Here is a 144,179-nt window from a genome sequence, read left to right as displayed (position 1 = left end):
GCGCATTGTTGGTGCACTCCAATACATTACCATAACACGGTCTGACCTTTCCCATAAAGTTAAGACAGTGTACCAATTTATGCATGCCCCTACAATTGCACATTTGCAAGCAGTGAATTAGATTCTTCGTTATCTCAGTAGTACATAGTCATGCGGAGAGTTATATGTTTTCTCTGATGCACATACTCGCCGTTCAAACCACTGGTTTCTATACCTATCTTGGTTCTAAATGCATATCTTGAAGTGCTAAAAAATAATCGACTATTGCTCTTTCCAGTGCTAAAGCAGAATACCGATCTATGGCATCCACTGCTGCAGAATTGACATGGCTTTCTTTTATTCTTTGGGATGTTGAGGTGCCTCTTCCTCAACCACAAATAATTTTTTGTGATAATATCAGTGCTCTCTACATGATAGTTATGTTTGGGCTGGTGGCCACACACTTGCCTTTCACCCACTAGTTTCTATACATATCTTGTTTCTAACTACATATCTTGGAGTGTTAAGAAACAATCAATTGTGGCTCGTTCAAGTGTTGAAACAGAAGATCGATCTATGGCATCCACTGTTGTAGAATTGACATCGTTTTCTTTTATTCTTCGAGATATGGGGTGTCTCTTTCTCAACTACCAACACTTTTTTGTGATACATCAGTACTCCCTACGTGACAGTTAATCTTGTTTTTCATGCTCGGACAAAGCATATTGAGTTGAACTATCATTTTGTGCATGAAAAGGTTGCTCTTGATTTACTTATCATACGATTTGTTTCCTCACGCTAGCTGATATCTTTATTAAGCTTTTGCCATGAGATGTTTTCCGGGATCTTTGCTTCAAACTAAGGCTTTAACTGCCTCCTCTACCGAGTTTGAAGCGGAGTAATAGAAACAAAATTCAAATAAGATAGGAAAACACATTACTCTTTGTTGGTGGTATAAGAACAATGGGCTAGAAATGTAATCTTTTTAAAAATTTCCATTGTATAAAAACTCAAGGGTTTAAATCTTTGAGTATCTCAATACAAAACCATAATACATATATTCCAGCCTACAAACATAGTTTATACACATTTGAATAATAAAATTCAACCCTAATAGGTCCCTTACATTCCCTACTAAAAAATACAATTAGCTCAATACAATATTCAAATATTTATAATGTACATCTCTACAACATATTGCATGACTTGTACTCGCAATTCCTCATTTTATCAAAATTATATAATAATTTCATCTTCATTCTTCATTCTCATCATATATCATAATGCCTCATACACTAGATCATAATAATTCGATATGGTTTCAATTCTTATAAACAATAATGTATAGCATTAAAGTTCATACCGCAAGATTAAAGAACAATCTCAATATACACACCACATACTCAATTTAACCAATTATGAATACATTTAATAACTGTAAATACATCAAATTAATATGCAAACATACATGGGGAAACTATGGTTCTAACCCCTTGTGCCCAGGCCACAAAAGGGCCTTTTGACGACTTAATTTTGTCACATTGTTTAAGGCACGGGTGATAATAATAATTCAAGGAGATCAATCCAATCAGAAGAAAATGGTCACTTTTATTTCACTTAATAATGATCAAATCATGAGATAGACATGTGTCAAAATAACCCTTTAAAATTTGAGAAAGATACTACACAAAATAAGAAATAACGGTGAAACTACACCATGTGGTCCATAAGGGACTACACGAACTTTTCAACATTCAAAAAATAACTCAATGGACTATTTCATATGCTCAAATATGATGAAATAAACCTCGAATCAGTTGTATATTCCCAGTAAAAATTTCAGAAAAATAAGATCAAAAAAATTTAGTTGAAACTACTCAAGATCATGGAGTAAGCAAGCTAGTCTACACATACCATGTGTATGGACTACACCATTGCTTTGGGATTCTTCAAATATCAAGTTTTTATGACCAAAAATGAAAAAAACTCCTGTAAATTAAGAATTCCAGCAAGATTTGATAAAGAAAATGAGGTAGGAATTAAAAATATACAAAGAAAAATCAATACCTTAATGAAGCAATGGTATGAGCTTGATCACATAAGTGAGGGACTACTCCATGGAAGGGTTTCAAATGAAAGCTCAAAGAAGAAGATAGTCTCATGGGTGACCATATTTTTGTCAAAGGGGCTCTCTCTCTCTCTCTTTGAAGTGAATACTCAAGTTAGGGTTATAATTGATCTCATAAGTTACTTTTATACTTAGATCATAACGATGGATTTGATCTTGATTCTTGATGCCTTAGATCAATGGCATATGAGAGGCTTTTATCTAAACCACACATCCATATCTTATCACCAAGATCAGTGAATGAGCTTTTGACACCCCTCACTCCTTAAAACCTAAGCTTATAGTCACTTTACCTTGAAGCCCTTAGCTCCATATTTTATTTCTCTTTAAGTCCAAATTCATGTTTACACTTATGCCTATGGTTTTTGAATAATTTGCGAGAGTCAATAAAATACAAGGACATGGACATAAAGGTAATATGGGACATCCACACATGTGAATAAAATATTTTATGGCACCACCAATAGGATTTTAACAACACTAAAGTTTCACTTTGGTCAAGCCCATAAGGTGGTGCCAATAAGATATACCCTTATACTACAAATAGATAATAATATGAATTAAATTAATTCTCAAAATCTCATGACTTCACACATGCCAAAAATAACACATATGAGCAAAAACAACATGTGACTTAAGTCATAACAATATATAACACTTTAAATAACAAGATAACATGTTATAACATAATACCAATAAAAGAATTAATGACAAATAGGTTCCCACATGGATATGATGTCAGTATGATGTCATCCACGAGTAGGGAGGTGGGGGTACGACGTGGCATCCCTATGGCCATTTGGGATCTATATGGCATCCCCATAGAATGTCTTTATTTGGTATTTATGTCAAACAAATTTCAAAATCATGTTTTTATTGTTTAAAAAATTTTGAAAAATTCTCCAAAAATCCCAAAAATTCTCTACAAGATTTCTCAACATTATTACACAATTTTTCATTAACATAAAATATTTTCTCATCAATTTTAGATTAATATGGGCCAAAAGTAAATGAGATATCTAGACTTAAAACACTAGCCGAAGTCTTCCATTGGGCTAACCCGAATGACATTCCACCGGTGTTTCAAGCCGACCCAATGGACCTATGCTCCACATTCTATGGCAGGGACACATTATTGGTCATATCAAAGTCATTGATTCAGAGCTTTTCGTCATTGGGGGTTCAATGGATTACTGGTGCACCCCTGTGAGACATGTTCCTACTCAAATACAGGAGTCATCTCAAAGCACATGTGTACTAGCTCTTCTAAGTCAGATAATATTATAGAAGAAAGGCTTCCTCATATGACTGTAGTTGCATATGCTATAGAATGGTCTCGTGTCAGGATACAAGATCATGTCCCATGAACCGACCATTCCATACAGGACGAATATTCTTTCAAATACTCTGTTTCTATTATTCTCGATTGGATTCTCTAAGCCTTGGCTTATCACAACAACTATGAGGCATTTTAATCAATATAGTCTTTAACTGTGAGGTGACCATCACGCCTCCTTGAGAGTTCACACTCTCAAAACGTATACTCTCAATGACTCAAATACTCAAGGTATATGAATCTGGGCCTCAGTACGCCAAGCACCCAGATTCAATCTCTCTCTAACTCCCACTGAGCGCAAGATTATTGGCTTTAAGGCTTTGAAATGCCATATAACCAACACTCTTTCCTCTTGAGAGGAGAATATAACAAGATAGAAAAGTGTACATTGCATGTAACAAAATAAGAAAGTGTATATTGCAACATTATATATACAATAAAAGAACTACCACAAGTCATTATGTGTGGGGCACAATTATTTTTCAAAGAGTTCCTCTCTCTAAAATTTCTATTATAGCGAGGGCGGTGATGGCCATGACCTCGATGAATCAACGGTTTCTATGCATAGAGATGGAGGTACTACTTCATTAGCTTCAAAGAGAAAACAACCAGAAACAAAGAAAAGTTGTGTGGGTAAGGCAATTGCCACATCTCTGTCTGAGATCGCAGTTGCTTTGGTATTGCAATGGATGAGATAACTAAGAAGAGGAGGAAAGTTGTAAATAATCAAAAGCTAATTACAAAACTGAAGATGGTCGAGGGACTGCATCCTATGATTATTTTGAAAGCAATTAAATATCTTATTAAACACTTTAATATTGCAGCAATGTTCATAGACATGGAGTTGGAGTCATGCAAGGACGAGTTGTTCTTTTTACTTTATGCTAATGATTGATTTATATTCTACTAAAAATACTAAATAATATGTCAAATAGATTTATGAAAGTCATATTGGTTGTGCTTGATACCTTTTTTTCGTTTTGGTAATAAGATATGAATAGTCATACCTTGATGGTCATGACCTTTTTTGGATCGTGATTGATGGTTATGGCCTGTTAAGGGGATAAATTTTGTAAATGTTATAGAATACTATTAAATATGATGGTTATGGATTGTATGGATGTTATGAAATGTGATTAATTTTTATGCATTGAAATGGTCATGAATGTTATGAATGGTAGGAAATATGATGGTCATGAATGTTATGAATGATTGCGAATATGATGGTCATGGATATTATGAAATATTTGATGGGTTTGTAAAGCAGACAATGGTGGTGAATATTGTAAAATAATTATGTCTTGTTGAGTAATTATGCTTGAAATAATTGTTTTAATGAATATTCTTGTTTTGTTAAATTTTTATTATTATAAAAAAATAATGTAATATTCAATCAATGTTGTTTTATTTAAAAACTTATTGTTTTATTAAATCATCTCATCTTTTAAATATTCATATTTTAAAAAATGATCAAGTAAATAAACTTGGTTTATTAATATTCGTGCTTTTCATAAATGTCATGTATTATTAAATAATTGGATAGTATGCCAATGTAATAATTTTTGTCTCAAACGTAGGGGCCGCCCTCTTTTCTTTGGAGCAATTCATTTGGGACCCCACAAATCCATTCTTTTTCCCATTCAAATATCAGCTCCTTGTCTCAATGTTTGCATGTTGAGAATTATTTGCTGATGAAGAGATGTCAAAGGGACTTATTACTTCCCAAACATATTCTCCTACATCTATATGTGAATGCTAATTATATACTTAACAATCATGTTTCATGAAATTACTAAATTCCGTTCACCATTTAAAAATAAATAGAAATTACAACTTGAAAAATCCATGAAAATCTATTTGATTCCAAAACAATGCGCATGGAAATGACTGTAAGAAATTCATTAATTTTGTATAGTTTATCCAAACAAGAGGTTTGAGGAATCTATGACAAGAATCTTTCATACTAAAAACCCATAGATTTTCTTGATTTTCAAATATCCAAGATTCTTAATTTCCTCCTATCCAAACTGGTCCTAAGAGCTATTATATATTTCAAAAAATAGATATTTTGAACAATATGTAATACAAAAACTTGTGATGAAGAAGTTGTTGAGCGGACTCCAAAAAGGAGTAAGAAGAGGAAGAAAGAGGATGAAGAAGTTACTGAGCGGACTCCGAAGAGGAGGGACGAAGAAGTTGCTGAGTGGACTCCGAAGAGGAGAAAGAGGAAGAAAGAGGACGAAGAAGTTGTTGAGCAGACTCCGAAAAGGAGGGACAAAGAAGTTGTTGAGCTGACTCCGAAGAGGAGGGACGAAAAAATTGCCGAGCGAACTCCGAAGAAGAGGGACGAATAAGTTGTTGAGCGAACTCCGAAGAGAACGGACAAAGAAGTTGCTGAGTGGGCTTCGAAGAGGAGGGACGAAGAAGTTGTTGACCCGACTCCGAAGAGGAAGAAAGAGGATGAAGAAGTTGCTGAGCGGATTCCGAAGAAGAGGGACAAAGAAGTTGTTGAGCGGACTCCGAAGAAGCGGAAGAAGAGGTAGAAAGAGGATGAAGAAGTTGTTGAGCGGACTCCGAAGAGGAGGGACGAAGAAGTTGCTGAGCAGACTCCGAAGAGGAGGAAGAAGAAGAGAAAGAAAGAAGAGGAAGAAAAAAAAAGAATAAGTTGCTGAGACATAAGACTTCAGCCTGAACCACGTAAATCTTGTGTTATCTCTCTTCTTCTCTCTCCATAATCTTGTGTTATCTCTCTTCTTCTCTCTCTGTAATCTTGTGTTATCTCTCTTCTTCTATCTCTATAATCTTGTGTTATCTCTCTTCTTCTCTCTCCATAATCTTGTGTTATCTCTCTTCTTCTCTTTACATTCAATGTTTGTGCTCATGCTCTCTCGAACTTTAACATGGTATCAGAGCAAAAGAAATCCTTCGGCCCCAAGTGTCGTGTTGCGCAAAAGAAAACCTCCGGCCCCAAGTGCCGTGCGGCGCAACAGAAAACCTCTGGCCCCAAGTGTCGTGTGGCTCAAAAGAAAACCTCCAGTCCCACGTGTCGTGTCGTGCCGTGCTGCGCAAATGAAAACCTCCGGCCCCAAGTGTCGTGTTGCGCAAACGAAAACCTCCGGCCCCAAGTGTCGTGCAGCGCAAAAGAAAACCTTTGACCCCAGTGCCGCACAAAAGAAAACCTCCAGGCAAGAAAACCTTCGGCCCCAGTGCCGCACAAAAGAAAACCTCCAGGCAAGAAAACCTTCGGCCCCAGTGCCGTACAAAAGAAAACATTCGCTCGAAAGCACCGAGCAAAAAAAACCTTCCAGTTCCAATTTTAGTTTGGCAAGTTGGGCACCTCACTTCAAGCTGTGCACCAACTTGAAGGGGAGTATTGAAGATAGACCACGTCAAATTGCTTGGTCAAGTTGGTTATTGGTGCTAAGCCTTATATTATTTTCCTTTATCTCTAAGATTTATTGTGATTGTCCTCTATATATAAAGGCACGTATTTGTATAAGCTTTTATCTAAAAATAGTGAAGATGTAGCCAGTTAGGATTTTGATCCATGGACGTAAGGTTTCAGCCTGAACCACGTAAATCTTGTATTATCTCTTTTCTCTTCTTTTTCTTCTCTTCACATTCAATGTCTGTGTGCATGCTCTCTTGAACTGTAACACAGCCCACCTAAGTCTATATTCCCTCATTTTATCTCCTATTGGAGTCACCCATAAGTTCCCTCATTTCATTTTGAATTCTATCATTTCTTGTCTTATCACTCATCTATCTCAACATCCGCATCTCAGCTACACTCATCCTATCGATATGTTGTTTATTGACCACCCAACATTCATCCTATCGATATGTTGTTTATTGACCACCCAACATTCAATCCCATAAAGCATGGCTGGTCTTACACTTGTCCTACAAAATATTCTTTTAGTTTCATTGATATCAGACAATTATATAAAACTTTAGATGCACACCTCTAGTTTACCCAACCAACTCTAATTCTATGTGTGACATCTTCCTCAATCTCGTCATTCGTTTAGATTACAGGCCAAAGATATCAAAAAATCTCTTTTAGTTTTTTACTTGCCATCAATTTTAACTACTTCCTCATTTCTACCCATATTATTACTAATCTTGCATTCCAAATATTTTTGAAGATTCTACATCATCTTTCAAAAGTTCTAACTTTGCCTTGACACTACCTCTAATCTTATTAATAAAAAATATGGCATCTGTGAACAACATACATTGTGCTACTATAGGGTAATTGTTAGAAAAGAGTAAATTGTTAATAGATCATCTCCCATAGATATTTGGACACGGTTTCTATGAGTCCATGTAGAAATGAATCACCTCTTACTCTATTTTTGAGATGGAGTTTTTGACCTAATTTTTAAGGACAAGCAATCTCTAACATGGAGATCATGAATATGAAAAAAATAATAAATAAATAAATAAATAAATTGAATACTAAAAATAATAATTCTATTAAGTTGGATCGTTAGTTTCAATTGTTTTTAGATGGACCACCTTAACTCTCGGGGATTGCAAGTGTCAGCAATGTGATCCCCACCGCATGAAACAATTTTCTTAGATATTTTGATCAATTTCGTAAAGGGAAAAGTTTATATAGAACCGAGGCTCTAAACAATCAAATTTGAGCCTACCTAAAAAATTTTCCTAGAAGAGGTTGTTTTGATGCTCAAATATCTTTAAATTGATCATCTCAACATCAAGATGCATGGACATGACAAATAAAGGGATTTCAAGTTTTGAAAATAGTATATTTTGTAATGTATTTTTGGATTGACAATTTTCTAGATTTTTAAGTTTTTTTAAATCTGTCAATCTACACTATTTTTGAAGCTTTAAAATTTATAAATTAATATAAAAATATATTTTAAGGCTATCATAAAAGTTTCCAATATTAAAACCATTTTTCTCGATATTATTTGAAGATAGACTCTAATTTGATTGTTTAGAGCCTAGGCACTATACAAACCGCACACTTTCCAAAAAATATTATTAAATACATTGCTTACTACCCACTCCTCCATCACCGTCAAACGCATGATCTGACGGTCATCCCAATGACAAGGTCGTTACCGGTTCCCATGATCTTACCAAGCAACCGACGTCCCTAACTACACCACATGAACCGGTCGTATTCGCACATGGCAACCCCAAGGATTGGTAAATGATAAATATAATATGCCCCAAGGGTATTGTGGGAATAAAAATGTTAACGGCCCGACAGGGATCCAGGGATGGCGTCACGTATTGGCGAGCTGTCTCATCCAGTGACGTCATCGCTGGCGTACTTTTAACCCGTCAACGAACCAGTCAGCGACGACAGCGGCCCCCCATCACCATGTGCAAACAATGCCACGTGTTGACCCGAATCCTTAGAAACGGGGAAGATGCTGACGTGTGCACGAAACTAACCTTTGTCTTTTCTCATGGTCACTATTTAACCCTCTCTCTCTTCACTTGGTTTCTTTTTCTCTCTCTAACTTTTTCAAATTTTCTCGTAGACTCAAATTTTATTAAAGTCATTTGCCGACCGCACTGACCTATCTTTTTCTTTTAATTGATGGTGTTTGGGGACTGTTTAAGGAATCATCCCCCTCATTGCTTGGTATTTAGGAAAGTGCCAGTCCCCAATTTCTAGAGTATGCAAGGTTTTGCATGGTATATTATCTTGTGATTTAAAAAATGGATCAATGATTTGAATCGGGTATTGCAAAAATCAATTTTGATAGGTGATTTGGCGATCCAGATCGTATTTTTACTGTATGGCAAAAAAATTTGATCCGGCGAAAAAAACGAATGCAAAAATAGTGAACCAGCCAAAAACTAGTTCAAATCAATGTATCGGTAATTTTACTATAGCAAAACATTGTTTTTACTATAGCGAAACGTTGTTTTCCTGTAGCAAATCGCCAGTTCTATTATAGACTTGGATGATTTCCGGTATATTAATAGAATCGACATGGGGTGACCGATTCTCAGGTCAGACCGTGCGATTCTGTTCCAACTTGACGTTTTCTAAATCACTAGTATAATCCAATGATCTACAAATCAAAATCCAAAATCTCAAAAGTGCCAAGCGATTGATTCCCGATTCACCCGATCCGAATTGGCAATTCTCAAATCCAATAGAACTAGGGGGATCAAGTGATTCCTTGGTTCCCTGGATCACGCTTCACCTGGCCCTAGTCGAACCAAGCAAATCCAGCCCAAGAATCCGATTTTAGAAACTCTGGTTTAATCCCTTGAGAAAATTAGTGTAAAATTAATCAACAAATGGGCTGCCCAACTCTCTCTATATGTCTATTTTCACTAAAGAACGATAGAGAATTAACCAAATTCATATTGGATGGAATTAGCTAGATCACTTTCATAATGGAACAAATCAAAACAAAATAGTCAAATACGGATTGGATGCAATTAGCTATGTCACTCGGTTTCATATGTCATATCATGAGTTTTTGTTTAACATATGAAGGAACTATTATGAACTGCAGATGTGAGCTTAACAAGAATATTAACAAGAATATATCTTTGTGTCGCAATTAAATATATCGTTCTTCATCAAATTCCAAGGTATCTTCCAATTGTTATGAAAACAAATGTAGGAAGAATGATATATTTAATTGTGGTGTTAAAAAAAAAAAAAAAGGGAAAAAGTCTATATAAGGTTGGCACTTTAAAATATAAAATGAAGGTACAGCTCTAAATTCTTTGGAAAAAGGTTGTTTTGACTTCGAAAAAGGTTGTTTAGATGTTGGAAAATATATATCTAATAATTTTGACATCAAGATGTACAAATATGGAAGAAAAAAGATATTTTCAAGTCCTAATAATAGTAATTTTATGATACTTGGACTATCCATTTTCATGATTTTCATACTTTTGTAGATCTGTATGATTTTTTGGAGTTTAAAATTTTATAATTAAAGAAAAAATGGATTTTAGGACCATCCTAAAAATTTTCTATGCCATAATTGCATCTCGTGACAAAGTTTTGAGATGCACCTTATTTTGATTGTTTAAGGTGGCAACTAGTGTTTGCAAACTTAACCGGTTCAACTTAGAACCGCCTTGTCAAACCAGAATTGGGCATTTGCGGATCCGGTATTGGTTGGTTTTGGTGGATCGACCGGATATATATATATATATATAATCCCCAAAAAAAGAGATTTGTTTGTAATGTATTTTTATTATTTGGGCAAAGATTGGAAAGTGTTTGGCTATGAATACCTATTCTAACATTTTCCCATCTTTTTTTAAAAACTTCAAAAATACCCTTGGCACAAATAGATTTTTTAAAATCGGTTTTTTTTTTTTTTTCATATTTTTCAACTTCATTTAGATGTGCTTTGATAAATCGAACTATAAATATACTTTTCATAATTTTTATAATTTTATTTTTAAAATACATTTTAGACCGGTCAAGAGCCGCTCGGTTGGCTACTTGAACCCCAGCGCATAACCAATTTTCAAGGCCAGTTCGATTTTTCGAATACTGATTGCAACCTTATGCAAACCACACCCAAAAAAAAAAAACATTGTGAGAAAATCTCTTCCCTTACTGAAGAGAAGGCCTAAGACTCCCTATCCTCTATTCCGATTTTGGAGAGCGGCCCCTTCATGTGGATTTTGGGGAGCCTAAATTTGAACCAAAGTGGATCAGGTAAAAGCATCTCGAGAGAGAGAAGGAAAGTTGAGATGGGCAAATTGATTTGAGTCAGCGAAAACTTAATCACGTATCCTCATTGAATCTAGAGATGCCATATTTTTTACTCCTTTGAAAATAGGTAAACATCCACTTTAAAGTCAAAGTATGGGTTGGCTGAGAGCAGTGTTTTTAGCCTTGGAATTCGGCACTGCCCTGGCGAGTCAGCTCGACCGATTCCGTGTGCATTTGTAGAGTCGATAATTAGAAATTTGTACTTTTCGAACGATGTGTGGGATCTTTTAAAGGAAAAAGTTTATACGGGGGTGCAACTTTATGCCATAGAAGTAACCACTTCATACTTTATACTACACCAAAAATATAGGAAAAGAGTATTTTAAAGTTAAAAAATCTTTCAATTTATTATCTCAACCTCAAGATGCATGGATATGAAGAAAAAAAAGAATTTCAAATCTTTAAAAACAATACATCTTGTAATAAGTTACATGTACCGTCTTATAGTCATAACTTCGATTGATCTGCATTGTTTTTTAAATTTTAAATTTTACAATTAGGGTAAGACTTGGATTTTCAAGCCATCATAAAGTTTCGAAAATCGAAACTGTTACACTATAACTTTTATCGTATAAGATGGCACCATATACAAACCTCACCTTTTTTTTAAAAAGCTCGGTCATAGTTGGTAGACATCCTCAAGTATATTCAAATAAGTTTTGGAATCGATTAGGATCATCCTCGGATGAATGTTCCAAAATCAACTGAGAACGGCTTATAAAAAGTTGATGTCAACTCGTCATCAAATGGAAAGCACCTACACCTAATGGCTTAAGCCATTATTCCCATTTCCTTATTGACCCATCATGTGAAAGGTACGTTGTTAGCGTGAGTGTGCCCGCCGTTTCGCTATAAGCTCCACTCCTTTGACCGACTGTTCTCAACGGATCTCAGGTTTTCTATTGTACTCCTTGTGCTACAAGATCTCGTGCATTGGAACCTACAGTTATGGACCCAAATCCATTAATGTGGAACATCTTCTTTTTCGAGTGCAAGAATGAAAAAGTGCTTCCGTTATTGCGAAATAAGAAACCTTTGATAACCGAAGCAGAAAGACAAGGATGTAGTCGAGATTAGTTAGATTGAGGGGGGGTGATATAGATTGGAGGCAGGGCCTTTGGAAGTCTTCAAGACTGGCACTGTGCCTTTGCCTTTTGAATGTTTAATTTTAACTGGGGTTCGATTTGTTTGTTATGGGCTTTTTCCCTCTTCATGGGGGACAGCCTTTACCCTAAAGTAACCCACCCCAGCTTTAACAATACTAAATTATTATTTGATGGCTCACCGATACTTCTATGCTAAGGAACTATGTCCTCCTGCCACGTGTCAACTGATGCCATGTCATCAGCTCTCCCAATCATTCTTGCGACGCTCATGAGACCTTGGGCGGGCGCAGGACCTTGTCCTAATGCGGCAATTACAATTGTTTTTAATTGTCTTCTAAATAAATATAAAAGAAAAGTACCAAAGTCTGCCCTTACGTTTCACTGTTTGGGACATTGTAGGACGCAGGTTGGGACACATGAGAAGTCCCCTGGTGGTTCATTGTTTCGGAAATGTAGGACACGAGGGAAACCCTGCAGCCTAGTCCGAGCCACCCTCAATTCATAAGTAGAATCATTATCATTATAATTTGAGCCTTATCCTAACTATTTGGTTTGTTAATAGGTTAAGTATTTATGAAAAGATATAACAGTTTTACGCTAGCTGTCCTACCTAACACAACTCTTCTCTTAGTAGGTAAAGGATTCTAAAATTCAATATCAAAAGATTCCTCCTTGGAAGGTCTTTCTTGAGAGAGAAAGAGTATATTTTTGTCCTAAGGGAACAAAACATGCATGCTAAATTAAAAATTGAAAATCACATGAGGGTAATGATAGGGGAGGAGAGGTGAAGAAGGGAGAAATGAGATAAGTGAATATATAAAAAAATGGGATTGTATATTGGCTATTTATATTTGTTACAAGGAGGTCACAATTATTTTTAATCATTAAATGTCAAATTAGATGGTTTGCGATGTTTCATGAAGTTTGAAAAAAAAATTTGAACTTTTAGTCTAGTCAATGGCACTCCTACAAACATCCGATTTAAAAAATATGTATCTTGAGATTTATCCAACCAAATTCCTTAAAACCTGCTCCAAATTGAAGTTTGGTCCAAACCGACTAAAGGCCAAATCAACATAAGAAACTATATTTTTCGAAGATTTCATCTCGAGTATGCAACACAAAAAATTCTATATATTGTGCTTCATTGAACTTGATTGTATCTTGGTTATATTCTCATCATGACCTGGGAGCATCTTGTACTCTCCAAGATAATGTCATTTAATCCTGGAAGAAAGCTAAACCATCTCGCGCATTCGTGTCCAATACTCAAAATAAAAGGGATGAGTGCGTCTCAATGAAGTCTGGTTTTCCTTATTTTAAACTTGGTTATACCTTGGACAGTAGTGGTGGGCTAAGTTCCATTTGAAACTTAGATTTCGCTATGGTTGTTTCAAGGGTGGGAAAGGGTCGGGTCCGGGTGACTTGGTTCCGGATGCGTTTTGAGCCAACTAGGTTTCACTTGGACCCAAACCTAACCTAGACCTCGGTTGGGTCACTTGGACCCAGACACAACCTAGACGGTGGTCTAGAAACTTAAAATGAATACGTAATTATCTTATACATTTTACCGAGCCTAACGCAACCCCACGTGTCAAATTGAAACACCTTGAATGAATTTTAGTTCACATTTTTCATGCATCAAGTGAAAGAGGAATATCAATGAATAATGAATTTTTTCAAAGGAAGGAAAACCTCAATCTATTTTATCATCTAATAATTAAGATTGATCAGCCAACTCACTTGACGCGTAACTTTAAGTTAAAAAATTTAATTTTGAAACAATAAGTATGTTTTTTGTTGAACAGATTCACAAGATTTTGAGAAATAAAAAGGGAAAGTTTTTTATTTTTGTCCATGTATTACTATTTTATGGTACAAATCTAGCCAATAGGGGCTCTTGTATTGCCTTCCATATTTTCCATGGGAGTAGCAAAATCAAGAATGCAAATAACATTCAATTTAAAATGGTGATATTTCTGGTCAGGATTTGCCTTTGTATTGCCACCCAAAATTATATTGCAAATAGCAATGTTCTATGCTCCCTTGAGGTAGCATTTCCTTCATTTACTCCCTTAGGTAAAACCAGTCTAGGAGTATTTTTACAGCCCCTGATGTAGCCTCCTCAAACTAGCTGCTAAACTTTAAAAATAAAATGAAATAAATGAAGTCGAATAAAATAAATCATGTATGTCGTTGAAAATAATAGCATCCTAAGATTGAGCATATCAATTTTTTTGGATCACGATATCTAAGCATTTAGAACTCAAAATCCAAAATTATTTACTTTTTTAACAATAATCAAGTTTTCGATTCTTACATTTATTTCAAAAAAAATTAGTAGACAAAATCCTTTTAAACACTTATTTTGCTCAAAGAGTTAGTATACAATATGCTCCTCATACGCTTCAATAAAATTCCATCTCAAAGCTACTCATGCATTCTCAACTAGTTCTCTAATAGAACTGATCGATTCTATTTTAGAACATGCCAAAACTGATTCAAACCCATAAGTTTCGGTCATTAAAAATTAAAAATTTAAAAATTTTAAAAAGTGGGGCTGGTTCTATAAAGTTCTCTGACAGAACCAGTCGAAACCAATCAAAACCAGCCGATTCATGGGGAAACCTACCATTATCATCATAACATTTTCCCAATTATTTAAGGTCGACTATACGAGTACTGGTCCATCATTATGCTCTATCAAGGACCATACCTCAGTGAGGTCATAAGTCCCTCAGTAAGCATTTTCCCAACTATTTGGGGAAACCTACTTATTCTTAATATTTTACAGCATCCAGATTGGCATGAGCAATTCCTATCCAGATTGATCGGTTCTGATCCACATTTTAAAACACTGGTTAAGATTCAAGACAGGCATGCACATGCCATATAGAAATTTTTCACAGACAGTATTGAAACCATGGTAGGGGCATTTTAAGTAAAGGAAAATTGTTTCATGTGGGTTGGGCCGGATTTTTACATATGCTGTTCAAAAAGAGTAAAGCATCCATCTTAAAGATGGTTGCAAGTAGGCATTCCATCTAAAAACAATAAAAAATAATGGTCTAAATGTTTTCTTACTAGAATTGTTATTTGTAGTTTTTGAAATTTATTTATTTTTTCATATTCATGATCTCCATGTTAGAGATTTCATGTCCTTAAAAATTGAGTCCTCAAATCCATCTCAAAAATAGATTTATTAATAGGCTCATATTTCTACATATGTGGGAACCGAGTCCTTATGTAAATATAAAGGGAAAATTTCATATAGAACCCTAATTCTTTATATTATTTCACAGTAGACCCTCCTTCCGTTTTTAAAGCGGCATAAGGAAACTCCTGAAGATTTCATGGCACCCCTCATCTCTTATCTCTCTCTTTAATTGACTTTTGACTATAAAATTAGCCCTAATAAATCTTTTTATACCATTTCAATCAAAAAAAACTTTTTGAACTTTTTTTTCCTTTCCACCCATTAAAAAAGTTTTTAGGGTTAATTTTTATGATCAAAAGTCATTAAAAGAGGAAGATAAGAGATGATGGGGTATAATGAAATCTTTAAGAATTTAGTTATGCCATTTGAAAAAAAAACAGAAAGAGGGTCCACAAATAATATGAAGCATTATAGTTTTATATGAAAGTTTTTTAAAAAATAGAAACCTCGAGACATCCAAGCTCGATAGTCCACCCTTCACGTACTCCGCATCCGACGTGGCAGGGGCACCTTCTGTAGACGGAGGTGTAGATTCGGGGGACGACGTGGCGTGTATTCCAATGACGTCATTGGCCACGACAATGGCATCAGCGGCGTAAGGCAACAGTAACGGGTCGTGGGATGACGCAAGAGAAGAGGGGAGGCGGTGGGCCCGTTGATCCGCCACGTCAGCGAAGACACAGTGACGTCACTACGACGTCACGCGCCTCTCCTAGCCCATGTGGGTCACGCTCACGTCCAAAACCGCGCACTTCGTTTTTAGCAAGGGCATGCTCGTAAAATGATTTTTTATATGTTCGAAATATCGGTTTTGTCCTTTAGAGACTGTAAGAGTTTTTTTTTTTTTTAAATATTTGATAGTGACTACACAAATTTTATCCTTCATCCTGTTTTAGTAATAGTCATACTTTTATTGAGCCCATGTGTCCTTATATTTTAAACATTACAATAAGATAAGAAAGTGAAAAGACTTGTTACTTCCATGGGATTGTAATGTGCATTTGCTCTCTGCAGTAAAATTTCCCAAGAATACATAAGAAAACCTAATAGCCAGCCTCAAAGAAAATAATTAAATAAAAATCATGCGTGTTTAAAAAAAAAAAGAAGAAAAAAGTACCGTCACCCGATTGAACAAAAAAAAATAGAAAATGATTATATTGTAGAATTAAAATGCACTTTAAATATTTGCAGGATCGGTGATCTTGAATGAGAATAAAATTTAAAAAATTAAAAATATCTTTTCAAAATTTTGGCACCTTCTATTTGGGTGCCCTTCTCATGACTTTATTTTGAAAAGAGTATTTTAACTTTATTGATCAATCAAGACTTATGACCATCGAGAAAGGAAAAACATAAGAAATAATAACATTATGTAAAATATTGTTTGGATCCCTATACACACGATTAAAGCAGATTTGAAAAGCTTCACACATATCCATAATATTTGGCCAATTTTTTTTCAAATTTTATGGTACCCATTACATCAATTTATCACATTCATTGAATCCCCTTCACTAATGCAAGGCACTCTGATATTTCTTTGACCCAATATCTGTACTCCTCCATTTTCAAGTATTCTCCAATTCAAAAAATCTTACGCATCTTTTAATTTTTCAATTATTTTAGGGTAAAAATAGTTTTTGAGGTTAACGCTGCAATTTAGAGAGGGAAAGTAGGAATGAGATGGGGCTTTACTTTTTGGGAATAAACCTATTTGTGATATTTTCGTGGAATACAGGGTCCTACTCGTGTGTTTGCCTTATAAAACCACAAAGTCGTCCTCAAAAACCAAGAGTCCCTCTCTCTCTCACTTAAGTCTCTCTCTCTCTCTTTCGCTCTGTACGGCACGTCTACCCGCAGCGGCGACGTTACCGGAATTCCATCCCCCTCGACCTACCCCAATTTTCTCTCTCTAAAATTCAAAGCAAATCCTTTTTCTCTCTCCTCATTCTCTTAACCAGTCAATTCACTCTCTGTCTTCCCTTGAATCATTTTGGAGGACCTCTTTCCCTCCCTCTCTCTCTCTCTCTTTCTCTCAAATTATTCTCAGAGAGATGCAGCGCGGTCGGGGCGGGGCGACATGCCTAGCGCTCTCGACGTCGGCCCTCTCGACAACGGCTGCTTCCGAGACGGAGACTGCCTGCGAAAGGGCGAAGCGTTTGATCGAAGAGAACCCCGTCATCATCTTCAGCAATCCATCGTGCTGCATGTGCCACGTGATGAAGCGTCTCCTTCTCACCCTCGGCGTCCACCCCACCGTTATCGAATCCGACGACGATGCCCTCCGTGCCCTCTCCTCTTCGCTCTCTGCACCTGCTGTCTTCATTGGGGGGGAGCTCGTCGGTGGGCTTGAAAGCTTGATGGGCCTTCACCTTAGTGGGGACCTTCTCACCAGGCTCAAGGACTCTGGCGCTCTCTGGCTCTAACTATTATTTCACCTTTCTATTATTTCAGTAGTTGGAGTGGTTTCTCTTTCTGGTTTTCTTAGTACTCCAAAGTTCTACATTTGTTATGCTTTCTTCTCTTTTGCTTAAACTTAAAATGAATGATGATGATACTTGTTCTCTCTCTCTCTTCCTTGTTCTGGTTTGTATGGATGCCTTTTCGTCTCCATCGCTCAAAGCTTTGTACATACACCTTGAACGAGTTCAAGCTCTTAAAAATGGAGGCTTCTGAGAAAAGGATATCTATCCTTATTATTGTTATTGTATCATAAGTTCGTAACTGTTAATATGAATCTCTTTCTCTCTCTCTCTCTCTCTCTCTCTCTCTCTCTCTCTCTCTCGTTGCCTGTTTTTGAATGGGACAGTGGAGCACATTGTGTTTATGGTATCCCCTATGGCTGAGGAGGAGGGCGATCCACTGGTGATTTGCAAGATGAACGGTGGAGATTGACCATTGTTTGGTACTCGGGTACCTATGCTGCTCATCTCCTCCGTTCGATAAGAATGGCAGGTGATTGCTATATACTGTTGAAAAACTTTCCCTTCTGGATTTCGAAGGCTATATATTATATTATAGAGTAGGATTACATCGTAGTCCACATAGAGTGGGCCATCTAGATGGGTGAAGATCGACCCTTTTTCAAGGTCGACTTTCGAAAAGAAAACAAAAATTGATTTCCACTAGCCGGATCATTGTTCGCTTTATGTGCAAATTATTGCTCAACCCTGTATGATTTTGTCCAAAGGTATAGAAAAATGGTGATTCAGATTGGAATCGTCCGTTCTGGATTTCTAATATATAGGGAGCTGGTTGGTGCCCACTATGAACAACTTGGTTCTGGTTGGTTCTTTGACAGGAAAACCTGGCCTTAGATTTTATTTTTTAATATTTTTTATTCTCATTTTCTTTTATGTAGAAAATAATACAAAAAAACTATTTATTGTTTTATAAGAAAGTCACAATTACTCTTGTTTTTTAGATTTCAAATTGGGTGGTTGTAAGAGTATCATTGAAAAGACCCAAAGTTGAAAAACATTTCTTGGACTTCATGACTAGCCCAAGCCAATCAATTTGACATCTAATAAGCAAGAGTGATTGTAACATCCTTATAATAAAGATAAATGGTCTCATTGTATATAATCTCTTTTTTCATTGACTGCTTCTTTTGTTTTTTATTGGCCGCTTCACTCAGTTAGATTATTGATCCTAAGTTTCTTTTAATTAAACAATCTAAGTAGGGCGTACTTTCAAATATTGCTAAAATATTTTGTTTCAGTATCATAAATCTTTATGATGGTCTAAAAATTTATTTTCATATCTAATTATAAAATTTAAAGCTAAAAAATAGTGTAGATCGAACATATACACTTCAAAATCTTGAAAATTGATAGTCTAAATAACGTATTACAAGATGCACTATTTCCAAAACTTGAAATCTATTTTTTCTCATATCTATACATTTTGAAGTCAAAATGATCAAATTGAGGATTTTGAACATCGAAACAACCTTTTCTAATGAATTTGTGAGGTGCTTCTTAATTTAATTTAGGTCCTCATCCTTGTATAAACCTTTTCCTTTAATTAATATCTTAACTTTAATTTTTGTAGGACATACAGTTTTGCTACAGTATGCTAGTATTGTCATTCACCATTAATGAAAGGATGTGGATGTAATCCACACAACTTTTAAGGTTCAGTATTATATAATTTTTTTTTGGGATTGTATACAATGAAACCATTTACCTTTGACATATGAGAGGTCACATTTACTTACAACCATCCGACGTAAGATATGATAGCTTGAGTGTATCGTAAAGTTGGAAAAATATTTTTTTGATGTTTGAACTTAGTCAATAAAATAAATAAAACTATCAAATTTTACATCCAATGGTCAAGATTAATTGTGACCACTTTGTACCAAAAATAAATAACCTCATTAAATAGTTTTTCCTTTTTTTCAAAAAAAAAAAAAAGGGTTATTGCCACCACTATAATGAGTGATACAACAAAACATGCAAAAGCGTAGGTTGTGGAAGGGCTGTGATGCTAGATAACATCCGTGTCGGGTTTCATAGGACCCCAGCTCAAATATAGCAGGCCCTCAATCTCGCCAGTGTAATGAGATTTGACGTCAAAAACTATGTGAGGCCCATGTCTCCAAACTCTCCACCACAGTGATCAATGGATTTGAAAAAAATATAGATTTGAAGGCTTGAAAGGGTTCATCTTGCAACAATTTTTAGGGGGTGTATGGTTTTTGAAACCCTATCTTATAAGGAAGTTCTCAACAATTTAAGTCTATCTAGATCTACCAGATTTGCGCTATTTTCAAAGTTCCAAATACCACGGTAGGTAAAAAATTGGATTGTAGGCCATCACAATATTTTCTAATTATATTTTGAGGTCTGGTTATACAAATAACTAGTTTTAATAGCTTATTAAACAATGTAAAAGTCGTTCATGAGTCAGCTGGTGTCGCACCCATTGACTCAACAATGTTCATCTTGTAAAAATCTCACAGGGCTAATACAGTGTAGAGTTGTTATTTTTTTTATTAAATACTGGTTGTTTACATCGGATGGTTGAGGGACCTATTTATAACTTGCATAATATATACATTTACTTAATTGGAAGTAGTTAGGCATGCAAATTTTTTCATCCTTGTTGCCATCTTCATAAAATCTGATGAGCAAGGTGCCTCACTTCACTGGAATAGTTGGTATCATTCCAATGGCTTCAATTAATATATTTCAAAGAGTGATTTTACAGATCCTAAATTTTTTTCTAAAATACGAAATGCTCATTTATTGATAGAAATTACAAAGAAGGTCGGTCAACTTTTTCTTTTCATTAGTAAGGCACTACCCTAAAGCTTGGGGCATGACCCTACTAACGAAAAAACTAAAAAACCAAAAACTAAAATTGGGACCGAGGATTCTATCCTCAAACCAAGAGGTAATTTTGAAAAAAATAAAAAAAAAAAGAGTTGACCTACCTTCTTTATAATTTCTGTCTATAAATAGAGCATTTTGTATTTAAAAAAAAAAAAATTAGGATTCGTATGTAAATCGCTCTGTTTCAAAATATTAATGTCCCTATCATGAGAATATAATGATGGTACAATTTCTCATAAATCCTATAAAACTCAAATCTTACAATTATTGCCATAATATACACTCAAATCATACAACCTTCAATTAATATGTATATATAATTTCTCATAAATCTTAGCTCATATCCACCCATGCCCACGGCATCTAAAGACCAAAATGTTAGGCCGAACATTCTTCGCCTCACAGTTGATAGTGTTATCTTTCTTGATTCATGCCTCACAAGATACCTCCAAGCACAAGGTTAGAAGCTTCTTTTATGATAGGGTGCATTTAATTGGAAACATAGATATTTCAGGTTTTTTTATTAGTTTACATGCATAACCCTAAATTCAAGTTTATTGCAAACTGAGAATATGAAAATTACGCTTTTCAAATAGTTTAAACAAAAAACCCCAACTCAAAATTTAGGTTTTTTTTTATTATTGTAAATTGAAGTTTCCTATGATTCCCATATTTCAGGGATAGGGGATCTGATATATAACAAACCAATGAAAATGATCTATTGAATTGACTAAGAATAGGAAGGAAGCCAAGCTTTTATAGCTCACTGGTTCATTTGTATTTAAATAGTATTTGTATTTTAAATTGTGATTAATTAAATATCATAAGTATTTATTTGCACTTTAGGAGTGTTTGACAATTCTTATTTCAATTTTAGTTTGCTTCAAAGGAATTTTTTTTCTTAAAGTATGATATATTAAATTTGATGAATTATCATTTGCAGTCTAGGGTGTGTTTGAATGTTCTGATTTGGACTAAAATTTCCTATTATGTTGAGTAATGTTGGTGGTGGTGCTCATGGCGATATAATGGTGTTGATGAGGGCACAATATGGTAGGGTATTGGGGGTGGTTGTGCTTTGGTGGCTTTGGGTGTGATAATGGTATTGGTAGAGAGAGAGAGAGAGAGAGAGAGAGAGAGAGAGAGAAAAGTCCCTCCAAGTGGTTTTGTGAGAGGCCAATTGAAATTGGGAATTAGAGTGCGACATAAAATTGCAATAATATCAATGTTACCTTGACACTTTAATTTATTAACTCTTTGAATAGAAATACTTTTTATAATAGCTCGTATTTTAATGTCATAAAAAGTTTCAAACTCTATATATCTTTTCCCTATCGTGCCTACCATATATTTGAGGGTGAAATAGGAGCAATGAATGAATCAAGACTATCGGTGAGATCTGCCTGCAATTATTCGAGGGGGGGAAGGACCCATTTTGTACTCGAAGTAGAAGACAACAGGATCCCAGTGCCGAAAAACCGGTTGACTTCTTCAATTCATTGTTTGTTCAATGAAAATTTGGAGCTTTAGAATTTCATAAGGTACCAATAACTTTTGGTTTAGATTGTATACAAAATGGGTCCCTCCCACCCTCAAATAAGAAGTTCCCACAGGAGCATAGTATACATTCTACATTTATTCCCTTGGGTGAAAGAGCTACTTAAACCCAAGTCATCATTTAAATATGGAATAGATTTTAAGGTCTCACGCATCATCATCATCATAGCCTTTTTCCAATCAATTAGGGTCAGATTTACTTACGCATCTATGTTCAAAATTAGGATATTGCTCTTTTCAGCCACATATTAAGTGCTTTTGAATTTTTTAATTTATGAAAATTGCCAAATTTTAGTAACTTAAAAATAACCAAAAATTTGCTAGAGGGAGTAAATGGAGAAAATGCTCCACAGGGACCATACAATATTTTTTTACTTCAAAATTAATGGTTGAAGGGACAAGGTTTGGTCATCACTACCCATCCACTTCAGTGGAGTTTAAGATGAAGGAGGAATGGAGCATTAAGCACAAAGTCTTTGCACGTTGCAATGGTGGGGCAAGAGGGAATTTTGAGACGTTACTGCATTGCTTTGTGGTGTTCCCATCTTTTCTCTCCAATAAATTGTCCAAGCTTATTTATATACTGAACCCTATGGGTATGGGTCATGGTCCACATGATCCTCATTTTTATTTAATATTTTATTTGTGGAGACAAATAAACCACTTTGTAACCCTCAAGGCAATCACCCTTTGAGAATCCCTAGATTTGGGGTCTGCACTTTTGTCATCATCATTGAGATTAATCATCCCACTTAGTTGAGCCTTTTCATGAAACTGTTCCTTTGACAGTTATATCCCACTTGTATAAAGAATAAAACTAATACTAGGATAAGTCCATTTTGTCTTTGGTGGTTTCATGGATTTAAGATGTTTTTACACATTGATTAATGAATGGATTTAACATGTTTTTACACATTTGATTAATGAAAATAGGGTGTGGCCATGGAGTCATCATGAATGGATTTAACATGTTTTTACACATTTGATTAATGAAAATAGGGTGTGGCCATGGAGTCATCTTTTTGCAGCTCCAAACATAATACAAATCTGATGATTTTTGATCAGCACGTTCCAAAAATAGTGCAGATCTGATGATCTTTGATCAGCACAAAAAAAAGGAAAAAAAAGACTATCTTTAAAATTTAAACTATGATTGATGAAATAAATGAGTGGTGCAAAAAAAATAAACAAATAAAAATATATATTTTAAAGTTAAAATTTTTTGAAATTTACGATTAAGATTATCTACTCTTGAAATTTTGCACTTAAAATCTATATCTAAAATAGATTTTAGAGGGGACGCATACAGCATGAGCTGACACACCAACACCTCTCTTATTATTTAGATCTTAGCACAAACATGACAAACTAAAGTGGCATGAACTATTGTGTGCTACATGACACTGGACATCTTTGTCGTCCATTTTCAAAATAAACGACAACAACAACCCATCATTAATGTTCAAAACAACGATATAAAGAAAAAAACAACCCATCATAGTGCGTTCTATCCTTTTTGAACGTAGAACATTGTGCATGACGTAAGCAACACTAGTGTATGATAAACAAGGCATCCAGCGTCCATTTCCAATATTAGGGGCATAGATTAATTACACCTAGATGATTGTCTATCATGGGCATCATCAGGAATTATGGTCAATCACCAACTTCCATCACTTGAAAGGAATGCACTATACAAGATAAACGATGGTGTGTGTTATGTGCATCATGATTTCACTCCATCTTAGAAGTTAGAACCATTTGAAATGGTACATTTGCATCCTTGAAAATAAAGTCAACATAATTAAATCACATTTACAAATAAATTAGATGTTAAGAAATTACAGAATTGTAAAGTGGGACTCATTTCCTCCTACTTCAACATAATTGATGTTGAGAAAGGTGCAGGTGTATTCTACATCAGAGATTCACATGGGAATCTTTGATTTGGAAATCTCTTGGACACCTTTTCGTTTGAAAATTCGGCAAGTGGTGTCTTTCCTTCTTCTTCTTTTTTTTGTTTTTTTTAATTGAGTAAATGGTAATTTTTGCGATTATTAGTTCTTGATTATGGGTATTGATTGTTTTAATATGAATTTTACAAAGGCGATGGTAATTGAGATGAGGCTTGGATGATGACAGTGGTAGTGCAAAGTCGACAGTGGTGATGATAAAGCAATGGGAGTACTTGCAGTGATGGCAACAATATGATGGTGGTGATATTAGTAGTGCAACGGTTGTGGCGGTACTAGTTGTGCGTAGTAGAGGTGGTGGTTGTGGCTATAGTGATTGTGGTAGTGGCGTTCGTAGTGACAGTTGTGGAATGAAGTTTGTAATTGGGGAAGGGGGGAGGGTAGAATGGTGGTGGTGGTAGTGGCTGGGCAATGGTTAAGGTGGTGCAGTAGTGGTGGTGCTGAGGGAGCTGGAGGTGGAGGGGATGGTGGTGGCAATGTTGATGGTGGTGGTAGCAACAAGGCAGTGGTGATAGCATTGGTTGGTGTCATCTTTGCATATGATAATGAAATGCACCGAATTTTCTCTTTAAATCTTAAATCAGAAGAATAATGATGTTTTAACAAGTAATTTCCAGTTTCACATCTGATATTCGATAATTTAGTTCATCACCTTCCTCTCCCTAAAAAAGGCTAGAAATCGAAGTCCAATTTAAGAAATGTTTAAAATCATCCCAGGGGCAACCAAAATTTATGTTTTGAATCCTCCAATCTAGTCTTCATTGCCCAAAGATGGTTAAATTTAATTTAAAGATTTGTATCAGATGTAAAAATCTTCCCCAGTGTTTTCAAATTCAAATTTCCTTTTCAGGAAAAAACAACATTTGAAGTTTCTTTTATTACTGTAGTTTTAAAAAATATTAACCCTTTTTTTTGAATGTAAATCTGCACTAGAATGTGATTTCCTGCCTTTTTTCAAATCCCTCCCTACCCTCCAAAACGTTTTCTAAAACTGATTTTCAAAAACGATGGATTTGGATCAACACTCCATACTGAGACTTGTCCCTTAATAAGAATTCACCAATCTTAAGGAAAATGCTGGATTGTAGAAGAGTAGTTCTAAAAAACTAAAGCAAATCATATAAGTTTCAAATCCAACATGCCAATTTCAAACTCACCTAATTCCCACACCTTGACCCTAAGCCACTTTTAAGTTCTTGGTTCATTTTTTTTTGTCAATATCACTAGACTTTCATTAATAAAATGCAACAGTACATCACTTTACACAATTAAAGATTTACGAGCTCTTGGTTCATTCCAAACGCTGTATCGGAGGTTATGGTAAGCTATCAGGACTGGCAGGCGAACTCTTAACAAGCATACCCTGAGTAATGAGTCAAGTTGAATTCATACGGGCCCGGATGGGGGCACCTTGTCACTACCAAAAATGGAACTTCAATCTCTATCTCTGTTAACACCTTGAAATGTAGAATCAAAGACATGGTAAATCCCTAGGCCAAGCAATATCTCTCAACAAGCGGTCCCAAGTGACGGGTCTTAGTTGATTTCCCAAGTGCCAGAGAAGCGGCTTTCGACCGCTCATGGAGCTTTCTCTGTTTCCTTTTTGGTTTTTTTCTCTGTTCTTAGTCTAGAGTACGTCTTTAACGCAAACTGTCCATAAACAGTATGAGTGCTAAAGAGGGCGATCCGATACACCTCACCATGGCTAATGGATTTGTAATGGCCTGAACTATGAATCCTAGGTCATAAAATCCTAGAACTAACTACTTAGAACATAGGCATCACCTGCGTACCAGAATTTAGAAAAACACAACCTATAACACACCCTTTAGCCTAAAACCCTTACTAAATTATGATTGAAATTCAGGCCACAACCCCTATTCCACTTTCCAAGACCATTTTGAGCCAATAGCATAGAGTTATACAACATGTAAGGTCCACAAACATGGGTAAGCTTTCTATGCTTTCCCTATAAAATAGAACTTATATACTTCCCCGTTATCCAACCTTCCACTCTGAATGGAGGGCTAAGATTGCCCCAATCACAATGTCACGTCTCTACACTATTTTTTTTTTAATTTTTTTTTATAAACTATTATGACATCAAATTTTGTATGTGAAATCCTCTATTAAACTCGCACTAGCGAAAAATATAAAAAGAAAAATATTTTCAATAAAATAAAATGACCAAAATACCCTTGAAAGATTCAATGGGTATTTTGATCATTATATTTTATTGAAAAATTATTTTTAATATTTTTTATAGGTACACCCCAAGAGAAGATGGCGTGTACCAATTTCATATTCATACAATTTATATAAAAAAATAAAAATAAAATACTTTGAGACGTCGGATCTAAGATCAAACGTTGAGTGGCTCTCTTGATCAAAATTGTATGGCTGGATGGTGGGGGAAGCAAAGATCTTCTATGTTGTAGGGGAAGTATAGAAACCTTTCCCTACACACATACCCACCTACGCAGAGGTAGCTCTCATACCTAAACTAAACTATTACCTTCTATATGATTCCTAAGCCTAGTCTAGCCTTCCAGCATAAGAATGTTTTGTAATATTTCAAAGTTAGGGAAAACTTACATGGAGTCCTAATCATATCTAATTTGGTCCAATTTATACAGGAAAGAAAGATTTCCCTAACCAATTCATGCATTTTATATCTAAAACTCATAATCAATGGCTGGTAACTCGGGTTCAAATATGGGACAGAGAAAGCTTAGGGCACAAAAAACCAACTTTGAGCAATCATTTAGGCAAAGACAAAACAAATAAGGGTTTCCTAGCCCTCCATCTTATGCAATATTAACTAAGATTGGACACGTTTAGGGATAATATTTTGTGCCTAACCCTAACCCTAACCCTAGAAGTTCAGCAAGTTTAGGATGATCATAGAACAGAAAATCTCAATCTTCTAGCATACCAATCCTAGGCATGCTAAAAACCCAAGAGATCTCAGCCAAGACTAGTCATATGGACATCTATAGGCTACCAGATCTAAAACCCTAGCCTTTCAATTAACAAACCAAAACCTTCAGTATTGTTTCATTCAAGTGAGGAGAATCAATCAACTACACTGTCTGATTTGAGGCCCAGCTCCGGGTTTTGCGCCGATGGGCCCGGCGCCCATCAGCAATATTTATTTTTACTTATTTTCATCATTTTTTTTAGTATTTTAATTTTGAAATAAGTCTATTTACTTTTCATGGATTTTCATGTTCTTTTAGACCAGGTTAAGCCAACTATGGCTAACAATTTGTAGAAGGATGGCCGCGATGTTTGCTTTCTAGATATTGTGATTTGACTTAGTCACATGAACCTTGAAATAAGTAACATACAGAGGTGGGTCCGGACTCGAGTAGGTCCAAAGGACCCTCAAATAAATAGCCCCCTTGGGGTGCACGAGTGAGTATGACTTGTGGCTAGGTCTGGATGAAGCAATCCACGTCAAGTCGAACTCTCTCTGAGAAAAAAACAAAACCTGATGGTAAGACATACTAGCCCAGTGAGTCAGATCTACACACATAACATAACCAAAAACAGATTCTAAAAATTTGACCTCTGTCACTGTAGATAGGCTGGGGTAAGGAAATGTTCCTAGACTAACAAAAAGATTTTTGAACTTTAAAAATATAACTAAGTTGATATAGGTACCCGCATAAGACCCTGATTACTATTGTAAGATGCTCTTAAAGGCGAGGACTCCAACGGGGCACTCACGTGAAGGCTGTCATGCATTCCAACTGTCTCACCTATCTTAGGCTCGAATGTCGGTTTTGGAGATTTTCGAAAACAAATTCATTTGATACTTTTAAGGCCTAAAACCTAAGCAATCAACCATGTGGATGCGTGTAACTACGTGGCAAAGAGCACTCAGTGGATGGGTGCAAATTTGTGTATCAATCAAACAATTTCATTCAAAGAAAGCAAAAAGAAAGAATTTTTTTTTTTTTTAATTTCGTGTAAATGACCAGAAACTTTAATTAAGCATGCAAATAGCAAAGCATAAAATAGAAACAAAAGGACACGTGAATAACAAATGTCCAAAACAAGGAAAATAGAGAGAACCACGACTGAGATCAGGGAGCCTATGCCTCTCGCACCACTTCTCGTGATGTGAAAAGTCACTTATACGCATTGTATAGCCCAGCGCGAGGCCCTAACAGGAACCTTACCCGGACCCATCGGGTCCCTAGTTTAGTTGGATCCATTGATTATAAGATTTATTTTTTTGGGTTTTGCCCTTTTTTTTATCATCATATATCTTATGATTATGAGCTTCTTTTTTTCGTCAATAATAAATATTGTGACACTATGAACACCTAGTACGTGCCTAAGATACATGATTGTCATCATATGCCCTATGACTACCGGTACGGATTGGGTACGGGTCGGATCCAGCTGAACTCGAACCTAGACTTGAATAGTATTCGGGTGCAAAATTTAGATCCATATCCGGAACCCAAGGTCGGGTCTGTCTGTCGGGTCTCAAGTCTGGTCAGGTCTATTGCCACCCCTACTTCTAAAGTGCCACTCTCTTTTGAGGGTAGATGGAGGGGTGCACACCTAATCTTTCAGGAATGCGCACTTACAACACCCTATTTGGGGAGCGTCACCAAACCAGGAACTTGAAGTGCGGTGTGGAACTTGGGATGTCACACCTCATTTTTTAGGAGTGCGCACTACCTGGGAGCGTAACCATACGAACTTGAAGCGCAGGTTGTGGAACTTGGGATGTCCAGCATCCCAGGTTCCAATTGATAACGCCCTCAGTTCAACAGGTATTGATTATTCTTTGACAAAGGTACTTCATTGTGAAGTGATTTATGCAATGAACGTAGCTGATGTTGATGACAAAATCATCAGTAGGACTCAAAACTGTTTGTTGGGTAAGAGCTTTTAGCAAGCTTGTGCAGTATATAAGGCTTTCTGCTTCGATTCATTGCATTTCAAGCATTTTTTGTTGTTGATTTGTAAATTCCAATCATTTTAGTGCATGGAATCATAATATTCATAGTTTTTCTTTGAACATGCTTTTCTTTCCACTATAGGCAATTAGTTACTCGAGGAATGCATTTCTAAAGAGAAATAGTCAAAACTCAAAAGACGAAAGAAAATTAACTACTACTTATTTGATAATAGCATGAGATTATACAATTGCAATTCATTTATTTTTATTTTATGTTTTTGTTCTTCTCATATCAAAGTATACGAACTAAACTAAGGATCCTTTGCTTTATTATGGTTTTTTTTTTAATTTTCTTTTGTTTATTTAATACGCATTACCGTAGAATAATATCAACATAAAGAGTTGCAAATTTGCAATCCTAGAATGTCAATTTATTGAATTGAAATTCACAAAGTTCCTGTCTTTGTAATATTATCATTTGGGATTGTATATTATGGGCCTTGGCTCTCGCACAGGCCTTGGGCTGTGGTCGGCTGGCTCTAAATGTGGCTCAGGCCTTAGTTTTTTAGGGCTGGACCGACCAAGTAGCCCCCGCCCATTATCATCTCAAATTGGAAGCTTATAAATCAAGATTCTTATCTCTCTAGTTTTACCGAGTGTTTAAAAAAACACCGAGTCGAACCAGACTCGCCCGGTTTGATTCGAGAATCGCCATGGACGGATCGAATCGGCGAAAAAAACGGGAATCGTCTTGTTCTAGAGAGAACTGGACGATTCTGTACAGTGACTCACCGATTCACTGTAAGGAATCGGCGAGTCCCGTACGGAATTTTTTTTTTTTTTTATTTTTATTTTTTTATTTTTTTTATTTTTTTTATTTTTTTTTGTAATCCATGATAGATTTTTTTGTAATACTTGATCGATTTTTTTGTAATCCATGATCGAATTTTTTTTTTGTTTTTTTGTAATCCATGATCGAATTGTTTTTTTTTTTTTTTTTTGTAATCCATGATCGAATTTTTTGTTTTTTTTTTTTTTTTTGTAACCCAAGATAGAATTCTTTGTAATCCATGATAGAATTTTTTGTAATCCATGATCGAAATATTTGCTTTTTTTTCTTGTAATCCATGATCAAATTTTTTTTTTTTTTTGTAACCCATGATAGAATTTTTTGTAATCCATGATCGAATGTTTTGTAATCCATGATCGAAATGTTTGTTTTTTTTTTGTAATCCATGATCGAAATGTTTGTTTTTTTTTTGTAATCCATGATCGAATTTTTTGCTTTTTGTTTTTTTTGTAACCCATGATAGAGTTTTTTGTAATCCATGATTGAATTTTTTGTAATCCATGATCGAATTCTTTTTTTCTTTTTTTGTAATCCACAATCGAATTTTTTGTTTTTTTTTTGTTTGTTTTTTTTTGTAATCCATGATTATGTAATCCATGATCGAATTTTATGTAATCCATGATTGAATTTTTTGTAATCCATGATAGAATTTTTTGTAATCCATGATCGAATTTTTTGTAATCCATGATAGAATTTTTTGTAATCCATGATCGAATTTTTTGTAATCCATGATCGAAATGTTTGTTTTTTTTTCTTGTAATCCATGATCGAATTTTTTGCTTTTTTTTTTTTTTTGTAACCCATGATAGAATTTTTTGTAATCCATGATTGAATTTTTTGTAATCCATGATCAAATTGTTTTTTTCCTTTTTTGTAATCCACGATGGAATTTTTTGTTTTTTTATGTTTTTTTTTTTTGTAATCCATGATCGAATTTTATGTAATCCATGATCGAATTTTATGTAATCCATGATCGAATTTTTTGTAATCCATGATCGAATTTTTTGTAATCCATGATCAAATTTTTTGAAATCCATGATTGAATTTTTTGAAAATTTGTGATTTTTTTTTAATCCATGATCGAATTTTTTTTTGTAATCCATGATAGAATTTTTTGAAAATTTGTGATTTTTTTTTTTTAATCCATGATCGATTTTTTTGAAAATTTGTTAAATTTTTTTTTTTTATTCAAAGAGAAAATGAGAGAGATGATGATTCTGAGGCCACCCTATCCCAGCCATATTATTCACATATCGAGTCCCAACAGCAACAGTGTACGAATGAGCACGACAGTGCATGTGAGCATGAAGGATGGACAAGCTTCGGAAATTTTAGATTGGGAACACAACAAAACACTAACACTCAAGGACTTGGGAATAGTCAGACGCCTGCTAATATCGATAATTCGTTTTTAGATCGAATCAATGAATTGTTAAACGAATTCAATCAATGGCACCAGCGTGACCAAGAAGAACAATAATGTCGTCTATCATTTTATTTTTAGATCATATGTTACTAATTTTATGCTTTATTTTAGTCCATGTATGTTGATATACTTATTCCATGATAATTCTATGTTTATCCTTTTGTGTGATGTAAATTAAATGCTGAATGGCGGTTCATGCAGGGAAAGAACATATCAATATTTGCATATTCATTCAAAAACATGAAAATTCTTAATGGAGTACCCTCATTTCTTATTGAATTCCTAAAAAAAAATATTTATAATGAATTTTAATATTTTTTTCGGATTTTTTTTAAGCTTTATTCTGGCCGATTCACCCGATTCCCGATCCGGATCGCCGATTCGCCGATCCGGATCGGTTTTTTGGGTGCCTGATCCGGGTCACCGATCCGTTTTTTAAACCATTGGTTTTACCTAGACTCCAAAACCAAATAATATCCAACTCTCAATCAAAACTCTTATAACCTTTTATAAACTAAAGGTAACTTAGATTTCAAGAAAACTTTAATTCCAATCTAATTAGAATTTTTGAATGCATATAGAAACTATATCTTTCATGACTACATCTATGGAAACTAAGAAGTTGACTAATGTATGTATTACTTTTTTATACATGCCTCTTCATTGTACATATCATGTACTGTAATACTAATTTCATCATGGAATATAATAGAATTCTTTATAATCGGACTCTTGATGACATCATAAGAGGAGATAATCAAACTACTCTTTTTTTTTTATGGCAGAAGGCTCAAAATTTTTATTACTCTAGAATGAAATTACATAGTCCAAAATGGATACATCAGAAAGGGAAGTACCATCTTTGACAAGAAAATCTGTCAATACATTAGCCTCGCTATAAACATGAACAAAAGAGGTCGAAAGGGAGGAGGAGAGATCCAATCTACAACGGCATAGGTTTGAACGCCCATGAAAATAATTGTTCCTTTTTGTACCTCATAATCACATTAAGGGAGTCCCCTTCTATGATGAAATCATGCCCCAACTTCCTCTTCACAATAACTCTCAGCCCAAAAAGAAGGGCAAAGAGTTCAGCGTAGTTAGCAGTCTGCACCCCAAGCGGACCCGCATACGAAAGAACCACATTTCCAGCCCAATCTCGTATCACCCCTCCAAACTAGCTGCACCCGGGTTGCGTATCGAGCTGTCATCAAAATTTTATACACCCCAGGAGGCATAGTCATCCATCTACCTTTCGGCCTACATTTAAGGAAACCCAATTGGAAAATGTTATTTAAATTTCTTCTAACATCCACTTCAGAAATATCCTTCCCCCTAGGAGTGACTGAAAGAAAAAGTCATATTGAGTGCAATATTCTATCTAACACTTTTCCAAAAGGTAATGAAACTCCTTCAAAAACTCTCCTATTTCTCTCTTTCCAGATTTCCCAAAGGATGGTTCCACTTGAAATTTGCCACGCAACAGCCCCAATCTTTGGAAGAGTAGCCAAAAGCCCCTCTATTATCCCCACCACCGAAGGAGGCATTACAATTGTAAAACCCAGCTTTTCAAAAAACCATCTCCATATCTTATTAGCAAAAGGGCAGTGAAGGAAGAGATGATCACCGGACTCCCCATCCTCCTTACACAAATCACAAATATTGGGTGAAATCTTCCCTCGCTTTATAAGACTATCAATAGTAAGCACTCTAGCTTGGGGTGCCAGTACAAAAATCTTTGTATTTTAAGAGGTAGAGGCCACTTCCACGACCTAGCAAGAACAAGCATGGACCATCTAACCTTATCATGGAAAAGCATATTATACATGGATTTTACAGAATAAATCCCATTCTTGTTAAGTTTCCATGCAACTTCATTAGCAGTATTCTGAGAAATATAAACGTCTTCCAAAAGCTTGAAAAGGTCAGATAATTGAGAGAAAGCAAATCAAGAATTCTATTATAGGGTAGGTTGATATTCCAGACAATAAGATCACCCTTGCAAGCATAGTAATCTCAGATAATTATTTCTTGATTAACCACCCTTTGAAAAACCAATGGGAAAAGTAATTTAAGTGGACAGTCCCTAACCCATTTGTGATGCCAAAAGAAAATATTGCTACCACTACCCATACACCACCTTATATCTCTATGAATGAATCCTTTACACAGCTGAATAGCCTTCCAACATGTCGACATGCTTGAAGTTCCCCTCATGGTCCCCACCCACAATTCATACCTATCAGTACCATACTTTAAAGCAACCACTTTATACCAAAGATGACTTTTAAGAGTCAAACTTCTTCACCGTCATTTGCAAAGTAGAGCATGATTTACCAATTTAATCTTTCTAATACCAAGGCCCCCTTCCTTCTTTGGTGTACATATCCTATCGCAACGCAGAAGGTGAAACTTTTTCTTATCCACCAAAGATCCCCTTAGAAAGTTCCTCATCATGGTCTCAATCTTCCTGACTACTGAAGTAGGGATCTGGAGAATAGACACTTGGTAGATGGGAAAGTTCGACAAACATGCCTTAATAAGCGTAATCCTGCCCCCAAATGACAAATATTTAAATTTCCAGATATCTAACTTAACTTGAATATGTTGTATTATTTTGTCCCAAATTGTAATAGAGAGCCTACCATCTAATAATGGCATTCCCAAGTAGGTAATAGGGAAATTATCAACCTTGCAACCAAACACCTGTGCCAAAAAAGAGGCCTCCTCATCAGGGCAATTAAGGCCCACCATACTTATTTTTCCAAAGTTAATCTTTAAGCCCAAAGCAACTTCACAACACTTAAGAAAAATAGCAATATTAGATATTTGAAGCCTTTGTGCACCACAAAACAACAGGGTATCATCCGCATATTGTAGATGGGAAACACAAGGGCCTTCATTAGGTAATTAGAGAGTATTAAACTGAAGCATTCTGCATAAATTGTAAAAGGGAAGGGGGAAAGAGGATGTCCTTGACACAGTCCATGAGTAGCCTTAAAAACCCCCATAGAACTGATACAGTACTGAGAAGTGGGCCGAGGATAGGCAACCCAAAATCCACTATCTCCATTTATCACTAAATCTCATATTTCTAATAAAACATATTACTTCACTCTATCATAGGCCTTCTCCATATCTAGTTTAATAACCACTCCAGGAGTGCCCTCAAGTATCTTAGAGTGAATGCTTTTTTGTGCTACCAAGACACTGTCAGAAATTAATCTATCCTAATAAAAGTAAATTGAGGGCCAGAAATGACTACAGGTGAGATCTCCAAAAGTCTCTCAACCAAGACCTTAGCTACAATTTTGTAAAGACTCGTAAGAAGGCTAATATGTCTAATATCTCCCAAGGTAGCAATCACAAATTTCTTTGGGATTAGATCAATAAACATAGAATTTACACCTTGAATAGCTGCCATCTCCTTAAGAATCCCCTGATCATTTTCAAAAGTTCTGAACTAATCAAACTCCAGAACTTATGAAAAAAGATTAGAGGGAATCCATTTGGCCCAGGTGCCTTATCGTCAGGTAAAGTGAAACCGCCTTCTTTAATTCCTCAACGAAACATCCCTATCCAAAATCAAAATAAGATGTGGCGGAATAACTCTAAATCCCACCCGGCTTAATCTAGGTGTGTGAGGCACTTCTGAGGAAAAAGCATGCTGAAAATGATCAATGATTGCTTGGGATATACTCTCACTATCTTCCAAGTCAACACCATCCACAGTCAATCCATAAATATTATTTTGGCGTCTTCTAGCATTGGCAATAGCATGGAAGCATTTTGTATTCATATTCCCCTCCTTAAACCACTTCACCCTCAACCTCTGTCTCCAATACACCTCTTCCACCCTCCTTAGCTCCTGCAACTCATTGAGTTCGACACTCCTCTCCCCAGCCACCTCCTTAGACCACGAACCAATTTGTTGCATAACTTGGTCAATGTCCTCAATAGAGAGCAGAAGCTCATCAACCTTTCTCGTAATAGGAAAATGCTTCTCTTTTTTCCACTCCAAAAGTTTATGTTTAATACTTAACAACTTCTTATGGAATTGGAAATCAAGTGATCCACTAGTAACAAAATTTTATCACGTACTTCTGATAATATATGAGACCTCCTTCTCCTTTAACCAAGCAATTTCAAAATAAAAAGGTCTAAGACCTCCAAAACATACCTTAGAGGTTAACAAAATCGGAGTATGGTCTGAAGAGAGTCTAGGGAGAGCTCTCACAGAGGCCAGCGAGAAAAGTTCTGACCACTCAGGGGACACCGGGAACCTATCAATCTTAGATATGGAAAGCACAGAAGAGCTCCCATTGGTCCAAGTGTATTTTACCCCCGCTATTGGTAAGTCAATGAGTGCATTTGATTCAATGAATCTATTGAATAGACGTATCGAAGACGAAATTACACCCCTAGCAAAGCTTTCTTCTAGCCATATAGTAAAATTAAAATCCACCCCCCCCCCCCCCCCCTCCCCTCAATACAAATAGGAAATTAAAATTGGGAGAAAACTTCTAACATATCATAAATAAAGCACAATTTTTTAGCCAAATTTTGTGACCCATAAACATTCATAAGACCCCATTGGAATTCAGCTTGAGGACCCACAAAACCAACAAGTAAGAAAAAATGTTTTTTAACAACTGAAAAAGAAAGCAAAACAGATGGGTCCCATAAAATCCATATACCCCCAAACTGGCCCATACTATCAATTCCCATAAATTCTACTGCTCCATGACCCCACGCCTCCCGACCTCAGACATAGTAGGGCTCAAGAGTTTGGTTTCTTGCAAGATAAGAGCAGTAAGTCGATACTTACTAACCAAAACAAGATATCTTTTTTCCTCTTTGGGTCACCAAGGCCTCTGACGTTCCAAGATAGTAAAAGCATTAAAATTAAGGGTAGGAAGAACCTGAGGCATCCTTCCTGGGCCCAAAGTAAAAGTCTTCAAGCAGCATGGCATCCTCCAAAGACTCCTCTTCAGCGTCCTTTAAAGAAGATGAAGAAGAGGCAACATCAGTGATTTCAACATCTCGAATAACCACACCATCCGTGGTAGAACGTTTCCCAACAAGGATATACGAGCAGAAAAAAAAAAAAAAAACGGGAGTCAAACTACTTTTTATAATTAAAATTATCTGATCTTTGACCAAAATAGAGTAACGACCTTGAATTAAACATAAAACTCTCAAAAACAATCCTAAAACATCTCAAAAATATGTCCCTAAAATTAGATAAAGAAAAATAAAACTATGAATCAACATGTTCATCATCGGTTTTAATCTTGGAAAAGAACTTGCTTGAATTTGTTTCCTAATGTGTTTGTGTTTTTATACTCATTTGAAGAAATTATATCATTTGGGCTTCGATCATGGTGTAGACTATGGTTTACTATGTTTCTTTTTTTTAAGTGAATGTTTCTTTGTTGTGCAGCTAAACAATTTATGTTCATTTATTGAAGAATAACCATCATTTTGGGCTCTGATCATGTTGTGAACCATATTTGATTATTGTCCACACTTTTGAAATTTGCATCTCTCTGCCCTCTAGTTAATCCCAGTGTGGATGTCTCTCCCTATTCATGCTCCACTGGGAACTTAAATTGAAGTTGGGTTTGTTAATAGTCAAAATGTGTGAGTATGCTTGGTTTCCAACGTTATTAGAATTTGTGTTTGCATTGGATACTATTAAAGAAATCTTGAGAGGGGAACTTTTTGAGAGAAAAATTGTGCCTCCCACACCTTTGTGGAAGTTCATTTCATGGTGATACAATGGTAAGGGAATATAGCTTATATACAATTTACATTGTCAATAATTTTCTATATATTGCACGTGCAATATACTTTTTTTTCTATCTTGTTATATTCTACTCCTTCGTGAATTTGATAGTGGTGGAAAAACAAGGGTGTGTAATATGAATAGTTATTGTGCATCCAAGATCACATAAATAAGCCATAGAAACAATATGGAATCAAAGCAACAATATGGAATAAATTCAGCAACGACCACATAACATAACACACAAGGATTTAATATAGTTCAGACACAAATTGTGATCCACATCCACAGGAAAATAGTGTGAGGTTTTACTTACTAATTTAAAAACATTAGAAGATGAAACTAAGGCCCAAAACATCAAACTACAACAGACTTCTCTCTCTTAAAATAGCACCCAAAACGGGTACCAAATACACCCAAACTGGGTTGTCTCTTGATTATTTCTCTCACTAAAATAGGGTTATTAGCATGGCTCCAAAGACCCAACAAAATAACTCAGAACCCTCACTTTCTTTCTCTACAAAATAGGACACAAGATAGAAGCCTGCAAAATTCCACCGTGAGCTCTCTTTTTTCTCCTTTTCTCACTATAAAAGACCTAAGCCCCATACATGTGGGACGTTACAAGGCATCATATCCCTTGGATTATATGTAATCCAATGGCCAAGAAATAAGGGAGAAAAGTCAAAAGGAAATATAGTTAAATAAAACCCAAATTTCATGTGTCATATGATTCACATATGTAACAATCTTTTACTTGAAGATAAATTACCAAATCTCTAAAATAACTACAAATGCATCATTCTCTGTCTGTTTGAGGTTGTCTCCTCTAATACAAATGCACAATTCTTCATCCCTTTGAAGTTACGTATCATCCAACCCTGAAAGCTTTCTATACATTTGATTCTTGTAAGTTGAAATGACCTTTGTCAACATATCAATTGTTTGAACAACATAGCAATTGGGGAATCATTCTTAAACAACTTAAAATGTGCAGATAATGGTGTAGAATCAACTTTACAGTTAATCTTATGATCTCAATAACTTTTGAAACATATTTAGATTGACTCAACCAAAGTTCTTCCTATCTCTGTGAATGTGCATACTCAATATCTTATTGGCTAGTTCAAAATCCTTAGTAGCAAAATATTTGGACATATCAAGCTTTAAACGTTTGATCTCTTTTAGATCACTACTAGAAATAAGCATAGCATCAACATAAAACAACAAAACAGTAAAAGAACCACATGTTGATACCTTAAAAGTACACACAATGGTCAAATTTGCATCTAATACAGCCTTTAACATGTATAAGAATGTCAAATTTTTTATACCATGGCCTATGTGTTTGCTTTAGACGATACAATCCATTTTTCAACTTGTGAACCAAGTTGGGATTGTTTCCTCAAAACCTTCAGACTGACGTATATAATTTTATTATTCAAGATCACCGTGCAATAAGGTAGTTTTAATATCAAGTTGTACTAGCTCGAAATTTAAGTTAGCTACCAAATATAAAACAACTCTAATAGAGTATGCCTAATTACATGGGTAAAAATTTCATTAAAATCAACACTTGGTTTTTGTCCATAATCTTTCACCACATGCGCACACCTTATATCACATAAGACCTTGCCTTCCACTTAATTGTATACACCACATATTCTTCAATGTTTTCTTCCTTTGTAGAAGTTCGACCAACTACCATATATTATGCTTGTACAAAATATCGATCTCATCCTCCATTGCTGTATGCCACTTTTCAGCATTAAGACAATAGATAGCCTCTTTAAAAGACTCACGTTCACCACCATCAGTATACAAAGTATAATATAAGTAAGGATAAGACCTTTATGTGGGCTTGTGACGACGTGTGAATTTTCTCAATTCTTGCATAGGTGTAATCAATAGGCTTTCTTCATTTTCAATCAATTCAATGTCTTCCTCATAACTAACATTACGTCCATCTACATCATCTTGAGATTGAAGATGAGTTTTTACATTTGCTTATGTAAAATAATTGGATTTTAGACTTGCATATCCACAACAAGCCTCTATTGCTTTAGTCCTTCTTCCTTCTTTAGGGAAACATCACATTCTCATTAAAGAGAACATTCATACTCCTTATAGTCTTCTTTGCATAGGATCCCAAAGCCCATAGCCTCTTTCATCAGCATCATACCTGAAAAAAAGCACATCTTCTTGACTTGGCATTCAGCATAATTTTATTTTCACTTAGCACTTTAATATAAGTTTCACACCGAAATGTTCTCAACTGATCATATGACACTTGTTTACCTCTCCAAAGAATTTTAGGTGTTTGACTATTTAAGGGTACATTAGGAGATCTATTGATCAAATACACAATTGTATTAGCAGCTTCGGCATAAAATTGCTTGCCAATACCCAATTGTGAAAGCATACTTCTCGCATGTTCAATGATAGTCCTTTTCATCCTCTCGATGATAGCATTTTGTTGTCGTGTTCCAGTGACAATCTTACTTTGACAATTCCATTCTCATTACAAAAAGCATCGAAATCATTTAAGCAATATTCGCTATGATTATTAATTTGCAAACACTTAATAAATCTTCTTGTTCTTTTTTCAACCTTGGCTTTGAAAAATTTGAAAACATTAAAAACTTGATTCTTAAATGCTAAAAAATACAACCAATACTATCTAGAATAATCATCTAAGAAAGTGATAAAATAATTTGCTCCACTAAGAGATTTAATATCAACAGGGCCACAAATATCAGGATATATTAATTGTAATGCTTTACTTTTTCTATAAAATTTCTTACTTTTAAGGCTAACTCTACGTTGCCTACCCATGGCACAATGACCACAAAATTCTAAAAAACAATACTTAGAAATAAGAATAAGATTTTTTTTTTATAATACCTTCATACCATGCTTACTGAAATGACCCAAGCAACTATGTCAAATCTACATATCCTGATGCTTACTAGTTGTAGGAACTATCTTCTCTGTAGCATCATTCCCTTTAGCGGTGTCATGAAGAATGTAGGGACTTTTATCTTTTTGCCTCTTTAACATTGTCATGCAAAAATTGAAATCTTCTATGACTCATTTTTAAAAGTCATTGTAAAATGAAATTAGATTTGTCTTTAAATTATGAACATGCCTAACATTTCTCAATATATGCTTCTTTCCATTTAATTGCCTAATAATAATATTTTCAATGTCCCAAATTTTGCAAGTTCGATTATCACCAAGATAAACAAAGCCACCAAATATGAATACACCTAAAGGGTAAGGAAATGAAAATAGATTACACGTCATTTTCCCAAATACTGTGAAAACTATTACACACAAGATAGTTAATAAATCAATTACGGGGTGCGATGGTTAATTGTTTATGCGCGCGGCTACTCTCGCCAAAACTTTTCTCCCTCTCTCATGCTCGCCATTTTCCCTCTCCACCTGGTAAGCCTACCACCTCCCTCTGTCTCTCATGCTCACCATTTTCCCTCTCAACCTGGTAAGCCTACCACCCCCCTCTCTCTCTTCTCCATGTCTCTCTCATATTAAGCCCCTAAGGGGTCATTTGTATCTCTCTCTCTTTCTACCATAAGATGTGTCATTTCTCTTTCTAAGCTCTCTCTCTCTCTCATATTTTTACGATTTTTTTCCAACTGGTAATCTAGAAAGATAGAGAATTAGGAGCATCTCCACTGTTTTCACAAGGTATCTTTTTGGTGTATATCAGAAGCAACAAAATCCAAAACCAGTTAGTTCTTAGCTCTCAAAATTTTGACTTTCGATTCTTTGTTATTCTCCCTCAAATCTTAACACAAGCTAACAACCCTATTATAAATTGGAACAATAAGCAATATAAAAAATCAAACTTCCAAATTTTCAAATGTTTTTTTAACTCAAGATTGAAAATGTTTATTTGTCTCAATTTCATCTATTTCATTTATGTTTATCTCAAAATGTTCCTAAGATAATGATCTGTAAAAGCCCTAATGAAGCGTTTTGAATAAGGGGTCTTAGGTTGTTGATCAACTGCTAAAGCCAAATATCAGCAAATGAATATCTCTTCATGTTATTGTGCATCACTAGCTGTTTGTGGGTCATGATTGTAATGTATCCATTGATTACTAACAGTTAAAGCATTCTATGGAAGGTGTGCTATTGCAAATTTATGTAATTTTTTACTTGTTGAATTGTTTTATTGTATGTGGGTCAGGATTGTGATGTATAAATTGATTAATAATTGCTATAGCATTCTATGGAAAGTATGTTATCACAAAAATTTTTGTGATGTTTTTGGATAATGTTAAATATTTTGATGGGTTTTAATCTCTCTCTACAACTTTGAGATGATTTTGGTCCATCTCTAAACATTGTGGTTGGAGTTTCATTGGTCTCTCTCTAAAACCTAGATAGGGTTTTACAGTTAAAGTTTGTTTTGTTATAGATAGTACCCACGTCTAATAGGGTTTTGCTATTAAATAGGTTCTAGGGATTATCAATAACCAATTTTAAGTTCTGATTGTTCTGGAAATCCAATGGGTAAATTTCTAAGACAGTTATTTCGAATTTATTTAAAAGACACACTTCTTATTGTTCTGATTCTAGGCAAACAACACTTTTAAGACAATTGTTTCGAATTTATTTAAAAGACAAACTTCTGATTGTTTTGAAAATACAATGGGTAAATTTAAAACTCTTATCAACAAGTTTCTAATTCTTCAACATAAAAAAGTTGTTTCTAATAATTGCTTGTCAATAATATGATTGTGTTGGAGCCATTGATGGCACTCATATCTTAGCAACTATTCGGACTAGTCTAAAAACAAAATCGTAATAGAAAGGGTTTTACATCACAAAATGTGATGGCCATTTGCTAATTTAACCTTTAGTTCCAATATATTCTTGCTGGATGGGAAGGCTCTACTGCTGATTCTCGTGTTTTGCAATCATCACTCTCCTGTGATGATGCTCTTGTAGTTTCCAATAGTAATTCGAATCTATCTTTGATACTATTTTTGTTCACATAACAATATATTACCAATTGATCTTAACTTCAATTAATATTCATTTTGTATGAAAATACTACCTTGTGGATGCTGGGTACCTTAATGTTTAAGGATTTCTCGCCCCTTATCGTATGACTCGTTACCATTTGAATGACTATAGTCGTGGTAGAGAAAGATCACAGAACTACAAGGAATTGTTTAATAAACTACATTCCTCACTCAAAAATGCCATTGAACTTGTTTTTAGAGTTTTGAAGGCATGTTTCCCTATCTTGAAAGTGGCTACTACCTATTCAATCAAAACACAAGTCAAGATAGTTGTTGCATGCTGTATTTTACACAATTTCATTATAAGTGAAGGCGGTGACCTTATCATGAAGATCTAATAACTTATCAAAACCAGTCACCATTAGTAGAAGTTCTAGAGTCGTAAGTATTTGGGAGGAGTCAAAGGGAGAGAGATGAGTGGTCTAAGTTCAGAGATGACCTTGCGATTCGGATGTGGACAGATTATAGGAGTCGTCTTAACTGAAGCTCATAATTTTAATTTTTCTAATTGAGATGAATTCATGAGAAAAACTTTATGGGAGGTAAACTTGATTTTGCTTTATGTTTTTCTGCTAGACATTATGACTATTTTCAATCTATGCAAATTTCTATTTTGCACATGTATAACTTAGCTTTATGATTGTATTTGACATTGCTATATATAAGACCTGTTATCTTCATTATTTCACGAGAATGGACATACATTTTCAAGCCTTGAAATTAAGTAATATCTACTCTAATAACCGCTAATTCATTGACATGAAAATCAGTTTTCTAACTTTCATTTGAATATCAAGTAGTTGTTTCATGACAAAAGCCATTACTCTCAATTCTCTACTGAAGTTCTTGAAACTAGCTTGGCATACATGTCTGAGATAGATGCTGACAAGAAAATTTATGGCTTGAATGTTATGATATGTTATCGAACTAGAGACCTCGGGGCTTTTCATGTGGTGGCTAATGGTCCTAGCTATGATCTGGAGTATTTGTTTAGAATGTGTAGTCGCATTTTTTGTAACCAAATGACTTGAGTGGAGAAAGTGTTTGATCACATAGTCTCTAAACCAGTTTGAAACAATCGGGGTTATGTTTAAGATTGTGTGCGACTCATCTGGATGTAATAGAGGGCTCTCTTCCTAGATGATACCCCATTTGAGCTGGTCCCACCCTCCCATAGTTCGACTTGAGTATGAAAAGAAAGCTTTGAAGCACACTAATTTAGTAGCCAGCCTTATTAGGTTGCTTTGGAGCATGGCTAATAGGGTAGATGTGTATGTTGTTGAAAAGGCTGATTTCTGATGTGGACAAATTAGATGTGTTTTTCTGATTTTGTGTACAAGGATTTTCATTACTGCAGCAACTTTTTTGGATTTCTATTTAAAGTATCTATGTTGGGAATTTCAAGTGTTTCTAATTTTTGGTAATTGTTCAAAGAGGTGATTCATGTTGGCCACGGGTTGAGATTTTCTAAACCATCTATGACTTTATAATATCCCATGCAAAAAGAGTTCTAGGTTACTAAGAAATAGGAAAGTTGATAATAGAATGTTGGGGATATTTATTTTTACTGCTATGCATTTGAATTCATAGGAAATAACTCTAGAAATGCATTATTAAGAATATGTTTGATACTAGGAGTAGCCTTTCGACCTAGGTGGTCAGGTTGGCCCATGACGTCAAGAGTTCCATTCCTAAGAGTGACCTTTCTAAATCTATTAAAAATTTCTATTTTTTTTATGCATAACTTTGTTTTGTAATTGTATTTTATATTGCTATATTAGATGAATACATTCCATGTAAATTTTTTTTAATAGTTGATGTGATAATGATATTTGATAATTCATGTTAGACATGACGAATGAAATTCCAATGACTCGGTCAAATCTCAAGATAGTGAGGAAACTTAAATGGATTTAAAAAATGGAGATAATTTTGTCAGAACTACTTGTTGAGCAATGCTTGCTCATTAAGAAGCCTGAATCAGGTTTTAAAATGAGCAATGAAGTGCAATTGAGCAGAAGTTCAATGCTAATCTTGGAATGAATTTGAGAATGATTGCTTTTAAAAATAAACTTAGAACGTAGTCAAAGAACTACAAGATTGTCAAAAAAATGAAGGATCAAAGTGGCTTTTGATGGAATGAAGAATCACGTATAGTTATTATCGATGAATCTTTATGAGATGACTATGTAATGGTATGCGTATATTTCTCATCTATCTAATTTTTTATTATTTTGAAACAAATATAAATTAGTTATTTAAGTTAATGCATATCATATTAATCGTGCAGTCTAATCCACTTGCAAAGAACTTCAAAGGGAAGTCCTTTGAATAGTAGAAGGAGCTGAGTATATTTGTCGGCAATGATTTTGGCGAGGATGCTGCTGCCAAGACGGCAACACAACTAGAGAGGGACATTGATAAGGATGTTGAGGATGTTCAAGAGACAATTATAGGCTTAGATGATATAGATGGCGTTGAGGACATAGGTGATGAGGACTTCCCAGAGACACCGGTCCAATCAAGGACGAATGGAATAACCACCAATTCATTTGAGAAATCAACATCGGTTATGCCATCAAAGAAGAAAAAAAAAAACACGGTTGATACTGTGGAGTCAATAGGTGTAGCCGTGAAAGAAATTGGTACTACAATTGTATAGTTGAGGAAACCAGCAGCAAACCCACATATACAATAGGTCTACTGAGCTCTTAAACAGGTTCACGACCTTGATCGACCCGTCTTCATGCGAGCATATAATGAAATGATGGTCGACATAAATATTAGTGAGGGATTCTTGTAAATGACTGAAAAAGAGCCGGTGTTTTGGATTAACTCGAAATATTTTCAAGAAGTTGGTGACATGTAAATTGGAGTGAAATCCACACTTTTTTTATTTATGTTCCTCTCTCTCTTTATTTGACCGAGATGGTTTTTGGACTTGGGAATTTTTGTTGTCGAATTGTTATACTTACTCTCTAACATACACATACATTATATCTATGTCTTTTGGCGGATGATGATGAACTTCTCTATCAGTTTCTATATATATGATAACATTAATACATCTGGTTGGAACAATGGCAATTTTATTTGACGTTCTCATTTGCTCTCTAAAATGGTGATGATTAGGAACAACATTTTGAACTCACTCTATTTTTGGAATGGTGATTATTAATACCATTATCTCTCTCTCTCTCTCTCTCTCTCTCTCTCTCTCTCTCTCTAGAATGGTGATAATATTATTATTAGAAAATCTTTTTGCAATGGTGTGATGATGACATTAATTCTGCATTTCTGTAGAATTTTGTGACAAAAAAAACAAGAAATAATAGTTTATAAGTAAGTGCTGGTAAAATATTGGCAATGTATTTCTCATATTTCTTCCAGACATAGCCAAACACTAGCAATTTATTTCTAGATTGCATCTAAATACTGCCCAAACAGTAACAATCTATTTCTAGGTCATGCATTACGTCAGTAATATATTTCACAGACAATATATTTTCAGGTATCCAAACGACCTCTAAATGAATAAACTAACGTGAGAAAACTAAGGGAAAATGATGTAAATTTCCCCAAGTAGATATATAAACCTACAAACACCCTTGGGTTCACAAGTATTCCATGGACTCCAAACACCCTTGGGTCCACAAGTATCCCATGGACTCCCTAAAATAAAGAATTGTCCGTGGACTTGTTTTCGGTACACTTATTTCCCTCGCCTTTTGAAAAATAAAAAATTGACCCTATTCATTTCATAAACACACCCTACAAGCATGAGAACATGGCCAAAACACCCATTCCCCTTTCTGATAAAAACCTCACCTAGGATTAGTTCGGGGCCTCAAATTTTGAGGATATAACATCTTTAACCTTAATAAAACAATTTCTTAATTGTACCTTCTAAGCACTTGAAACAATATTGTCTCAAGGTTGAATGAAACAGTCTACTTTTTATAGAGCACAATCTAAGTGTAAGAAAACTAAAATTTCAATTTTATTTTATGAGAATAATCATATGGGGATTCTAAGGTAGATACCAAAATTTCATAATGAATAAATCTTCCCAAGTGGGTCATCTGACCAAAGGAGTAAAAGTAAACAATGCTCCGGACCCACCAGAAATATGGAAAAAGACATCGTAGTTGTCTCATTTAATTAATTTTTAAATGGAAGAAAAACATGGCATTTGCCCCATTTAACATTAATTAATTGCTTGTGATAGACGCAAATATGATAGTAATGCCTTCCTCACTTCCGTCCAAAAACAACACTGCTTTTCATCGAAACATCCACAAGAGATTTTTCATTTTTTTTGCTTTTTTTCATGGAGGACCACAATATCTACATGTTAATTAAATGTTTTGGAAAGTGATGGGGGAAAGTAGAAATCTTTGTTCCGGGATGGTCATAACCTTGAGACGGTGTTTTAAAAATCGGATTGATTTTCTGATCATTAGAGATTCGACCAAATAGGATCGGGTGCTGATGGATCAGTGTAGAAAAACTCAAATCGGAACAGTTAACTGAACATGGGTCAGAAGCGGTTCAACCGACCAATTCAACCTACCAACCTAACAAAATAAATAAAAAAATTTAATAAAATATGAACAGTATATAAATAAAAAATCTAAAGAACTATGAACAGTATATTTAAAACATAATTAAACAAAAAATATCCAAATTTAGTTAAAAATTAACGAAAAAATATATTTTTAAAAGAATTGATTTGTGCCCAATAGTATTTTTGATATTTTAAAGTAAGATAGAAAAATGTAAAAATAAATATTAATGGCCAAAATAACTTCCAATCTTTGTCAAAATGATGAAAAATTTTAAAAATACATTACAAACAAAATCCCTTATTTTTAAAAATTTTATATAATTATTTTTAAAAAAATTAAAAATACCCGACTGGATCACTATAACCAGACTAAACCGATTAATCGGACGGTTAGAATTATAGCCGCCTGATTTTTCCTACGCTGAGATGGATAAGTAAAAATTTTAAAAATTTGAGCATCAAAGAAACCATGTGATTCTCAGCTTTTGTGAAGGCAAATTGCCCCCAATCCTGTTTGTATAGGATGATTTGAAATCGAACTCCGGGAAAGATTGCATTGGATCGAGTTCTTATCAGGAACATGTTGACCATATTAGGCGAGACCCTCGATGTTTTAACTTTTTGTTTGGACAAATATTAGGCTCTCCAACCATGGAGTCCATGTTTTATGCATTTTCGTTGAAAGGAGTCTTTGAAAAGGATGTACGCACACTCAAACAAGGTTAAGGTGGAGAGATTACCAAAATTCTTAATTGAAAATAAAATATTATAATGACATTTTCAAACATATAGGTGCATTTTAATAATTATTTTCCTTTGGATGTGGCCTCTTGCTTTATTGATAAAGCATATGGTGCACATCTTATCATTTTTTTTTTTTTTTCTTTTTTTTTTCTCTTCCATTTTCATTTATAAAAGGGTGTGGTTTGCATAAGGTTGCAACCTTCAAATGTCCGGTTAAGGCGCACCTTTAAATTTTATCATAAATATAATTTTGATATAAAAAATTCTTAGGATGTCTTGATAATATATTTCCATCTCTAATTATAAAATTTTAAACTCTAAAAAGGGTTCAAATCAATTAGATCTATAAACACATTAAAATATTGAATATGGATGTTCCAGATAATGTATTGCAAGATACACTATTTCGAGGACTGGAAATCGTTTTCCCTTTTCATATTCAGACATCTCCATGCTGAGATGATCAATTAAAGGGTTTTCCATAATCCAAACAATCATTTATAATGGATTTTTGAGGTGCATCTTTAATTCTACACTTTAAGATTGCCTTTTGTGCTTTCACACCAAATTGCAAGTTGTAAACCATGTGGAAAAATATTTTGAAACATAAATTAAATTTGTCCAATTCCCCCGTCATTTTATTCAACTGTGATTGACAAAATCATTATTAGTATTTTAAAATATGGTGATTTCCAATGTGGAACACTGATCTGGATGGGAACGACCTAAAAACCCCCAATTATATATGTATATCTTTTCAAATATATTTAATGTATTCTTAAGTCCCCTTAAATCCCCATCATATAATCTCCAATTTTAATCTTTATTTTATTTTATTTATTTTTAATATTTTTGGATCACCAATTCAAACCAATTTAGATCGTCAATCCAGCGATCCAACATGGATCTATGAGTGAAAGATTTGCCCCACTAATCTACGTTTTAAAACACTGATCCTTATTATTCATCTCAATAGGCCGAAAGTTCAAAGGCATTCAACGAGCAAAGTTCAAAATTTTAGAGGGACGTGTAAATTTTGATAAGAACAAGAGTGAGGTTTCTATTAGGCGCCGTCCTTTTAGTGTAGAAGCAAGGAGCACCTCTAAAATTGGCTGGGGGATGTAGTTCTGGTATTGGAAACGTTAGAATGGATTCAAAATCTATTTTTATCCTTAATTACAAACTTTAAAATTTCAAAAATATTGCAAATTGAGTGTTCTATAAACCCTTGATAATCTTGATAATAGATGGTCCAGATAACTTGTTACAAGATCCACTATTTAGGACTTAAAATTCTATTCTTTCTTTATATCCACATATCTCGAGGTTGAGAAGATCAATTCAAGACTTCTCTGACATAGAAACACTCTCTTCTAGAGGATTTTTGAGATGCCTCTTACTTCAATAGTATAAGGTTGTAAACTTATATAAGTATTTTCCTAAAAATAATCGATAGATACGAGTTCACGGAAAGCAATGTGACATAAGTATTTTATTACAAATATGATCATACGATCATAAACAACCATCGATCCAAATGGTCATCAAAATCTCAAGACCATGTGGTTATCATAACCAATAACCATATCACTATTCCATCTATGAATTGAGCGGTGATGACGAGGAGTGGGTTCCAGTAGACTAACAAACAGTCCACCATGAGTTCTCTACATCGCCATTCAATCAATTCATTTGACGGTTATAAACCACTTAGTCATACTTGTTAATTTGTTACTATGGTCATATTATGATGGACACGATTTATATGTGTTGCTTGCCTCATATGTAGATATGAGTCATCTCTCCATTATCTATTTTTGAGATGTATTTTGAATCTAATATTTTATTTATATATAATCTTCATTACAAAAATCATTAATATGTTTATAAAAAGGAAAAAGTTTATATAAGGATGCAACCTTATAATGTAGAACTACGGATGCCCCTCAAAAATCTATCGGAAAAGGTAGTTTTAATGTTGAAAAACTCTTTGATTGATCATCTCGACATCGAGATGTATGATTATGAAAAATAAAAAGATTTTAAGTCTTAGAAATAGTACATTTTACAACATATTATCTACACCGTCCATTTTCAAGATTTTCATATGTTTATAGATCTACTTGATTTTAACCATTTTTTAAATTTAAAATTTTATAATTAGATATAAAAATAGATTTTGAGATAATCCTAAGGATATTTTACATCAAAATTATATACCATGATAAAATTTGAAGGTGCATCTTACCTCTACACCTATGGATGCATCCGTATGCCAACTGCACCCTATATATATATATATATATATATATATATATATATATATATATATATATAGGAAAAATTTACAATTCACAACCATTCAAATTTTCAAATTACAAAGATTAATGATAGACTGAGTTGAAAAATGTGGATTTACTTGACTTTTTGTGATAATTTGTTCATCAAATAAGAGTGTTTTTATGAATATCACTTAAAGATAAAGGGTACTTTTGTTATCTCCATAAGGGGTAGAGTTGAAATTTTTACTAAAAAATAAGTGTGCTCTACAAATAAAATTCTAGAACACTAACTTCCAAAATATTATTGTACTTTTATAAAAATTTATAATTTACCCTTTCTTAGTGATCAAGTTACCTTTTAAAATAATTTTCAAACAAAAAATAATGCTTTTTTTTATTTTGATTTGAATGATCTTTAAACAAAAAGTAATGCATTTTTTTAAGGAAAATTGTTTCATGCGGGCTAAACCACATTTCTACATATGCGGTCCAAAAAGTGTAAAGCATCCTTCTTAAAGATGGATGCAAGTAGTTGTCCATCTAAAAACAATGGAAACTAATGGCCCAAATGTTTTCTTACTAAAATTATTATTTCTAGTTTTTAAAATTTATTTATTTTTTCATATTCATGATCTCCATGTTAGAGATTATATGTCCTTAACAATTAAATCTTAAAATTCATTTCAAAAATAGATTTATTAAGAGACCCGCATTTCTACGGCCTGGCCGCATAAAAACTGGGTCCTTTATTTAATGATGTTGGACTCCACAAACTTGTGATTGGCAAAAGCAACATATGGGTCTTCATGTTGACTTACCATGGCAAATATATGAGCATAATAATGGCATCATAGGTCCATTATCGGATAGAGCTCGGATAATAATGATGATAATAGCTTCATTATTGGGACCAATATAGCTTCAAGAATGAATACAAGGTTTGGACTCGCCGGTTATTCATGAGTAAATTCTGTTCTTAATTAACTAATTCCCTAATAATTCATAGCAAAGATTATATCCAGCTATTCATTAGAAAGTCCCACTTTGCTCCCCCACTTACTGAGGAAAATAAGTTTAACCCCAATTCATGAATTGACCCATTTATGAACATTGTTACAGAGCATCCAACTGTGTCGATGCTATGTTTTCGGAAAAATATGACATACCCTTGCTCGTAGGACATTATTCTTAGGGCATATTTGGCTCCTGTGAAAAAATACGAAAGAACTTCACCAAGTAATTAGGTACGGCAATTTTTTTCATACCAATTGGTCGGTCCATTTTTATTGTAAACTTTGGGAGAGTTTTTTCAGATGAAAATATTTTCACGAAAAAAATTTCATACAAACTTGCGTGATCTTAGACAAAATTTAGGTTGACTGTGCGTGGATTTATTTATGCATTGCATCCCATTTGTGGTGGCAAGAAGAAGGGTTCTTTATTCCGCAACGGAGTTTGGAATTGAAAACTCCTCCAACATTTCATCCAATGGATTTATCTCTCCTGGAACCTGAAATCGAAAAGTTCCTTCAGTTCTTCCATGAGCTAAAAATGCTGATAATCTCATTATACAGTGGAATTTTGGTGGCTCTTTTTGTTATGATCTCTATCATGTTTTCTCCATCTTATATTTTTAACCGTGCAAAAGAGCATTAGAAACTTTTTCCAAGGTTTGTATTTTTTGTAATCCAAGCAAATTTATACTGCACTCCCTTGAGATGTTTTTATGTCATCATTCATTTATCATAAAATATTGGAATAAACCTCCTTTTTATCCTAACACTATTCAACTAAATGTTTATGTCAGAAAAAGAGTAACATAATTGAGATGGTTCAAATATATGAAATATAAGTTTAGTAATAATAGGAGTAGAAACAAAGAAGTAGTTAAGATTGATAGCTAAAAAACACCTAAAAGAAATTATTTTCGATATCTTGGGTCTAATCTAGAACAATAGAGAAACTGAGGAAGATGTCAAACATAAAATTAGACATGGGTGGGCACAGTAGAGATGTGCATCTAGAGCTTTCTATAATCACCACATACCAATAAAATTGAACAGAAAGTTCTATCTGACAGCCGTAAGACCAACCATGCTTTACTATAAATAAATTTTTAACAGTCCAAAAACAACATACCCATAGAATGAATGTAGTTGAAATGAAGATGTTGAGATGGATGAGTGACAAGTCAAGAAACGATAGAATTCAAAATGAATATATTCGAGGGGACTTAGGGGTGGCTTCAATGGACAATAAAATGAGGGAAAGTCGACGTTGGTAGGCTGGCCTTATATAACGGAGGTCTAATACAATGCCGGTTAGGAGGTGCGATTTAGTTCAAGTAGAAGACTCTAAAATGGCAAGGGGAATGTGCAAAAGGATATGGACGGAAGTATTGAGAAAATATATGGTGACTTATGATTTTATTGAGGGTATGGCCCTTGATAGAACAGAATAGCTGAACAAGATTCGTAGAGCCAACCCCAAATAGTTGGGATAAGGCACGGATGATGATGATAATTTGATGCTGATTTGTTCAAACTTCAACATTCAAGCCAATATTTTGGGGGTCCCATTAGCAGCGTTTAGCAACATTTTTCTAGGTTCACAAGAGAGGCAGAAGCTTCTCCTAAGGAAAGGTTGTGCGTAGAGATATTGGAGCAAGCAGAGAGAATGGATCCTTTACCTGAGGAAGCTTCTGCTTTTCTTGCTATGGCAGGTGACGATCTGCGTAAGAACTTGATATACCTTGAAACTAGAGGTATGCCAGACCTTCAATCGATCTCTGACTTGTTATATGTCATCTCTATTGCTATTTTTCATATGTAAGTTATTTGCTTTTCATTGTTTTCATTTTCTTGGACATTAAAAAATGATAGTGTTTGCATGTCATTACTTTTCTACAGAAATAAGTTTTGTGTTAGATTTACAACTGAAATTTCTTTCTTTTCAATTTCCTTTCCTGCATGCTTGATATATTGAGTCCCTCGAATCTAAGCACTGCACAACTCAACGATTTAGGGAAATATTCTTTGTGAGAGGTATCAATGGAAGTTAAACATGCTCTTCCGACAGTTTGGATAGTGTTGGAAGGTGTCATATATGTCAATGTGTTTCTAACGCATGATGTTCCGAAAATATTTTAGGAGACGCCCATGAACTGCATAACGTTGGCATGAACAGGAGTTGTGTAATGGGCATATCAATACATGTCAGAGGATTGAATGTAGGGTGAATAATCAAAACTGTTTTTGGCATCTGATAAAGGAAGATTATCGGTATTCCCTGAAATATGTGTTTGTTAGAAGTGTTTTTGTCATGGACAATAGCCATAGAGCTGGAGTGGATATTGTTCATGTAACTCGTTCGATCTTAGATCCTATAGGCAAAGTCTTAGTTGGATAACATATATACCTTTGAATGCATTGACTGTCTTTTCCCATTCGGTGTAACCTGAATAGAACTCACTCATTCTGTTTCCTTTCTCCTTTATTCTGACAGTGGCCGCAATCATGGATGTATCCAAGGTGCTCAAAGCAGCTGGATTAGTAACAACACTTCTGACCATATGCATATGTGGTGATTTGGCTGTGAACCATGTTGTTGATAATGTCAATATAAATGTTTCCAGTCATGTCATCTTTTATCAATATATTTTCATATATAATTGCATGACTGCATTTATGTGCACTGTTCATTATTCTTTTTGCTAAGCTGCACTGTTGATTGTTCTGAACTATTTAGTTGACTCTCTATCCCCACTGTATGTTTGAAGTTGTTCTAAATGCTACCAAAAATACACAACTGAACTATTTAATTACATTGACTGCTTCATACATAGCTCAATGGAAAGTAGAAGACCCAATCTTCATCATCAACTATAGGACTCAGTCTGCCCAAGTTTCATTCTCTTTCTTTCAGTCAGATTTCTTAAATATGTTTGTAAGATTGATGCAGTTGGTCTGGGAAAGTTTTTATACCCAATGGAAGCACAAGTTGCAATGGAGATTGCACAGTTGGAGGGTACATCAGACGTTCTTTTGGCTGGTACCTTCAAGTTTGCATCAAGGGTGGTGATGACAGCGGTGGACTTGAATGACTCTCCTTTCAAGATCAAGAAGGAGTATCTATCTAAAATGAAAGCCCTCTCTAGAACAGATAACTACTAGTGGCCCTTCCATGTTATATACATTATGGTATTCTCCTACTTTTGGTCCAGGATTCCAGTATGGTTTGCTTCTAGATTTCACCAAATTTACTGGCCAAATGATTGTTTTCAAAAGAAGGAATGAATCGGTAAAAGTAGTCTACAATAGATAGTAGACCGAACCTTGCCCATCATTGGATGGGACCTGGTATTCTACTGGCTTACTCGGTTGCCAAGATGAAACTTCTTGTTCAAAAGTAAAAATGCAGATTTGGGCATGGTTTGAAGTTTGAAAAAGGAGGTCACAATCACTCTCATCCATCCTATTTCAAATCGGGTGGTTGTGAGTCTATCATTGACTAGACTCAAAGTTCAGAAAAAAAAATTTCAAAAATTCTCAAACTTTGTGACATACCTCAAGTCATCCAATTTGACATTTAATGTCTAGTAGGAATTGTGACCTTCTTGTATAAAAAATAAATGGTCTCATAGTACACAGTCCCTATAGAAATAGTCTTGATGTGTTTCTTTGCAATTAATTGAGATTCAAGTCCCTCCCCGTTGTGATCAATTCTTTTATAGTCAATATTGGGAGAAATTGTTATCATATGAAAGAAGTCAAGAACTCATGCATATCTTTTCTTTGTATTTCATTTCTTTCTCCACATGACAACCAATAACTTAAGTATATTAGAGAGAAGACAAATAGGAGATCAGATGAAATGTATTGGTGGGATTTGAAGCTCTATTTGTGGCTAGAAATGAGGCAGGTTGATGGATGTACTATGCGAGATATGGCCATTGAAAACTATGCTAAATTCTCAAATTCGTCTGATATTAGAGTACATCAGTTGTTGCTAATAAATGTGGATCCTCAACATGGCTCACCCGTTGATATATTTTGGTGTTAGCGACATAACTGCGCCATATCTTGGTCAACGTTTTGAGACTTGGCCGAGGCCACTCGGATCGGCCTTTTTTAAAAGTTCAATCATATTAATACGTCTAATTAAACTCAAATGTGTTTGAATGGCTTCACGGTTAGTGCTCACACATGTTTTAATGTGGTAGGGGTTCGAACACCACTTCTAAAGACCGCCATGTTTTTATATGATGGGAAGGGTTCGAACACCACTTTTAACGACCGTCATTTTTTTCTATATGATGGGAACAAAGACCGTCATTTTTTAAGAATGAAACTCATGATCTCTTGTGTAGAGATCCCTTGATGTGGGGGCGACCTAACCAGCATGCTACTCACTAACTGATTAATAAAGGTAGTGCTCATATTATATATAACAATGTTTTATCTTTCTCTTCTTTAAAAGAAAAATGATTTAAAAGGAAAATGAGTTGGCCTCGGCCAAGGCGCTGAGTTGATTTTCTGAACATTGATCTTGGTCAATATTCCCCAACACTTTGAACCCTCGGTTTAGCGAAAACAACAATATGGAGCACTTTAAAAAAAGAATGTGGAGCTTTCCATTGTCATAACTAGAAAACACAGAAGGTAACCTCTGGCAAATTTTTCTAGAAAAAGAGTTGATAACTTATGCAATTATTCGATTGCCCATGGTCAAAGTATAATATCTAATCATTATAAATTTCCTCTTTTGTGATTTTTGGATAATCTGTGATTTGGATCTTGGACATTTGTGGGGCTCTTAGGACTTGGACAAAGCCAAGAGGCAATCCCATGCATTGTAGCATTCTTAAGGTTTGGTTATAAATCTAAGAAGAGATGGTGACGACATTGGATTGTTTAACCAGTTGAGCTGGGGAAGCGCTACTTTCCTCATTGTTCGGCTGAGCTGAACAAGATTATGAATGATACGTATGTTTGGGAACTTGCTTTCCTTCAGAAAGGCACAAGCGAGGAGCAGACGAAGAAGAGGAAGCGATACGTAGAGGTCCAAGAGATGATCCAAAGGGCCTTCAACAAGGACCAGGAGGAAAATAGATCTGCCATGTCTTCGTGCTCATTATCTGCATGGCTGCCTCCATCGATGAAGCCATGCGCATGTGCTTCAACATTAGCAAGCTATGATTGACTTCTTTGTGATCCATTGATACCTTCCCTTCTAACTAGTGCAGGTGTTGTAGCAGAGATTGTTGTACAATAGTGTACGGTTGTGTACGTTTTGCGCATGAGTGTGTGTTTGTGCATGTGTGTGTGTGAGAGAGAGAGGGGTGGAGCTTGGATACAAGATTGGCTTTCTGGATTTTTGTGAAGGTATCATGAGAAAGCCATGCTGGGAATACTATTTTGTGTCGCTGAAGGTGTCCTGTAATTTATCAATTTGCAGTTGTATATGTTGATTTCGATTACTGTTGGGTTTTTAATTTTTACAATTTTTTTTATACATGTAATTTGTTTGATCAGCCCACACGAGAGGCTATGTACATATGTGATATATGTAATATTATTCAGGACCAGTATTGCCCATCTAATCCAAGTGCATGCTCCCATATCTATATTAGGCCTTGCTTTGTAGTTGGGGGACAAGTAGCCATATCTTCTTAATCAAATAAATAGAGGCTATAAGCTTCTAAAAAAGAAAATACATTTTCCTTACACTATGAAATTTTCTCGAAAGTGCCTTAATCTCATACTACATTAGTGTTGAATGCTTTAATCTCGAAAGTGTAATTCAATAAAAAATGAAGGAGCCAAGCCTAGGAGATTCAATTAAATTGTCCTCTAAGGAAGACCCAAAGGAAGATCCATTCCTTCGAGAATGGATGGAGGGAACCCTAGCATACTTTGACAAAAATACCCTAGTGAACCTTAGCATACTTTGACCTAGCTAAATTGTCCCAAAACCACCCAAAGCCTCTCCCAAATCATCATAGGCCCCGAGAGATTTCCAACAGTTCAAGAATCACTCAAATTGGTCCTACCATGCAAAATTAAGGCCTGGAGAAGTTTACCATGTCAAAATGACCAAAACACCCATGCACGGGCCGCGTAAGCCACAACGACACACCACGTGTCATGCGGCCCGATGGGCCTAGACTCCCTTATCTTTTTAAAAATGGGATTTTGAGGCAGTTTTGTGGTCAGGATTATTCCAAAAAAATATGAAAAGAGCCCTAAACCCAATTCAAACAGAACTAGGAGATTAGATCAAATTATTTAAACCCTAACTCTAATGAAAACCTATAAACACCCCATCTAAAATCCTAAAATATCCATCCAAAAAATAGATTGAAACTCCCTAGAAATTTTTCAAATATTTAGAAAAATCTCAAAATATTACAGATAAATAGGAAAACCTACTACAAAATTTAGGATAAATCCTAGAAAGCCTATAAAATTGGAAATTCATCCAAAAACCCTAAAAAAATAAGAGAAATCCTAAAACCCTTAGAAAAATAGAAAGTTTTCGATAAAAGCTCCTAAACCCAAATCTTCCCAAAATCTCTTCAAAATCAAGATCCAATTCTAAGAACAAGTTCTTTTAGATCTAAACATTAGAGATATACAAGAAGGCAAGAGAAGAAATCAAAAGGTGGAAATCAACCCACGGCCCTGGTACAGGCGCTCTCTGGGTTTCTCAGGTGTGTGTACTCTCTCTCTCTCTCTCTTTTTCTCTCTCTCTCTCTCTCTCTCTCTCTCTTATTTTTATTTATTTCTTCTTCTTCTTTTTCTGTTTTACTGTATTTTTTATATTTCTTTATTCTTTGATTTAGTTAAATTTTAGGAAGCTTTTAATATCTAATATACAGATTTGGAGCTGGTGTTGCCAGTGGACTCAAAAAATGACTTGATCTGTATACATGTGTAATGTTTCTGAGCCAATAATTTGAGTGACCCCACTCTCTCTACTAATCTCTAAAATTAACTCGTTCCACAAGAGATATGAGTTGATCTCGCTTTGAGATCGGTACAAATCCTAGTGTAAACATGAGTTCAGTGATTATGCTTTTTGGATCCATGCTAAAAAAGAAACAAGCTGCTTTTGGATCCCAATGATGACTTCTGAGTAGATTAAAACTATGCTTTTATACTTTTTGTATTTTTTTGGGGTTCTTGATTGTTCTTGACTTTATTATTTGTATCTTGGTTTTTTTGTATACGACTCTAGTTTCCCTATCGACTGGCTCTCCACAGAGGCGCGGGCAAAGTTGATCAACTCGGGCAGCATATGGCACCCGAGAAGAAGGGAGCTCATAGTAGGCATCGGGAGCTTAGATCCATTCGAATGAGGGGGGTGCTGACTGGTCATCACTAAGGGTGTCCTCTTGTCTCAAGCCCTGCCCCGAGGGCTAACTCTCACGTGCAAAAAAGAAGGAGTGGAGAGGATGGTGCTTGAGGGGAACTTCTTTGAGTACCATGTAGCAAGTGGCTTTGGGACAGCCGGGGGTGTGATGAATGCTCCTTTCCCTTTACTGTGGACAGCGTCATTGGACCTGCATGTGTGTGCACAATTCACAGCGGTGTTTGGAATGGTTCTAGGCCCAATCCCTTGTGGAGCAGGAGGCTGAGTATTGCAAACATACTCGGTTTAGTTTGAGAGGCCTTAAGGCCTCGAGCATGCATGTGCACTTGCTTGTGGAACTTTCAATTATTTTGAAAGTCATGTCTCGTTTGGTTACAACCCTTGGGCTGCCCCGAGTTACAGGATTAATATGCGTGACATGGGTGGCCTTATGGCCACCTGTGTTGAGTCTAGGTCTAAAGAAACCCGAAGCAGATGAGGAGACCAGGGTGGGTTGTTGCTTGCCCTATCTCATCACAGTGATAGTTAGCCTGTCAGTGATGATGCGGGTGCATGTGTACGCAGTGATTGTAAGTTTGCACGGACTGGCGTAGGACTTGCCAGAGCGTGGTGTGTGCATTGACATGCTAACACTAGCGACGCCTGCATGCAACACAGGTGGGGTTATCTTTTGGTTACCTACAGAGACAGTGGTCTTACTAGGACCCACCGAGCGAAGAGTAGTAGTGGCCCAGGGACCACGTCGACGCTTGCGATTGGCGGGGTGCCCGCCAATGACAGGGTGCTTATGCAAGGGGGCGATTGTGGTGCCACCCATGCAGTTAACATCAACGGATTTTCCTTTGATGCCGGAGGAGGAGGGACAAGGGCTTTGAACGCCCGTGCCCCGCGTTTTCCTAGGTTGGACTAAGATGGAAGGGCCAGTCAGTCCACTTGAGTAGGAAAAGGGGGACGTAGGATCAGCTGATCTGCCCACCACATATGGGGTCTCAAACATGGGGATGAAGAAATCCACAATCTGGATAAAGGAGGAATAATGGAATCCCATTGCAATTTTAGAGAGAGAAAGAAGAGAAGTTGTTACCTTAAAATAGCCCGAGCCAACTATAAGGTGGTGTGTCCCCAGTGGATTCGCTAGTTGGTCGGGGCCTAATTTTCCCTTTCGGTCCTCGCACAAATGCAGTGATGCATGCGCGGGGGAGAAAATCCTCTCTCAAACAACTGCGGAGGGTTTACGTGCATCTCACATTCGTGGTTGCGCATACGCGAGCTCTCTTGAGTACGGATAAGAACTAACAACGAGAGAGATTTTACGACGGGGGTATGTTCAGACACTTATCTCGCTGTTTGGGGTTCGGGGAACACATCCGGGTGGTTCTCCCTCTTAGAAAAATAACGAAACCCTCCGGTTGTCTGACAGCGCGGTTTGGATGAGGACTCTCTTCAGGCTTTTCAAAAGGTCTATTTTCTCTCTCGTGCTTGCAATTGCGATGTGGGTTCGATTATCCCTCTCCATGAAGATCCTCTCAAAGGGGGCTGACTGGCAAAATGATAGAGTGCGACGGAAGGGTGGTGAAGATTTTCCTCTCTTCGCGAGTGTTGGGTTTTCGAGCACTCGAGGTGACCAAAGAGTTGTGTTCAAGTTGTAGAAACATCAGCATAATTGCTTCAATGTAAAGTTGAATCTTTTCTAATTACATATTAGGGTATGCCTCTTTCAGATCCTAGGTTGCCTAAAGAGATTTGGGATTCAGTGATTAAGAGAGCTAATTCTAAACTTGATATTTGGAAATCAAAAACATCTCTCGTTAGGAGGGAGAGTAACTTTGATTAAGTATTCTTTTTCTAACCTCCCTATTTATCAAATGTCATTGCTTCTCATACCTACAGATATCATCAAGAAATTGGAAAAGTTGATGAGGGATTTTTTGTACGGATCTGATGCTGAAACGAAGAGATATCATCTTGTTAGTTGGGATAGAATTTGTACACCCAAGGCTGAGGGGGTTTTGGGATTCAAAAATTAAAGCGTGTCAATCAATTTCTAATTGCGAAATGGTGGTGGTGGTTGTTGAATAGGGAAGGCCATCTTTGGATTGATGTCTTGAAAGCCAAATATGTAGTTGATCCATGTTATAATATAGTTGCAATAGGTCATGTTGGTAGATAGTCTACCATTTGGATGACAATAGTGTCTATGCGATCTTTTTTCCTTTGCCATTTAAGATGGACGGTGGGTAAAGGTGATATGCCTTTGTTTTAGCACTCCAAATGGGCATCTGACCTCCCATTGAAAGTACTTTTCCTTGATATTTATCATAGAAGTTGCAACAGATAGCTACAGTGCATGAAGTAGGGAGTTGCAGTGGGTAGTCAACTGTATGGAATGTTAATTGCTTATACAATAGATTACCTATTGCTGTTGTTGATCAGTATTTGGAATTGCAAAGTTTCTTGGGGAATTTTTTCATCTCAAGTTTTGACGAGGATGATGCCATATGGGAGTTGGAATCTGATGGTGCCTTCTCAGTATGGTAGCATATGATATTTTGTTACATGATCGTGTAAGATGGAATCGGCCTTTTTTAAAAGATATATAGAGTTGGAAAATCCCTCATAAAGTGCAAGCTTTTATTTGGATTTTGGCACAAAGTAAATGCTTACCAGTAGACAATTTGCGAAAACGAGGTAAGACCATGGTTAATGTTTTCCTTTTATGTAAAAATGATGAGGAAACGCATGATCACATGTTTTTACATTGTCCGATTGCTTCTGTACTTTGGTATTGGGCTTTACAAAAAATTGGGTTTTCTATGAATCTTTTTTGGCATATTGTAAGTCAATTGAAAATTGTTGGAGTTCCAAGGGTTGGGGGAGTTCTTTAGAATATTTTTCGTGGTTCCTTGTTATGGGTAGTATGGCTTGAAAGAAATAGGAGGACTTTCGAAGGTATAGCAGTGGATTTGGCAACATTAAAGAATAAGATATTATTCAATACATGGAATTGGTTTAGAATTACGGAAGACGGATGGGGGATTTCAAAAATGGATGTAGATGATAATCGTGATCAATTAATCTCGTTAAGATTTCTTAAGGTGAGGCCTTGAAGCAATTGACAGCCTCCTTTGAGTGCTTGCTTTAAATTGAATGTTGATGGCTCTTTTATGGGAAATCCAGGTAGGGCTGGGGTGGGTAGAGTATGCAAGGATTCAAGTGGGAATTTTGCTTTCTATTTTGCAGGACCGTGTGGTGATGCCACTACGAACTATGTTGAAATGGTAACGGTCCTACAAGGTATCAAGCTATGGAAGGAGATGAGCTTGGGGGATTCCCTATTTGTGGAAGGGGACTCTAAGAATGCGAGGGACTAGTGTAACTGCTTATCTATTACACCTTGGCGTATGAGATATATTGGTTGCACATTAAAGAATTATCTGCTGCCAGCAACATTACCTTCAACCATGTATATAGAGAGGCTAATACTTTGGTAGATGACCTTGTTAAGAAGGAGGCATCCCTTCCCTCGTTAAGGGTTTCCCATTCTATCTTTTAATGTTGGTTTTTTTCAGTTTATCTGTTGTCATGGTTGTAATGACTCCATGATTTAAATAATATTTACCACTCTTGTCAAAAACAAAAAATGGAAAAGGTTGTTATGAGGTCCCCGCCTCTTCTATTTAAATGAGTTCTCTCTCCAAAATCCATTTTAAAGATGGTTTTGGATCTAAAATTTTAAAGAAACCTAAACCATGATGAGTATAAATATGAAAAAAAAAAAATTTAAGAAAAAAAAAAAAAAATTTAATGCAATTTTAACACCTTAGTTTTGAATTTGAGTGGGACCACCATTCATTGACATTGACATCCATCTATAGTATGGATGTTGAGGATGTCAAGGGATGTTATTGTAGAAGTGTATCCAATGATCGCACAAATTACTTTCCTCTCGTAGAGGGAAAAAGTTTATATAAGGTGTCAATCTCATAAAATCAAATTCTCTATATGAGTGGTTCCATGCAGTGTTTTAAAAATCGGAATTTGAATTTGAATCATGCTATACAAACTGATTCGACTCCAAGGTAACCTCTAATCACATGATTACTTTGATTTGTAACTTTTTAAACTGTTTAGTTATCTTTCCACATCGATCTTACATTGGGTTGGATTGGTCGAATCGATAATCAATCCTCTAATGATCATAAAACCAATCCGACTTTTAAAACACTATCTCATGGTCATGACCATTCCGGACCAAATATTTCAAAAATTAAGAGCGGCCCCCATCACAGTCCCATAAACTTTCTTGAAAAGTGATGCTTGTAGATATTGTTGCCCTGCATGAAAAAAGTACGCTAAAAGATATTTTACTCCCGGAAGAGTAGAATATCTATTAAGTCCCTCGGGTAAACCTCACCTAGAAATAATTTTAGGATCCAAATTTTGGGGATGTAACCTTTTCATCTCATGGATGAAAACAATTTCCTAATTGCATTTTCTATGCCCTTGAAAAAAAAAATGGCTTTGAGATTGAATGGGGACAATCTAATTTTTAGAGAGCGAGATCTACATGTTAGAATACTCAAATTTGAAATTAATCATCTAGTAATTTTTGGGTGTGGTTTGCATAACGTTGCAACCTCAAACAATCCAATTAAGGCACACCTCTAAATTTTATTATAAATATAATTTTGATATAAAAAATTCTTAAGATATTTTTAAGACTTATATTTCTCGACACCATTTGAAAGTGGGCTCTAATTTGATTGTTTAGAGCCTCGGCTCTATACAAACCGCACCCTCACTTAAAAGGGCAAAATCTAAGGGTCAGAAAAAGTGAAACTTGAGATTGGATCTTTTCCTATATGTCGATAAATGTCACCGCATGTGGGTCAGTTGGTTTGAAACTTGGAAGTAAACCGGACTTAGGCTTTTTCAATATTTTATTTTATTATTTTTATCACCACAACCATGGAGCCAGCCAGTCCGAGCCCTGAGTACTGGGCCGGTGGGTCCAAATTTCATCAAGTTGGGTGTGTCCCACTTGGAGATATTAAAAAAATAAAAATAAAAAATAAAAAACAATCTTAAAAATAAGAAATTCATTTTGGCAAGTTTTTGTTTGGTCAATATTTATTTTTATATTTTTCCATCTTTTTAAAATTATTTCAAAAATACCCCCTTTCATAAATTGATTTTTTAAAATCTATTCTTTTCATTAGTTTTTTAATCTCATGTTGTCTTTTGCTTAAGGACCCAGTTTCTATGCGGCCAAGCCCGCATATATAGAAATGCAGACACCTTAATAAATCTATTTTTGATATGGGTTTTAAGACTTAATTTTCAATGACAGGTAATTTCTAACATGGATATCATGAATATGAAAAAATAAATAAATTTTAAAAACTAGAAATGATAATTCTAGTAAGAAAACATTTGGACCGTTAGTTTCCATTATTTTTAGATGGAACACCTACTTGCATCCATCTTTAAAAAGGATGCTTTACACTTTCTAGATCGCATATGTCGAAATGCGGTCCAGGCCGCATGAAACAATTTTCCTTTCCTTAATCTTACTTTAAACACAAATTCCTTATTTTTTATGATTTTTTTATATTTTTAAATTTCCCGAACACTGATAAAAAGAATGGCACACTAGAAGCCAATCCTCTTGAGTTTCATGAAAAGATGGATTAAACACCATCTCCACTAATTCCATGGTTGGAGAGCCTAAGATTTTTGTCCAAACGAAAAGTTAAAAAACATTGATGGTCCCGCATGGTCCATGTGTTCCTGATAACAATAATATTATAACAATAATATTATAATGCCATTGTGAAACATATAGTACATTTAATAGGGGAAAAAGTTTAATGGGGAAAAAGTTTATATAAGAATGCTACCTGTAGAATTATGGATGCCCTTCAAAAATCCATCGGAAAAGGTCGTTTTAATGTTGAAATTTGATTGAACATCTCGACATCGAGATATATGACTATGAAAAATAAAAATATTTTAAGTCTCATAAATAGTGTATTTTACAACATATTATCTACACAATCTATTTTCAAGATTGTCATATGTTTATAAATCTACTTGATTTTAACTACTTTTTAAATTTAAAATTTTATAATTAGATATAAAAATAGATTTTTAAATAATCCTAAAAATATTTTACATCAAATTATATACCACGACAAAATTTGAATGTGCACTTTACCTCTACACCTACGGATGCATCCGTAGTATGCAGGTGCACATTACACCTACGGATGCATCCGTATGCCAACTGCACCGTTTAATAGGATGTTGGCATCTTGCTCTATTGATCGGGTCATGTGGTGAACAACGATGACGTGGGACATTTGAATTACTCATTCTCATTTTTCATTATAAAAGGAAGGGAATGAGCCACTCCATTTTGTTTTATGCTTTAAGACAAACTTAAATTTGACCAATTCGCAATTTCAGCACCAAAAATTCCTTGTCATGACAAACTTTAGAGGTATTGCTTAAGGCCGTGATTAAAAAATGACCTAATTTGGAATCTAGCGATCCGGATAAAAAATCATCATGACTGTCCCGGATCCAATAAAAATTTGGGATTTGGTCGATTCAGAATGGTAGACTCGTCAATTTTTTCACAGAATCATCAACTCCAACGATTCTCCACCTAGTCCGATCGATTCTTCACCGATTCTTTATCGAGTCAAGAAAAAAAGAACAATGTTTTCTTGAATTATTGTTTTAAAAAATTTGAAACGAAAATTACCGATTTCTCCGATCCGAAATGGATATGGGTATAATTGATTCGAGTCACTGATGCGTTTTTTAAATACCGCTTAGTTTAAGGATGCAAGTTCATTGAAACCACACCCAAAAGGGAAAAAAAAAGAGAAATTCTATAGGCGATGTAAAGCCCAAGGAAATCATTGTACATTGTAGACGCGTTCATGGGAAAATGCAAGTTAGTATTTAAAAAAAATGCCTTGTGACAATTATTTCATCCCATGAAAGGGCATCTGCAAAGTGTTATGATCTATAACTTACCACCGTCCGATCAAGATGAGTGGGTCCCACCAGACTAATGGACAGTAGACTATGCATTCTCTCCAGTCTCCATACACATTTGAACTATTTTTTGGACGGTGATCAAGTGCTTGGTCATAGTTGTTAGTTGTTTATATGACCATGTGGACTTAAATTATACGTGCCAAAAGATAGTCTACTCCCTCCGGAGTATACTGTCTATTCACTTTCTCAGGTAAAATCCCACTAGGATAAGTCTTGAGACACTAAATTTTGGGGATATAACCTCTTTAATACATATATTAATTTCAATTAAAAAATTCCTAATTGTTAACTCTCTATAAACTTGAAAAAAATAATATCTCAAAATTGAATAAAAACCATCCGCTTTTTACAGGATGAGATCTAAATGTTAGAAAACCCATATTTCAAATTTTGCTTTTTGAAAATAATCATTGGTTACCAAAATTTCATATTGAAAAAAGGAAAAAGTTTATATAGAGCCGAGGCTCTAAACAATCAAATTAGAGCCCATCTCAAAAATTTCACTAAAAGAAGTTGTTTTGATGCCCAAATATCATCATATCATCTCGACATCAAGATGCATCAACATGAGAAAAAAATGGATTTCAAGTTTTAGAAAGAGTACATCTTATAATGTACTTTTTGACCTTTAATTTTTAATTTTTTCAAGTTTTCATAGATTTGCTCGATCTGTACTATTTTTGAAGTTTTAAATTTTATAATTAAAGATAAAAATATATTTTAAAGCTATTACAAAGATTTTTAGTATTGAAACCATATTTCTCCACACCATATGAAGGTGGGGTTCCACTTTGATTGTTTAAAGCCTCAGCTCTATACAAACCGTACCCTTGAAAAATATCTCCCAAGTAAGTTATGTAACGAGGGAGTAGAAGTAAACTATGCTCCCAAGATAAAATGGTATACATGCTCTTCTACATTCTTTAGATAATCAGGGGATGATAAGCAACAGTGTAATCCCATGACGACAACATGAAAACCAAAGGGCAAAAGGAATTGGTCATTTTGAATAAAGTTCAGAGTAGTTTCAGTCATTTCCAGTGTAACAAAAAAAACCGGATTCGTGCACCGCCCCTCCTTTGACTTGGTGCTTTGCCTTGTCGCAACACCCGCCATGTATGCCGGATGATGTCTCCACTTACTCTAATGCATGAATAATTAAAGAAAATGGTTGTATAAGGTTGCAGTCCTATCAAAATAAGTAAAACCTCACTTCATAACTCATCGAAAATTTAAGCATTAGAAAAAAGAAAATGTTTATATAAGGTTGCAACTTTATATGTAGAACTAAAAGTTTATATACGGTTGCAACCTTATATGTAGAACTACGAATGAACATCAAAAATCCACTGGAAAACGTATTTTTAATGTTGAAAAACCCTTCGATTGATCATCTCAACATCAAGATGTATGACCATAAAAAATAAAAAGATTTTAAGTATAAGAAATAGTGTATTTTACAACATATTATCTACACCATCCATTTTCAAGGTTTTCATAGGTTTATAGATCTACTTGGTTTTAACCATTTTTTAAGTTTAAAATTTTATAATTAGATATAAAAAAATATTTTGAGATAATCCTAATAACATTTTACATCAAAATTATATACCATGATAAAATTATATACCTCTATACCTACGGATGCATCCATATGCTAACTGCACCCTTAGAAAAATTTTACATCGATCATTTTAGCTTCAACATTATAGTTGTGAAAAAAAAACAAGGGGGGAGGGATTTCAAGCTCTAAAAAAGTGTATATTGTAACAAATTATCTAGATCGTCTATCGCGCTCTAAAAATAAGTGTTTATAGATCTGCAAGATCTATACCATTTTTTTGAGCTTTGAAATTCATTGTGGGTGGCGAAAGTTGATTTTTGAGCCATCATGGAGATTTAAGTTTCATTTATGAGGAGGATTTGAGATGAGGCTTTATTTTGTTTTGGGTGCAGTTTGTATAGTGCCAAAGAAACCACCAGAAGGTTGACAAGTTCCCAATTATTTATCTGGGTATGCCTATTTCGGATGATCGTCTTCGTATTGTTGTTTGGGATAAAATTCTGTAACGTATTCAAGTTAAATTAGACCTTTGGAAGTTTAAGTATTTTTCTTTTAGAGGTAGAATTACATTGATAAAGGCTTGTTTGTCTAATTTACCTATTTATCAAATGTAAATCCTACAAATTCCTTCCTCGATTGCAAGGAGGATTGAAATGATGATGAGAAACTTTCTATGGGGATCCTCGGTGGAGAGAAGGAGATTCCATCTTTTTCTTTGGGATAGGGTGTGTACATCTAGAGAAGAGAGTGGTCTTGGGATTAGGAAAATTATCACAATCAACCAAGCATTGCTTTGTAAATGGTGGTAGAGGAGTTTAACTTGCAAAGATCATCTTTGGTATCAGGTAATTGTTTTTAAGTATGGTGTGGATAGGTTTGAAATGTGGGTGAATAATAAAATGGGGACTAAGGGCTTGTCTCATTAGTGAAAATCAATTCATAATTGTAAAAGCTTTTATTCAAAGAGACATTTGGTGGTCTATTGGCAATGGTAACAATATTTCTTTCTGGCACTATAAATGGGTTGGGGATGCTCCTTTGAAACTTATTTTTCCTAATTTCTTTCAAAGAGTGGCTAATTCAAATGGTATAGTTGCTGATTTTTATGAGTGTAGGGGTGATCACATTCTTTGGAATATTAAGCTTCCTTATAATAGGATCTCGAACTCCCGATTTATTGATTTGCTCAAACTGCTGGATGAGGTTTATATCCCTCAAAATGCTTCAGATGAGATTGTGTGGGAGATTGATAAGGATGGTGTTTTCTCGGTAAAGTGGATGTACCAGCTTCTATTTCATGATAGGTAGCGCTGGTCAAGACCTGAATTAGCTATCATTTGGAGGGCCATTACCCCTGAAAGTGCAAGGATTTTTATGATTGATTGTTCAAAATAAGGTGTTCACAATTGATAGCCTTATTAAGAGGGGGAAAATCCTGCCTAATATTTGTCTGATGTGTAATAATGATAGGGAATCAGGTGATCGTCTTTTTATGCATTGTTCTTTTACCTATCGCATATGGAGGAGATTCTTTACTCGGTTTGGATTTGCAAAGGTGATTCCTTCTAGTGTTAGAGGTATATTGCTGAATTTATCTTTTAATTTGCTTAGATTAAGAGCTATCATTTAGCAAATCTCTAGAGGAGTTATTTTATGGGAAATTTGGAAAGAAATAAATAGACGAGTGTTTGATGGGATATGTTTTACCTTTTGAGGTCGTTTGGGATAAGATTTTACATGGCATTTGGCAATAGCTTTCAATTACTAAATTTGGCCAAGATATTTTGGAAGTAGATGTTAGGAGAAATTTAAAACCGTTATTTCAATTGGGCTTTTTTAAATGTAGACCTAAAGGAAGGTGGATGCCCCCGTCTATGGGGGTTTTAAAACTGAACTTTGACGGCAGCTCTTTAGGTAATCCGGGTCCAACAGGATTTGGGGTTGTGCTTAGAGATTAGCAGGGGACCGTTGTTTTCTCCTATGCTTGTCTTTTAGGGGTGCATATTACTAATTATGCTGAATTATTAGCTGTTTTTTTTATTTACGTATTTTTATGGAAAGAAATTTGGGTCATTATTGTGTCCTTGAAAGAGAGTCTTTGAATGTCATCAAATGGTGTAAGGGAGAGCAGAAGTTGTCGTGGGAATTCAAATATTTATTACTTCAAATTATTGACCTTGCTCAGCCTTTCTTTTTCTCTTTTGTTCATGTTTATGGGGAAGCTAATGTTCTGGCTGATTCCCTAGTGAGAAGGGGCTCTCTCCTTTCTGATATTCTTGTATTTGACTATGTAATCTCATTTTAGTTTAATAAAGTAGTAGAAGTTCTATCAAAAAAAAATTTTATTCAATAGCCTTAAAATATACTTTTATCTTTTATTATAAAATTTAAAGCTTAAAAAATAGTGTAGATCAAGCAAATTTATAAAAACTTGAAAATTGATGATAAAAAATGCCTTACAAGATACACTATTTCCAAAACTCGAAATCCATATATTTATCATGTTCATGCATCTTGATATCAAGAGGATCAATTTGAGGATACTTGTGCGTCAAAACAACCTCAGAAGTTTTTTAGGTAAGCTCTAGTTTGATTGTTTAGAGCCTCGGCTTTATATAAACTGCTTCTTCCTTTTGTTTTTATAAAGCCTACGCCTTACAAAAACGCAATCCATTAATTAATGTCTTATCCTGTGTATGGTTCCGAACTGAAATCAACTATCAAGAATCAATCACACCTGGTCATAATGCTCATCATCATCACCATCACCATCATGAATCTTTCTGCAACTTAGGGCTCCAATCTCTCTCTACGTTTTCTCTCTCATGGCTTCTCACTCATCCCCTTCACAGGATGGAGGGGGCTCCTGTATCTCCAATGGCGAGACCACCGTCTTTTCTGATTACCTGCAGCAAACCACTCCTGACCTTGTTGCCCTAACTAAGCTCAGTGAATGCCTCGACTCTCTCTTCCACTCTTCTGATCTAGGGTTTTGTGCCGATGCCCGAATTATTGCTGGGAAACGAGAGATTCCAGTTCATCGGTGCGTACTTGCCTGTCGTAGTCCCTTTCTTCAGAAAGCTTTTGCGGAGAATTCAGGGAAGGAGAGGTTTGAGATTGGTGAGTTGGCTAAGGATTTTGAGGTTGGGCCTGATGCTTTAATGGTGGTGCTTGGTTATATTTACAGTGGAAAGGTGGGGGTGCTTCCTCAAGGAGTTTGTGTTTGTGCTGATGAGGAATGTTCTCACCATGGTTGTAGGCCTGCTGTTGATTTCGCAGTGGAAGTTTTGTATGCTTCATTCATTTTTCAGATCAATGAGTTGGTTTCACTTTTCCAGGTATTTCTGCTTCTTGTTGGTCCAACCGACTTTTTTTTTTGTTTTTTAATTTTCTTTTCGCCCCATTTTCTTGTTCTCGTACTTTTCATGGGTTTGCTAGTTTGCGTGTTTTCTATTCTATTGGTTTTTACTAGAAAAAAAAAATGTTGTTGGTTTTTTCAATCCTCTGCAAGCTGGGTAGATCACTGTAATTTTTTCTTTTCAAATTTCTGGATGAATTGATGATAGCATCTTTATGGGCTAAAAAATTGGGAATTCAATTGTTGTTGATGGACTTTCAGAAGGAATCATAGCTGCATCTAGTTTTGGAATGGGTGTGATGTGATTGTCATTGGAAAATTTATTGCCACAGCGAATTTCATGAGAACTTCACTTCAGTGTGCATAGCATATGTGATTCCTAGTCCTTCCTTTCCTCACTGTTGGTATGTTGTTTACATATTTCACTATTGGTACAGGTTCGTTGACTTTTAAAGCATGAAACTCACTTCACTGTACATAGCATATGTGATTCCTAGTCGTTCCTTCCTCACTGTTGGTATGTTGTTTATATGTTTTACTATTGGTACAGGTTATTTGACTTTTATACCAACAAACGATGAATTTAGAAACTTAGTCCCTTATGCTGAAAGTATAGAGTAGACCATGAAAATCAAGCTTGTTTAGATATGTTGGAATTGCACGATTGGTATTCTCATTGCTCACCTCTGAATATCTCCTGTTGGGGTCTTTTTGTGTTGGATTGAGATTTGGGTGCATTTTTCTATATGGTCGGATATGAAACAACGAGCATCTAGCCTCAACATGGGCTAGAAGCAGGTTCCCTAACACGAGATCATCCTATCTGGGCTGAAAATGAGATGCAGCTGCGCTCTATAGCCAGGGCATGCAACCGTCACGTCACCCATGATCCCACGAGTCATGATGGGCATTGGATGGCAAACCCATATCAAATACCAATGCTCCTCATGCTCTTGGTGAATATGGAAGGAAGACATATCTGACTATTTGATGACCTTCAAATTAGCACCAGAATACATGTGAGGTTAGACCCTACAAACTTGTGGTTGGCAAAAGCAAACTTAAAATAGCATATATAAGAGCAAAATAATGGCATTATAGGTCCATTATCGGGACCAATATAGCTCTAAGAATAAATACAAGATTTAGACTGAACAATTATTGATGAGTAAGTCTCATTCTTAATTGACTAATTTCCCCAATACTTTATAGCAAAGTTTGGCGGTATCCAGCTATTCATTAGTAAGTCCCACTTTGCTCCCCACTTATTCAGAAAAATAGGTTTAACCCCAATTCATGAATTGAACCATTTATTAACATTGTTATGGAGCATCCAATTGTGCTGATGCTATTATGTTCCGAGAAAAACCTGACATACCCTTGTTCATGGTACACTCTTAGACACTTTAGGTTCACTATATGTAGACCTGGGCCAATGGTGAGTTACAGGTGCATGCAAGCTAGTGTGTGTCATAAACAAGTCCTATAAGGACTTGCTGGGAGCAGGGAAGGGGGACAAAGTTATGCTAACCAGTCACCCATACTGCGCTGCCCCCCCACGCTAAACGAGCTGAACCTGAATAGACACTATATGTGCCTTATATCCCATGTTTGGAGGGAAGAATAAGGGTTAAATCACGATTCCAAATAGGATATGGAGTTGAAACTCTTCCAACATATCATCCAATGGATTAATCTTTCTTGGATCCTGAACGCTAAAATTTCCTACGGTTTTATCATCAGCTAAAAATGCTGATAATCTCATTATACAATGGAATTATGATGGCTCTTTTTGTTAGGATCGCCATCGTGATTTCTCCAACTGATATGTTTTAAATAGAGTCATTTTTTTGTGGGTTGCATGTTTTGCAATCGAAGCAAATATATAGTGAACTCCCTTAGAGATGTGTTAGGTCATGATCCATTGATCATATAATATTCGAGTAAAACTCCTTTTTGTCCTAATACTATTCAACTGAATGTTTACATCAAAAAATCTTGGAAAACTACATTTGAGTAACATAATTGAGATGGTTCAAAGCTATATACAAGTCCAGAGTCGCTAAAACATCCTCAAATGCAAAAACACAAAGTTACGCGCATTGGTATGGGTAATTGTGTCTAACACGCCAATTAAAGAGGGAAGTATGTTACTGTCCACAGGATCATGGTAACATTATAGTCATTGGGCTCATTGCTGTACCATCAGTGGGATATGGTGATGGAGGGAGAGTGTGTCCCACCAAAAAGGCCACTAATTCACTTCTATGTTCTTATCTCCCTTCATCCGACTGATTGGATTGTGATAATCTCGATGACAGTACTGTTACCATGGTCACATCGGTGATATTATGCTTTCCCATTTATGAATGTCTCCTTACACATTTACACATCTCAAATCTTTAAACTAGTTCATCAAGTAGAGGAGAAATAGTTTTTCCACCAACTGTTTGTGTCTGTTTATGGTAATAACTGTGGGAACAAATCCACATCGTGCCCAAATGGAGTGATATTGGGCAGCTTGACCATAGCATCAAGTACTCTATTAGAGTGAGACACATCATTAGAAACATTATCAATTGCCACAAGATTGTCTCCATGAAGTTGGTGGATGGTGAAATCATTTTTTTTGTAAACATTGTATTAATAAGAATAGTATATATGTTAGTTGCACTCAAAACTAAAGGCAAACTGGGACGTATATCACACAGATTTCTTTTTCTTTTTTTGAGAAATATATCACACAGATTTCATCAAGACGGTGAATCTGTATTTCACATAATGCAAACATGCCTTATGTTGTATTATATCTCTAGTTAGTTGTATGGGACCTGGCTCAATATTCTGCCTTTGAGTTGGACTTGGATTCTTGCAGTTTTCTTGCAAAAAAATAAGTGAATTTTTAAAGTTCATGCATTCTCTATTGGTAATCTGAACACATTTGGGCATACATATGCTGTCAAAATGAGAATATGGTAAGTGTACATGGTGTGGCCATATGTTGGGTATTTGTGAATATATCAGATAATGAAGTGAATAATAGTTAAGTAAGATGTGCTGGGTAACTAAACAAACTAATTCACTGCCCAAACTGCATAAGAAGCAATTGGCTTGGATTCATGATATAATATGCCTAGGGGCACGATTAATATGAAGACCTCTAAAAAGTAAAAAACGTGATTCATCCTTCAACTAAACTGTTTCTTTAGAATACGCATGAGTCCTTTTTTTCTTTTTGTCCTTTTTGAGATCAACCAAAATTATGCATACGGTAGAGTTTGTCAGCGCCCCATATTAGAAAAATGAATGCGGTGGGTGCAATGCTCTGTTGTTAGATAGAAATGAAAAGAGCTTAAAGGATCCTGCCATCTTCATGGAGGATGGAGCAGCATTTTGTTGGGTCATTCCATTTTAAATGGTTTGGAAGACATTTCCTGAAACCCACCCATAGACCACAATGAAAGTTCTACAGCTATTTCATACTAATGAATAAAAGGGTCCCAAAACTTATCTTTAGTTACGATGAAATAATGAGACTGTGCTCATGATTAAATTGTTGTCAACATCTTCAAATATGCCAATCTTAATCATGATTTGGCAAAATAATACTAAGGAGTTGCTTCCTTGGGAAATACGAAACGTTGGGGTTGGTTGTCGCTGCTCAAATCCCTTTAAGCTATGATCCTATGATACACATACTTCCGTACACTTAACCAGTGACTTAAAAATCGCTGATCCGACCCAAATTTGCTGGAGTCAATCGAGGATTGATACGTGGGTGATTCTGATTCGAGGAATCCCAGAGTGCCTCTATTCTCCTTTTTTTTTTTGTGGAAGCTCTTTTTTAATTGTGGCCTAGTCTGACTGAGGAATCAAGCGAGTTGGACTGGGAAAATCAGGTCGGGCCCCTGGCAATTCAGGGCCCTATTTTGTTGTTTCAATCATTGCACTTAACGAGGTCTCATACTGTGTCAACACTGACTCTAGTACTGGATACTCCTAGGGTACTTGTAAATATAAATTAAAATAACTATGAACAATATAGTAGAGATGGTATATATAGTTAGATATACATCAATAGGTTGGATGCATTTACTTATATATTATATAAGCTACAACATATACTTATCACTGTATCAGGATCATAGTTGCCAAAAATCTTGGTTCCATGAGTAAGCAGAACCCAATTCCACCACAACTTGGAATCAAATATCCTCTACTTTGGGGCCAATTTTCACTAACACATTTTTGGTTCATATACATTGGTGTGTGGACATCCAAGTTTTATGACTTACAAACATTTTGAATACCATGCTTTCCTACATATTTTACAATTCACAACTTTACACTCCTTGTGAATCGTGATGTATATCTAGTTTCAAAGTAAGGCAACAAAAGAGAGGATAAGGAGAGAGAAACAAGAAGATGGAAGGAGATACAAAAGTTAGTCGTGTTATGGTTCTATTGAGGAATGCCATTACACTTAACTTCCTTGGATCTAGTTCATTTGGTCTTGTCTACCTCCTGAAGGACTTCTATTACTTGAGTGTTGGTCAACCAAATCAAGCCACTCATAGGATTGCCCCATGGGTGATGGAATAACATGTATGCGTGGAAATATGAGGTCTCTCTCATGTATATATCTTTGAGCCCCAGGCACTATTTGATAGAAGAGAGCTATTGGAAATTATATATGGCAATGTCTTTTCTTTTTCTTGCTTTGCAAAGGAGAGCTTAACTATCACGGCATTAGTTTTTTGGAAGCCATCTATCCCAACATTCTTATATTAATCATCAATTGATGTTCGAGTGGGAGTCCCACAATCCAACTGATTGGTGCCAAAAATGAGGACGTGTGCATGGTAGGCAGACCAACGTAGGTATGGTGTGCAATTTTTGTAATAGACTCACATGATTAATTTTTTATTCTGATTCTTGCTTAAGTAACTATTTTTATCACCCTCCATTCCATTGTTAACATGAAATTGAGGACTTAGGTATTATATCATTATATTGGATTTCTATTATCACTATGTGAGATCATACTCCAATGACAAGAAAATGTTAAAGAGAATTTCAATGATATGAATTTTGTTTACATTAATACTGGGTTTGTGAATTTGGAAAAAGTTAAACATATTGTTCAATGGAATTTGCTCCCAAATTACAACACAGTTGATAAGTGACCTTCAGGAACCTCGATCCTTATCATGGAGGAAAGTGATCCTATTTGGTAAAGAATTTGCTCATGTGTAGATATAGAACGTGCTCCCTAAAAGTCAGGGATCTTGATCCCTTTACTCGACCATGTACGGACCTGATTCCCATTAACCATGGACTTCAAGCCTACCTCACTCCTGCTTCGAATCCCGGAGCTCTTGTCGCTGCCATTCCCGGTAACTATGATCAGGATACTTTGTAGCTGATTTGTATTCTGGATTTTGAGAAATGCAGTTATGTTCCTTCTCCTTGATCCATCCGTGTATCGGTGTATCCATATCCATATCAGGGCATCTTATCCCTTAAGCATGTCATCTCAAAAATCATTTAGCCGAGGAGCTTTTTTGAGTCCATAGGTTGCCTTCTTAAGTATGCATATCCATTAAAGGTTTGTTGAGTAGCCGCGTGCTGCATAAAAGATATCTTCATGTAAATCATCTTTACGAAATGCATTCTTAACATCCATGTGATGGAGCACCTATCTTTGAATTGCAGCAACTGGCAATAAAACACTTTAGTGTTATGAGCTTTCCCACTTGAGCAATGTGTTCTGGTAATCTATGTCTTAATCATAGATATAACCTTTGGCAACAAAGCATACCTCTGTTGACTGAGTGAGCTAATTGTCAAGGTCTTTACCTTATACTTCCACATGCACACAGTGGGTCCTACATCTCAAACATGAAACTCGCTTCACAAATGATAACACTTAAATGTTTCTAGCTTTCCTTGTATTGTTTTTCTCAAACAGTCATACTTGCATGGCCATCTTTACAAGTGCAAGGGGTCATGAACAAAAGTAAACAAAACCAAGAGTGTAGGTTGCTATTCAAATGAAGATCCAAAACAAAAATCAATTGTGGGGACCATAGCACAAGTTTAGAGAGAACAAAATAGAACTAGAATGCATAGAGGATGTTGCCTGATGTAGCTATCCAGACATTCAATTGTGGTAGTCGATGAGGTAAAATCCCTGGAGTAAGTAAATCCTTCAATTGGAGTTCGATGTACTGAACTGAGTTCTCTTCTATTATATGTTTCACTGGGATGTCTTCTTGCTCAATATTGTAAAACATTTGATGCTAACTTCTTCACACTTCTAACATTCAAGCACACATTTTGGGTTGTCTCATTGGCAGTGTTTAGAAAGTGAGGAGGGTGAAAAGGAGTGTTATTGTTAGAGAGGAAAAAATTCAGTAAGGTAATAATGCCCTCAGGAAATTAGCACGGTGAATTAATCTGTATCATCCAACTTTAGGAGTATAGCAACTGTATCCCTTTTACTTAGTAACATATTGCAAGAATGCACATATACGAAGATAGTCCTAAAGTTCAGAAGTGAAATGATGCAGACACAAAGGAAAATCAGTCATCAATAATCTGACGTTCTACTCGTAAGATCTTTGACTAGAGTAAGACCTAACATGAAACATTGGCTGGCAGGTTTCTATTTTCTAGGTTGGCACCACTTAGGGCAGCTTCAACCAAAACTCAAAGCCGATGATGACTGAGGGAAAGTTTTGATAGTTGATGTGAAATGTTGCTCTAGGGTCCCACTGCAGAGCACTATATGAGAATACTACCCTTGGAATGATGAATACTCATGCAAGAAAATGGGCAGTTTGGGGGTGTTGGCACCTATCTGCTACATAAGGCAAGGATAACACCTACAAGTAAGCTTCTAAGCAGTTCACATTATAGTTTAAACTATCTTTTTCAGGGTAATGGGTGCTACAACATGAGATCTAGAGTTCCAATCCTACCGGATCCCAAGTTAACATTAAAATAATAAGATTTCCTTTTTCAAGGTCACCCACATGATAGATGCACTCCTATTATGGAATTGAATTCTCTAGGAAGAAATGGAAAAATCTTAACCTAATAATAATGGTCAGTAGCACAGGCCATGGGAAAAGCAAATGCCTGGACCATTGCACTTATGTTCTTTGGTTTGAATCATATGTGTATGTGAATGTGTGTGAGTGCATGCATGGAATTTGTGTTGATTACCACGCTAATATTGACAGAGATATTGCATTTACAAATGCACGAGCATAAGTTTTTAGTAATATAACCTGTTTACTAAGTTTACTTTGCAGTGTCTCTCTTATGCAAAATGTGTTTACTCTCACTTGCAGCCACCTTTAACCTCTTCATTGCTTTTTATTTCAGCGACATCTGCTTGAGATTCTGGACAAGGTGGCAATAGATGATATATTGGTAATTCTATCTGTTGCAACCATTTGCGATAAAGCAAGTGAGAGGTTGCTGCTCAAGTGCAAAGAAATTGTGGTGAACTCTGACCTAGATATTACTTCTTTTGAGAAGGCATTGCCCATTGCTGTTGTTAAAGAAATCACAGATTTACGGAGTGCGCTGGGCCTTGTAGGGCCAGGAGGAGGTGATGGATTTCCGGATAAACATGTGAAAAGAATACATCGCGCCCTCGATTCTGATGATGTTGAATTAGTTAGGATGTTACTTAAGGAGGAGCACTCTAATCTCGATGATGCTTATGCACTCCATTATGCAGTTGCATATTGTGATTCAAAGACCACGATAGATCTTCTAGATCTTGGACTGGCTGATGTAAATCATAGGAACCAAAGAGGATACACCGTCCTTCATATTGCTGCAATGCGCAGAGAACCTAAAATCATTGTGTCTCTTCTAACAAAAGGAGCACGGCCATCAGATCTAACATCTGATGGAAGAAAAGCACTTCATATATCAAAAAGGCTCACCAAGTTCATCGATTTTTCTAGGTCTACAGAAGAAGCAGAACCTACTCCTAAGGAAAGGTTATGCATTGAGATATTGGAGCAAGCAGAGAGGAGGGATCCTTTACCTGGGGAAGCTTCTGTTTCTCTTGCTATTGCTGGTGACGATCTGCGTAGGAGCTTGATATACCTTGAAACTAGAGGTACGCCAGGCCTTCAATCGAACTCTGACATGTTTTATGTCATCTCTATTGCTATTTATCAAATAGAAGTCACTTTCTTTTCACTGTTTTCCTCTTCTTGGACATTAAAAAATAATAGGCATGGTTCTGGCTCCTCACGTCCTATTAAGGTGAACTTGAGTTCTTTTCTTTAGATAATATGCATGGTTCTGGCTCCTCAAACCCAAGCGAATTATATATACTTATCGGTTGTGTAATAGGGATTTACTTTTATTTGGCTTCTTTGTGTGATAATTTATTGTTTAATTGCTAAATTTGTGCTTCTATTGAATTTTGCGGAGGCAGTTTATTAATGTTACTTGTGAACTTAATATTGTTATTGTTGGTTTTTAGTGGGCGCTTTTGTGGATTGCTGTGCATGTTTTGTTCACTTACAAAATCAATCTTCCGAGGAAAGCTAAGTTTGGCAATAACTGGAATTGGGATTGGGATTGGGAATGGGATTGGGTGCGAGGGATCATGAAATGCTAGAAGATCCCTATGGTAGGGAATGCCATCCATACAATGCACATGTTGGCGATGGAGATCCCCAAATGTTAGGGATCGAGATTCCAACCTTTTGGGGATCTTGATCTCAACCTTTTGGGATTTTGATCCCAACTTTTTGGGGATCTTGCTACCTAAAGTGTGTAACAATCTAGGATTATATATACTCTTTGAAGTAGGGATCTCATTATTTACAATAAGCCAGCAATGCAACTATATTAAAGGTATAGTTGTGTTGCTAGTTGTCTATAAATAAAGAAAATCATCCATTTGGTTATTGTCTTGCTCTTTAAGGTGGGATTGAGATCCTTAACAGCAAGAGTCGGGATCCCTAACAGTGGGGATCGAAATCCCAAAAATTAAACATCGAGATCCCTGAGAGATCCATTTCGAGAGTGATAGAATTGAGATCCTAGAAGGGATCTCCTATCAAAGTAGGAGATCCCAGTAACTATGATCAAAACTTTGTTACAAGTTGAATTGTAGCCGTCTAGGATGATTTGGACGTAAACATTCTTTGGGCCCTAATATTTCAAGTTAGAAGTCCTCTGCATGCTGTATGTTGTTTGCGTGGTGCATGTTCTTCACAGACAACATAATTTTGATTAATGAGATCCGCAGTGGTGTCAACACAAAGTTAGAACTTGGGAGGGATGCTCTAGAATCTAAATGTTTGAAACTTAGCTGGACTAAGACAGAGTATATGGAATGCAAGTTTAGTAATAATACGAGTAGAGACAATGAAGCAATTAAGATTGACAGCCAAGAAATACTAAAAAAAGCGCACTTTCGATATCTTGGGTTGATAATCTAGGTAAATGGAGGGATTGAGGAAGATATCACATATAGATTTAAGGTTCGGTGGGTGAAGTGGAGATGTGCAACCAGAGTTTTATGTGAAGTTGAAGTGGAAGTTCTATAGGAAAGCTATGAGACCGGTTTTGCTTCATGGGGTAGAATTTTTGGCAGTCAAGAAACAACATATCCATAGGATGAGTGTAGCTAAGATGAGAATGTTGAAATCGATGAGTGGCAAGACAAGAAGGGATAGAATTCAAAATGAATACATTAGGGAAAACTTATGTGGGACTCCAATAGGTGATAAGATGAGAGAAAGTAGACTTAGAGGGTTGTCCATGTGCTATGCAGAGCCAGTATAACACTTATTAAGAGGTACAAGTTGATTTAATTGGAAGGCTCAAAAAGGGCAAGGGGTAGGCCCAAAAGGACATGGTTGTAAGTAGTGGTTTAAAAAACGGATCGGTGCCCCTGATCGGGCACCCCAAAAACCCATCCGGATCAGTGAATTAGCGATCCGGATTGGGAATTGGACGAATCGGTCTGAATAATCTTAAAAAAAATCCAAAAAAATTATTAAAATTCATTATAAATGTTGTTTTTTAGGAATCCAATAAGAAACGGGGGTACTACATTATTAACTTTCATTTTTTTCATCAATATGTGAATATTGAGATGTTCTTTTCCTGTATGAACTTATGTTAACCATTAAATTTACATCGCACAAAAGAAAAATCATAGAATTATCATGGATGAAGTATATAATCATACATGGATTACAACAAAGAATGGATTAAATCGATGAAAAAATGGCCACCAAAATCTCAAATTGGCAGAAAGCCCTAATCCGCTAAAAAAAAAAAACCAGATTATTACAACCTACTAGCTATAATCCAAAATTATTACAACCTAATTAACTATAATATTATATACTGAAATTGAAATTGTTGGTTTACATTTTATAATTATTTTATTATAAAAATAATAACAAATGCAAAATAGCGTATAATATTATTTAATTTAAAATATATTATTAACCACTGTAAGAAAAAATATTACATTGCATAATTTATAATGCAAATAAATTAATAAATAAAATAAACGATTTGGTTATCAATGTAGAAATTATTAGAATGCGTACCAATTTTCGAAATAACACTTTAGTTTTTCAAAAATCTAATTTTTTAAGTTTCAAAAATCAATTATTTTTAGGTTTCTAGAATAATCGATGCTCAAATGCGTGCTTGAAAAGCATGATACTTGTTGTATTACTTTTATTTATTTATTGACAATAAATACTTGTTGTATTACCTTTTATTTTTTTTTGACAAGAAAAATAAGAAGACGGTGTTGCCCAGGTAACTTTTATTTTTTTGTCAAGGTAACTTTTATTTTTGTGCCATAACTTTTATTTTTTTTGTCAAGGTAACTTTTATTTTATTTTTTTGACAAAAAATTATTTTTTTGTTAAGGTAACTTTTATTTTTTTTGTCATAACTTTTATTTTTTTGTCAAGGTAACTTTTATTTTTTTGCCATAACTTTTATTTTTTTGTCAAGGTAACTTTTTTTTGTCAAGGTAACTTTTATTTTTTTGTCAAGATAACTTTTATTTATTTTTTTTGACAAAAATTTATTTTTTTGTCAACGTAATTTTTTATTTTTTGTTCTAAATTTTATTTTTTTGTCAAGGTAAATTTTATTTTTTTGTCAAGGTAACTTTTATTTTTTTTGACAAAAAATTATTTTTTTGTAAAGGTAACTTTTCTTTTTTTGTCATAACTGTTATTTTTTTGTCAATGTAACGTTTATTTTTTTGCTATAACTTTTATTTTTTTTGACAAAAATTTATTTTTTTGTCAAGGTAATTTTTATTTTTTTGTCATAACTTTTATTTTTTTGTCAAGGTAACTTTTATTTATTTTTTGACAAAAGCTAAAAAGATGGTGGCTGTCCAGGTTTGAACTAGGAACTTCTTGAGAGGGAAAGGGACGTGATAACCGACTACACCACGCACCAATAGTTGTCTTACCTTTTATAATAAAAATATATATTACATTACATTTTCAAGTCTAAGTACCTTACTAAAATCCCACATACAAAAACCTAAACAAGTTTGACGTCAATAAAATAGTCCTCGGTAGCACGTTTTACCACGTGCGTGAAAAAGGCCAACAGTCTGCCACATGTGGTGACGCTTGTACAATGACCCATTTTTAAAGAAATCGCCCGACTCGCCCGTTTAGTGACGTCATAAACTGTGTCGTGACATCAAAATCGCCCCACTCGCCCAGTTCCTTTCTAAACACGGGTGGTTTCTTGTTTTAAGCTAGAATCGACACGGGTGACCGATTCTAGTGTCGAATCACCCGAGTCCATGCTGACTCGACGATTTTTAAACCACTGGTTGAAAGTAATGAGAAAAATAGGGGGGCTTAGGGCTTCACTGAGGGTATGGTCATTAATAGAGTAGAATAGCAAATCAGGATTCGTATAACCAACTTTTAGTAGTTGGGAAAAGGCTCTGATGATGATGATGATTTTAGGATACATGTCCATGAACTGTATGATGCTGGCATGAGGAGGACCTACGTAATTGGCATGTCAATACATGCCAGAGGTTTGAATGTAGAGTGAATTATCATATTTGTTTTTGGCATCTGATATAGGAAGATTGTTGGTGTTCCCTCAAATATGTGATTGTCACAAGTGTTTTATTGATGGACAACTGCCATAGAGCTGGAATGGATATTATTCATGTAACTCGTTAGATCTCTAGATCCTAGAGGCAAAATCTTTGTTGGATGACATATATACCTTTGAATGCATTGAGCTATGTTTTTTCCCATTCAGTGTAACCTGAATGTGGCCTTTATTTTTACAATGGCTGCAATCATGTATGTTTCTAAGTGCTCAGAGCAGCTAAATAAGTGACTTGGTGTCCAAGTGATCGGCTGTGAATGATGTTGTTGATGATGTCAATGTAAATGTTTCCAATAATTGTTATCTTTTATTAATGCATTTTTATATATAGTTGCATGGCTGCTTTTATGTGCACTGCTCATTGTTTTTTCACTAAGCTGCACTGTTCATTGTTCTAAACTATTGAGTTGACTCTTTATCCGCACTGTATGCTTGGAGTAGTTCTGAATTCTATTGAAAATACACAGATGGACTATTTAATTGCATTGCCTGCACCATACGTAGCTCAATGGAAAATAGAAGACCCAATATTCATCATCAATGATAGGACTCTTTCAGCTGTAGTTTCTTCCTCTTTCTTTCAGTAAGATTTTTGGTGATGTGTTAAGTATGCTCTTAAGATGTTTTTTATGATGCAGTTGGTCTGGCAAAGTTTCTGTACCCAATGGAAGCACAAGTTGCAATGGAGATTGCACAGGTGGAGGGTACATTGGAGTTACCTTTGGCTGCTATCTCCAAGTTCACATCAAGGGAGCAGATGATGACAGCTGTGGACTTGAATGACTCTCCTTTCAAGATCAAGGATGAGTACCTATCTAGAATGAAAGCCCTCTCTAGAACAGGTAACACTAGTGGCCATTGTGTTATGTACTCTCCTACTTTTGGTCTAGGGTTCGAGTATGGTATGCTTCTAGATTTCAACCGAACAATTGTTTTCTGGTCAGATACATTGTTTTGAAAGAAGGAATGAGTAGGTTGGAAATGATTCTACGATAGATAGCAACCGTACCTTGCCCATCTCTACTGATGGGGGGTATTTGAGATGGGACCTGGTGTTCTATTGGCTTGCTCGGATGCCAAGATGAAACTTCTTGGTTAAAAGTGAAAAAACAGCAGTGTTTTAAAATGCGGCTGCATTAAACGCTATGCGCCACTCAGCGCATCGCACTTTCCCGCATATGCGGTTTGGAGAGATGAACCCTCATCAGAGCCACATCCCTCCGCATCAGAGCCGCATCCCGCATCAGGTCGCATAATCTGTCCGCCATTTTTTTGAAAATTGTACCCCTCGGTTAGGGGCAACAAGGTCATTTTGACCTTTGAAAATGGGGGGAAAGGGTTTGGAGGGGTATTAAACCATCCAAACAACATTTTTCAGCCACATCCGTGGCTTTTATTGGATTGATTGAATAAGAAAAAAAATTTAGGCAGAAATTTTATTTGTTGAAGTTCTTCGATTTGTAATACAAGATACTACAAACTAAAAGTCCATGAAGATTTTTTTTTTTTTGGAGAAGTTAACAGTTGTATTGCTAAAAGAGAAAAGTTACAAATTGAAGAACTTTTCCTAGTACTTTTCAAATAAAATTTGTAACTTTAAAGAGTTTCATGGACTAATACAATAAAGTTACAAATTAATGAGTTTATAAATGTATTGATCTTCATAAATGCTCTGATATCGGAAAGTTACAACATTTTTATAAATTTATAAACTTTATAAAAAGTATACAAATCGAGTCGAAGAACTTCATGGGCTCTTTACAAGATTAAAAAGTTTATAAAATTTGTAACTTTAAAGTTTTTGGTTGCAGATTTGTGCTTATGGTTATTGATTGTTGAATGTTTTATAACGTTAGTTTCAAGTTTCTTGTTTTTAGTTTCTATTAGGGGATGGTGGATGTTAAATCTCCGACAGCTAATACTTTTGAAGTTAATGAATAATCTAAATACCTACTATCGCATATATCACCTCCATTTATTTTTTTTTGCATTAACCTATTTTATTAGATTTTTTTATTGTTATTGACCGCATCGCCGCGTCAGCCCCCCCCAATGCTTTTGGCTGCAACCCGCATTTTAAAACACTGAAAAACAGTCCTCCCAACCTCAGCTCAACCCTGCCATCTGGCTTCCCTATCTCTCTCTCTCACACACATAGGGGAAAAAGGAAGAAGCAGACGAAGAGGGGGGAGGGGGCATGATTTGGGAGGGTTTGAAGTTTTGGGAGTCTGAGATCCGGCTCTTCTCTGTCACTGCAGGAAAACTGTGTAATCATTTAAAAAGCAGCCCTTCTCCAATTTTCTAGTGTCACAGTCAGAACAGTAAAGTTCTGCAATTTCAATGATTCTACCTGATCATTCCTACCCGATATAAAAATAGTCTTGATGTGTTTTTTGCTGTTGATTGAGATTCAAGAGAATCCTGCTGTGATAAATTCTTTTGTTGTCGAAGTTGTGAGAAATTATTATTATATGAAAGAAGTAAAAAAAACATGCATATCCTTTCTTTGTTTCACATCGCTTTTCTCCACATGACAACCAATAATTAAAATATATTTAACATAGAGGACTATAAATAGGAGGTAACATTAAATGTATTGTGGGACTTGAAAGAGGAGATAAACTTGTCTCCTGAATGCTTCATCCTCCCTCCCCCCAACAAAAAAAAAAAAAAACCTCGTTGCTGCCCTGGCAACTGTACTGATGAAGTTATATGTGGCTAGAAATGAGGCAGGCTGGTGAAGGTATTATGAGAGATATGACCATTCAAAACCATGCTAAATTCCCAAATTCTTCCGTTTTTTACTTCATTTTTTGCTAATGTGGTTTTGAATATACTTGGAAGGGTCGGTCTGCAAGTACCATAACCCTTCAATGCTACATCCCAAAGCACATAGAATTCCATTAGAAATTTGGCTCTTCAACATGGCTCTCTAGTTGATCTATTTTGGTGTTAGCCAAGGACGACACTTTACACTCTCAGTTAAGTGTTTAGTGGAAACATCAATATGCGGCACTATGGGCCTTTTTTTTATATATTATATATTTAAGTATGTGGCAATTTCAATTATCCTAACTAGAAAACACACAAAGTAACCTCTGGCAATTGTTTTTCCAAAAAGGAGGTGATAAGTGCTGCAATTATTACATTGCCCATTGTGAAAGTATAATATGTAGTAATTATAAATGTCCTTTTTTGTGATTTTTGGATAATATGTGATTTGGATCTTGGACATTTGTTTGCCTTTTATGCCTTGACAAAGCCAAGAGGAGATCCCATAGATTGTAGTATTCATAAGGTTCGGTTATAAATCTAAGAAGTGATGGTGATGACATTGTTTGACCAGTTGAGCTGGGTAAGCGCTTCTTTCCTCGTTGTTCAGCTGAGCTGAACAAGATTATGAATGATGCGGATGTTTGGGAGCTTGCTTTCCTTGGGAAAGGTACAAGCGAGGAGCAGACTAAGAAGAGGAAGCGATACGTAGAGGTCCAAGAGATGCTCCGAATGGCCTTCAACAAGGACAAGGAGGAAAATAAATCTGCCATGTCTTCATGCTCTTCATCTTTGTCCATTGATGGAGGCATGGTCTTCAACATTGCCAAGCTATGATTGACTTTCTCTGGTCGTTTGATACCCCTCCCCTTATTAGTGGAGGTGCTGTAACAAAGATTGTTGTACACTAGTGTGTGTGTGTGCACGTTTGGGCATCTCCGTGTGTGCGCATGAGAGAGAGAGAGAGAGAGAGAGAGAGAGATGTTTTTGGGGGGGAGGGGGGGGAAGAGAAGTTGAGCTTCGGTACAAGATTGGGTTTCGAGAATTTTGTCAAGGTTATCATGGGAAAGCGATGCACGGAGTACTATTTTGTGTAGCTCGAAGGTGTGCTTTAATGTACAACTTGCAACTGTGTATGTTAACCTCAACCGATGTAGGTTTTTATTTTTTTAATTTTTTTTTTGTTTACTTGTATTTTGTTAGTAGGATCAGCCAGCATGAGAGTTTATGTACATATGTTGAGACTTTCTGCCTTTGTGATATATATAATGTTATTCAGGATTGGTATTCCAATCTAAGCCAGGTGCATGCACATAGTATATTAGGCCATGCTTTTTAGTTGGGGGACAAATAGCTACATTTTCTTAATCCATTAAAGAGAGGCTATGAACTTTAAAAATAAATGAATAAATTTTCCTTACATTATGAAATTTTCATACCGAATTTTTGTTCTAAAAGGTAAAAAGAAAAAACAAAATTATGTACTTATTTTTAAATGTTGGTTTGCCTTAAAAATATATGTTCTATTGAAAAATATAACCTCATAGGAAAACTTAAATTTGGATGATAAAAGAAAAAATAGTTTTTTTGTTTTTTTTTTGCTTGTTTTAAATATTCCTCATTTGCTATGTTTTATTTTTATAGTTTTCTGATATTTTTCTTGAAGATCTTCCCTGAGAATCTAGAGTTTTGAAAAGCTCTTTAGAAATTTCTTTGTAAGGGGTTGTCAAAACAAGATTGCTATTCTCAGTTGTACAAGCTGGGAGCATATTTATGAAATTGCTTACAAAGAGATAATTTATCTTTTGTACGGTGGAGTCACATTCATTTTCACTAATCAAATCAAATTGGATGGCTTGAGATGAGTCATAAAGTTCGAGAAATTTTTAATTTTTTTTGGAATTTTCTATTTAAAACTCTTCCAAAAGATAAATGGTCTCTTTGTTCTTTGGGCAAAGACGTGTCTCATCTTCAAACAATAAGCCCATTCGTGGCTCTAATATAAACCCTAGGGAACACGTTTTGCTGCAAGGGGATGCAATTCCTCGAATTGTTCAAATCTTGGATTTCATGTGAGGGAAAAGTTTAGCCCGTGTTCTAGATATACGTTGTTTTGTAGAGCATTTAATTTGAACCCAATTTATCGACAATTTGGCTCACTTACTTGTAAAAGTGTGGTTTGTATAAGATTGCAATCTTATTTTGTATAAGATTGCAATCTTACTTGTAGAAGTAGTAGAAGTAAGATTGTGATGGTTTACAATGTTTATTTTAGATTACTTCAACATTACTTATACACAAAGTTGTTGCAATCTCATTTAAACTTTTTCCATTTGTAAAACTGAGGATTTGTCAATTTCATTATATTTTGGAGTTGTAAATGAGTTGTTATTTTTCTCCCTTTTTAGATTTATATCATTGTATTGACTTTCAAGTTGCAAGGGTAAATATCTTCTTTTTCATTTTTTTCATATCATTGTAATGTAAATTTAATTTTCTTCTTATTGGACAAATTTTTTTTTTTTTTTTTTGTGAACTTGGATTATTTTTTAATGTCAATTTTTATTTTGTTAGTACCTATTGCTTCTTAGCACAGGGATTTTCATATATATATATATATATATACTATGTCAACTTTCTCCAAATTGAGTGAGAGGGAGAGGGAGATGCCCTAGGCTCAGTAGTGTCAACCACAGTTACCAAGTATCCAATTGAAACAAGAATTTTTCAAAAAAGTCTTTGATTTTTTTGATAAATTAAGTAAACAAGCCTTTCAAGAGATCTTAAAAAAAATCAACATTCGATATAAATCTATATTTTATTTGTTCTCAAAAATAACTTTTCAAAAAAAAAAACTTCTTCCCTTTTAACTTTATTTAAACTTCTTCTCTTCATTGATTTAATAGATTTAATTGGTTTAGAGATAAAGCAGGACTCAATTAAGAATCTCTCTTTAACAAAAAATTCCATAATTATCAACATGTTCCCTTAAAAGAAGTGAATTAAAAATAAAAAAAAAAATACAACGAGACCATTTACTTTTGATATGAGGTGGTCACAATTAATCTTGATTATTGAACATGAAATTGGGTAGTTGTATTTATTTCATTGATTAGGCTCAAAGTTCAAAATAAATTTTCTTGAACTTTATGACATATTCAAGTTATCAGATTTCACATTGGATGGTTATAAGTAATTGTGACCTTCTTTATACCAAAGGTAGATGGTCTCATTGCATACGATCCCTAAAAATATTACAATTTTCCAAAAAAAAAAAATTATCAATTTCATAAAATAGGAGGTAGAGTAAGAGAGAGAATATTCAATGAAAAATCTTTTTTTTCTCTAAATAGGAGGTAGAGTAAGAGAGAGAATATTCAATGAAAAATCTTTTTTTTTCTCTAAACCCAAAGTATTATTATAAGGAGTGAGAAAGAGATATAGTAATCTTTAGGAAACTACAAATTCAGTGTGAGATTCAAATATTTAGATTTACTTTAACATTTTGCTATTTTCTTCCTGCGTTCATGAGAAGTTTGATTAATTTTACCTTTTCAAATGTTTTGTTATTTCATTGTTAAGAGAGTGGAGTATGTACTTTTTCAAATATGAATATAAAACAAATAATATACTAGGTGAGTACGCCTCGCCTACTCTATTGTATACAACACATCATTTGAGTTGAACACTATTTACAATTTTTTACTCTCATTTTTTAGTTAATTGCAATCCTATTCTGATTTTTTTTTCTATGATTTTCTTTCTAACAATAACCCCATACTTTGGCTTACAGTTCTTGGCATTTGCTAATATGGTTCTTGTATTTATTATTGCTTAGTATGTACTATTGTTGCATTTTTTTGAAAGTTTATACAAACTTTTTAAGTATTATTCTAATGATACTATATATAAGGACATAATATTATTATTTAATAGCTTTAATGCATCCATATAATAACTGCAAATTATAATCTTATGTCATATCCACATATCCTATTTTTTCACTCTGTTTTTCTTATAGCTAAAATGGAAATATTCATAATTCTTTAACTCACCTAATTTTTTGCCACCATATTTTTTATCCGGTCCAATTTTTTAGAAAATTCATTATCGTTATTTTGATTTGCCTATATATTGTACCCCCGGCTTGCTAACTATGGTGTTGACTATGTCACTTTAGTGTCGATTATGTCTTCATAGAAAAGGAAGATTTTTTTTTTTTTCTCTTTTTGCCTGATTACAAGGTATAAATAATAAATATTTATAACTTACAAATGTTTTTAAGTGTTAACTTGTATGTTCTTTCTCGTCCTTCAGTTAAGTTATTTAAGCATGGAGACTGGCTTGATGCAAACCAGGGGTCACACCCATGAGTGAAAAGCAAATACGACCTGAAGGACAATGATAGTAGAATCAGGCCTCATTTTGGCCATAATATTCTAATAGAGTGCTAATGTTTTATTTCTGATGCTTATAATAAGGTTTAATGGCCACAACAACAATTACTGCCTACAAATCAAGGGTGATTTGTGAGATTAATTTAGATTAGAATGCCAAATAACTGATTAACAGGATTAAACAATTCTTCCAAACATAAGGGTGCTCATCACCATTCATTCTTGGGATAGTATAACTATGGTGCGAAAAACCAAACCCAAAATGCATCTGTATCAAGAATGGATGGTCACAATGTCTAGATTCAACATTGACTCTTTGAAATTGAAGAGCCCAGGCTTGCAGAAGTGGCTAAAATGGCAAAAGATCGAACACTTTGGTCTCATAAGGACCAATGTGTAATATACATTTTTTAAAGGTGATTGAGATTATTTCATTAGTTACTTCTCAAATATTACATTTCAGGCCTTGACACAGAAGGAGAAGAGAGAGGGACACCCAGTTTCGCTGGAGAATCTGCACATAATTACTCTCTAAAACAATGACAAAAAAAAAAAGAAAAAAAAGAAAAAAAAAAAGCATTACTGTTGGAAACTAGATCTGCAATCCTATCAAAAGTGGTATCTGCAATCCTATCCAAAGGGATTTAATCTCATGGAATGAGTTGCTCTCCTTTGGCCTTCAACAATAAAATCTTGAGAGTATAGCTGAGCCGGGCTATAAGGGGCAAGAAAATGACAATTAAGTAGTCACCAACAAAATTTTTCAAATTCCCTCTCCTCCCAGCTAGTCCTAAATTGACCAACGAGCTATGGACCAAATTCAACTTAAGTTTCCTAGAAAGACCGAGCTAGGGTGTTAGGTACCTAATCAATGTAAAAGGAAAGTGTTTATTGTATGTTGGGTTAATATAGAAAGTATATATTGCAACTAATATTTATGGGAAGGCATGATTTAGTTTTTATTGTTGTCGTTTGTAATTTGTCTATAAAAGACAAGTTTGTATATTCATATGAATGAATAATAGACATAAGAAAGGTAAGAGGTACTTGAAAAACTTAAACTACCTAAGATCAAACTTAAACCACCGAAGATCGTACATAGGACTTCTAAAACCTTTACTAGTCCTAAGGTGGAGGGTAAGAGGTACTTGAAAATAAGATCTAACCTGAGAATTGATGAACAACTATCATAGAGTTAGCTTTGGTAAGATAGGACCAATGTGTGATATTATTTTGGGATTGTCTACAAAACGATTATTTATCTTTTGTTCATGAAGGTCACAATCATTCTTGTCTCTTAAATTTCAAAATGGATGGTTGTAAGAGTGTCATTGAATAGACACAATATTCCGAAAAAAACTCTCGAAGTTCATGACTTACCACGAGCCATTCAATTTGACATCTAATGAGTGGTAATGATTGTGACTTCTATATGCAAAAGATAAATGGTCTCTTTTGTAAACAATCCCTATTATTATTATTATTTTTTAGTTAACTTTGGTAAAATGAGGTTGGATTATTTATTTACTTGATTAGTTCAAAGATTTATATAAAATATAAACGCTTGGTTTCTATAAGGTTGCAACCTTAAACAATCCAATTAAAACGCACCTCCAAATTTTATCATAACATGTACTTTTGATGTACAAAATTATTAGGATAATCTCAAAATCTATTTTTATGTCTAATTATAAAATTTTAAACTCTAAAAATGCTTAAAATATATAAACATATGAAAATATTGAAAATAAAAAATCTAAATAATGTGTTACCAGATATACTATTTTTGAGACTCAAAATCTTTTTTTTTCTATATTCATATACATCATTGTCGAGACGACCGATTAGAGGGTTTTTTATTATTAAAACAACCTTTTCCGATAGATTTTTTTAGTGCATCTGTAAAATTCTACATTTAAGGTTGCAACCTTACACAAACTTTTCCAAAAAATATAATAGGTAAGCTATTATTAGCCATTAGATTTGATGCACAATTTGCTTGTTGTTGCACCCTTCATCTGCGTTGCATGAGCAATGAAGGGGCATGTTCCCTTTGCTCTTATAAAAGGGCAATGCCTTTTGCTCTTGAGATTGAACTACATTGGAAGGAAATCTAGCTTACAAGTGATTATTTTCAGTTCACTTGATTCTTCTCGAATTTCGAGATCGGATAATTGATTTAAGGAAAGACTGGCAAAAATCACAACAATGATATCTGTTGATCACATTTAATGCTCCATGAGGTGAAACAACACAGCCTCATTTGCAATAGTCAAAACGACAAGAACCAGCATAAGTGAACAAAATGTACCCTAGCCGCTCCACAAATCCTCGTCAGTCAATCCAAATTTTATAGAGAACTACCAAAATTCAGCTTAATGCAACCATTCAAAGGCGGACACCACCTCCTCCTCAACTTTACGTGCACCAAAGATCAGTCGATAATGGTTTTCAATCTGAGAATAATATCCAACCTTTAAAAATACCGATCCCCTCCTTAGTAAGGAAAAACCAGCTCCACAAATTATTTATAACCATCTTTTGCATCCACCAAATTGAGGAACACTCCTTCAAAGATCTTTTTATTTCTCTCCTTAGATTTTAAAATCTTCCAAACCATCCGACCATCTTAGGCAACCCCGGCAGCTCCATATAGAAAAACATGACCTCCATTCTCTTCATCCTCTTTACACGGCAAAGGACTGTTGACCATAATTTTACCTCTCTTCCTCAAAATATCATCTCTGTTAGTGACCTGCATTGCAAGGCTACCCAAAAAAAAAAAAGCTTGATTCATTTGCAGCATGGGCATCTTCCAAACATGTGTCAACCTGATTGTGTCTCCCTACTTCGATCATGGTAAAAAAACTTGTAAATAGACTTAACCCCAAAAAACAGCCATCCTTTTCTTTATCACCTCATCATCAGAGATATAAACAGGGATGAAAACATGTCGTTCTCCTGTTTTCTCCATTACTAGATTTTCAATTATTAAACAGGGTCCAATGGAACCCGCACCCCATATTTCTTTTCCCAATAAAAAACAAATGAATATTAAGTAAGAATAAATATTCTGTACAAGGGCCCACTGAAAACCAACACCACCCATTTCTTTCCTCTACAAAACGCCAGATAATATTCACAGAGTAAGATATTCCAAGATGTTAATCCCCTGTTAATGAAGAAAAAGGATTTCTATCCTCTGTTTAACTCGCGCAGCTTCGATGGGCCATGTAGAAAGAGAAAATAACAGCAGTCCTAGAGAGAGAAAATTACAGCAGCCATCAGTCCTCCATTCCAGTGGCTGCTCCATCAACCTTTAACAATGAATTGAATCAGAATTGAATCCATCACCACACCTATAAAACACAACCCATGTTTTCCCATCAGACAACCATAAAACCTCCAACTGAACAAAGGGGGAGAGAGAAAGAGTGACAGTTAGAGAGAGATAAAAGGGAAGAGAGAGAGAATGGGGGAGAGAAAGACAGATGGGGGAGGAGAAGGAGAGAGAGAGAAAGTTAGAGGGAGAGAGAGAGAGAGAGGGGGGCGGCATATAAGGAAGGGAAACTGTAAAAACAAAAAACAAAGTAAAACATGTCAAGGATACAGCAACAGACATCCTCTGCCCTCCCCAGCTTCCTACCATCCTCCCTGCGACCTGTAAAAATGAACTGCGTTTGATTCAAATACACACTCGCTCAATCGACTAAGAAACTGAGATGCTTTATCGGTATACATACCACTGTAGGACAGCAATGGAGGAAGCAGAGGCACTGTATAAAAAGCTTCAACGACAAAGAAAACAGAGCAACATTGAGCTCATGGCTTTGGGCCTACAAAACCCATTTGCTCAACTAAGACCTGAACATCATCATCCCAAGTTGAAGATTTCGCCTGCAAATCCTCCACTTCAACCTCTATCTCCGTTCGATCTTCTCTTTCTTCATCATCTGATACAAATCCACCATTGATCAGATCTTCCCAAATAACCTGAGAACCCTGCTCATTGCCAAATCCTAAACCTCCTGTGCCATAAGAACCAGGTACTTGGGTCTTCTGATCGAAAGAGAGAAAGATTGAATCACTGTTCAAACTAGAGAAGAGAACATCGATATCAGTCTCTGCTGTTTCATGGGTTTGAGATGGGTAGTTCACAAAATGAGATGATGGTCCTTCTTCCTGAATATTTTCCACTCTTTCATTGCTTGGAAGCCTCCTCTTCTTGCTTCCTAAACCCCCCAATTCTTTCATTTTCTCTCTCTTCTGAACCAATTGCTGAATAAAAGTCGGGTTCTTCAAGGCTCGGGCTAAGAAAGCCATCATTTGTTGCTGCTTTTGCTCGTTACTCTGCAATCTATCTTCCATGGCCACCAGTTTTGCTCTTGAGGTCTGTTGCAGTTGCCTTAGCTTAACAATCTCTGTCATTAATGTGTGCCGATCCCTCTCTAGCATTTCAAGCTCGCCATCCAATCCGAATTGTCCAAGCTCAACGTAGGCATCGGATGGGTGGTGATGGAGGCTCTGAGAGACTGGTCTCCTCCTCTTTATATTCTTTAGCAAATGCCTCTGTCCACCCAGAAACCCTTCATTCGCGAATTCCCAGCGATCTGGATCCACCTTTTTGAAGCCCTGCAATTCATTGACATCAAAAGAATTTTAGATACAAAGTTATAGAAAAAGAAGAGAGATAAATCTTGCATTATCAGACCCAAAATCTGCAAAAAATCATTATCACTAGCAATTGAAATGTGCCCATAACCTAAATCAAATCCCAATTGTTACAATTCGCATATACTTTTTTATACTAAATTATAGAAAGAGAAGAGAGATCAATTTTGAAGTATCAGACCAAAAATCTGTAGAAAATCATTATCCGTAATGATTGAAATGTGCCCAAACCCTAAAACAAATCCCAATTGTTACAATTCGCAGACACATAGATAATTGACTTCTTGCTCCGACACTTACATTTCAAATCTCAAAATAAGGAAAAAAAGAAAAAAGTAAAGAAGAATTCTGCCTAATTCATAGTAGAAGATTAAATAAAAGAAATACAATAAATCAATTAAATTCATATTTAATTCATAGAAGAAAAAAAAAGAATTATGCCTAAATCATAATAGAAGATTAAATAAAAGAAATACAGTAAATCAATGAGATTCATATATAATTCATTATTGCCATGGTTAGCTTAAAACCGAATGAAATCGAAAACACCAAAAGATCCCTCAAATCAATACTAACAGTAATAAACCCTCACAACTCCTTATAGAAACGATGACATAAAAAAGCCAGAATCACAACTACAAAAATTCCGTTACCAACCATTAGACAAAACCCATTATCAACAACTCAAGCTTTCAACTAAGAATTCTAGAGAGAGAGAAGAGCACCCCGGATGGAAGGAACTCTAGAGATAGAAAGAGGGAAAAATCCATGGGAAATAGTCTGAGAAGTAAAGGTTTTATGAAGAGAAATAGTTGGAGATGCTGTGTAGAGAGAGAGAGAGGACTTACATATGTGTTGAGCTGGCGAACGAAGCTAGAGAAGTTACTGTGCTTGAAGTATTTGGGGAGAAGATGGGTGGAGAACTGGTGCGAGTCCCACACTATGAAGGTGTTTCTCCCTTTCCCCCATGAAACAACGGCATCAGTTGCAGGGTCTTCCACCATGTCATATGTCTTTGTGAGAAAAGGAGGAGGCCCACTGTCATGTAACCCTTCCATTGGCTGAGGCCGAGGACGAATTGTCTCGTGATCAGAAGCCATGGCTTCGAACCCACCATTCTCTTCCTTCACTCTAACACCTTCCATTGATTCCAGGACTTGAAGAGAGAGAGAGAGAAAGAAAGAGAGGAAATTTACCCAAAAAAGATAGTGATCTTAAAGTGAGAATTCAGGAGAGGAAGCAACAAAAAAGTTGCAATATTTTTCACGAGTTCAGTATCCAGTTTTGGGCCGGTTTCACATTCAAAATGAGGACTTCGCTCAAAGAACTTGGTATAAATAGTGGCAAAGAAAAAGAGAGAGTAGATCGAGAAATGGTGCCAGGTGTTCCCACCATTTTATATGGAGGAAAAGAAAGTTCTAGAGAGAGAGAGTGTGTGATGGATGCAAAATGATCGATTTTTCTTTTGTTTCTCTCTCTAAATTTTTTCTTTTTTAATTTTTTGCGATTCGCGGGTCCAGGACAAATTATTAAATAAGAGCAAAAAAAGAGAACGATATTTTCATTAAATAAAACATAATGAAAACCACTTTTGGCCCCCACTCTATCATTAATCACAAGCCCAAAGAAGGGTGGAAATGGTCGGGGCCGGGCGGGGCCCAATTATCCCTCGCTTGGTCCCTATCCCCATGGTGCCGATTCAGGCCCTTTTAGGGTTGTACTGAGGTGAGAGAGTCGAACTCAGCCGCCATTGGGCCTAGCCCAAGCTTAATTTTTTAAGGGCCGGTCCGAGCCGAGCCGGCGTGACTGTTGTCAGCCCTATAGTCATGAGCAAGTATTAAGTGATGAATTAGTGAGATAATAAAAGGCAAAAGTAGCCTTTGATGTAATTAACTGCTCTTTAATATTGGATCAGGGGTTCCTGTTATAAATAAAGAAAGTATTAGTATCCTGTCAGCTCTGAAAAGTGTTAATATCCTGTGGAAGATATTTTAGTTGGTGTCTTTGTTTATTACAATTTTTGTTTTGTTCAGGGTTTTCATTTGGGTCTTGTGTCAAAGCCTTGGAAGTTTCTCGAACGTGGCCGAAAGTTCCATAGACACTTGTTGTACAAGTGGACTTGAGAGAAAAAGAGGAGATTAGTTCTTTGGTGGACCCCTATGGACCACATGACTATAGGAGAAATTACCAGAAAGTCATTTTCTTTTCCAGAATTATCACGACATCCCTGAAGTGTTGAAACATAAAAAACGAAGATGATGCCAGTGATTGGTGCGCGTTTCTCTAACCAAATAAATCGTTTTGTGGATTTTCAGGAACTCTGCATAAAGTAAAGGTAGGTTTGAACACCTACGACGAGCACTTGTAGCGTACTCGCCCAAGTATATTGTTTACTTGCTCACTTGTACAAAGGGTACCTTGCTCGGACTTTTTGACGTTAAATTTTGGGTGTGCCTCGTAACCTCGGTACATACTTGTACAAAAGGGTACCTTGCTCGGACTTTTTGACGTTAAATTTTGGATGTGCTTCGTAACCTCGGTATATATATATATATATATATATATATATAGTAATGATAGACCTTCTCACATTCATATGAGTAGGATTCTAAATGATCACCATTAAATTTTAACATAAATTTTTAGAAAGAAAATTATCAATAAATCTATTCACTCAAGTCTCACATCTATGTTATAACTTTTCTAAAGATCTGCGTCAAATTTAATGATGATCATTTGAGGTCTTACTCACGTGGATGTGGGAGGGTCTCATAATATCATTACTATATATATATATATATATATATATATATATATATATATATATATATATATATATATATATATATATATATATATATATATATATATATATATAAGATACTACAAAATGCTTATAGGCGAAAATGAATAGTGATTTTGCCTACTTTCATCACCGTCTAAAGTTTATCGTACGGTCACGATTTGTCTGGTAGTGCTTTATTTTTCATTTTTTTTTCTACAAATCAGAATGATATGAAATTTGGAGCGTTTGTTTATCAAAAATAGATGAATCTACAAAAAATATCAAAAAACTATTTTACATGAAATAAATTGACCAAAATATCCCTGAAATATTTTAGGGGTATTTTGGTTATTTTTACAAATTATTTTTTTAATATTTTTATTCGGTGCGCCTCACGAAGATGTACATACGCTCCAAATTTCAGATCATTCCAATTTGTAAAAAAAATGAAAAATAAAATACTACTAGACACTCGTGACCGTACGATAAACTTTGGACGATGATGAAGGTAGGTGAAATCACTGTTCATTTTCGCCTATAGGCGTTGGGAAGACTTTTCCTCAGTGTGTGTGTGTAGTAGCTTTTAGAGGAACTTAATATATTATTAATCCTAAAATATTCATAATATAATAAACAAATTAAATGGTTCTCATCTTTTATTGTAGATCACTTTGAGCTTGAATTTTGATCTCTCTCTTTCACTCACAACATTCTCTCTTTACATTGTTGACAATTGTTAAATATAAAAATTATAAAGGATGAAACAGTTTAGTCGAAAGATCACCATCCACATGTTTCTATCCATAGTGAGTTTTTGGTCATCACTTGGTGTGATGGTAAAAAGCTTGGGTAGTCGGCACAAGAGCGCGGGTTCAAGTCATAAGAGCAGCCACTTTGTGCATAAAAAACCTAAGGTTATGACCGTTTCCAGTTCACCTTTGCCGGGACCTTACGTAGGCAGGATCAGCACCGGATTACAACCCTTTTAATTAAGTTCTCTCATTCAGAGTTATCCCAAAATTACATTATAATCACAGTACAACATATTCCTACAAAGAGAGAGAGAGAGAGAGAGAAAGAGAGAGAGAGAGAGAGAGATGGAGGAAGTTAATTTTCATCGAAATAGACGTCCAAAAAGTTCATTTGGCATAGCTTCATTATATATCCCACTTCCACGGCTCAAAGACGTCTTTAAGTTCCGTACTTTTCTTAAGTGTATCTACCTTGGTATTATTTGCAAGTATACATAGATATAGATCTATAAAGAAAAAGGCCCTAATACATGACGAGCTAGTGTAGTGGGAATTGGAAAAGATATATTATAAACAAGTATTCAATAGAAAGGGACAAAAGATAAAAGATGACGCTTATGATCATCATCATCATCTAAGTGCTATCTCAATTATTTGGAGTCGGTTACATAAATCTTGTTCATTCATTCCTCTCTATTAAGGGATATACCCGCAATCAGATCGTAAGTCTCCACATCTCTTCGCACTACTTCACCCACATCCTTTTAGGTCTTCCCCTTACTATTTAAATCCTTATAATGAACCAAATTGCCCCTCTAATCCGTGATGTTCTAAGTCGATATTGTACATAGCCAGCTCAGACAAATCTCTTTTCTCTCATTTTATCACATATTGGAGCCATCTCTAAGTTCCATCCGATGTATTAATTTCAAATTCTACCCTTTCTTGTCTTGCCACTCATCCATCGCATTATCTTCATCTCAGCTACATTCATTATATAGATATGTTGTTTATTAATTGTTAAACATTTCATCTCATAAAACATGGTTGGTTTTACAACCATCCTATAGAACTTCCCCTTCAATTTCATTGGTATACGGTGATCACATAAAAGTCCGGAAGTACATCTCGACTTCTCCCAGCTCGAATTCAATCTCCCAACCAGCTCGAATTCAATCTGTGACATCTTCCTTCAGTTCTTCGTTCCCATAGTTTATCAACCCCAGATATCGAAAATAATGTCTTTTAGGTACTTCTTGGTTGTCAGTCTTAACTAATACCTCATTTTTGTTCTTATTATTACTAAATTGGTATTCCATATATTTTGTCTTAATCCTGCTAATTTTAAAAATTATAGATTCCAGAGCGTCCCTTTAAAGTTCTTTGTGTCAAAGTCATCTCTAATCTCATCAATCAAAATTATGACATCTGCAAATAATATACACTACAATACCTCATTCTATAGATGTTTAGTTAACTCATCCATTGTGAGCTCAACATTGACACCTGGTATAAGCCTACTACCTTTGAAAATTCACTTGTCTCTCCACTAGTTGTCATCAAATTAGTTAGCTCTCCCTTGTAAATATCTCTCACCATATATGATGCATGATGATAAGTTCTAGTAAAATGAATTGTAGCAAACATAGTAAGAAGAATTTACCTAAGAGAGAAGTCATTTCTTTTACTTGGCCGAGATCAACATGAGGGAGAAACCATTAAGGATGGAATGGCAGGGACATGCATGACTTGGTAACAAGAAGTACATTTAACCATTTCTCTTTCATTGAATCATGCATAGTTACAATCTAAGCACCTAGAGAGAACAAATTTGGGGCCAAAAGAACCATACCATAGATATGAAGCATGTGAACCGCCGTCAAATAAACAGTCTAATACATTCTCAAACAGTGAGACATCAAACCCTACAAAAAGCTCAACTGTACATATCAAAATCTTATATGGTTAACAAATGGGTATGTGCTTTTATAAACACCATTTTCATCACAATATCAGTTTATTTAAGAATCCATCTAGGAAGAAATGAGATTTTCTTCTATTTCAATCACTTGGTTTTGTGTAGGAATGCTATGTTAATGATGTGTATATGGCCTACAAATTTGTAAAGAGAAAATGATACATGAAATGGGGAATGTCGATAAAGAAAATTGGGACTTGTCTTTCATTGTTTTGATCATTGAACAAAGATCATGCATTAATCATAAGATCATAATCAATTTCCAAATCAACGGACTATAAATTCTTGAACTTGCAAAAATAAACAAATAAATAGAAACTCTTGAACACCAGTTCATATAACGCACAAAAATTTTCTCTTGATTTCAAGGGGCAGTAATGAAGTCACGAAAATATTTCCATCAAGTAGTCAACACTGATACATTTGGCGACCATAAAGTATCGCTAATGAATCTATTACAACAGTATATATGATTTAATCCAACCATTAAATATAATGATTCTGTATATAGAAAGCATTGATCATTAATCCAAACCTTTTTAATCACCGCCACGAAAAAACAGACATATAGATAAACACAAAAAATACACAAAACTATCATACATGAAACGAGAAATGCAATAAATAATAATACAATGTAATCAATCATACGAGTAAATAAATCCATACAAACTTCACCAAACAAGAGAAAGAGGGATAAGGTGAAAATCCCAATAAAAGCATTGCTTTTTTATTCTTTCCCTCTCTTTCACACCAACAAACGTAGAAAAAAAAAACCTAACTCATGATCAACAAAACTAAACCCACTACAAATTTTTTTTTTTTACTGAAGGGGATACCTGTTGATTTGTGTACAATATGGGAGGTACAAAAAATAGATGGGAATATAGACGAAGGGGGGTGAGTACAATGTTCAACCATCAACAGTCCCCTAAGATATCCTTTTAAGAGTGGCGACTTGTTGGCCCTCTCAGTCAGATCAGCTACCGAAACAATCGACAATACCTAACGATATCCCTAATTGGTATTATGCTCACAGTAAAATAGAGTTTCAATATCCCGAGCTTCATCTAGGAACGGGGTTAGATGAGTTCACCAAAAAACTATTAGAACGTGATAACTCCACTAGGCTTGATTACCTAATTTTGCACGCATCAAACAACTTCACTTCTATTTCATTTTATGAAAGGGAGTACATATTTATAGTCAAAGAAAAGTAAAAAGCAGCCCAAAATACCATATAAAAGCTTTCAGAACAACGAGCTAAAACCATGGGAGGAAAAGAATACCACACTTTAAAAGTAAAGGTATACAATACATTCACTCATCACTCATTATTACATCTACTCAAAATGTAAAAGTACACAATACATCTATCGTTCAAAAAACAAAACTCCTTGTAAAAAGTAAAACCACTCTATTAAAGAAAAATTACTGAAGAGGAAACCATGGGCAACAGTTTTTTCTATGATATCATCCTGAAATGTTTCTCCGAGCTGCTCGGTTGTCTTTATCGCATACCAGTCTTCTTGATTTTTTATTTTACAAACATAACTCTAATCTGTCTCGGAGCTTTCTGCAGATATTTGTGTTGCAAGATGTCCTTCTTGTAGCAAGCAAAACAGAGTCCTCTAGATTTTCATGAATTTGGGGATGTGATACTCTTATGCTCCTTTTATGGTACCACATGCTTTAGATCCTGCATTTATACATGTCTTGATGTCATATTTATAACATAATTTCTTTATTTATCCCTTGCATATCTCATAAAATCTGCTATTACCAGGTTTTATAATTTTATATTCCTCCTGATAAGTGTTTTAAGGACAAGTTCTGGGATATTATCAGGAAGGGATGCAAGATAATATACATGTCATTGTTATGTAGTCTCAATCTATAACATTCTTTGCTATAACTTTTCGAGTATTCCCCAAAATCTTCAATATTATGTTGTTTTTTTTTTCCCAGAAGTATTGTGTCTGCATTACACTGCATTCGTGATTCTAAAATAAATTCTGAGACTAATTTAGACCCCAGTTTGGTAAATCCTGCAGCAATAAGGGCATTCTGTTTAGCATCTTCAAGATGGTTCCATTAGTGGCCAGCTCTTCCTTAAAGAAATCTTGTTGCATATTTTATGGGCATATGTATTTGACCATCTCCTTATACAAGCTACATATATACAATTATATATGCAGGAAATGATCTTTTGTTTTGTTTTGGAAGGAGAATGAGTTAACTGATTAATATTTAGAAATATGAATATCTTCTCCTATGTTCTTTATGTTATATTGCCCGACAGTAGTAATTCTCATCATTTTCATTTGATAGACTGAAGATGTCTCTTCTATGCTTTCAGTAATTAAAAAAAATGAAAGGAAACTTGGAAACTTAAACTTAAAAGCTTTAGCAGTTTCATCTTCCTTCTTCTTTTTGCAACTTTATATGTTCTCAAATATTTTCAAATGGGTTTTATCAATTTGTAGCAATTTTTTTTCTTCCTTTTTCTTTTCTTTCTTTTCTTCTATCTTTCTTTCAAACAATATTATTAAATTTCATTTTATCTCTTGAATTTAAGGTTCTATGGTTGATATCTGCTTTTCATCTTATGAGGTCAAATGAATTAAATAGTTCAATTGACATACTTCATCATTTTGAACTCGTTTAGAGTTGATGTTATGTACCACAAGATAGCTAGCATCTGCCATTAATTTAGGATCTTTGGGATCTTCTAATTGCTTGGGAATGACTGTAGCATAGGTCATTTTAGGGGGTCAATCTCCTCCAATGACTAATGGTTGGCTGGTGTCCCTTTTTGTTGTAGTCCCTCCATAGCTTTGAACAATTTGAGCTGCTTTTTTGTTGGGTGAATCTAAAATTCTCTGACAAGTGGATTAACATATATTGTTAGGATGATAAGATGCAAAGCATTTTCGCGCTAGTCTAAGGGAGATATTCATTTATAGGTTTCAAAGTAATAATATAATTTGTCACTGGTGTCTGTATGGAATTTTTTGAAACAATTTGAAGTTAGGTTTTTTCTTTTGAAACTTATGGGACTCGAGATATTTAGAAATAGCAAGAAAACCAGTTACAAAAGTTTCAAAATCTATACAATAACTTACTTCAAACAAAATTCGTTTAGAAATTTGACATCGTAATCTAACTTTAAACAAGTAATTGCTAAGCTAGTTAGGTTGAAAATACATCTGGATGCTATAGTTGCACATACAGAGCCTAGTAGTAAATCTATTCATTTGACTTCTATATATATCGTGAATGCTTTGGTAATAAACTCAGCAATAAGGCTCAAAGAAAAATTTGGAAGAATTGTACAAGGATTATCTTTATTTAGGCATCCTTTAAACTGACATACTAGGGCTTTTTTCAATTCTAAATGTCTAATATCTGAAACTAAGTATTCTACCTGTAAATCGTAACTGAAATGCGGATGGACAAGAATGTATATTTGTCCAATATGAATATAGGGAAATTATCACAAATGTACTTTAATTTAAGCTTAATTGGAAAAAAAAACCCAAAATTTTGTTTATATCGTATGCACCCTTTTTCCTCATTTTTGGTTTTTTCTTTTTACCAAAATGACCTTCACGGTAGTTGTATTACCGTAATAGTTAGTTGATGTTATATGGTACTTTAAGTACCGTAATACTTAAGAAATTTTATACGGTATTTTTAGTACCATCATACTGAGGGCATTTTGTATTGTACTTTAAGTACCGTAAACTTACACGAATCCTTATGCGGCATTTGAAATACCGTAAATACTAATCCATGTTCTACAATACTTAAATTTCTCATTCATTTTATCTCTAATTCTTTTATGTTTATTTATTATTTTTCTCTCTAATTCTTTTTAATATTTATCTCTTTTTTCTCTCTTTAATTCTTTTTTATCTCTTCTTTCTCTCCCTAGAATCTCATCATCATTTCCTAAGAGAGAGTAATTAAACACTGACTTCGGCTATGCAAACATGATCTATCTAAATAAATGATGATGAGATTGTAGAGAGAGAACGAAGAGATAAAAAGAAGTAGAGAGAGAAAAAAGAGATAAATATTAAAAAGAAGTAGAGAGAGAAAGAAGAGATAAATATTGAAAAGAATTAGAGAGAGAACGAAGAGATAAACATAAAAAGAATTAGAGGTGAAAGAGATAAATATAAATAGGATAAAAGGATTTACGGTATTTTAAGTGCCATATAAGATGGGTTAGTTTTTACGGTACTTAAAATGCCGTATAATGAGTTTTAATTTTTACGGTACTTAAAGTACCGTAATTGGCTTCACGGTCATGGCTAGAGTTTTACGGTACTTAAAGTATCGTAATATTACTTGAAGTTACTACGGTATTTTAAATACCGTATAAAATGATATGTATTACGGTAGTCTTACTACCACGAAGGTCATTTTGGTAAAAAAAAAAATCGAAAATGAGGAAAAATAGAGTAGATGAGGTAAACGAAAATTTGGATTTTTTTTTCCAATTAAGCTTAAATTAAGGTATATTTACGATAATTTCCCATGAATATATTGATACTTCTTATGTTTCCACCTTTCAATGTCTGATTTTTTAAGAAAGGGTAAAATTACGTGACATATTCCATTACCTTTAACACAAAGATTTACTTATGATTAACGAATTGACACAAAAAATCAAGACTCAAACAGAGAAAGATTATACAAGTATTGCTTGTTAACTTCAGGAAAATTGACATTATCTAAACTATCTAAGACACCTTCCCGTTCTAAAACAAAAGAGTGTAAAGAAACTGAGGAAGCAGACCCGGTTAAGGACTTTGGATTTTACTTGTCATTGGCTAAAGATCTACTGAAGATGCTGAAAAATGTCTGGCTCTCGACATTTTCATTTGGGAAATGGGGTATTTTGAGTATTTTTGAGTATTTACGATATGCTTTGGAACATGTTACATTTTTACTAGTAAAAGATGAAGCTTCATCATCATTTTTTTCTTTTTTAGATGCTAATTTTTCATCAAACTTTATTTCTTCAGGGGTCAGTTTCTTGCAGATAGTTTTGAAAATCGGACTACCAATTATTGAACTTTCCTTTTTTTTCGATATATACTGACATATCGTTTACATCTGATCTTTCAAAAGCTAGAAATATTCTTCCCCACTACACAATTTCATCTATCGGAAAGGGTGCACCTTCCCATTTGATTTTGCCTATGGTTGCATCATCAAAATCTTATTGTTTAAGATAACTGTCTAATTGAAGATCTCTAAATGAGTAGTGATCTTCGCCTCTATGAGCAACCACATAAATAATGAATTTGTTTGGCGGACTTTCATTTTATATGTCTTCTTGAGTGATTAGTTCAGTACCAAACATGCAAACTTCAATTTTCTAGAAAATTATTTCTTTTTCCACCATGCTTTGCTGTGAGAATCCCACCATGCTTTGCCGTGAGAAAGAGCGAGCCAAATGATTGAACCTGTGGGCTCTGATACCAGAAAGAGGTAATATGAGATCTGCAAAAGAAAGGGTCAACAATGTAGCAGGAGAGATGGTAGATAGAATTTTGAGCTTTGATTGATTGGAATGGCAAGGCAAGATGAAGAGGGCAAGCTCAGATGGGCTCTGTAGCAATTGCAAAGAGAAAGTAGGGAAGAGAGAGAGAGAGGAGGGCATTACCAAAAAAAGGAAAAGGGCAATGGTCAGCACTATTCCCAAGTAAAACTTGTATTACAAAAAACCGTCATAAGGGATTCCAAGTCATAAGGGATTCCAACCTTTTTTGGGAACATGCATATGATAGTTGGGACTCATTTTATGGATGAGCAAAACCAAGATATAGAATCAACAACATGTGTCAAAGCTATTTCACCCTCAAAAACCAAGATGCACAAAACTTGATTTTGCATATACTAGGTCCTAAATAAACTAATGGCTAGGATTTAATATTAATTTGGATTTCTTATGGGTTCTTTTTTTTTTTTGTCGCAGAATAGGATTCGTATGATCGACCTCAAATAGTTGGAATAAGGTTCGGACAATGATGATGATGAAATACGTTAGGGTCTAAATATTTCTTATATAAATATGCAAGTATTTGACAAGTAAAATATCAAGAAAGAACGTTTTTTTTTTTAGCGGACTTCCTTGCATACCCACAAAGAGTCTCAAATCTCTTAACCTTTGGGATAGATTTCACTACACAACTACATAAATAATATATTCTCTCACCTTTTTTTTTAAAAAAAAAAATTGATTAATTTTATTTTCTTTCTCCATTTTTTAGGCGTTAAATGTCTAATATGCAAATTTTCCTAGATAAATACTCCATTTATGACCCTTTAACATAATATTTGGATAATGAGGAATTAGATTATTACCATTAGAAAAGGCATGGTTTGCAGACAGTACAATATTTGGAAATTTGACAATCTGGATCGGAATCGCCTGATCCAAATCAAGAATCATTCTAACCATTCTGGATCCCATAATATATCGGGATCTGGCTAAGTCCCCTAAAACCGGTTGGTTCAGAGTGGTCCATACCAGTTATGTTAGACAGTATCGGATGCTTCAACCGATTCTTAACTTTTTTCAGTTGAAAAATTGTACTGGTGATGATGGTTCTTAAATTTTTCAATCTGGCTCGAGAGTCGATCATTTTGGATCCCAATAGTCGCCCTAAAATTGGCTGGTTTAGTGCGGTTCATACCAACCAGTTCTTTCTTAAATTTCCAATAGTCACCCTAAAATCGGCTGGTTTAGTGCGGTCCATATCAGTTCTGTCAGAGAGAACCAGACGCTTGAACCAATTCTTAACTTTTTTAATTAAAAAAATATAATGGTGATGACGTGGCCCTTGAATTCCCCACAATATAATGGGTGATGACATGGCCCTAGTCTTAGCTTCAAGTATGAAATGTAGATATTTAATTATTTTTACATTGCCTCTATTTTTTTTTTTTTTTTTTTTTGTAATTCAACCAATTGGTGAGAATAGAGTCTCAAACTTCATCATGGAGCTTGTTAAAAGGTAAGTTTTATATTTCCTTTCATTCACGCAATTTTTTGATGTGGGACAATATTGTTTTTCTCTTCTATTGAATAAGACACTCTTCATTTGCAAGAAACATATGCATATAAACTATTTTTTATCAACTTAAAAATAGCTTTAAATTATTATTTGTCTCGTATTGGATCTTTCATTGAGTCCTACCGTGCTATTGTGCTCCAACATAACTACAATCGGCTCTTACATATCCCATTACATAAGCTATTTGCATACAAATGTGGGTGTGGTTTCTATAAGCTACTAGTGACTCGTGAATAAACTCCATCTAATATTGTACTAGGATATGGGATTAATATTTAAATATTATTGAAATTTTAAAAAAAATCAGCTCATGGGATATTAAAAAAAAAAAAATACTAATACTATTTTATTGAACATTTTAAAAAATAGTATTAGCTATTTGAATATTTAAAAAAAAAACAATAACATTAGCTCATACTACTTTAGAATTTATTTTCAAGTTGTTTTATGAATTATTCTACATTGCAAGTATGAATTTATTTTTCTAATTTTATTAAAAATAATATCAATTTTATGTTTCTAAATTCTATATTTTGTCCATATTAATTATTACACATTAGATTCATTTATTTGTGGGGGTCATACCCTTCTCTCGATTAAGTCAAAAGGTCCAAAACTATTGTAGACTTCTTCTTCTTCTTTTTTCCACTATAAATTTAAGTCAAAGATATCGATTCTATTGCATCGAGCTACATTTTAAATTTCATTTTGATTATAAAATGAATATAATGGATAACAAATCCTTAGACATGAGATAAGTTTTCAATATTTATGTAGTTTCAACAAAACAATAAAAAACTATAATGAAATTCCACTATTTTTTTTAATATATATATATATTTATTTATTTATTTTATTTTTAAAATAAAAAATAAAACTCGGTTTTTGGGGATGGGCGATCCGAATCACCAATCCATTTTTTCAAAACCTTGCTAAAATTTGAGCCCATACCTAAATCCAAGGTTGGGTCTACCTATTGGGTCTCGGGTTTGATCAGGTCCATTGCCACCCCAAGTTAAGGTGTTAGTTTATATTATAAAGTTTAGGCTTTATAGAAACTTTTTCCTCAAATTAAATGAGCGCGACTTTTAAAGGGAAAAGTATATGGAGATTTTTTACTTTTGATACAAATAGGTGATAATGACTTTTATCGGTCAAATTTTAAATAAGGAGGTTGTGAGGTTGCCAATAACTAGGCTTACAGTTCTAAAAAATTTAGAGAACTTTTTGACACACTCCAAGCAATCTAGATTGTCATCTAATGACCATGAGCAATTGTGACCACCTTGTAATAAAAATAAATGTTCTCGTAGTATATAATCTCCTTTCGTAACTCCCTAGTGCTAAGAAGAACATGTGCTTATAGTTTATGCTCCTAAACTGCATAATCTGCATGCATCATATCTAAATAATCAAAGTAAAGCGCACATTCAAATAGTGTCAACAAATGTGGTTTCAATATTGAAATTTTTTTTGATAGCTTTAAAATATATTTTCATCTTTAATTATAAAACTTAAAACTTAAAAAATAGTGTACATCGAATATATCTATGAAAGCTTTAAAATTTTGAAAATTGACTGTCTAAAAATGCGTTACAAGATGCATTATTTTCAAAACTTGAAATTAATTTTTTTTTGTATGTTAATGTATCTCGATGTCGAGATGATCAATTGGAAGATATTTGAGTATTAAAACAACCTCTTCTAGTGAAATTTTTTTTTATGTAAGCTCTAATTTGATAAACTTTTTTTCTATCTAAATTACCATCTACTGCATGCATCATATTCAGGCCCTTTGGTCAAAGGGCCTTAGATGTGGGCTTGTAGTCCATTGGCCCACATTGACCTCGTTCTTCGCCTTTCTGAGTCTCGTCTTCTCTTCACGGTTATTTACATTTTCGTGAGTTAGCAGCACCAGTATTCTCACTCCTTGCAACTTCTTATAGGGTTTCAAACGAGGCTTATAGAGCTATGTCTTTTAAAACCCTAGCTCGAGCCGGTTCCTCTTTGATATATCGGTTCTTCAGAGAACCCTCTAATCACCATCTTCTTCCCCTTTCATCAGGTCGCTCCAATTTTCTTAATACAAAACCTGAAGAACCCAGTAAGTTTGATGGGATCTCATCCCTTTCTGGAACTCTTTTTCTTTCAAAGAGAGTGCCATTAGAGCCAGAATCCGTAAACATTGATGGATTTTCTTCGCATCGGGAAACTTTGTCCCTTTCAAAGAGAGCGCAATTAGAATCGCTTCTCTGCGACATTCCTCAGGAACATGGGGGTCTGGAACTTCCCTCCGGAGTTGAGATTGATGGGTTTTCTTCTCCCTGTGGGATCCCTTCTCTGGAATTCTTTTTACAAGATGGTAAGTAATCATTTACTGTAAATTTTTTGTAACAAAAAAAAATCTTATTCTTCAATTTTTTTTTTTTTGGTATTCATTTGTTTTTTCTTCATTTCCCCATCAATGTTTTCCCTGCTGAATCAATCTGAGAATCATGGTCGATGTTGTATTATTGTGTGGTGTTGTGGAAGTGGGTCGTTCTTGATGTTTGTTCGTTAATTTTTTTTCATGTTTTTAAACCTTATTTACATTCTTTTATTATAGTGGGAAAACAATTAAAAAAAGAAGAAGAAAGAGTTATCTCTTTAAATATGGTGATGCAAGAAAGTGAAATGATAGTTTTTTTTTCTCCCTGGAAGATTATACAGTTTGATATGTTGTAATGGCCAGGTTTCTGCTGTCTCCTCTATTATTTGGTGTTGCATTAAGCATGGGATTGGATTCACTTATTTATGTATTTTCTCAAACACAGTTAAGTGCATGACAAGTTCCACATATTTAATAGAAGGGATTTATCGGTACCCTATAGACAAATTGCCTGATAGCCTTGACTATTTTGAATTTCTTGACAACAGTCCAATATTAGTTGATATTACTTATTTTTATACAATGATGTGTGCTTATATGCAACTTTGTGCTCTTTTTTTGGGCGAGTCAATGGGGAGAGGGCCCCTACCCTTGGTAGGAATTGAGCCTAGGACGTAGCGTTGCAAATCGTCAAGCTCTAACCCAATTAAGGGCGGCATATTTTTCCTAACTTTGTGCACTTTAAATTATAGGCGTAACTATTTCAAAATTATGACTTGAAATGTTAAAATCTATTGTTCTATGGTGCTCTTTTTTGTGTGATTGAACATTCTGCGATTAGTATGAAGTCCTGGGTGGGTGGTCGGGTTCCTCTCTAGCAGTGGGTTCTTGTCATCTTTATAAGGAAGCTAAAGAGTTTGCCGTTAATCTGGCAAATTCGTGATTTTTACACTGAATTAGAGGTATGGAGTTTGATTATGTAGATTCTATTGTCTAAGGCTGGTTATAAGCATGTATCCAGACTCTGTAGATTGTAAAATAAACAAAAGAGGTGGAAAATAAATTAAACCTTGGCCATCTCACTGGGGTGGTTGTATGACAGCCAAGGGGATTTCCTATTGGTAGACTTGTGAAACATGCATTTGAAATTCACCTCTGTAGGCAAAGCCTAAGTTCGTCCTACTATTTACAAACAACCTTTATGGCTATCTCGCGCGGTTGATTTTGCATTTGAACTTTGAACTAGTAATAGTAGATTTCATTACACTTGTGAGAAATTCTACCAAAAACTTGATATAATTCAAATTCTTTAGTTGGATGGCATCCGCTTGTAGAGATTTTGATTTCACTCTTTTATTTTAGGTGGATGGTTGACGTGAGAGGGATCCTTTTAGTTTTTTTTTTTTTTTTTGGTACAAGTCTTTTAGTTTCATTATATGCCCCATTGATACTGCTCACGTAATTGAAAAGAAAAAAGAGAATCTTAATGCTTTGAATTGTTAGAGGAAGTTGCTGAATAATGGGAAATTGAATGTTAAATTGTGAGGTAGTTGAAAAGTTAGTACTGGAGGAAGTGTTAGCATTGTATTGTTCCCATTCTATTGAGCACCAAGAAGCCAACAACAACTGGACTGGTTGGCTCTTTTGTAATACCTATATGATTCTGTGGTCACAATTAGAGATACTTCAAGGGCTTCCATGAATGGGTTAAGGCCAGAGATAGAGTACATTGGAATGGGCTCTCAAAGGATGTAGTGCATTGATTTTGAGGAGACCAATGATTACGAACCTTCTGAGAAAGATGGAAATGGCTCAATTTGTGGATTACATAGTTTTAGTGTGGACTGGATGTCATGATCATTATTCAGGTCTAATCATAGTAATTATAATATGGAATAGAAAGGGGTTTGGGATATATATATATATATATATATATATATATATATATATATATATATATATATATATATATATATATATATATATATATATATATATATATATATATATGGAAAAAGCTGGGGTTAGCCCACTAGCTCATATGAACATATGAGCTCAACGGCCTAAATTGAATCTGGGCGGATTTGACGATCACGGATGTCCGGTAGTGCTTGAATTTTATTTTATTTTCTACAAATCCAAATCACTTCAAATTTTAGGTGTGTGTTCATCAAAAATAGGTGAATCTTCAAAAATATCAAAAAATATTTTACATGAAATAAATTGACCAAAATACACCCAAAAAGTGTTCACAAAAAATAAGTGAATCTTCAAAAAATAACAAAAAAATATTTTACATGAAATGAATTGACCAAAATACCCCCAAAAAGTTTTGGGGGGTATTTTGGTCATTTGTTTCTGGAATAATTTTTTAAATATTTTTATTAGGTGCGTCTTGATGAAAAGAACTCACTCCTAAAATTTCAAGTGATTTGGATTTGTAAAAAAAAATAAAATTCAAACACTACCGGACATCCGTGATTGTCAGATCGGTCCAGATTCAATCTGGGCCGTTGGGCTCATATGTTCATATGAGCTAGTGGGCTAACTCTAGCTTTTTCTTATATATATATATATATATATATATATATATATATATATATATATATATATATATATGCGAAATTGAATAGTGTTTTGCCTCGTAACGGCTCTCGGGATTTTGCCTTAAAAACTGCAATGGACATCGCAATGGACATGCTATGTCCGTGGTGAAATCTCGTGTTTTTTTGCTTGAAAAAATCCCGCAACCATGACCGGACGGCCTTTTAGTCCACACTGTCTGAAAAAATCAGACGGCGTTGAGCCTATGGGTGAAATTACTGTTCATTTTCGCCCATAGGCATTGCATAGTCTCTTTCTATATCATCATTTTAGCCTTTTTTTCTAATTTGTTTGACCCCAAGTTTTTTTACAAGCACTCTTTTTAAACAGATGCATAGTCTATAAAATTTGAAAAACCCCTAGTAAACTGATTTCTTTAGGAGAGAAAAATTTGGTGAATGCCAACCACCCATATTAGATTTAGGTCTTTAAGAGCTCAAAGTCATTTTTCTAAAAGTTGTTCAGTTGGCATTGATATCTGTAAAACTTGGGTCAAACAAATTCCCCAAGGTCTCAGACGAACACCATTTTTTATTTCTTGAAGTGGGCAACCGGAATTTTCTTCCTCCTAATGAAGAAAACCATTTTACAGGGAGTATGTAAAGTTTGTTATAAGTGTTGAATCGTAGTTTGAAAATCACAAGCCCCTAATTGATATTTGATATTTGTCTCTGAGCACAAACGAGTGGATTTGGCAAGTTTTGCATATATCTATATACATATATATTATTATATTTTTTAATATAAAACCCATAAGAAAGGAAATATGGGATGACCCCAGGTCTAGTAATCCGAGTCTACCCAAGTTTGATAAACTCTTACCGAGTCTATTTGGGTCTTTAGAAAACTAGTGATTGAGGTCCGAGTCTGGACCAGTCAGACCTGAGACACGGCGAGCTGACTTGGACCCACTACTCTGTCCATTTCCATGCTTTGTTTTTTGGAGTTTAAACATTGTTGTGATCATGCCAAATGAAACTAAGTTTGGGATTGGTGTTAATATATATATATATATATTTGGTTGAGTTGCTGAAAATCTTGACAAAGTTTTTCACCAACCATGGAAATTCTGTCTACTTGATAAAGATCTTGCCAAGATTTGCCATCCAGGTCAAGAAATGAGGTTTAAACTTATTTGTTTTGGCAACCCTCTTATTGACTTGGGTGAATGCAATTGGGCCACATTTCTGGTGAATTGTTTGAAATATAACAATATTGAAATACTTACCCAAAATGTTTTTTGAACTTACCCGAAAAAACAATATTTCTATGATTAATGCTCTATCATAGTTGGACTGATGCTTTGGTTCATTTGTAGTTGCATCTTACTACCTAGTGATTATTGTATATTAATGAGTGCAATTTTGACTATATAATTGGTTTTCTACTATAAAATCTTTTAATCAATTGCATTAGTTTTTCCCAATGAAAAGAAAGTTATTGATATAATTTCTAGTCAGATCATACAGTTGTTGATGACTCTCTTTAAAAATATTATTCGAATTGACGAAGATATTGAAGAGAGTTTTAGTTATCTAGTTTTGTATTATTTATTATAGTATTTTAGGCACTTATAAAAATTGCTTGTTGTGCGGGTGGTACCATAGATAGCACATTGAGATCATCCATTCCTTTGAGTGGTGCAATTTAAGTAGTTAGGTTTACCACCTGAATACCATGGTTAAAAGAATTAGACTCACTCTGAACTGTGGTCCTGCTCAGAGCAAATTAGTTCAAGGAATCCTGAGTGGACTTGCTGAGTCTGGCTGACATTGGCTAGAAAATCCTGAAAAATCCTGGAAAATTCATGGGAATTTAGGAAAATGGAAAAAATAAAAATAAGAAAATATAAAATGTATATACAATATGGATAATTGAATTATGAATATAAAAAAATCATAAAATATATGCACATCAATTATATGAATTTAAATTAAAGAACATGAAAGGTACCCAAAATTTCGCAGCTGGTTCTCTAAATCTTTGTGCTTGAATAGATGCCTTCAAGCTTTGTCAAAGTATCCTCAAATGCCCGAAAATGAGATTTGAGATTCAAGTTAGAATTTAGCTGAGAGCTCTAGAAATTTTTCAGTGAATAAATAGTATGTCCAAATTACAAATTTCGATTTTAGTGGTTTTTTGTGAGAAAACCCAAAAATAGGCTTTGGAAACAATTTCCATCCAACGGTTGCAAATAAATTGCAATTTTTCAAATTTCAATCTCCTAAATTTGTGAATCTGGATTTTTTCATTCAAACCAAATCATTCAATTGACAGATCATGTGAAAGGGAGCATATAACCGAAATTTGGGTTCAATTGGATGATTTTATGAAAAGAAAGGAGGAAAATAAAGGGTCCGTTTTCTGCCTCCCTTTATATTTTTGAATAATATTTGAATTCGATGAGTTCTAATAGAATCGCTGAGTTGCTGGTGTACTCCTACGAGTTGGCATAGTAATAGCTGAGTATTTTTTTTTTTTTAGAATATGCCTGAGTATGTTAGCAGTTTATTCATCCTGAGTTGGGGTTTTACCATGCTCGGCACGGTGCCGAGCCCTACTGACTTGGCTGAGTCTGAGTTGATTCAACATACTTTCTTAATATTACACCCCCACCCACCAATCTATAGTCGAGATTAGGGCGCTAATTGGGTCTGGGTCCAGGTCGGGACTTGAGTATGAGTTACGTTCATTTTTTTTAATAATAATATTTTTACAGTTTGATCCTACAAAATTGCAATACCCCCCTTTTACTCTCAATTTACTAAATTTTTATTGAAGTTGTGGGGCAATATTTCCATGTTGAACTTCTATAATATACAAATTCACTTAGAATCTGTAAAGTCAATCATTTAAAAATCCTAATTCTCACCAACCCCCCGGCCCCCCAAAAAAAAAAAAAAAAATCTTCTCTCATCCGTTGGGCTGTGCAACTAAGGCTGGCAATGGGCCAGGCAGCCTAATGCTACTGGCGGTAGCCCTGAGAAATTAGGGCTTGAATCACAAAATATGGCATGAGGATGGGGTTGCTTTTCCCGCAAAAATATCAAACAAAGGCATTGGGGCTGGAGCAACGTATTTTATGGTGAAACCTTTGCGAGCAACAGATTCTCAATGGGGAAACAGATTCATGGTCCTCGTTAAATTTAGCGAATTTTTTTTTTTATTGTTTAGATCTCATGGTATCCCTTGTTCCTTTTTCTCTAAATCTTGTGTTGTCGTTTGAAATTTTGTTTTTTCTTTCAGAGTTGAATTGTTTTTCTCTTTTGATCGCATGATTTCTCTAGAAGCAGTTTAGATCTCAGTGTCTCTTTCAAATTTGATTATTTTCTATTTAGATCTAATCATTCTCTTAAAAGTTGACTTTCCTTTCATGTTTTTGTATTTTGATCCCATGGTATGTTTTGCTTCTCAACATAAAGTTAGAACTTTAGAGGAATTCTCTAGAATCTAAAGGTTTTAAAATTAGTAGGACTAAGATATATTATATAGAATGCAAGTGTAGTAATAATAAGAGTAGAGATGAAGAAGTAGTTAAGATTGACAATCAAGAAAGACCAAAAAGAGCGCACTTGTGATAACTTGGGCGATAATCCGGAAAATGGGAAGGTTGAGGAAGATGTTGCGTATAGAATTAGAGTTGGGTGGGCTAGGTGGAGATATACAATCGGATAGTTTTATGTGAGCGCCGCATACCAATGCAGTTGAAGGGAAAGTTTTATATGCAACCAGATAGTTTTATGTGTTCGCCACGTACCAATGAAGCTGAAGGGAAAGTTTTATAGGACAACTTTGAGACCATCTTTGCTTTATGCGGCTGCATGTTGGGCAGTCAATAAATAATATATACATAGTGTGAGTGTAGCTGAGATGAAGATGTTGAGATGGATGAGTGGCTAGACAAAAAGAGATATAATTCGAATGAATACGTTCGGGAGAACTTAGGTGTGACTCCAATAGGGGATAAGATGAGAGAAAGTAGACTTAGGTGGCCTGGCCATGTGCCGCGCAAATCCAGCCATAGTTATCAAAATCTCTTCACCGACCTCGCATTTCTGGGTTTCGAAACCTAATTTCGCGTTTCCGTTAAGGAATCTCCACGAAAACCGTTTTTCAAGACTAAGGAAATTTGATTCCTTAATTTTGGAATCTCGATTCAACACATCTTTAGAAACCACTTTTCGGAACCAAGGAAACTCGATTCCTTAATTTCGGAATCTTGATTCAACACATCTTTAGAAACCATTTACTAGAACCAAGGAAACTCGATTCCTTAATTTCGGAATCTCGATCCAACACATCTTTAGAAAGTTCAACCCATTAATTGTGGTTAGACATTCCCAAATATATCGAATCTGGATTCCAGCGAGGATTAAATCTTGATTCCACGCACTGTTGGAAAAACCGGGCGATCTAACCGTTAACGTCTCGGGTAGATCGGAACTGGCCACTTAGCCGGTTCTGGTTTTGAACGGTTTTGGTGATCAACCGGTATTTTAAAAAAATTCAAAATATATATATAAATTCCCAAAAATAAGGAATTTGGTTTGTAATGCATTTTTTAATATTCTTTAGATTATGGTACATTAATACTTTTATATTTTTCCATCTTTTTCAGAAAATTTAAAAATACCCTTAGGCACAAATTGATTCATTAAAATCCATTATTTTCATTAATTTTCAATTGCATTTGAATGTGTTTTGTTTTAATTATTCTTTATATGCTTTTCATATTTTAATAGATTTTTTTTTGTATCTTTTTTATTTTTGTCAACACTTTTTTGACCACCCGTGACTTGCCCAGTTCAAACGGTTGAATCGATCGGTTAGGCCGGTTAAATCGCTTCCGGGTCCACGTCCGGTTAACCGTTTCGGTTGGATTTTGCGAACACTGATTCCATGTCAATTGATACACCAATTCAAAGTACATAATGTCTAATGTCTATCATGGTTGTGGACTTCCTAAAGGAAATTGGAGTCGAAATCTTCCTTCAAATGCTTCTAGTGGTTGCATGGTTTCAGTATTTTACTTGGGCCATCTTGGACGGCCTTTACTTTAAATTTAATATATAACTGGCGAATACAACACATACAATTAAAAGTAAAACCATAGCGTAGACATAATCCTATTTTGTCTTTATAATAATGAAGTCACAATTTAGAAATACTTGTCTTTGGTATCTAATGCCCGTAAGTTCAATAGTCAACATAATCACTTTAAAATTTGGCAAACCTTTCAATAAAAAACATCCGATATAGGTTCTAAAGTTGTTAAGGCTCAAGATGTGCTTGTGGCTTCCTTCTTCATAAAAATGAAATTTTGATTTCTGGTAGTGGTCGTCAAACACATTCCATAGTCCATATTATTGTAAATCTCAATCTCAAATTGGCATGGATCTCTGATCCATATACTTCAGATACTTGATTCCAAATATGTTAGAAGCATGATTTAAAACAGGAACATATCTCTGTTGCACAAATGTCAGAAACTCGATTCCATAGATGTCGGAAACTTGATTCCTCATATTAATGAATCTTGACTCTTGGAGTGTCGATTCCAGGAGGATGGGAATCTCAATTCCAAGGAGGACGAAATCGCAATTCCATATGTGACGAAACTTGGATCTATTTCAGTGGAAACACAATTGTCAAAAGCTAGGGATCTCATTTCCAACGATTCCTATTGTACGAACAATGATTCCTAAGACAAGAATCTTGAAGCCGACCACGATTCTGCTATTCCGGTTCCTAAAACAATTCGAGTTCCTAGGCCTTTCCAAGAACTATAGATCTAGCACAACACCTGTTAGGAGGTGCGAGCTGGTTCAAGTGAAAGGCTCAAAAAGGAAAAAGGGTAGGCCCAAAAAGATATGGTTGGACGTAGTGAGAAAATATATGGTGACTTATGGCCTCACTGAGGGTATGGCCCTTGATAGAGCAAAATGGTAGGCTGTGATTTGTATAGCTGACCCCAAATAGTTGGGAAAAGGTTCTATTGATGATGTATGTTTTGCTTCTCGATTTGAGTGCCCAAAAAGGATCTGAGGTGGGTTGATAATAATCCTAGTTGCTAATAATGTTGTGTTTCCATATTTAAATAATCTTGGTTTGTATTAATCTTGTATGCTTATTTTTAGAAAAATATTATGCACTTAATGTTTAGATTCTTGGAGTCAATCGGCATTGGGTTTGGTCCATCTAGTCTCTCCCTGGGCCGTGCCTGGGTCGGGGGGTTTGGGGTCCATTCAGCTCTCGGTTTGGGTCTTTGTCCCCTCACATTACATTCAGCTCCGGTTCAACCTGAACCCGACCCGACCCACCCCTAATCTAGATGCCCCTGGTTTCTCCATGATGGTATCATTGCTCTTTATATATATATATATATATATATATATATATATATATATTGTGAATACCTTATAAATGGGAAACCACAAATTTTTGCTAGTGATACAAATGAGGAGAAATCTAAATGGGTAATCCTATAAACCTTCCCATTCATCTGAACAACCTTAACCTATCAGCCATTGAGTTGACTCACTTAACAACATAGATGAGTCATAGGTTAAAGTTACAAGTTCTTTTTTTTTTTCCTTATTTGAAACTAAGGAGCCTTTAGTGGGGCTCACATCCTTACCATGCTCAGATTGTGGCTACCTAGACCACTCTATTAGGGGGCGAACATCCATGCTATCTAACATCAGTCTCGACATTCGGGCTACAATTCAAGAAGGCTACTCCGGCTAAATCTTGTCCAAGGCTGTTCCTAGCGAACGCTTACATCGAAAGAGTGGCATTGACCTACAATTACAAAATTTTTAGAGTAGAGCTTAAAGAGCATTCCCTATTTCCTGGTGACTAGAACAGATCTTTGACAAACGTTATGCAATCGCCAGCTTACAAATGTATTCTTTATGTATTCGTAGAGAGGGGCAAATGAGGAATTGGATGCCCTAGCAAACAATGGCTCTGTGGGACACTTCTTTGCCATCTACAGATCCCATCTGGGGATTGTATCTTAGGGAAGTGTTTGCCCCCCCCCCCCCCCCCTTCCCAAACCTTTCTTCTCTTTCTCTTTCTTCTTCTACTCTTTATATAGTTTTTGTACATAGTTTTGAGCTGTGTCTTTCTACATTTTTGTGTAGGGAGCAATGATATGCGACCTGTAAATCTCCCTCTCTCCCCTTTCACTCCCTCCTACATCTCAATCTCCTCCCCCTCAACCTTTTCACAGTTTCGTTAAGGGAACAATTACATGTGATCTGTAATTTTCTGTAATTTTTCCTTGTCTTAATACAATATTCATAAAATATTTACTTAACCTCTATGAAATTTACTTATTTGACTCATCTAATTATTTTTAGTATTTCTCTTTAGGAAATTACCCTCAACAATTCTTGAGAGTGCTTTTTAGAATCCCAAGTCCCAAGCCCCCTACCATGGTCATTTTTTACTATCCCTTGCATAATCTGCGGAGCCTGGCAGTCCCACGTAACGTTGGGTTATGGCTGGTGATTGTTTTAAGTTGCCTCCCTCAACCTAACAGTGTTTGAACTTCTTTTTGTGTAATTGCCAAAGTTGATCATATCAACCAATTCCTAATCTGTCATGCAAGTTTAATTTCGCCGTTGAAAGTATGTAGGAGTTAGAGGTCCTTCCCTAGTCCTTCTTTTCCTTCATATTTAATGTTCATAGATGTACTAAAATATTTAGATATTTATCTTCATTGTCCCTAGGGCATGCCCCTGGTATTATCATAGGAGAGCGATGTCTGGTGGCTCCAAGTAAGCAGCCTAGAAATCTAGCTGTTGCGGAGAGGCAAACATTGAAAGTGGCGCAGTTAGCAATCTGGGATTTATCGATCATCTTTGTCAGCTATGATGTATAGGGGTCTACATGCTGAGTCCACTCTAACCAAATCATTTTGTGTGAATGATGTAACAGGCTGATGAGCATCACTTAGCCAATCATGGCAATCAATGGCGTCTCAGTTGGGATATGAGCATTTTGGAGGATATTGTAGAAGGCATCTGGACTTATGATGTCTATAGCATCTTAAATATGGTGGCTTGATTTCTCTTGCAGTCTTCCCCTGATTCCTCTTACACTCTTCCACTACTGGGGGAGGGAGGGGTCGGATGCCCTATGTTGTCTTGGTTTGGGGTGTGAATACAAATTATTAGAGTCCAAGGGTCCTGGAAATTGATATGTTTAGATGGTATCTGTAGCTTGCATCTGATGACATCCTTCCCCTTAACCTTGATTGGGACTTCTGTTGCATCAATCTGTCTCCAAAAGGATCCAATGTCTCCTCTTCATCCAAATTTATCCATGTGCTTTCTGTGTTCTTGGTCCGCCATTGCACTGTGCCCCACTTGTTCCATGTCAACTTCACACAGGCAGCTATGAGTGATGGATTCATTTGTGCTCGACGAACTGTTGTTGTCCAATGTTAAGTCAATGTTACTATAAAAAAAACTGTTGTCGATCAATGTCAATATAGACACTGGTACCAGATGCTCCTAGGATATTTGTAAATATAAAATGATGTAACTAAGAAACATATAATGTCTAAAATAAAATATTACGCATTATGGTTTGGTGTGTGTGTGTGTGTGTGTGTGTATATATATATATATATATATATATATATAGAGATGGCTTAATCAGCTGTCATGGTGGCGTGTGGTTTGTGGGTGTTAAGGTCGTGGGCTCGAATCCTACCCTTGTATCCTGGACTCACACGCTCTTCTCCTTCTCCTATATATATATATATATATATATATATATATATATATATATATATATAGGAAAAGTCTTCCAAACGCTTATAGGCGAAAATGAATAGTGATTTCGCCTACTCTCATCACCATCCAAGTTTCATTTCGCGGTCACAATTGTCCGATAGTGTTTTATTTTTCATTTTTTTTCTATAAATCGGAATGACCTGAAATTTGGAGGGTATATACATCTTACTGAGGCGCATCTAATAAAAATATAAACAAAATTATCCGTGAAACAAAATTGACCAAAATACCCCCAAAATGTTTCGGGAGTATTCTGGTCAAATTTTTTCATGTAAAATATTTTTTTTATATTTTTCGAAGATTCCCCTATTTTTGATGAATACATGATCCAAATTTCAAGTTATTCCGATTTGTAGAAAAAAAATGAAAAATGAAACACTACCCGACAATCGTGACCGCGCGATGAACTTTGGACGGTGATGGGGTAGGTGAAATCACTATTCATTTTCGCCTATAAGCGTTGCGTAGTGTTTCCATATATATATATATATATCAACATGTTGGATGCATATATTTGGGTACTATATAAGCCAGGGTTTAAAAAAATGGACCGGTACCAAAAATCGTGTCAGATCGGTGGATCGGAGAATCGGCCGAATCAGCAAGTTTCGTCTCAAGAAGTTTTAAAAAAATCACTATAAATATCTAAAAATGATGTTCTTGTAGTTTCTAAAAGAAATTAGGAATGGTGCATTATGTATTTTCATTACTTCATAAAAATAGGTGAATACTGAGACGTTTTTCTGTATGGATATTTGTATAATTATTAATTATAAATTGTTTCAATTCTTTTTTTTAAAACTGAAGTCTAGTATAAAGTTTTGATTTTTTTTGTGATTTTGGAATCCTTTTAGATAATGTTGGTTGGATTTGTAATTCTATCTTTGAATCAGTAGCAATAATCACAAATTTTCCTTTTCTCAGTTGTTAGAAAATCATATTTGGGTCTCTAGTTGTCTTTTAATGGAAAACTTAGTACAAGAGGGAAAAAGATATTTAAATAGGAGAATGTGGACCTTATCCTATCATTTCTATCTTATTTTGTGTTTCTTTAATTAAGGCATTGTTATTCTAATGTCATGTGTAGTTCTACTATCAATGATTTTTTTTTTTTTTTTTTTTCAAAGGGATAAAATTCACTCTTTTTTTATTATTTTTTTCCTTTGTCTTTTTATTTGCTCCTTTGTAGGGAAAATGAATGGCTTGTAGTGTATTTTGATTGGCAATGATTTGTTGTAGGGGTCAAACGTGCCAACCCTCCCTTTCTCTCTCTTTGCACGTAATTTTTTAGGGCTCAAAGTTTTGATGGGCAATTGCTTAAACGCTCTCTTGCTTTTCACGCATATTGTCCCACATCAACTATTTTAATAAGTGTGACGCTCTATAAAGAGCTTAAGGCCCATGGATTTTATTGCTCATGCTTGAGCAGGACGCATGTTTAGCATGCAGTTGGGGTCAATTATTGCTTGTGGGGCATGTTTATTAAAATATTTTTTAGACATCTCAAAATAAAAAAAAAATTTGTTTCAAAAATTGAAAGAAAAATATGACGTTCAAAGACGTTTGATGATGTCAGAATCGGTTCCATGACGTCAGATCAGGTCTGTGACGTCATGACATGTGATTCTCTATAGTGACACAGCCAGATCTCATTTTATTCGTGGATCCAGGACGGCTCTGACAATACCCAATCCAAATTGGGCGAATTCGAATTGCTACAACGTTTTTTTGAACCTTGTAGAATCTCTTACTCAGCCTGTGCCATCAGCTACAGGCAACTAGCAGACTGACGAGGCCAAGACCTCTTAGGCAACTGAGCTCGTTCAATTGAAAAGTGAATTATCTAGATTCAAAAAAACCCTGGAAAAGATCAGAGTCCTGGATATTCTCCCTTCAAGATCTTATGTCAAAGATGTCCTCGGGGATATTGAACCCTCACCATCGGGTTTCAAATTCCCCTAATTTGAGAACAATTTCAATGGGAAAGGTGACCCCAAGAATCACAACATTGCTTACCTATTGACTGTCCCTTCATTGGAAGACAAAGCACACCAACTTAAGGCCATCTTTCAATACACACTCTCAAGACAACCACTGACATGGTTCCTCGAGGTGGATTCCAAATATTCCGATCAGACCCCTAACAAAATGTTTTGACGATTCGTCAAGTGGTATCCAGGGTAAAAACAACGACCAATGACCCTTGGGGAATTGGTTGCCACAAAACAAAACCTAGCAAATCATTCACCGATTTCACCAACCAATTAAGGAAGGCTGCATCAAAAAGTCATTGATTGCACACTCTCTAAGACCTCTAAGATCAATATGGCTATAGAAATACATCCTTTGAATGCAAACTTTACTTTAGCATAAGCACTCGACCTTTCTCTTTTGACTTAATACTTGAAATGGTTTGGTGTTATGAAAGAGCAAAAGAAAGGGCCCGAGATGAGTCACTGGTCATACTGGGGCAAGAGCCAGATGAAATCATGATGGAACAAGAACTTGACCATAGTGAAGATTCATTTGATACTGATTCTAATGAGATAATAATTGAAGAGTCTGGTGCCCATTCCAAGTCAGAACCATCTTGGCTTAGGGATACAAGGGGGGCTCACTTATGGCAAAGCCAAGTGATATCAGTTGATATGATTATTTCACATGAACACAAAGAAGTCCTAGCCGATGTCAATCTGATAAAGACTGACGGGTCATGATCCCTGCCCAAACCTGACGATCATCCAATATGGTCTTGGGGAACAGGAAGAAACCAACAAGACAATTTAATAAAATGAAGATCAAAATGATAAGTTTCCCCAATCCCATTTTGCTAAGGAATTTCAGAAACCAAGTGATGAGAATTGCTTTAGCTCGGGGTCTATAGTCCGTAAGGAAAAGGAAATCATTCCATGGGGAGCTCCTATAGAATTAGAAAAGTCCAACCCACCAAAGGAGCATATTGCCTCTACAATAAAAACTGGTGTGGATATCCTCCAAAGATCAAAACTGATTAGTGTTGGTCCCCAAAGGGAGGAATCCGTTCCAGCTGACCTAGTAAAAGTTGAGAGCATGAAGTCACAAAGAGACTAATCATCCACGCCATGGAAAAAGTACTGGATGAGCATGAGCTCACTCAAAACCCTATGGCAAGAGAGTCTAAAATACGAGACGTTAAAGATTGCCTTAGCCCAGGGTCCATGATCCAAGAGAGAATAGAAGAGAAAACTACACCACAAGTTGTTGCAATCTAACTTGCAGGAGACTCAAGACACCCTTGTCCTAGATAGTGGGGCAGGGGCATATATTCCAAACCTTGTGGCTAGGGATTCTTGAATTCATAATGATGAGAATAGTCTTAGCCTAGGTTTTGAAACTCAAGAAAAGGAGAAACATTCACGAAGAATCTCGATTCCGGTTGAAGATACCGGCTCATAAAAATTCCAAGACGTCCCTATGATACATGCCACCACAAAAGTAAAGGGCCTAATCAATCCCATCTTTCAAATACGTATAGTGGATGACCCTCAAGAGGCTCTAGTCATCTATGAGCTCAACCAAGATTCCAAGGTTGGGAATTCCCAAGACTGTAGTAATCGGGAATGCCTTAGACTCAAGACTACAAATCAAGAAGAAACAAGTGAGTGAGTAGTCCCATGTGAAGCAAATCAAAAGATGATGATCGAAGAAAATCAAGGGGAAAATATTCAAGTTAAAAAAGAAACTTTTCCCTTCAAATATTTATCAGAGAACTTGAACCTCTATAAATCTTAAGAGGCCCACTTGGGCCACCTTCACCCGACTTTGTTGCAAACCCACCTATTTGGGATGAGAAGTTGAACCTGGAAGAGTCAATTAGACCATCCTCTAAGGCCAATCAAACAATCAATACAAAAGAAGCAAAGGACCCGGATTTGACCATCCCCAAAGATTCAAGATCTCTATAGATTTACGAGAAATCAAAACTATAGAAGTTCTAAGGGGACCATTTGGACCGCTTTCACAAGATTTCCTGGATGACCTGCCTATTTGTAGAGAATCGCGTATCATGACATCACAGATCGGATTTGACGTCACGAAACCAGTTCTAATGTCATCAAACTTGTTTGAAATGTCATATTTTTCTTTTAATTTTTTAACACGTTTTTTATTTTTTTATTTTTTTATTTTGAGATGTCGAAAATATATTTTAATAAACAGGCCCCACAAGCAATAATTGACCCCAACTTCACGCTAAGCATGCGTCCTGCTCAAGCATGAGCAATAAAAGCCATCGGCCTTAAGCCCTTTATAAAGCTTCACGCTCATTAAAATGGTCGATGTGGGACAATTCTCCCACTTATTACTTTATGCGCGCAAAGAGAGAGAGCATTTATGCAATTTCCCATCAAAATTTTGAGCCCTAAAAAATTGCACACAAAGAGAGAGAAACGGAGGGTTGGCACATTGGAGCCCTACAACAAATCATTGCCTATCAAAATAAACTACAAGCCATTAATTTTCCCTACAAATGAGCAAATAAAATGACAAATGAAAAAGAAAAATAAAAAAGAATGAATTTTATCCCTTTGAACAAAAAAACAAAAAAAATCATTAATAGTAGAGCTCCACATGACCTTAGAATAACATTGCCTTAATTAAAGGAACACAAAATAAGATAGCAATGATAGGATAAGGTGCACGTTCTCTTAGTTAAATCTTTTTTTCCTCTTGTACTAAGTTTTCCATTAAAAGACAACTGAAGACCCAAATATGATTTTCTGGCGACTGAGAAAAGGAAAATTTGTGATTATTGCTCTTGATTCAAATATAGAATTATAAATCCATCCAACATATCTAAAATGATTCCAAAATTACAAAACAAAATCAAACTTTATACTAGACTTCAGTCTACAAAAAGGAACCAAAACAATTTATTATTAATAATTATATAGACATCCATACATAAAAACAATGTCGCAATATTCATCTATTTTTACAAAGTAATGATAGTGCATAATGTACCGCTCTTAATTTCTTTTAGAAACTAAAAGAACACTATTTTTAGAGATTTAATAGTGATTTTTTGAAAACATTTGGGATGAAATTTACCGATTCAGACAATTCTCCTATAAACCGATCTAACACAGTTTTTGGGGCGATCCGGGTCACCAATCCGCTTTTTTAAACCTTGATAAGCTATAATATATTGTTATCATTGTGTCAAATAGGATACTCCTATCCATATCAGTATCCTGGATTTTTAAAAATGGGAAAGTTGTATCCCCACTTTCATCTGTCTCCACATCCACATCCATAGCAGGGTATTACTGATGGGCAGAGAAAAAGGTATGGTGTGAATAATTCGATATTAGAAGATCTTAACATTTTCACCCTATAGACCAAATAGATATACTTTTTGAGGGGAATACTTAGGTTAGCCAGCCCCTTAAGTTCACTACTCTTAATGCCACCCCTTTTATTAAACCCCAAATTTTGGGGTTAGTCCTAAAACAGTGGATGAACAAGAGTAAAAAAAGGTTTTGAGCACATCTAAGCCTAGATCCAAGGTGCCCAAACACACAGCCATTGTTGCAAAAAAAAGCCTGCCTATCATCTTGGCAGCCACCCCTCCTGCTTAGGGGGCCTGACAGCCCTGCCTTGGCTGAGGTGGCCTTCCTGGGCCCCTGGGGGGGCCGCCCAGGCGGCCTAGGCAGAAATAAAGTAGTGCATTTTGGTTTCTGGTCCAAAGCTAGAAAATTATCCAACTCCATGAGTTTCTCAAGATTTGGCAAGTAATGATTGAGACTCACTAGTCTTATGCAAGTTTCTAAGAGACTCAGTTGAGTCTTGTTTGTTTTCTTTTTCTTTGTCAATGTACTCAAGACATGTCTAAGTTGGTTCTCCGTAAGCGAGATCCAAGTCATCGGAACAAGTCCAAAACCCATGATTTAGGATGGCATTCTTGATAGATGTTTTTTATTATGTTAAGGACGTGGTGATGAGCTGGCAGCAAGAATACCCGAGGCGTAGCAGCACAGACATGGTGTTTAGAGTATTTGTTTTCTCCACACTATAATTAGTGTTTCATAGTAGTAATGTTACTTTCAGTGCAATCCCTATTGGACTTTTCACTTTTAAAATTTTAAATTTTTATTTATCCGATTAAATGTTATATAAATTAGTATATTCTTATCCCAATCGTAAGTATGGACCGTGGAAACCTTCCCCATGGGATGTTATAAAGTTAAAAACTTGATGGAGCTGCTAACTGTATTATGCATCATGTAGAGATTAGGAGTGGGAAAGTATCAATCCTCGAGTTTTAGATGGTGCAGCTGTATGGCATTACTCAATCCAAAGGGAATGAGATTTTGGAAGGACTTATGGTATGCAGATTGGTCTTTAGGATTCGGTGTCATTGAGGACAAATTTCTGAAATTTTAGAAGTTGATGAAATGATCTGATAAATTTCCTGGAGATTGGGAGTGATCTTTTTTGAAATTAATTACATATTCTTAGACTTTGTATTATTTATGTACTGTTCTAACTGAGGAAGGAAACTCTTGCAAATAACTAGACGGCTATGAGAAAGAAAAATTGGTATAAAAATCTATAGAACCATGGGCTTCTACATATTTGATGTATTGTGAGTGACAAATCTTCAGTTGCAGGAAGCTTGTATTCAGGTAGTGCTCCTACTTCTGAAACTAATGTTTCCATGGCGATATGTAGTGAAAAAGCTATCACTTGTTTTCGGAAAATTATCAAAATATGAAGTATTGTAACTCATGATTGGTTTCTCCTTATGGGCATGATTAATATTCTTTGATGTGCTTTATGAACTTAAATCCAAAGAGATGGATTTGTTTTCTAAATAGTTAATCTCTTATGTACTTTTTGATAAATTTCCCCTTATTTTATCTCGCTCTCATGCATAACATAAAATGTTCTATTTCTTGTAACTAATGGTGAAATTGTAGAATGATCACTGGTTACGTATCACAGCAAAGCAGTTTAATTCTCAAATGAACAAATCTGGAGATTTTTAGATTTTTTTTGTCGTCTTTGATGTGAAAGCAATTCTTGATAGTAGTTTTACGATGCCAACTGATGTTTAATTTCTTTCCTATTTTATATCTTGGAGTTTGAGCTTGTAAAGACTCAAGAGACTATTCAACCCATTCGTATCTAGAACTCCTAATTACCCAAATGCATCCAGCGCACTCGTTCTTAGATTCAACATATTGTATGACATTCTATGTTGTGGATGTGGATGTGGATGTGGATGTGGTTGTTTCACGTGGCACCAACATGAACATATAACACAAAATAGGACTTGAGAGCATATCATATTTTTAATAATAAAATGTAGTAAAGATATCATAAAATTTGTTTCAAGAAAGGTATCTTACTGAAGAATAACTCTTGGGATATATGCTTAGTTATAGAGAGTAGGATTTTCTAGAAATATTTGCAAGTTATTATATTGGTTGCAATTAGTCTGGGTTTAGGAGTGGTTCTTCATGTTTTCACCACTGTGTTCAGATTTTGTAGCTTGTTCTCTTTTCGAGCTTAGCTTCTTATCCATGGTCCATTTTGAATCTTGTGTAATAAGTCAATTCTCCCATCATGTGCTACTTTTACTTCTATTCATTTGATTTCCTTTTTTTCTTCACACTTGAACTATTCTGCTTATCTTTCTTTTCTTTTAACAGTTGAGGGCATGTGTCCCCCAGTTACAGAGATGATATTGCTCCCAAAACGGACCTTCCAGCCAAGCAACATCAAGCGCAAGCGCACCCATGGTTACTTTGCTCGGTGGGTCCCCTTCTTGACCAATGTGCTATTTTTTTTGATAGATATATATTTAGAGATCTTTCCCTTTTTCTTCTTTTTCCTAATCAACCTTTGTGTGAATTTGGCAATTTGCAGAAAGGAGACCAAGGGTGGAAGGAGGGTCATTGCACGAAGGTTGGCAAAAGGTAGATATAGAATTACTCCTTGAGATTCATTTTTTGGATGTTCAATCTCAAGGTCATGGTTAGATTTATTTGCATCAGTTCTTCAGAATTTCCTTAGATTTTGTACTATTGGTAATTTTGTTGGGTTCTTCATGGCTCATGGCTGAATTTCGATGTATAATTCCGCCCGCCCCCCCTTCTTTCCTTTTCAATGTATAATTGCCGCTTTTGACTCTCTCTCTCTCTCTCTCTCTCTCTCTATATGTGGGTAGAGGAAGTAAATCAGTTTTTAAGGATAGATGTGCATTATTTTTGTCATTTCCAATACTCCATCAATAGTGATACTCATGCCAAGTTGGCTTTGATGGATGAAAATTATGCCCACGTTTTTGACATCCTAGCGGGGTAGGAATGGAAACCCTGACATCCTATTTGTGCTCTGCCACCCTGACCATCAACGTGTAATTTTTGCATAAAGCGGGCTTACTTCTGTTTTTTGCCAACTTCTTTACCACAAATTTTTTTTTTTTGGACGAATGTTATTTTTATTTTTTATAAAAAGGGAATTACCTATGCGGGATTACATCATCATAAACAGAAAGTGAAGGCAAAGAAGTTCCCCCCTTGGCTAACACATCAGCTAACGAGTTTGTTTCCCTAAAGATATGCACATAAGTCGATTATCTGCAACCATGTTTCAAGCTCCTAAGGTACCTTTTACTCTCTTTTGCACCATCTAATGACATTCGAAGAGTCCCATTCAACGACGCAATGAATGCCCAAATTCTTGTTGCAAAAATTCTTCGAACCATAGAAAATGGCAAACATTTCAGCATGATTTGCATTTGCATCACCTAAGGGCTCAGTATATATAAATACAATAAATACAATATGACCATTTGAATCACGAACTACTCCCACAAATTTAAAAGGGTGAGGTTTGTATACGGTGTCAACTCTATACGATTGAAACCCTATATAATTGAAGTAAGATGCACTTTATAGCTATGTTAAAAGATGCAGTTCTGGTATCTAAAAGTGAAATTTATTGCCACCTCCTAATTATGAAATTGAAAATTCCCGAAATAGTGATGATCAAGTACATGTATAAACACTTGAAAATCTGGGAAATGGATCGTCTAGACAATGTGTTAGAAGATGAATTGTTTTTAGGGCTTAAAATCCCCCCCTCCTCTTTTTTTTTTTTGCTTTGGGTGGTGGATTGGCATATCCAAACCATAGTTGTTAGAGGTGGGAACGGGATCGGTTCGGGATTTGCCGAACCACCCTATAGTGGAAGCTCTTTGGGGTTAGGATTGACGTCCTTACAATAAACATGACTAGGAGCAAGATCTTTAGGTTTATGGGGGCAAGATCTGATGTCAATAGATTTGATGGTTTGACTAGTAGGAATCTAAATTTTACTATACAAAAAAAATGAGGTTGTAAGTAGAGCTAGTACGAGCTCTCTTAGTTAAGGAATCGATGTTTAAGTGCGTCATATAACAGGGTTCCTCTTGTTCTAATATCGAGATTTTTTGAGTAAAAGAATCAAGGTCCTCAGCTAATTGGGCTTGAGGTCCGCAAGTACCATTAACCATGGATCTCTTATCTAATAGGAGAAAACCTTACAAACTATGGAATAATAATGAAAGGCGAAACCTTGAAAAAAAATAAAATCATGCACGATGGACTCAAGAGTGTGTGTTTCACATGTGGGATGCCCAAAAAAATGTGCACCAAGAACTCTCAACCGTATTAATTACTTAATAGTTTGCCTAGTTCATGGGAATCTACTATAACTGCCCTATGTTTAAATTGCAAGGATCTAATACTTTATAACCTACTTGGTGAGTTGAAGTCTAAAAAGGATTGTAGATCTTCAAGAAATATTAGTATACTTCTGATTGCCCAAACTCGGAAACACAAACGATAGATGGTAATCTAATTGGAGAAAACCATACAAACCATAGAACAATAACAAAAGGCCGAGCCTTGAAAATAAAAATAACAAACTCATGCATTGTGGACTCTTGTGTATTTCACATGTGGGAAGGTGGGACGCTTCACACCCAAAGAAAGGTGCACCAATAACTCTCAACCATGGTAATTACTACTTGTGTTAGTTGCATGACCGCCGATTAATCTTTGGATGATAGGTAGTACACTGGGGCCACTACATATATACTTAAGGTTTATAGAGAGAGCTTTGTAGATTTTAAGGAGCTTAAAGCTGGAGAGCATGTCATCTATGTGGGGCAGTAATTCCCAGTCTAATGTATTGGTATTGGCAGTTATAAATTGGTCATTCAAATGTAAATTTCTTGCTCCTGTGAGTTACTTTTCATGCTTCTTCTATCCGTTGGAACCTGATTTTGGTCAACAGGATTCATGCTAAGAGATATGAAACTTATTTTAAGGATAAAAAGGTTTTAATTGGAATTCATAGATGGGGAAAGCCTGAGGGGGCATTTGACAAAATAAATGAAAATTCATTTACTTCTACTCACTGGAATGTATGGCATGTGTTTAGGTTGCATTAATAAGAACGTAATTTCCAGAGTTGTTAATGATGACTTTTTTTGGGTGAATGTTGTTAATGATGATTGGATTCCAAAAATAGTAAATTTAGATTTTTAAAATTGTAAAATAAGTTTATTTGAAAAAATGAGTAGAAAACCGTTCGGCAAGACAGTTGGATCTTGTAAATTATGATCATTGTTCATTATGATATTTGTTGGTCACTCAAAACTCCAAAGGGCATGGATATTCTTATTTTTCATTGACAATTATTCAAGATTTTGGTTACATTTATCTAATTAGTAAAAAATTTGAGGCACTTGATATGTGCAAAAACTTTAAATTTATTGGTTGAGAACATATCAGATAAAAGAATTAAAATCCTTAGAGCTAACCAAACGATGCGAATATTGTTCTATTTTCATTGATAATTTTGTAGAGAAAGTGGGATGATAGACACAAGACCATGCTATACACACCCCATTAAAATAAACTCACTGAAAGATGTAACCGAACACTTACGGACATGGGGTACTGAATGATGAAGCATGCTAATTAATTCTCAACCTTTTGTAGTGAAGTATTGCTTACTTTTAATTTTTATATATATATATATCTTAAATCAAGTTCTTTCAAAGACTGTATAGAAAACTCTTTATGAGCAATGGCCTGGGTGTAAACCACGACTAGGTTATTTGAGAATTCCAAGCAATCCAAGTTATATGCAAAAACCAGACGATGTTCATTCACAGGATACTCTGCCACTTCTAATGATTATGAGTTTATAAGAATAAATTTTTGGTTGAGTCTAGTGATGGACATTGTTTAGAGGAGCCTATCAAATTGGACAAACCTAACTGGTAGAGTTAGATAAAAACAAAAGAGTGAATGAAAGCATAGAAAATTATGAATGTAATGTGAAAAACATCGATAAATTCATGGATTATTTGAACCGGCTATTGTAGAGGAATTCTACAATTAGAAGTGCACTAAACCACTTAGAACAATATCGAAATTTTATTTGCACGCACATAAATCACTACCATAGCTTTCTTTGTCAAGACACTGCTAAACCATCCAATTGCAAAAGACCTATTAATTCTAATGAATTGGATTTATGAATGAACAAATAGATTTTATAGCTAAAAACCATGAATGAGAGTTCATAGATTTTCTAGTGGGAGAAAACCAAGTTGTAAATTGATTTTAAAAAGAAAACTCAAGAATGATGGTAGCATTCATAAATATAGAGCTCAACTTATTGCTATAATGTATAAAAAAAATTAAGGCACAAATTTTGAGATATTTTTTCTCCTATAGAAAAAATTCCTTCTATTAGAATTTTAATATCTGTTATATCTAGTCTCGACTTAAAATTGTATCAAATAGATTTTAAAACTACATTTCTGAATAAAAATTTAGATGAAGATATATACTATTGAAAGCAAAGAAAGCAAAATGTGTGAGTTAATGAAGTCATTATATGGAGTAAAATAATTTTTTAGACAATAGTATTTAAATTTTCATGATGCTATTAAGAAACTCGGTTTTGTTTTGGTGAAAGTCATCATTGTCTATCTATTAAAATTTGTGGGAATAAGAGAGTAATACTATCCTTATATATAGATGTTAATTTGAATGCGGGCAATGACATGGATATTATCAATTACATCGATATGTTCAATGAAACAAAACCGTGGTTCAAAATTCATTTTTAAAATAAAAGATATGGGATTAGTATCATATGTTTTAGGAATTGAAATAGCTAGGGGTCGATTGAATCGGATGTTAAGCTTATCACGAGCATACGAGAGAATCTTCACCCATGTTGACAAAGTTGTTAAAATTATTCATTGATATGTGTCCGCCATGAAAACGATAGTGTGAATATGATAAATGTTCTTATGTTCAAGCAACTTGAAGCAATATGTATGCAACGTTGTGCACTAGACAAAATCTATGTTGTATTGGACTTGTTAGAAGTATCAAAGCAACCCTAAAATGATATATTGGCAAGCAATAAAAATGATACAGAGGTATATCAAAGGAAAAACGAAGTATAAGTTGCAAATTGTCAAGGCTCTTCCCTTAGACCTTAGGATTATTTTGATTCAGATTCGAGTGGCGACATGGTAATGGTAGCTAAACCACTCCAGGATACATTTTCACTTTTAGGAGAAGTACTATGTCTTGGTGCAGTAAAAAAGAAGACTGCGTTACATTATCCACCCTGAAAGCAAAATATATGGCTTGCAGTTTTGCATAACAAGAAATTATTTGGTTAATGAACTTCCTCATATATCTAAAGTTTGAATAAATCTATAAATATATTTTGTTATAATTAAGTCACCATTGCTATCATTAAGGACCCAAAAATAAACTCTAAATCCAATCAGATTCAAATGAACTTTTACATATTCAAATCTGATGGAATAAAGAGGTATAAGGATTAGTTATATTCTTTCAAAGAAGATCACATATCTATTGACTAAAACTGTTAGCCAGGACATGTTTGAAAAATATGTAATAAAAAAGGGACTTAGATAAGCCCAATTAGGACGAAAATCTAAGAATCATTCCATATTCATGGGGTTTATGGAGATCCCTTGTAGAGATGATGCGGGAATGTCATATAGATGATCGATCCCAAAAAGGCCTTTAGGCCAAGTGGGAGATATTGAAAAATGTAGCATATCATGTTGTTTTTTTCAAGAATTTCAGTAATGATACAAAAAGTCGTCTTGGAATATTATAAAATCTCATGTTATTAACATAAAGCAATGCTGTATAATTAGATTCAATTTTGAATTTGAATAGGAAGTAGCAATAGAGGGAAACCCTGATGGCGTATTTGGATTATAACAATCCTTGTAAAAAAAATATTTATGTTATATACATAAAGTTTATCTAATTTGTGAAGGTGAAAAATATGGCAATGCTCGAATGCCATCTTATTTTATAAGTTTAGTTGATAACATGAAATTAATATTTGGTGACAATTTATTAATCTCAATTGGTTGTCTTTAAAAAAATGGGGAAATTTCGTATAGAACTCTAATTCCTCATATTATTTTATAGTAAACTCTCCTTCCATTTATCTTTCAAGAGGCATAAAAAAACCCTTAAATATTTCACCACACCTCCTCATCTCTTATCTCCACATTTTATTGATTTTTTATTGTAAAAATTAACCCCAAAAAATATTTTTATACCATTTCAACTCAAAAACGTTTTTAATGGGTGGAAAGAGAAAGTGATGGTTAAATACGTTTTTAGGTTGAAATTGTATAAAAAGATTTGTTGAGGCTAATTTTTATGGTCAAAAGTCAATAAAAGTGAGAGATAAGAGATGAGGGGGTGCAGTGAAATCTTTAAGAGTTTCTTTATGCTGCTTGAAAGAAAAACGGAATGAGGATCTACCATGAAATAATATGAAAAATTAGGGTTCTATATGAAATTTTCCCAAAAAAAATTAAGACAAGAGTTACATTTTGATCTTAACTCCTATAAATGTGTGTCTCTATAGGACCTCAACTCCTATAGATATGTATGCTTTTAATTTAAGGGAATTAAGGTGAGAGTTACCAAATTTAGTTGCTTTTAAGAATTTTGAATATGTAAGGAAAATTTTCCAACTTAAAGACATAGTATGGGTTATTACCTAGAGACAAGCTTCCCATTGGCCTTTGATTTTATATATATATATATATGGCTAAGTAGGTAAGTTATGACTTTTTGACATGATTATCTCAATTATTAGTAAGTTTTACCACATTTAATCACGGGCAAGCTTTCAAGGTTTCCCCTACATCATAAAGCTTATATACTTTCTCTTATCGAACCGTCCATTATGAATTAATAGTTGAGATGGTTCCAATCACAGTGTCACGTCTCTACACTATTTAATTTTTAATTTTTTTTTTAAACATTATTTTGACACCAAATGTTAGGGGACCACTCCTCTCTTAAACTCGCACATGTAAAAAATATAAAAGCATTATTACTAATAAAATAAAATGATTAAAATACTTTTAGAAGTTCAATAGGTATTTTTATCGTTATATTTTATAAAAATATTTTTAAAAATATTTCTCGGTGCGCCCATTGAGAAGACGGTGTTTACCGAATTTCGTATTCAAATAATTTGTAATAAAAAAAACTAAAAATAGTCTAAAACGTCGGATCTAGATCAAACGGTATGCAACCCGAGTATTTTGCAACATGTCACTGTCTCGATATATGTTGATGCATGATTGCCACATGCCCATAGCATTTGTTTTCTCTTCGCCACGTAAATGTCTTGGCACGTATAAGTCTCTCATGGCACATGCAGTATCTTGACATGCGTTGCAATAATTGTCACGTATCCATCGTTGAACGCCTAAAAGCCGTTCGGTTCGTCAGGGTTATGCAGTTGGTTTAATTGAAAGCCCTAGAATCGATGACAATTCTCTTGGCACGTGCTCCACATAAATGTCACGTATCCATCGTTCAACGCAGAAAAACGTTTCGTCAGGGTTATGCAGTTACAGAGCCCTAGAATCGATGACATGATGGGGTTAAAATGCCAGAGACAAAAAATGCGCCGGTTTCAAGTTCAACGGGGGTTTGGGCTTTTAGCATAATGCAGTTAGAAGCTAGCTCAACATGCTCTGAGACCGTACTGGTTAGACTAGTTTTAGTCATACATGAATGGTGCACAGACCGAGCACTGAACTCTCACGATCGGTGTTGGCAAAGCCAACCCAGTAGACCGGACCTAGCCCGGTTGCCCGGAACCGGCAGTGGCTAGTTTTGGCCGGTTAGGGTTGTCGAGGAGGAATTTTTTTTTTTTTAAAAAAAGTTATATATATATATTATAAAAATTTTAAAAAAAAATTGTTTGTAATAGGTTTTTTAATTATTTTCTTTTCTTTTTTAGATTATTTATTAAATATCTTTAAACGATTGATTTTTTAAAATCTATTTTTCACCAATTTTTTATCTTCATTTAAATTTATTTTGTTTAATTATATTTTAATCATATTTTTTATAATTTTTCAGACTTGTTTTTTAAAGAATTAAACCTTTGTAGCCCATCGGACGTGGCCCAATTAGAGCCAGTTACCAGACCTACCCTGTTCCCTAGTATGATTCGGGTATCACTCGTAAGTCGAGTTTATTAACACCAATGTTATCAAATTCACTTCATTTCGGCCTAAGAGGCCGAAGTTTTCGGATTTTAAGCATAAACCGAAGATAAGTGAAATCTGGTGCTCTTGCTTCGATCATATTTGGACCAATTCGTGTTGTTTCGATCAAATTTGAACCGCTTCGGGTCTGCTTCGACAAGCAAAACAATAGCTTTATAAATGTATTTTTTATTTTTTATTATTTTATATATAAATATCTCATTAAATTAAAAAAAATCCAAAATCTTCCCCCAAACCGATCGAAAAATCACTTGATTTTTCTCACCAAATCGAAGTCTTCTAAAACGAATCAGAAAACATTTATTAACATAGACTTCAATTAAAACCTAGATAATACGCCCAAAACACGGTCAAAAGCCAAGTCCCCTTACATTGAACAAATACCAGAGCGGCGAAAAGCCCTAAAATCAACAAGTCAACAAGAAGTGCATTGAAGAAATCTAGGGTAGACACTAAGCCAGTAACGAGTTGCAGATACGTCGAAGCCGGAATTCACTAGACCTGCTTCGAAATTCAATTATGACCCAAGGAAGAATTACTTGACATCAATGTTAAAACGGCGCGGTTTATATAAGGTTCAGATCCTATTTCATCTCTAATTATAAAATATTAAATTTAAAAAATATTCAAATTACGCATATCTACTTGCACTTAAAAAATTAAGTTTTCCAACATCAAAACCACCTGCATCTTAATTCCTATATTTTAAAATATAAAAACAGAAACCGTTGTCAAAACTCGTAGCCCCAATAAAAATCAGAACCGAGTTTCATTCATTAACTTAAGGGTTCAGAAATGGCCCATGTTGATTCTCAAAGAAAACATGCAGTCAAAAGACAAGAAACCTAAATGATAAACACGTGATCGTAAGTAACAGTACAATGTATGAGTTCAAAACGGGAACACCAAAAAAATCTCAACCCTATAAGGAAGAGAGTGACAGAGAGAGAGGGAGAGAGAGGCCGAGTCTTCTGGCTCGGGAGACGATCACTAGGGGCCCATTTGAGAGAGAGAGAGAGAGGGGACAAATATTCTGGCTCAAACGACGATCACTAGGGCCGTTTCAATTCCTTCAAATGCATCACCAGGAAGATTGGAGATCTTCTGCATTTGGCTCTCAAAAACGCAATGGTGAAGCATCTCCTTATTTGAGCAAAAATATGGAGATTGACCCTCCACGGTAAAATTGGGGCCACGTTTCAATTAAAAATTAAAAATAGAAAAAGGAGAGGAGCTTTGTGTTGTGACCTCCTAATACCAAAGGCATATGCAGTGAACAGGAAAGAAAGCTCCAAAGACTGCCACTATAAACAAACAGTGCCTTTTACCCGAAGAAAAATGAGAACTGCGAGTGTCCAACAGGAATACAAACACCTACCTCAAAAGTGAAAGAAGCCATCTTTCAATAATCGCTGGGATTACTTTCTTCCCCTAATACATAACGCCGATCTTCGCGTACAAGAAACCAAATAATAACTTTCTTTTGATGGGCCTGATGGTTACGATGATAGATACATACACACATATAAACTTCATCACCAGGTAATGACCAAAACCAACAAAACTAACCAAAACCTATGCAGCTAACTAGAACACATCCGGATGGAAACGGCCAGGCATCGAGCTACTCTGCTGAGCCTGCCTTAGATGCATAGTCAAGGCATAATTATTCACCTGCCCACCAAACAATGCTCACCAATTTTAAAATGCATAGAGCAATATCTAATTTATACACATGCAAAATGCAAAGGGGGAGAGAGAAACTAGGATTGAAAGCATTTTACCTCGAGTGTCCGAACCTGTTCTTGGTACTGGCTCACAAGCTGTTTCAGATTCGCCAATTCTCGTCCACTCTCCTCATATTCCTTCTGACGCTCATGCTGAATGGCCACAGCTCGCTTGAGGATACTGTTCTCTCGAAGTAATACTTCTAGTTGTTCCTTGAGAACCAAGTTTTCCTGGTGCAAATAAAAATCATTACCATGATAATCCTAAAAATGGAAAAGGGAAAACTACATAAAACCCCATCACTTTTTTCAAAAAATGGATCGATTGGGTGAATCATCCACCCACCAATCCTGATCGAGATCGAATCCAGATTGCCCTAATCAACGATCTGGAATTTAAAAACAGAAAAAAAAAAAAAACAAATTAATAATGTATATACAATACAATGCACGAAAGCTGTAACACAGCTCAAATGGCTTACATGGTTAGGGCCACCTTTTACAAAAAGGGAAAATGGTTTGATAGGGTTGCAGCCCTATCAAAATAAGCAACGCTTCACCTCATAACTCATCAAAAATTACACTTGGGTATTGAAAAACCTTTACATCAATCATCTCAATGTGAACATTATGGGTGTGAAAAAATTAGGATTTTAAGCTCTAAAAATAATTTATATTGTAACAAATTATCTAGACTTTCCATTTCACCCTACAAATAAGTGTTCATAGATCCGCAAGATCTATACTATTTTTTGAGTTTCAAATCTTATTTTCGATATTGAGAAATTGATTTTAGATCCATCATGGAGATTTCCATTGCGGAAAGTGCTTTATGGATAAGGATTTAAGGTGAGGCTTTATTTGGTTTTCATAAAGCCTTGGCCTTATAGAATCTTCATCCTTTACAAAAATATCCATGGATTGATTACCGCATCCCATGTGGTTTTTTAAAGTTTGAATGCATATAAAATTTTTTAATGTGAGAAAAAGCAAAGTTGGCTGAGGCTTGAAAAATAAACCCCAAAGCCCGATGAACACGATGTCCAGCCACCAAGGCCATAGGAACATTAGGAATGGGCTCAAAGAGGGCCACCATAACATGACGTCATGAGTTCAGTTTCTACCACAATTAGAGAACCCCTACCCAAGAAAAACAAAAAACAAAGGCCATAGGAATATTTTTGTAATAATATGTACAAAAATATATTATCTATAACAAAAATGCCGAATCCGACCTGGAATCCATTCGTTCCCAATGATTCCCATTCCAGATCAAAAATTTTCAACCACCGGCCCCTACATTAAGGTTTTGCCACATAGGACCCCACTAGTTTTGTTATTACACCCAATACCTAGTCATAGTTTTCCTTTGCCTTGACCCTCCTTGGTGAATATATCTGTATGTACAAATAGGCACGAGTATGCATGCATGTTTGTAGAATGTACGAATGTACATGTGCCTGGAATTGTCAGCTCATACCTTGTGAAGGTTCTCAGCTGCTAGAGCACCAGCACGAGACACTATAGATTTCTCCAACACCTCCAACACTCTTGAAGCACGAGCTCGTGCGTCATCCATATCAGAAGCATTCATCATTTCTCTTACAAACAGTTCCACCCATTCTGAGCCATCAGATGGAAGATCGCTAGGAGCAGTTTCTTCAGGCCCAGCATCTTCACCACCATCTGCTAAACCTGACAATAATTCAGCATACAGGGCATTCATCGGGTGTCTTTGTGAGCAGGTCAAAAACCTTTCTGAATTAACAAAATATCGAATACCATCAAAATTGGGCTCTATTTGGGTACGATGAACGAGTAAAAGTTAAAGAACATTAATATTATAATAGACACAGTATAAATACAGTAGAAGATGCATAAGCGCAAGAATCCAAGAACCAAAGCTTTTTGGGCAAGAAAATATGAGTAACATACAACATTTCATGGAAATCCTATTTCACCAAGGAGCATCAATAACTTTAAAATTGAATTCCCAAATCCCAACTAACAGAAGAAGAGTCTAGGCAATTATAATTCTCATTCAAAAAACAAAAACTAAGTTTACCCCAATAATTTATGTTATAATATGTGCAAAGTGATTATGCATTTCCTTCTCTCCATTTTAAGCAACAACTGGATTTGTAGTAAAGACCAGATGCGTCAAGAAACAGGATCATTTCAGGTAGTTATCCTCCTATTTGCTTGCCTTACAATGTGATTTAGTCTGTTAAATTTGCTAATGATGCATTTTCTTTCAGAGTTTCACTCACCCAAAATAGAGGGCATAGATGCAGTTTGGTGAACAGCATATGAAACAAGCCATTTGAGTTTTGCGTGTCAATTGTCTACCTAAATATTTTCTGAGACACCAGTTAAAAAATTTCCATTACTTAAATGGGTTAATATGCCAACAGTTTCACTTGCAAGAGATGGCTCATATGCTTGACATAAAGCATACATAAAGAAGCAGCATATCAAGGAAAATCATTTATGCAATTGATGTCAGAAAATGATAAGCAATGCATGAGCAGAGTGTCGTAAGCTCTCTCAAATATGAAAGCTAGACCATGAAGAAAAGTAGAGAGGGCCACCAGTGAGGTTGATTGGAAATAGTGAGCTTTCTCTAAGATATTTTCCAAGGCAGCCTTGTCAACTAACATTTATCACATTCTTAACAAGTTCAATTGCCATAGCACCAATAAAGATAGCCACAAATTGTTGTATAACACTAAAAGTCCTTGTCCATATTTCATGATTTATGGATTGTTTCTCCATAAGCTTAATACGGCCAATTAATCAAAAAATTAATCGTTTATGAATGTATTTAGGCCGATCACATAAGCAGATATCACAAGAAAAATAGCATAAAGTTGAGGTGGGAAAACATTGCATTACAGAGTCAAATATTGCATTACGGAATTTTCAATGCCAAGGTAAAGCCTCTTATTTAGAGTTCAGAACTAAATATTAATGCAGCTTGCCTTTTCTTCTGAGGCAGAAAGAGCCCACCACATCTAACTTTCTCACCTGAATCAACATTATACTTAACAAGATCATCCCAAATCCAATCTCTAAGACCTTTCTACTATTTACACTAATCAAAGCCCTTCAGATTGCAACAAGTCAACTACCAATAAGCATCTCAATGACTCAAACTTCAGACCATCTCTGGCCTCCCACCACATAACTTCTTAGCCTGCTCGTAGTAGTCAATTGCAACTCAGCTCTTTACTCTTTGATCTTTCATTTCTCAAGTCAATATCATTTCCAACATCTGCCAACACTAAATCCCCTGAATACCATATCCACCATTGTTTATCCAAACCAGAGAGAACATTGAATAAGAAAAGTGTCCAGTCCAATTTTCATGGTCAGCTAGTGGTTTGACCGCTCTATAGGTTTATATTTTTCGGGAAACAATTAAGGGATATTTGAAAACATAAGAGAAGAAGAAGGGGTGGGGGTGTGTTAACTGCAATCTAAAGTGTCCACTTCATAGGAATCAATTTACCTCGGTTTTCCTTGGCATTGACAAAATACCACTACAATTGTACATGGTTTTCCACAGGGCAGGCCTATTTTAACAGATGTCTCTCTCTTTCTTTGACCTATTATCTTGGGTTCTAGTCTTTTTATTTGTCAAAACAAAAATGGCAAAGGAAAATATGAAAAAAGGCTGTACCAACCCAAACAATGAACTCAATTTTTGTTGCGACCATTTTGTTCTGGTAGAAATCAGGAACTGCCAGTTCACCATGAATCAACCAGTTCACCAAAAAGGACTGGCCACTTTTTACTGAATTTCAGAGGTTTTGCTCTGGATAGAAACAGATGGGAACCCAAATATGGTTAGACTCGGTCAAACTAACCAGTCTGATCAAATTCAGGTAATGTTAATAATACAGGGCTGCCTCCACTGTCCCTGGAAATCACAACAGGAATTGTCCCTCTCCACTTCATCCCCCTTATAACTAATTATTGCCAATCCTCCCCTATATCAACAATTGTCTTTCCATTATTGAGCCCTCCATTTTTTACTCGCAACTGCTTCCATCATCAATTATGATGCATTAACTTTCTTGCGACACATTCCTCTACGCCTTAAAAGAATTCTAGACTTTTACAAAAGACAACTCTAGCTGCTATTGTGGATCTTACCATATTCCACTTCTTTTACCATAGAAAAGGAGCCACCAGATAGTATCCACTCCATAGCTCGTACTTGCTTTCCTGACAGAAAGTCTAGGAAAGGTTCCCTTTTCAAGGGAATAAGCATGTGGCCCTTCAGAGAGAAGACCTCACAAATAACCTCTCTGTTGGACCAAGAATCCCCTTAGAGATCAATGAATGCATTATTTTCATTATGAAATAAGCTAAGCTACAAACTGTTCTCTCCAACATCTAGAATTGTCTGGCCTATCAATATGGCCCAAAACAACGATGCATTATTCTCACAGTGCCAAAAATTTAATTATCCAAAGGATCCAAATTTATCTTGGATTGAAGACTTACGAGCTCTCTTCTAACTGGGAATTGCCGCATCTCTTCTAGTCAAATTCCCTCAAAACCAAGCTTCCGCATCTACCAACAAGCAATTGTCACCTTCCAGGACTAAGTTCACTTTAGCAGCCAATTTACTGACCTGAGGGGAAAAAAAATTTCAAGGGATCTTCCAACTCTTTCCTAGAGACTCAAAATGTCCCCCTGTTTTTACCCCTTTCTAACCAAGTAATAATGCCAACTACCCCCTTAACCCTGCCTGCCACTCCGATGTAACTCCACACTCCCCCAGCAAAAAAGGTTAATTGGCACTAACAAATGTCATAAGAAGGGGAATAATTTGTCATTTCAACACAAATTTATTCAACACCTTCAACTGACCTACGGTACCAGGTCGTCTCGTCCAATGCAAAACCCAGAAATAGAGTACAACTTGAAAGAATCAGCCCTCAGCTAGTCTGACTTGCTAATTCACCCAATCCTTCATGAGCAAGCTCATCTCAATTTCCACTAGGACACAATGGTCCAAATAAATTTTCAGCCCATATTCTGGGGCAATTCCAAACATGCAGCATCTATTTTTGTTTGAGATTTTTGTTTCAATAAATAGAAAGCTAGAATCCAAAGGGAATCCAATACTCATATCAAGTATAGTTTAAAATATTCAATCTGGCCATTCAAAATCCACAGTATTTAATGGGCAGTAAGGATCAGGCTCTGTCCCCGCTTATAAGTCCATCTTGTTTGTTAGTCAAAAAACTGCTCATTTCCACAGATACGTACGGACAGTGGATAGCCGGTCTGAGTAACCAACATTATACTCCGTGGGAGTACAGTATATACAGTCCCCAAATCCAAACGGCAGTTTAAAGGGAGAAGCAACTGCTTGTCACTTATCAAAAATATATAAAGTAAGCAGCTGCACAAATTTACCCCGTCCACGTAGAGTACATGTAGATTGGTTGTCGCATTTATAGATGTTTGGGCCTTGAAACCTGAAGTGACTTACTGCAGATGATGTTGGATTATGTCCGTCAACCCCAATATCCCCCACCCACCCACCCACCCAAAAAAGAACCCCAAATAAATAAATAAATGCCCAAACTGGTTCCCTCCAAGCTCTCCATCTTCCCAAACACCACGATTTTTTAACAAGGGCATCCTCAACATCCATGGACAGGAAAGCAGCCCTTCTATCATAGAACCATTATTACCACACAAATCAAGGGAACAGCGGGAAACAATCCAACCATCCCCAGATTGCAATATATGAGATGAACCAAATTGATCCTCCCTAACGAAGGATAGACCAAAGGACCCAAACAATGATCGAGATACATGATTTTCAAACATTACTTTTTTTCTTTTTGGGAGAAAAGTTGACCACATATTAGTGTAAAGACATACATAGTTACAAAAATGGTAGAATCAACACAACAACGACGACAAAAAAGATGGGGTAGACACCCCATACAGTGCGACGCTCAAAAAGGTGCTAGCTGCTACCAGAACTAACCCATTTTC

The 144,179-nt window shown here is 35.2% G+C and overlaps 5 protein-coding genes across 11 annotated transcripts in view; 3 read left to right on the top strand and 2 right to left on the bottom strand.

Annotated features, from left to right (window-relative positions):
• The first annotated feature begins 17,427 nt into the window (after positions 1 to 17,427).
• Positions 17,428 to 18,261, top strand: LOC18443614 (glutaredoxin-C1). Its single transcript, XM_011628535.3, has one exon. It carries the CDS (start codon positions 17,565 to 17,567, stop codon positions 17,934 to 17,936), a length of 372 nt encoding a protein of 123 aa, XP_011626837.1. The 5' UTR covers positions 17,428 to 17,564; the 3' UTR covers positions 17,937 to 18,261.
• A 51,544-nt stretch (positions 18,262 to 69,805) lies between these two features.
• Positions 69,806 to 86,618, top strand: NPR1 (regulatory protein (NPR1)). Its single transcript, XM_006853802.4, has 4 exons — positions 69,806 to 70,360; positions 77,773 to 78,523; positions 83,187 to 83,390; positions 85,895 to 86,618. Exons 1-4 carry the CDS (start codon positions 69,848 to 69,850, stop codon positions 86,155 to 86,157), a joined length of 1,731 nt encoding a protein of 576 aa, XP_006853864.1. The 5' UTR covers positions 69,806 to 69,847; the 3' UTR covers positions 86,158 to 86,618.
• A 5,246-nt stretch (positions 86,619 to 91,864) lies between these two features.
• HSFA2 (heat shock transcription factor A2) lies at positions 91,865 to 95,473 on the bottom strand. 5 transcript variants are annotated; one of them, XM_088867480.1, is made up of 4 exons: positions 95,237 to 95,473; positions 93,461 to 94,349; positions 93,338 to 93,391; positions 91,865 to 93,076 (listed from the first exon to the last, which is right to left on the bottom strand). In XM_088867480.1, the coding sequence occupies exons 1-2, from the start codon at positions 95,444 to 95,446 to the stop codon at positions 93,540 to 93,542; spliced, it is 1,020 nt and encodes a 339-aa protein (XP_088723606.1). In that variant the 5' UTR covers positions 95,447 to 95,473; the 3' UTR covers positions 91,865 to 93,076; positions 93,338 to 93,391; positions 93,461 to 93,539. The 5 variants fall into 5 exon arrangements, with proteins under 5 accessions (XP_088723606.1, XP_088723605.1, XP_088723604.1 ...); XM_088867479.1 differs by having other exon boundaries at positions 93,338 to 93,378; XM_088867478.1 differs by having other exon boundaries at positions 91,865 to 93,391.
• A 13,312-nt stretch (positions 95,474 to 108,785) lies between these two features.
• On the top strand, positions 108,786 to 128,951 carry LOC18443619 (Ribosomal protein L34). 2 transcript variants are annotated; one of them, XM_006853804.4, is made up of 3 exons: positions 108,786 to 109,359; positions 128,471 to 128,573; positions 128,688 to 128,951. In XM_006853804.4, exons 1-3 carry the CDS (start codon positions 108,969 to 108,971, stop codon positions 128,758 to 128,760), a joined length of 567 nt encoding a protein of 188 aa, XP_006853866.2. In that variant the 5' UTR covers positions 108,786 to 108,968; the 3' UTR covers positions 128,761 to 128,951. The 2 variants fall into 2 exon arrangements, with proteins under 2 accessions (XP_006853866.2, XP_011626838.2); XM_011628536.3 differs by having other exon boundaries at positions 108,792 to 109,359; positions 128,492 to 128,573.
• Positions 128,952 to 137,735: 8,784 nt separating this feature from the next.
• Positions 137,736 to 144,179, bottom strand: part of LOC18443620 (Ubiquitin system component Cue protein) — a 13,485-nt gene continuing 7,041 nt past the window's right edge. The window contains exons 3-5 of one of the 2 annotated variants that reach the window (XM_006853805.4): positions 139,636 to 139,850; positions 138,213 to 138,386; positions 137,736 to 138,102 (exon numbers count right to left, since the gene is read on the bottom strand). In XM_006853805.4, the coding sequence (XP_006853867.1) occupies positions 138,016 to 138,102; positions 138,213 to 138,386; positions 139,636 to 139,850 (476 nt within the window). In that variant the 3' untranslated portion in view covers positions 137,736 to 138,015. The remainder of the gene's footprint in view (positions 138,103 to 138,212; positions 138,387 to 139,635; positions 139,851 to 144,179) is intronic. The other variant, XM_011628537.3, reaches the window with a different exon arrangement.

This window comes from Amborella trichopoda, chromosome 5 (genome assembly GCF_054954075.1).
Source record: "Amborella trichopoda isolate Santa Cruz 75 chromosome 5, AtrichopodaSantaCruz75HAP2 v2.0, whole genome shotgun sequence".
Lineage (NCBI taxonomy): Eukaryota > Viridiplantae > Streptophyta > Magnoliopsida > Amborellales > Amborellaceae > Amborella > Amborella trichopoda.
The sequence above is the reverse complement of the archived record's forward strand: the minus strand, read 5'-3'. Positions and strand labels throughout refer to the sequence as shown.

What these genes read in the sequence shown, in the direction of transcription:
- LOC18443614 (XM_011628535.3), top strand. Translation starts at nt 17,565, where the DNA reads ATGCAGCGCGGTCGGGGCGGGGCGACATGCCTAGCGCTCTCGACGTCG.
- NPR1 (XM_006853802.4), top strand. Translation starts at nt 69,848, where the DNA reads ATGGCTTCTCACTCATCCCCTTCACAGGATGGAGGGGGCTCCTGTATC. An exon ending in AGTTGGTTTCACTTTTCCAG is followed by an intron (nt 70,361 to 77,772) that starts GTATTTCTGCTT and finishes TTTTTATTTCAG; the next exon opens with CGACATCTGCTTGAGATTCT. An exon ending in GAAAGCCCTCTCTAGAACAG is followed by an intron (nt 83,391 to 85,894) that starts GTAACACTAGTG and finishes TTGTTTGACCAG; the next exon opens with TTGAGCTGGGTAAGCGCTTC.
- HSFA2 (XM_088867478.1), bottom strand. Translation starts at nt 95,446, where the DNA reads ATGGAAGGGTTACATGACAGTGGGCCTCCTCCTTTTCTCACAAAGACA. An exon ending in TTCGCCAGCTCAACACATAT is followed by an intron (nt 94,350 to 95,236) that starts GTAAGTCCTCTC and finishes AATGAATTGCAG; the next exon opens with GGCTTCAAAAAGGTGGATCC.
- LOC18443619 (XM_006853804.4), top strand. Translation starts at nt 108,969, where the DNA reads ATGTCTTTTAAAACCCTAGCTCGAGCCGGTTCCTCTTTGATATATCGG. An exon ending in GGAATTCTTTTTACAAGATG is followed by an intron (nt 109,360 to 128,470) that starts GTAAGTAATCAT and finishes TTCTTTTAACAG; the next exon opens with TTGAGGGCATGTGTCCCCCA. An exon ending in ACCCATGGTTACTTTGCTCG is followed by an intron (nt 128,574 to 128,687) that starts GTGGGTCCCCTT and finishes GGCAATTTGCAG; the next exon opens with AAAGGAGACCAAGGGTGGAA.